Source organism: Arachis stenosperma, chromosome 5 (assembly GCF_014773155.1).
Source record: "Arachis stenosperma cultivar V10309 chromosome 5, arast.V10309.gnm1.PFL2, whole genome shotgun sequence".
Classification (NCBI taxonomy): Eukaryota; Viridiplantae; Streptophyta; class Magnoliopsida; order Fabales; family Fabaceae; genus Arachis; species Arachis stenosperma.
In genome coordinates, this window is record NC_080381.1 from 124,114,578 (window position 1) to 124,258,756 (window position 144,179).

General features: G+C 33.0%; 12 protein-coding genes, 1 non-coding gene and 2 pseudogenes across 16 annotated transcripts; 3 read left to right on the top strand and 12 right to left on the bottom strand.

Annotated features, from left to right (window-relative positions):
• Positions 1–10,904: 10,904 nt before the first annotated feature.
• On the bottom strand, positions 10,905–13,189 carry LOC130982169 (guanine nucleotide-binding protein subunit beta-like protein). The gene is given in 4 exon segments (XM_057906052.1): positions 10,905–11,236; positions 11,469–11,823; positions 12,610–12,979; positions 12,982–13,189. Coding segments are annotated over 4 exon segments (972 nt in total). The 5' UTR covers positions 13,127–13,189; the 3' UTR covers positions 10,905–11,134.
• An 8,311-nt stretch (positions 13,190–21,500) lies between these two features.
• LOC130981940 (guanine nucleotide-binding protein subunit beta-like protein) lies at positions 21,501–23,794 on the bottom strand. The gene is made up of 3 exons (XM_057905708.1): positions 23,199–23,794; positions 22,057–22,411; positions 21,501–21,824 (listed from the first exon to the last, which is right to left on the bottom strand). Exons 1-3 carry the CDS (start codon positions 23,714–23,716, stop codon positions 21,723–21,725), a joined length of 975 nt encoding a protein of 324 aa, XP_057761691.1. The 5' UTR covers positions 23,717–23,794; the 3' UTR covers positions 21,501–21,722.
• Positions 23,795–32,298: 8,504 nt separating this feature from the next.
• LOC130982877 (uncharacterized) lies at positions 32,299–38,615 on the bottom strand. Of its 3 annotated transcripts, XM_057907006.1 has the most exons (10): positions 37,927–38,615; positions 37,477–37,572; positions 37,103–37,371; positions 36,352–36,539; positions 36,091–36,258; positions 34,943–35,257; positions 34,549–34,698; positions 34,314–34,463; positions 34,013–34,222; positions 32,299–33,850 (listed from the first exon to the last, which is right to left on the bottom strand). In XM_057907006.1, exons 1-10 carry the CDS (start codon positions 38,420–38,422, stop codon positions 32,914–32,916), a joined length of 2,979 nt encoding a protein of 992 aa, XP_057762989.1. In that variant the 5' UTR covers positions 38,423–38,615; the 3' UTR covers positions 32,299–32,913. The 3 variants fall into 3 exon arrangements, with proteins under 3 accessions (XP_057762989.1, XP_057762988.1, XP_057762990.1); XM_057907005.1 differs by having other exon boundaries at positions 37,103–37,572; XM_057907007.1 differs by having other exon boundaries at positions 32,301–33,850; positions 37,103–37,572; positions 37,889–38,129.
• Positions 38,616–40,230: 1,615 nt separating this feature from the next.
• LOC130982159 (exonuclease 1) lies at positions 40,231–44,761 on the top strand. The gene is made up of 12 exons (XM_057906035.1): positions 40,231–40,313; positions 40,419–40,455; positions 40,592–40,766; positions 40,858–40,936; positions 41,057–41,101; positions 41,369–41,518; positions 41,667–41,781; positions 41,966–42,066; positions 42,965–43,062; positions 43,156–43,248; positions 43,618–43,835; positions 44,136–44,761. The coding sequence occupies exons 1-12, from the start codon at positions 40,236–40,238 to the stop codon at positions 44,687–44,689; spliced, it is 1,743 nt and encodes a 580-aa protein (XP_057762018.1). The 5' UTR covers positions 40,231–40,235; the 3' UTR covers positions 44,690–44,761.
• Positions 44,762–45,043: 282 nt separating this feature from the next.
• LOC130982160 (beta-glucosidase 44-like) lies at positions 45,044–51,242 on the bottom strand. The gene is made up of 9 exons (XM_057906036.1): positions 50,931–51,242; positions 49,580–49,638; positions 48,532–48,607; positions 48,360–48,431; positions 48,113–48,200; positions 47,782–48,034; positions 47,572–47,687; positions 46,102–46,457; positions 45,044–45,553 (listed from the first exon to the last, which is right to left on the bottom strand). The coding sequence occupies exons 1-9, from the start codon at positions 51,184–51,186 to the stop codon at positions 45,273–45,275; spliced, it is 1,557 nt and encodes a 518-aa protein (XP_057762019.1). The 5' UTR covers positions 51,187–51,242; the 3' UTR covers positions 45,044–45,272.
• A 22,611-nt stretch (positions 51,243–73,853) lies between these two features.
• Positions 73,854–76,832, bottom strand: LOC130983046 (glutathione gamma-glutamylcysteinyltransferase 1-like). Of its 2 annotated transcripts, none has more exons than XM_057907217.1 (6): positions 76,663–76,832; positions 76,264–76,420; positions 74,880–75,118; positions 74,582–74,745; positions 74,446–74,497; positions 73,854–74,241 (listed from the first exon to the last, which is right to left on the bottom strand). In XM_057907217.1, exons 1-6 carry the CDS (start codon positions 76,732–76,734, stop codon positions 74,227–74,229), a joined length of 699 nt encoding a protein of 232 aa, XP_057763200.1. In that variant the 5' UTR covers positions 76,735–76,832; the 3' UTR covers positions 73,854–74,226. The 2 variants fall into 2 exon arrangements, with proteins under 2 accessions (XP_057763200.1, XP_057763201.1); XM_057907218.1 differs by having other exon boundaries at positions 76,264–76,425; positions 76,663–76,815.
• Positions 76,833–81,052: 4,220 nt separating this feature from the next.
• On the top strand, positions 81,053–81,125 carry TRNAK-CUU (transfer RNA lysine (anticodon CUU)). Its single transcript has one exon. It is a non-coding gene; the product is annotated as a tRNA-Lys (tRNA).
• Positions 81,126–81,848: 723 nt separating this feature from the next.
• LOC130982380 (uncharacterized GPI-anchored protein At4g28100) lies at positions 81,849–84,246 on the bottom strand. The gene is made up of 2 exons (XM_057906366.1): positions 83,469–84,246; positions 81,849–82,459 (listed from the first exon to the last, which is right to left on the bottom strand). Exons 1-2 carry the CDS (start codon positions 84,159–84,161, stop codon positions 82,124–82,126), a joined length of 1,029 nt encoding a protein of 342 aa, XP_057762349.1. The 5' UTR covers positions 84,162–84,246; the 3' UTR covers positions 81,849–82,123.
• Positions 84,247–90,193: 5,947 nt separating this feature from the next.
• LOC130981311 (double-stranded RNA-binding protein 4-like) lies at positions 90,194–91,597 on the bottom strand. The gene is made up of 4 exons (XM_057904908.1): positions 91,352–91,597; positions 90,764–90,974; positions 90,427–90,479; positions 90,194–90,274 (listed from the first exon to the last, which is right to left on the bottom strand). Exons 1-4 carry the CDS (start codon positions 91,595–91,597, stop codon positions 90,194–90,196), a joined length of 591 nt encoding a protein of 196 aa, XP_057760891.1.
• A 1,464-nt stretch (positions 91,598–93,061) lies between these two features.
• On the bottom strand, positions 93,062–94,630 carry LOC130979719 (pentatricopeptide repeat-containing protein At1g63330-like). The gene is made up of 2 exons (XM_057903244.1): positions 94,512–94,630; positions 93,062–94,415 (listed from the first exon to the last, which is right to left on the bottom strand). The coding sequence occupies exons 1-2, from the start codon at positions 94,530–94,532 to the stop codon at positions 93,252–93,254; spliced, it is 1,185 nt and encodes a 394-aa protein (XP_057759227.1). The 5' UTR covers positions 94,533–94,630; the 3' UTR covers positions 93,062–93,251.
• A 1,743-nt stretch (positions 94,631–96,373) lies between these two features.
• On the bottom strand, positions 96,374–100,632 carry LOC130979720 (probable serine/threonine-protein kinase SIS8; annotated as a pseudogene).
• A 241-nt stretch (positions 100,633–100,873) lies between these two features.
• LOC130979721 (pentatricopeptide repeat-containing protein At1g62930, chloroplastic-like) lies at positions 100,874–102,981 on the bottom strand (annotated as a pseudogene).
• A 6,762-nt stretch (positions 102,982–109,743) lies between these two features.
• LOC130981312 (uncharacterized) lies at positions 109,744–110,331 on the bottom strand. Its single transcript, XM_057904909.1, has one exon. It carries the CDS (start codon positions 110,329–110,331, stop codon positions 109,744–109,746), a length of 588 nt encoding a protein of 195 aa, XP_057760892.1.
• A 12,607-nt stretch (positions 110,332–122,938) lies between these two features.
• LOC130981313 (uncharacterized) lies at positions 122,939–123,462 on the top strand. Its single transcript, XM_057904910.1, has 2 exons — positions 122,939–123,208; positions 123,286–123,462. The coding sequence occupies exons 1-2, from the start codon at positions 122,939–122,941 to the stop codon at positions 123,460–123,462; spliced, it is 447 nt and encodes a 148-aa protein (XP_057760893.1).
• A 10,128-nt stretch (positions 123,463–133,590) lies between these two features.
• Positions 133,591–138,846, bottom strand: LOC130982177 (mitogen-activated protein kinase 9-like). The gene is made up of 11 exons (XM_057906061.1): positions 138,489–138,846; positions 137,271–137,679; positions 137,076–137,203; positions 136,858–136,917; positions 136,173–136,322; positions 135,814–135,969; positions 135,571–135,708; positions 135,410–135,486; positions 134,846–134,947; positions 134,468–134,609; positions 133,591–133,931 (listed from the first exon to the last, which is right to left on the bottom strand). The coding sequence occupies exons 1-11, from the start codon at positions 138,504–138,506 to the stop codon at positions 133,863–133,865; spliced, it is 1,449 nt and encodes a 482-aa protein (XP_057762044.1). The 5' UTR covers positions 138,507–138,846; the 3' UTR covers positions 133,591–133,862.
• Positions 138,847–144,179: the final 5,333 nt, after the last annotated feature.

Below are 144,179 nucleotides of genomic sequence, written 5' to 3' on the forward strand. Positions count from 1 at the left end.
CTCTTGCAAGATCCTAAATACGGTTCGTAAGTGTTCTACATGTTCCTCCAAAGTATTGCTATAGACAACAATATCATCCAAGTAGACCATTACAAACCGATCAACGTAAGATCGAAAGATCTGGTTCATCAAGGTACAGAAGGTCGGAGGAGCATTGGTCAAGCCAAAAGGCATCACCAACCACTCATATGATGTATACCTCGTGACACACGTGGTCTTAGGCTCATCACCATCGGCAATTCTCACTTGGTGATATCCTGACCTCAAATCTAGCTTTGAGAACCACTTGGCTCTACCAAGTTAATCAAACAAATCGGCTATCAAAAGAATTGGGTATTTGGTCTTGATGGTTACCTTGTTAAGTGCTCGATAGTCGATGCATAGTCTCAATAAACCATTATGCTTCTTTTGGAACAAGACTGGTGCGCCATAAGGTGCCTTCGATGGACGGATGAACCCAGTATCTAGCAAATCCTTGAGTTGCTTCTTCAACTCCTCAAGTTCTGGCGGTGCCATCCTATAAGGTGTTGAGGCGGGCGGCTTTGCTCCTGACCCTAATTCAATCTTGTGGTCCACATTCCTCCTAGGTGGTAGTTGTTTTGGCAACTCGAGAGGCATCACATCCTTATTTTCTTCAAGGACTTCCTTGATTTTGGGAGGAACGTATTCTCTTTCGGATGTTGACTCCTCTTGTAATAGAGCCAAATATGTAATCTCTTCCTTCTTGAACTCTTTCTTGAGTTGCATAGCAGAAAGTATCGGTGGTCCGCCAAATTTAGAGACTGTAGGGACCATGCATGGAGACCCTTTCTCCGTGATGTATACTACGTCGTAGTATGGCATAGGTATTATATTTGCCTTCCTTTGTAAATCGAGCCCGATGACTATTTTAAAATTGTCCATGGGTGCTACTGAGAAATTCACAAGGCCCTTCCAAGAACCAAGAGTCATACCAACCCCTTTTGCTACTCCCTTAAGGGGTTCACCCTTGGTATTCACGGGTTTGAACCAGCTATTCTTTTCGGTGATCTTCAACCCAAGCCTCTTTGCTTCATCAGGCGTGATGAAGTTGTGTGTAGCACCAGTGTCGATCATAGCCATGACAGGATTTTCATTGATAAAAGCTTTGACATACATCAAGTCTTTCTTTTCTGCAGTGCTTGCCTCTTTTCCCTTCACAGCATTTATGTGTTGGATAGATCCAACACACTCAGTTACTTGAGTTTGAACTTCTCGTTCCTCGGCGATAGATGCCAAAGTCCCTAACTTGGGACAATCTTTCATTTGGTGTGGTCCCTTGCACACGAAGCATCCTCCTTTGTGTACAAAAGCCTTCTTCTTTTATTCGTACTCTTTCTTTGAAGAGTATTTTCCTTCCTTCTTGGTTGAGAAACTCTTTTCCTTGTCTCCCCCACCTTTAGTAGAACTAGGCTTGGAGGAAAACTTGGGTTTGGAGTCTCCTCTATGATACTCAGTGAGTGATTCGGCCACCACGATGGCCTCATCGACATCCTTAACATTCCTTCTTTATAGTTCTTGCTTTGCCCAAGGTTGGAGTTCATCAATGAAGAAGAATAATGCATCCTCTGATGCTAAGTTGGGGATTTGAAGCGTGAGAGTATTGAACTCATTTACGTAGTCGCTAATCGTACTCTTGTGCTTCAACTCCCTCAACTTCTTCCTTGCTTTATAGACCACATTCTCAGGGAAGAATTGTCTTTTCAACTCCCTTTTAAAATCTTCCCATGTGGCTATGTTGCAAGTACCCTTCTCCATATCTACGCACTTTCTCCTCCACCACAAAGTAGCATTATCAGAAAGGTAGAGAGCTGCAGTGCGTACCTTTATTGCTTCTTCGACCACCCCTTGGCCTTCGAAGTATCTCTCCATTTTTCATAGGAAGTTCTCCACCTCTCGAGCATCCCTCATGCCCTTGAACTCCTTTGGCTTGGGGAGATCAATCTTTGTCGTCTCCCTTATAATGGTTGGTCGAGATTTTGCCTCCTCGAACCAAACTCAAACTTCCTTAAATAACTTTAAATAATTCTCAAGCTTATCTTCGATTTGGAGCATGCTTTCTTTGAAAGCTTCTAGTTCTCCCAACACGTGAGCCTCGAGGGTCTCCTTATCATGTTCTATCCTTTGGAAATGCTCATCCATAGAGGATAGAACATTCTCCAACACATAAACTCTCTCTTCTAAGAAGTTAGAGTCCTTACCTCTAGGCTCACTTGAAGAACGGACCTTCTTGCCTCTCCATTGAGAAGGAATAACATTCCTTCCTCTTTGAGACTCAACATGCTCCATGGTTACACTAGAAGCCATACACACAAACCACTTGTGCTCCCTCTCGAACCTTGCTCTGATGCCAAATTTGTCACGGCCTTGGACACACTCCAACGCTACCGTGCCGGCACTCGGACTTACTCAACCTCTTGAGCTAAGACCAAGTCAGCCTAACCCTCAATACTTAGCAAAAAAGCTAAGAATTCAAGAGAACACAAGAGAAAAAGAAGCTTGGTGGAAAGATCACTTTATTACTCAAGTGTTGGTTACAAATGATTCACACACATCTCATACTAACTCTCACCTTCTATTTATAGCCATCCACCTCCTCAATGGATGGTTAGGATTAGATCTAATCAACGGTCTAGATTAATCATCTAGAACCTTCTTTGTAAATATCTATCCTACCACTACTTTCTAAATACTTCTAAATTGTTCTATACTACTCTTCATATTTTTATATACATCCACACTCTTCTAGAATATTCTATGATCTTCTAAAGTCTTCTAGAACCTTCTAGGGTATTTTGGGACCTTCTAAAAAAATTCTAGAACATTCTGGAACCATCTAGAGCATTCTCAAATACTCTAGAAAACTCTACAAATACTGTTAAATTTAACCTTCTAAAATTTACCATGACAGGCTGCTTCAGTTGCAGAAGCACTTGCACCAGTGGTTATTAGAAAAAAAGGGGTGTTACTTTTTGAGATTAATAGAAAAGTTATTAGACTAATTAAAAGTAGTGCAATTAGGAAGTAGTTGGGATTATTCACTTTCTATTGTGCTGGGTATTTTATTGAGCCTATAAAAGAAGAATAATTTAAAGCAACTTGAACAATATCTCTTAGGCCTTTTGTAAGATGAAAATCAAAACACATATATAATATATTATGATTAATCATATCAAATAAAAATTAAAAAAATATAGCACGATGTTCATTGTCACTACACCATATATCTGCATAAGTCACAATTGAAATAAATAAGAATAAGTTGTTAGTTCAAAGTAGAAGAAAAACTTTGCAATGTTTGTATAATAACATTTTTGTGCCTAACATATTCAAGTTTTCTCCTGTGTATCCAGGGTTGGACAACCTTAAAAAAAGATTCTATTTCTTAACTCCTATAAATAAAGCGAGAAAAAAAAGGAAAGAATCTCAAAATGACATGAATCAAATATCCGTGCAGCATACAGTTAATGAAAATGCTAAAATATATATTACTACTTTACTAGAATCAAACTGCTATCATATCAATAACAAAGACACATATTTTAAGCAATGAAGCACAAGTATAACATAAAAGGAAAAATTACCTGATAAAAGCAATAAGAAGCCAGTAACAACAGAGAGACAATAAGAGCAATCAAAACGGCCAAGTGCCCTCCTGATGATGAATGGATAATTTGTGTTAATTGAACAATAAAAAATGGAATGATAGCACTGGTTTAAAACAGAAGACAAGAACTTTATCATTAGGTGATACAACTATACAAAAATTGTCATAAAAATCTCAACCAACCATATTTTTATATAAAATATTAATTCCTGTCCAGTTTGCAATAGATATTTTAATGATTAGTTAATCACTTCATCAATGAATATTCATCCACAAAATAAGCAAACAATCCTAATTCGATACTTGTTGGAGACCAAAAGGACCCAAAGACCTTGGCTCTTCTTTAATATCATCCCAAAAGCTTTGATCTTCTAAAAGTTACAAAGTAATAGTTTCTGTAACTTTCATCCATGGAAAAAAAATTCAATATGAGTAAATTAAACATTCAATTTCATGATAAAGAAACTCCAAAACATAGAAAAAAACGCACAACATATCTGATAAACCCCATTTTTAGGTTTATCTTGTGTTGAATTTAGAGAATTTTATCAACTTTTTCCACATTTATTCACTAAAATAGCATGGTTTTGTAAATTCTCCTTAAATTGTGCTTAAGAGTGAAAACATGCTTTTTAGGTCCAAAAATTGATAAATTTAATTCACTTTAATTCCATTTGATGTCTTGATATATTTGTTAAGTGATTTCAGGTTTAGAAGGCAAAGATTGGATTGAAGGAATGAAGAAAAAGCATGTAAAAATGGAGAATTCATGAAGAAATGAGAATTTGCGGAATTCAGGGCGACGCGTATACGTGGCCCATGCGTATACGTGGGAAGGAAATCTGCTAGGCGATGCGTATACGTGGCCCATGTGTATGCGTAGGAGGAAATCTGTAAAGCGAGGCGTATATGTGGCCCACGCGTACGCGTGGGAAGCAGCACCTGACCAACTTAAAGGCAATACGCTGGGGGTGATTTCTGAGCCATCCAGGTCCAAATCCAACTTATTTTTTATGCTATTGAACCCAAAGATTGAAGGAGAATGAACCAAGTAGTCATAGTATAATTTTCATCATGTTTTATGTTAGAATTCTAGAGAGAGAAACTCTCCCTTCTCTCTAGAATTTAGGATAGTTTAGGTTAAAATTTCTTAGATCCAACTTTTAATTCTTGCTTTTATTTCAACTCTCTTTATATTTTATTGTTCTATTGCCTCAATCTTCTTAACTTTTCTTGTTAATTTCCTTATTTTGCCATTTTTACTTTCATGCACCCTTGTTGGATTTTTATTTTCTTTTAATGCAATTTTATGTTTCCATGTCTTTTTATGTTTATCTTAATTGCTATTGTTGATTTCTTGTTTGTGTTAATTATGGGTTTCATTAATTTTTGTAATTTGTGATGTTTACTTTTATTGCACTTTAGGTGTTTGATAAAATACTTTCACTAGTTATAGAGTAGTTTTCTACAATCTTGGCCTAGGCTAAGGGAATTGAGTGACCTTGAGTCATTGGGTCTAATTGGATTGGTGATTTGGATCCCTTGTTGATCAATTTGATATCCATTGACACTGAATTTGGATCCTCTAAAGTTTGAATTTCACTTTAGAGAGTAAAGTGTGATATTCTATCGTTGAATAGTTTCTCTTTCATATTTATTATTGGTCCCACCTATGAAATCAATGGTGAGAGATCACACTTTACTCTTTAAAGTGAAATTCAAACTTTAGAGAATCCAAATTCATTAACACTAACCTACTATTAAGCTAATTAATAGCTAGGTTGGACTTATGGTTGATGTTGATCAAGCCTATTTAACTTACTTCAAGCATAGAAGTAGACTTGATGGGTTGGTCCCTCATAATTGTCAATATATGGTTGTTTAGACAAGGATGGTGATCTCAATTTCCATGTCTTAGCCAAGAGTTCTTTTCCTTTCTTTTATTAGTTAATTGTAATTTACTTTCTTGTTATTTACTTTTCTTGTCAATCACCAAATCAAACCTCCTTGTTCCTTCATAGCCAATAATTGAGCACTTCATTGCAATTTCTTGTGAGACGATCCGAGATTTAAATACTCTCAGATTTTATTGGGGTTTGTACTTGTGACAACCAAATTAAAACTTTGATTGAAGGTTGTTTGTTGGTTGGGAACTATACTTGCAACGGAATTATTTGTGTGAAATTCCTAATCGACATAAACCTTCTTTCAATATCCAACACACTTTTATTCAAACCTGAAAAATTAATGACACGAGGAACATAAAAATTGAAACAGCACTGCAGAGAGGAGATTATCATGTTGGTGGCGTCAGACGCGGGGAACAAGATCGCAACAAGCCTGGTGGTGAGCCGGGGGGAGGCTATTGGGCAGCATGGGGTGGCGAGATTCAACGGCCGCGCTAACGATGACCGGGGTCGCGGTAGCATAGCGGAGGGCGACATGAGGGAGGACGCGCCCGCTGAGGTGCGATTGAGGAGGGCGACGCGAAGGGGGACTTGATGTGGTGGATGATGACAACATGAGGAAGGAAGAAGGGACGCCGGTGCTGAATGGAAAGAAAAAGAACGGCGCTGAGAGAGAATTAGAATTAGGGCTGCCATTTTTTTGTTTACATCACCGAGGGAAATCCTAATTTCCTTCAAATTCCAAATATGAAACAATTAAAAATTAATTAATTGACCCTAATTTGTTTTTAATTTCAACATAAATCCCATTGTAAACATTGTATACTGCATACATTGGCTCCTAATACTTTTTCTATGTTTTATGTTTGATTTATTATAAACTTGAAGATATTTAATTATATGTTTTGGAGAATGTTTATTTTGTTTTGGACAATATTGGTTTTATTATTTTGTTTTTAAAAACTTGGTTTATAATTATGTTTATCACATATTTATGATTATAAAGACTTTAATATTTGTAAATTTAGAAATTATAATTTTTTTATATCTTTAGAAATTATAAATTATAATAAAATTCTAATTAATCGATCGACAATATAAATTATAACAAAATTTTAATCCCTTGTATAAATATAGGCAATTACGTACCTGCACTCATATATTTAGAAAACTCCGAAGCATGCATGGCCTCCAAATTCAAAGCGCCAATGAAAGATGGCTTCTCAAATGAATGTTGGTTTGCTAGTGCATTTGCTACTTCTGTCACATTTACTTCCATAGTGCCATCAGCTTGATCTTCATCTCCATCTGGACCAATGACCTTGTAATTGCTTTCAAACATTTTCTCACTGTTACTATTGTAATCTTCCCATTCAATATTTCGGTCAACTTCAGATTGTTCGAAGTCAATATAAAACTCAATGAACGACATCTGAAAGCAACTTTCAATATACATTGAAAACATCTCTTACATGCTCGCTTCATCAGTTACATATTTGGATTGAAATTGAACGAATCCACCAAATACCGATATAGGATACCTGTATAAAATACAGGATATTCTCCTTGACATTTCAGAATTTATCTTCTCACAAATCACACATTTTAGTTCTTCAAATGAGATTGTGAACGGAATAACAATATCTAACGGATTTTCACAAATAAATTTCACTTCTTCAGATGTTTGTAACAAAATCTGACGAAAATAATATAATTTTAATACGATTCTATCATCTTTTTTTTTCCTCACATAAACATGAACTTCATTGTAATTTTTTTCAAGCACAAACAAAAAGGATAGTTCTGGAGGGGCTGAAAGAAGAAGAAGAGAGATTTGCCAATTTGGATACGAATTGCATAGATATATATATTAAACAAATCGGTTAGTCCGATTTCTATTGACACATCAAAAAAATAATTTTCAACAAGCAAATTGGACGGTCCAATTTGTTCTCTTCCGACCTAAAAAAAATTTTAAACCACATTAAAATTGAATGGTAAAATTATCTACATGCAAATTAAAAATTTTTTTCCTATACAAATTGAATCATCCGATTTATATACCTACTTTTACTAATAAATAAATTAGATGATTCAATTTCTTCTTACTACATTTTAAGAAAACAGCTATCACATTTAAGTCTAGCACCCTAAATCTCTATAACAAGACACAACACATATAATATGAATATTAAAAAAATGAGTCTATTAATAAATATGTAATTGAAGAATTTTTTGTATATATTTTAAACAAATATATTACATTAATTTATATATATGGGGGTATAACAAATGATTTTGAATTGACATAAATTTTCTACGGATAATTTATAAGATATCAACTCCTAATTCAACTATGAGTTTGTCGAAAAAGTTTTAAAAATAAACAGTTATTTATTTGTGCAACATTTACTTAAATTGACACTAATGTTATATATATAATTTTTTGTCAAATCTTTCTATCGGATTGAATTTATAGTAATACTATCAGATTAGCAGGTTTGAATGTGAAGCACTAGAGCCACCATAATGTGTGTTAGTGTGGATTGATTTTTTTTAATGAAAAAAGTTTTTTTTTAATAAAATACTTTTATTTAATTTAAAATTTATTTGAATATGTATTTTTTAAAAATATTTTTATTAAGAAAAATAAAAATAAAAAATATTTTTAATATTTCAAATTTTTAAAAAAATATATTCAAATATAAAATAATTTTTATCGGTTAAAAAAAATTTTAAATATAAAAAAAATAAATACTTTTTTAAAAGCGAATTTAAACTAACTATATCTCTAACTTCAAATATATATTATATCCATTTTTCGTTGCCTATAAAGTACAGACTGAGTTACTATGTCCGCACTTATTGACACTCGTGTAACATACATGTCTTCTGTATCGTGTCGTATCTTAATAAAAAAATAGAAGAATAATAAAAGATTTTTTTTCGGACACGCTTAAACATACATAAATATCATAACATGTCAATGTATTCCGCTTTATTTTTAATATGCACTCTTAAAATAAATTTAAAAATTATATATATTATTCAATAAAACAAAAAATATTTTAAATACTTTAAATAAATAAAAAAATATTAAAAATAATTAAAAAATTTATTTATATTTTAATATTAATAAAATATAAAAATAGCATTACAATTTATTTACATAAAATATAATTTATATTTTTTATATATTCTGTATTTTTGGAAAATTCGTGTCCACATGTCATGTCATTGTGCATCATAGCTCTTCACCGTTCAGGACCTCAGGTCTATGCCTCTCTTCTGCTACAGAAAACAACACCAAAACCATCCGAGCTCATCGCTTTTTAGCTCTGAAAGTTGGGATTTACATGATCTATTGGGTTCCTTTAAAAAATATTAAAAATAATCAAAATATTTATTTATATTTTAACTTCAATAAAATATCAAAATAGCATTATAATTTACATAAAATATAATTTATATTTTATATATATTATGTATTTCTGTAAAATTCGTGTCCATATGTCATATCATTGTGCATCATAGCTCTTCACCGTTCAAGACTTCAGGTCTATGCCTCTCTTCCGCCTCAGGAAAAAACACCAAAACCATATGTGCCTATCGCTTTTTAGCTCTGAAAGTTGGGATTTACATGATCTATTGGATTCCATTAAGGATGGCAACACTACCCGAATTCGTGGATATCCACCCGTCTCTACCCACCCGAGGCGAGTAATTATCTACACCCGTCCCCGCACCAGGACGGATAAGACGGAGTCGGATTCAGGTTAAATCTGCCCCCGATATATAATATATCTAATATATATAAAATAATTAGTAAAATAATCAATAATATTATATCATATTTAAATTTTTATTTTAATTTATGTTATGTATGTTATAATAGTTACATAAATTTTAATATTTAATTTTATTTGTAAAATTTTAATAATTATAAGAATAAATAGAAGTAAAACAAATACATGTAGTGACAAATTAGGGATTAACAATTTACTATCCACTTATAAAAACGGGACGGTTCAATGTGGGCTTATTGTAGAGCGGAATAGAATCGAATTAGGCAACAACCCACCACTACCCACCCATTGCCACCCCTCAGTTCCATGTTAGTTCAAGATGAACATGTATGGTACAAAAAAATCACCTTCAAAGTAGAAGAACAAGGTCCAAGGATAATCTTAACATGGAAACTATTGCCAATTTGCATGCATCTGCATTTAAAAGGTCAAATTACTTTGCTTAAGAAGGGTTTTCAGATAGTTAAAAGACCGAGTTTGAGGATTGGAAGAAACAAGACACAATTTTACACGATCAAGCCCCGCATGATAAAAGTAATTGAAAAATTATGAGTGAATACCCCACCGAAACTTAACAATTATCACGAAAGAACAATAAAATTTTCAAGAAAAAAAAACACCCAATCCGACCTCTGATTTTTTTTTTTAAAAATGATTAACCCCTAGGGGTGCACAGCCCCGGCCCGGCCCGGGCCCGAACACTTTAAGGGCTAATTTGGTGTGATTTCATCGGGTTTAGGGCCGGGTTAGGGTCTCAAAAATAGACCCGGTCATTATTTCGGGTCGGGTTCGGGCCATAGCTCGGGTCACCCGAAGTCGGCCCGGTGGCCCGGTCATCATACATAATTAATATTTTGTGTTATTAGTGATGGATCATGACTATTTTTATGTTGAATTTAAGTATTGTAAACCTTAATATTTTGTGTTATTAGTCATTATAAGACTATAAGTTAATGTTTTATGTTTAGAATGAATAAGACTTTAGACTAATGCATAATATTGTGTTATTTGTATTGATTTAAATATTTGATATTATTAGACAATATTAGTATTGATTGTGGTTTTGCTTTAGTATTGATTGTGGTTATGCTTTAATTTTAAAGAAGGATTGATTCTTGTTATATTTTTTTAAGTGAATTTTACCATGTTAAATAATGGTTGGAGTCTTGAAAATTTGGATATTTTTACATGCTAGCTTACAAGAAGGTATCACCGTAATGTAATGTTAACGGCCCGATTTTCACCCGGTATAATTGTGGCCCGAAAGTGTATTAGTTTCATCGGGTCTAGGGTCGGGTTCGGGTCTAATAAATAGACCCGGTGTATATTTCGGGTCGGGTCTGGATCCCATCAAACCCGGCTTCACCCGACCCATGTGCACCCCTATTAACCCCTGTGTTAAAAAAAAAACAAAGCCCTTTTTTTGGCACAGGAGCTAATCCGTCCCATAAAAGATAATCCGTCCCATAAAAGTAAATCTCAGGACTAGGTTGGTATATTTTTTTTCAAGAGCCTGGTTATCTTTGGAAGTAATTGTCTAGACCTGTTTTGGATTTTTCTCAAAAATGATCATAAAACGATTCATAACCAGGCCAACGTGATGTTAATTAAAGGCCGCCCAACGTCATTATCTTGAGACTTCAACAATACAAAAATAAAATTAAAAAAAGAAATAACCAAAAAAGATTCAACAATAAACAACCTAGAGAACATTTTTCTGGCGAGTTCTATGAGTAACTAGCTGTCTCAAAAATAAAAACAGATGTGCATCGCAAAATTAATTTGAAGCCTTTTTTCTAGAACCGTCCGATTCCCCAAACTCTGACCACACCATCAGTGTAACCACTGAACAATGTGCTTCCATCTGCACTCCAGTTCAAGCTGGTGCAGTAGATCACCTGCAAGACAATGGTGTAATGAAACAACAAATAAATACCTTAATGTATAACAGTTCATTCCACGGTGCAAATCAAACCAACCAGGACAAGAATCAAAGATCTGTGAGAGCATCACTATAAAACCCAATAAGGAAAACACTAAAACCCAATGATAACCATCATCAGCTATGTTATAAAAGAAAATCTAGCATTAACCAAAAGCGTGTGAAGGGGAGGGACTGAGAACAGTTACCTTCTTCTTGTTGGCGTTCCCACCGGTGGCGGCATCAGCTTCGGTCTTGAGATCAACCTTCAAGTCTTCCACAATGCTCTTACTCTCCAAATCCCAGATCTTAATGCTCTGTTCAGTAGCAGCGCATAGCCAGTACCTATTAGGACTAAAGCACAGAGCATGGATGATAGCACCAGCATCAAGGGAGTAGAGCTTCTTCCCTTCAGCCAAATCCCACAGTAAAATTACTCCATCTTTGCCACCACTGGCACACAGGGAACCATCAGGTGAAACAGCAACTGTGTTCACATAACCAGAATGACCAGCAAGAGTGTTTCTCAGCTTGCAATTGGTCAGGTTCCAAACTTTCACAGTCCTATCCAAAAAAAAAAACAGTAAGAAATCGTAGCAAATGTATTGCCAGTTGGAAATAAACCAAACCGAAGCAACTCCTAAGCTTAAGTAATCTCAAACCATTAAGCCATATGATTCAGTACTACCTATATAAAATGCATTTAGCATGCCAATTATCTACAATTTTGGAAAAGGAAAAAGGGATAAAAGCAAGTGAATTTAACGCCTCCCCCCCCCCCCCCCCCGCGGGGCGACTTCTCAAATATATTGTATCTAAAGGCAAAACCATTTTTTTCAAAGTTTCTAACAAAGTAAACCTTTTCTCTGTCAAGCATTTCTATCCAATCAAATTACACATTTCAAAATACAAGCACATGCCCTTCATAGAATAACAAACTTGAAACTTTAAGAAGCAAGTTCGTTTTCCATGATTATAAATGTCAAAGTAAACAAATGTAATAAGAGGGCAAAAATCTTACTTCCCGATGCTAATCCAAAAATTATTGCAAAAACATGGTCTTTCTTTCATTAATCACAAATCAATCCTTCCAATCAAAACCCTATAAATCACACAACACACTCCACAAAAAAGCGCATTTTCCAAACTTCTTATAATCAGAAGGAAAAAGAAGTTCAACCCTAATACTCACTAATATTATTGCATAAATAAGCCCTTTTATCGCAACTCAATCAATCCAATCAAACCCTATAAATCACACAAAGTCAACAACCACAGAAACACTCTTTTCAACCCAGAATTACATATCTGAACCAAAAACAATTAAAAGAAAAACATATTTAAATCTACCTGTCCCAAGACGCAGAAACAATGGTAGGGTGCACAGTGTTAGGGCTAAACCTAACGCAAGAAACCCAATCGGAATGCGCATCACCGTCCTGGATCGTGTATTTGCACTCGCCAAGAGTGTTCCACAACTTAATCGTGCGGTCACGAGACGCCGACACGATCTGACGGTTATCAACCGAGAACGCAACAGACATAACGTCCTTTGTGTGTCCGACGAATCGGCGAGCGGACTTTCCGGCCGCGAGGTCCCAGAGGCGGAGCTCGCCATCCCAGGAGCCGGAGAGAGCGAACTGGCCGTCGGAAGAGAGAACGACGTCCTGAACGAAGTGAGAATGACCGGTGAGCCTGCGGCGGGGGACGCCGTAGGTGCCCCCTCCTTGGTGAGGTGCCAGAGGATGATGGACTTGTCGCGTGAGGCGGTTACAATCATGTCGGAGTTGTCGATTGGGGTTGCGATGGCTGTGACGGAGTCCGTGTGGGCTCGCATGGTGCCGCGGAGAACAAGTCCGTCTGCCATTGTTGTTTCTGTGGATGGTAGGGTTTGAAGGATTGGGAGAGAGTGCGAACTGCGATGAAGAAAAGGGAGCTTGCTTCTGTCTTTATATATGGTGTCAAAAATTCGATTTTTAGGGTTTTGGGATAAACTATGGTTCGTTTTGCTGTTTTGTTGAAGAATTTTATTTTAAGAAAAAAAAAGATATATAGATCCTGACTTTTTAAATTTTTGATTAATATATCTTTGATAAAATTTAAATATAAAAAAGTCTTTAATTTTAATATACGGAAGACAATTTAATCTTTCTTTTTCTTTACCTCTCATTTATCAAATGAAATTGGCTGACGTAGATGAAACGGTGTTTAGGTGTCCATTACGGTGCCACGCTGGAAGGTGAATAAAGTTTGAAGGACAAATAAGTCCTTAAAAATTTAGTTCATTATACTTTTATATGTATCATATATTACTATCTAATTTAATAATTAAATGTGTCATATGACACTCTTATTAAAATTGAGAAAAAATATTTTTTTTCAAAATTAATAAATTCCATTTCTAAATTCTCTCATCTACTTCTCTCCATTTTTCTACTTTTCTCTACTATTTTTATTCTATATATAATTTATATTTTATATTAGTAATTTGACAAATCAAAATATGTCATCCGATTTTTTTTACAATTAAAATATTTTAAATGCAAAAGTATACACGAGTTAAATTATTTTAGATTTTAGATAACGAATATTAAAATTAATTATTAATAAAAAATAATATTTTTTTCATATAAAAATAATAACTAAAAATCTTATTAATTAATTTTTTATCTACAGATATCTTGGTTTTCTTAGCCAAGGACTTTTGTGAACTTACGATTTTTTTGTAAGAGTAGTTTGATTTTATAAATTTTTTGTGCTATGCATAATTTATATTGTTAGAACAAAGTGAATTATAATTTTTAAAAAAAATTATTCCTATAATGTTATTACGGATAAAAATACTAATTCTAATATAATACACAAATACACTAATGCTAACTTAATACATGAATGATGCATAAGTGAACTAATGTAATTTAACAAATTATAATATAATACAGAAATGCACTAATTTTAACTAATGCTAACTAATGTGAGAAAACTGAAATAATGTAATTTAAGGGGGAAAAAAAGTAGAAACAGAACAAGCCTAATTTCTGCAGCTTTAATACAAATAATCTAAATTACAGAATACAAGTTAACTAGATTTTAAAATACAAGCATAATTTTATAAACTAAATCCTCATAATAGAAGTATAATGAACTAAATTCTCAAGGACCTATTTGTCCTTTAAACTTTATTTGCAAAATGATGTCAATGACTTATTTGTCTTTCGAACTTTATTCTCCTTCCAACGTGGCACCGTAACGGACATCTAGACACCATTTCATTCACGTCAGCCAGTTCCGTTTGGTGTATAACAGACAAATAGACGGAAGGATTAAATTGTCCTCCGTTTATTAAAGTTAGGGATTTTTTTGTATTTAAATTTTGCCAGGGATGTATTTGTCAAAAATTTAAAAAGTCAGGAACCTATCTGTCTTTTTTCCTTAATTTTAATCAATATTTTTTCCTGAAATAAAATAAAAAAAATTATTATTTTTTTCAAACACTATTTTCAACTTTAATTTTTTAAATATGATTTTTTTCCACTCCCGACGAACTCTATAATCTTTATCTTTATTTTGATCGTAACCGTAATCATAATTCGTAATTCGTAATACAAATGGAAAGCTTATATGCTGACATGCCGTTCATACGTTGAGTCTAAGAGTTTATTTGTTTAGGTGTTGTCATTAGAAATTTTTAGAATTATATTTATAAATTATAAATTATTATTTACTTAGATTGTTATTTTTAAATTTTAAATTATTTGTTTGGGTTGTTTTACTTGGGTGGTTTTAAATTTTAAACCATTGTATTTAGATTGTTGTTTTTTAAATTTTAGATTGTTTTTTAGTTAGGTGGTTATTTTTTAAATTTTAACTAGTTTTACTTAAGTTATTATTTTTAAAATTTTAACATTATTTTTTAAAAATTTGTTGATTCTTTTTAGCACTATTTTTTAAAATATTGTTGATTCTTTTTAAAAATTGCAGCTACATATGTCCTTTTACATATATTCACGTTAATTTAGAATTTAAAAAATTGTTAGTATATTTATTACTTTATCTACAAGTTTAATTCAAATTTAAATTAAAGTCAACTAAATTTAAAAAAAAAAAGAAGAAGTAAAAGAAGAAGCGCAGAAAAAAAAGAAGAAGAAGAGAAGAAGCATGAGAAAAGAAGAAAAACAAAAAAAAAGCGTGTGACCTAAAATTACTTCATGAACTTGGATGTCAAAATTACTTAAATGCGGAGAATATCTCTTTAATTAATGATAATGTTAGGATTGGATTAATGTAGTAATTATTGAAAAATATATGTTTAAAATATTTTGTAATAATTATTAAAATTATATCTTAGTTTTATTTATTATTATTAGAGTTACGTTATTATTGTATAATTTTTGTAAAGTAGATTTTAATAAATATGATGTTTTTGCTCCGTTAATAATTATTTATTTATTGTTAGATATTTAATTAACATAAATATATTATAGTTGAGTTTTTAAAGTTTTTAATATTGTTAGTTAAATTAGGTTAGTCATCCGGTTTAGGGTTAATTAATTAGTTATTTAGTTATTATTATTAGTAAGTTATTATTTATTATTAGTGAAATAGAAATTATTATTCGATAAATTATTTACAAATAAATAAATAATTATGTAACGAATAATTTAATAAAAATTTAATAAATAATTTACTAAAATATTTAATATGAATAATAATATCATAATTTTTTAAAATAAAAAATATTCAAAATATTTTTTAGTTTTATTAATTAAATTTAGAAGTTAAATTATTATTATTGTGGAGTTTAGCAAAAATAGATTTAGTAAATTCAATTTATTTTTTAATTTTAATAATTAATAATTATAGTTAGATATTTAATTAATATATTTTTTGAAGTAAAATTTTCAAATTTTTTAATAATATTAATTAAATAATTTGTAGATTAGACATATTTATGCATACAGGTTAGTTACTAAATTAACTAATTAACACTAAATTTAGTATTATTTTAATAAATTAGTTACTATTATTAAAAAATTATTAATTTTTAATAGTAAATTAGTAATTATTAATTATTTAACTAATAAATTATCTTACAAATATTTAAGTTTGTGGTATTATGAATATGTATTGTATTGTTGTTGTATGTATGTATATTTATGTGGATAAGTAGAATAGAATAGAATATTAATATTATTAGAGTTATAACTAATTATAATTTTAAAAATTGTTTGATGTAATAGTTGGCTATATTTTTGTAAAGTTTACGAATGTTAACATGTAATCACCTACTGTTTTTGGATTCGTACAATTCGAATGTGGAGGAGTGTTTACCGTTTACTGATTTTTATCATGTTTTTTAGATTAGAATAGATCAATGTCAATCAACAATGGTAAATGCTCTAATCGAGACATACAGACATTTCACCTTTCGGTTAGTGAGTGTGATGGGACATTGGAAGATGTGACTGTTATTCTTGGTCTTCAGACAAACGATCTTCTAGTGACAGGAGTAAGTAGTAGTCACGAAATCTTAGAGGCTGAGTGTTTGCACCAATTTGGGATTGCACCGAGAAAGTCAGACTGTAGAGGAAGTTTCATAAAATTGACGTGGCTTTGGAATTTAAAGGATCATTTACAGTTGATTGACGAAAACAGCATTCAGAGGTACGTGAAATGCCACATTATGTTGTTATTTGGTACGTTCTTGTTTGGAGATAAGTTTTGGATAGCTGTGCACTATAAGTTTCTGCCTTTGTTTCGCGATTTAGACAGTATCAGACAATATAGTTGGGGATCGACATGCCTAGCATACCTGTACAGAGGGCTATGTAGGACATCTCGTTTTGATTGCAAGAAAATCGATGGTCCACTAATACTTCTGCTAACTTGGAATTGGATCTGTTTACCATTTCTTGCACCGATTCTTGGATATTTATGTATTTTTTTGTTTGCAAACAGATAAAATTATCGACTAAGATCGTATTTTTATATTTATGATGAAATTGTATTAACGAAATAAATCATGTAAGGTGACATAACTGGAAGCATACGGACCGATGCTAGGGGTGTCCATGGATCGGATCGGATCCGCAGATCCGCGGTAAATATCCGCATCCCATCCGAAAATTGCGGATACGATCTGATCCGCAAATTGATCGGATCGGATCCTATTCGATCCGCACCCTTTGCGGATCGGATCACGAATATCTGCTCTACATCCGCGGATCCGCAGATCCGCACAATAATAATTAAAAATAAATAAAAATATATGTTTGGTATTATATTTACTTGTTTGTATGTTTTAGTTAGTAATTATTATTCATATATTGTATTATTTTATTTTTTTTATTTAGAAAGAGTTTGATTAAAAATATTTTAGGAATAAATAAGTTTAAAAGTATAAAAAATATTTTTATTGAATTTTTTTACATAGAAATATGATTAAAAAGAGAAGGTTTAATTATGCGGATATATCTGATATCCAATCCGATCCGCATGCAAATCGAATCGGATCTGACACTAAAAAGCGCGGATATCATATCCGATCCGATCCGATGAAAATTGTGCGGATCGGATCGAATTTTCGACCATATCTGATCCGATCCGATCCGTAAACACCCCTAACCGATGCTATATATTTTTTAGTGTTGCTCACTTTAGAAAATCATTAGATGATCTTCAAAAAAACTAAGTATATTTTCATTAAATAAATATTTATTTCGGGTTGAGTATTACTATTATTTAATTTGTAATCATCTGTTTTTTTTATCTAATAAGTAAAATTAAAAGTAAAATCTACCTATAAATTATAAATCATAAATAAATCATTATAAACTTATATTAAAGTTATACATAAATATTTTCATAAAAATATTTACATAAAGATATTAATATTAATATAAAAACATCAAGCATACGTACATAAATGCTAATTATATTTAACTAAATAAATAAACATAATAAATATTTATATCAAAAATCGACATTCACTATATTTATATTAATACTAATATTAATACTAATATAAATAAATATTCATATAAAGAATTAATATTCACCGTATTAATATTAATATAAATAAAATTCACATCAAGTAATTATCTCAATTTTAAATTTTTAACCAAATAAAAACATAAACATATAAATAAATACTAATTAATATTTAATCAAATAAATAAAAAAATTATTATCTTAAATTTAATTAAATAAAGACGTAAATAAATGCTAATTAATTATATTTTCACATGTGACATGACTAATTAATCGATTGATAATATAGATTATGACAAAATTTTAACCCCTTGGATAAATATAAGCAATTATGTACCTGCATTTATATATTCAGAAAACTCCGGAGCATGCATGACCTCCAAATTTAAAACGCGCATGAAAGATGGCTCCTTAAACGGATGTTGGTTTGCTAGTGCATTTACTACTTCTGTCACATTTGCCTCCATAGTGTCATCAGCTTGATTTTCCTCTCCACCTGAACCAAATGACCTTGTAAGTGCTTTCAAACTCTTCCTCACTATTACTATTGTAATCTTCCCGTTCAATATTTCGGTCAGCTTTAGATTGTTCGAACTCAATATACAACTCAATGAACGACATCTGAAAATAACTTTCAATACACATTGAAAAATCTCTTGCATGCTCGCTTCATCAGTTACATATTTGGTTTGAAATTGAACGAATCCACCAAATACCGGTTGGATACTTGTATAAAATACATGACATTCTCCTTGACATTTCAGAATCTATCTTCTCACAAAATCAGACCTTTTAGTTTTTCAAATGTGATTATGAATGGAATAATAATATATAACAAATTTTTACAAATAAATTTCACTAATTCAAATGTTTGTGACAAAATCTGATCAAAATAATATGCCTTTAATATGACTCTATCATCCATTTTTTCCTCACATGAACATGAACTTCATTGTAGTTTTTTTAAAGGATAGTTTTGGAGGAGTTGAAGGAAGAAAAAGAAGAGGAGAGATTTGCCAACTCAGATACGAGTTACTATATATATATATATATATATATATATATATATATATATATATATATATATATATATATATATATCTTTTACCACATTTCGTTCAAAGGGTTAAAGGGAGATGCCAAATGCGAAAAAAATCCTACCCTCTCTTTCTTTCTTTTTTTTTGCCCCATCATGGATCGTTTAAAATGAATCAAATTGATTCTTCCGAGTTTCGTAAGATCTACTAAAATAAGTAAAGTGGTCTAATACAAATTTCTTCTTATCAATTTCACTTATATATATACATATTAAACAAATCAGTTGGTCCGATTTTTATTGACACATTGAAAAAATAATTTTCAACAGGTAAATTGAACGGTTCGATTTGCTCTTCTTCGAACTAAAAAAAATTAAACCTTATTAAAATCGGACCGTCAGATTATCTATATAAAAATTTAAATTTTTTCTCTTATACAAATCGGACCGCTTGATTTATGTACCTACTTTCACTAACAAAAAAATCAGACATTCTAATTTCTTCTGGTTACATTTCAAAAAAAGCAATTACTACATTTAGATTTAGCACCCTAAATCTCTATAACAAGGCACAATACACATAATATGCATAAAAAAAATGAACCTATTCATAAACATGTAATTGAAGAACTTTTAGTATATATTTTAAACAAATATATTATACTAATTTATAATTTTATGTATAAGGTATAACAAAGGATTTTGTATTAACATAAATTTTCTATAGATAATTTATAAGATATAAGCTTCTAATTCAACTATGAGTTTGTCGAAAAAGTCTTAAAAATAAACAATTATTTATTTGTGCAACATTTACTTAAATTGACACTAATGTTATATATATAATTTTTTGTCAAATCTTTCTATCGGATTGAATCTATCGAAATACTATCAGATTAGCAAGTTTGAATTCGAAATACTAGAGTCACTATAATAATAGTTTGGATTATTTTTTTAATAAAAAAAGTATTTTTTAAATAAAATATTTTTATTTAATTTAAAATTTATTTAAATATGTTTTTTAAAAAAGTATTTTTATTAAAAAAATAAAAAATATTTTTAATATTAAAATTTTTTTAAAGTTTATTCAGATAAAAAATATTTTTTATCTGTTAAAATTTTTTTTCTCAAAAAGATGAAAAAAATAAGTACTATTTTTAAAAGCCAATCCAAACTAATTCTATCTAGCTTCAAATATCTACTATGTCCATTTTTATGACTATAAAATCGATATCCATTTTTCTTTGACTATAAAATCCAGACACTTTACTGAATTTTCACATCTGTACTTATCTTTCTTTACCACATCTGTACTTATCTTTCTTTTCCAAACACACTTAAACACGTGTAAATTTAAAAAATTGTATATATTATTATTCATTAAAATAAATAGTATTTTAAATATTTTAAATAATTAAAAAAATTAAAAATTTTATTTATATTTAAATATTAATAAAATATCAAAATAACATTATAATTTATTCTGTAAATTTTGTGTCCACTCAGTGCCCACATGTCGTGTAATTGTGCATCATAGCTCTTTACCATTACTTGCTTTTTCACCGTTCAGGACTTCACATCTGTTCAGGACTTCAGATCAATGCCTCTCTTCTGCCAAAGGAAAAAACAGCAAAATCTAGATCCTTCAAGCTATGATTTACACGGTCTATTGGGTTCCATGTTAGTTATAGATGAACATGTATGCTACGAGAAATCACCTTCAAGGTAGAAGAACAAAGCTCAAGAACAATCTTAACATGGAAACTATTCCAAGCGTTTGCATTTAAAAGGTCAAATTACTTTGTTTAAGAAGGGTTTTCAAATTACTATGCTTAAGGGTTTTCAGATAGTTAAAAGACTGAGTTTGAGGATTAAGAGAAACAAAACACAATTTTACACAATCAAGCTCCACATGATAAAAGTAATTGAAAAATGATCAGTGAATATCTTACCCGACCTTTCACAATTATCACGAAAAAACAAGATCCAAAAAAAAAAAATACCCAGCCTAGCCTTTGATATTTTTTTTTAAGACTGATTAACCCCTGTATTAAAAAAAACAATATTGCCTTTTTTTTGACACAGGAGCTAATCCATCCTGTAAAAATAAAACTCAAGGTCAGGTTAGTATTTTTTTTGTCAAGAACTTCGTTGTGTTGAAATAATTGTCGGGGCTGATTTGAATTTTTATGAAAAATGATCATAAAACGATTCATAACCAGGACAACGTGACATTAATTAAAGGCCGCCCAACCGCCCAACGTCATTATCTTGAGACTTCAAAAATACAAAAATAAAATTAAAAAAAAAGAAATAACCCAAAAATATTCAACAATAAACAACCTAGAGAACATTTTTCTGGTGAGTTCTATGAGTAACTAGCTGTCTCAAAAATAAAAACAGATGTGCATCGCAAAATTAATTTGAAGCCTTTTTTCTAAAACCGTCCGATTCCCCAAACTCTGACCACACCATCAGTGTAACCACTGAACAATGTGCTTCCATCTGCACTCCAGTTCAAGCTGGTGCAGTAGATCACCTGCAAGACAATGGTGTAATGAAACAACAAATAAATACCTTAATGTATAACAGTTCATTCCACGGTGCAAATCAAACCAACCAGGACAAGAATCAAAGATCTGTGAGAGCATCACTATAAAACCCAATAAGGAAAACACTAAAACCCAATGATAACCATCATCAGCTATGTTATAAAAGAAAATCTAGCATTAACCAAAAGCGTGTGAAGGGGAGGGACTGAGAACAGTTACCTTCTTCTTGTTGGCGTTCCCACCGGTGGCGGCATCAGCTTCGGTCTTGAGATCAACCTTCAAGTCTTCCACAATGCTCTTACTCTCCAAATCCCAGATCTTAATGCTCTGTTCAGTAGCAGCGCATAGCCAGTACCTATTAGGACTAAAGCACAGAGCATGGATGATAGCACCAGCATCAAGGGAGTAGAGCTTCTTCCCTTCAGCCAAATCCCACAGTAAAATTACTCCATCTTTGCCACCACTGGCACACAGGGAACCATCAGGTGAAACAGCAACTGTGTTCACATAACCAGAATGACCAGCAAGAGTGTTTCTCAGCTTGCAATTGGTCAGGTTCCAAACTTTCACAGTCCTATCCAAAAAAAAAAACAGTAAGAAATCGTAGCAAATGTATTGCCAGTTGGAAATAAACCAAACCGAAGCAACTCCTAAGCTTAAGTAATCTCAAACCATTAAGCCATATGATTCAGTACTACCTATATAAAATGCATTTAGCATGCCAATTATCTACAATTTTGGAAAAGGAAAAAGGGATAAAAGCAAGTGAATTTAACGCCTCCCCCCCCCCCCCCCCCCCGCGGGGCGACTTCTCAAATATATTGTATCTAAAGGCAAAACCATTTTTTTCAAAGTTTCTAACAAAGTAAACCTTTTCTCTGTCAAGCATTTCTATCCAATCAAATTACACATTTCAAAATACAAGCACATGCCCTTCATAGAATAACAAACTTGAAACTTTAAGAAGCAAGTTCGTTTTCCATGATTATAAATGTCAAAGTAAACAAATGTAATAAGAGGGCAAAAATCTTACTTCCCGATGCTAATCCAAAAATTATTGCAAAAACATGGTCTTTCTTTCATTAATCACAAATCAATCCTTCCAATCAAAACCCTATAAATCACACAACACACTCCACAAAAAAGCGCATTTTCCAAACTTCTTATAATCAGAAGGAAAAAGAAGTTCAACCCTAATACTCACTAATATTATTGCATAAATAAGCCCTTTTATCGCAACTCAATCAATCCAATCAAACCCTATAAATCACACAAAGTCAACAACCACAGAAACACTCTTTTCAACCCAGAATTACATATCTGAACCAAAACAATTAAAAGAAAAACATATTTAAATCTACCTGTCCCAAGACGCAGAAACAATGGTAGGGTGCACAGTGTTAGGGCTAAACCTAACGCAAGAAACCCAATCGGAATGCGCATCACCGTCCTGGATCGTGTATTTGCACTCGCCAAGAGTGTTCCACAACTTAATCGTGCGGTCACGAGACGCCGACACGATCTGACGGTTATCAACCGAGAACGCAACAGACATAACGTCCTTTGTGTGTCCGACGAATCGGCGAGCGGACTTTCCGGCCGCGAGGTCCCAGAGGCGGAGCTCGCCATCCCAGGAGCCGGAGAGAGCGAACTGGCCGTCGGAAGAGAGAACGACGTCCTGAACGAAGTGAGAATGACCGGTGAGCCTGCGGCGGGGGACGCCGTAGGTGCCCCCCTCCTTGGTGAGGTGCCAGAGGATGATGGACTTGTCGCGTGAGGCGGTTACAATCATGTCGGAGTTGTCGATTGGGGTTGCGATGGCTGTGACGGAGTCCGTGTGGGCTCGCATGGTGCCGCGGAGAACAAGTCCGTCTGCCATTGTTGTTTCTGTGGATGGTAGGGTTTGAAGGATTGGGGAGTGTGCGCAAGAGAGAGAGAGCTTGCTGCTGGGAGTGAAAGGTCGTCTTCATATATATATGGGAACAGAACTCGATTATTAGGGTTTTGGGAGATGGAAAACAAGACAGATTTACATTTTCTAAATTTTAAATTTCATTTTAGAAGTTAAAAGATAATTTTTTTTATTTTTAAATAATTTTTTATTTATATTTTTTATTTTATCTATAAAATAAATAATAAAAAATCGTATTTTATGTTTTAAAATAAAATTTAAAATTTAAATGATGGAAGTTTAAAATCCAATGGTTTTGTTTTTGGGTTTTGTTGAACGGGATATGATTCTTCATTGGTTTTTTTTCCTCCCCTCATAATAAGTTGTTTGGGTTTGATTTTGTTTTTAGGTTTTTGACTAAACTTCTTAATGGATTCTTGTTCTTTTGGAGGTCTCTAAACTCTGGTACTTATCCAAAGGATTAGAAAACAATTTGTCCAAAAATATATACTATTACCTTGATTATCTCATTGCAATGGCAATTATATCCTGGTCATGATTTGTTATTGTTGACAACACCACCTTAAACCTTCGCTACATATATGTGGTCCTAGTTATGAGAAACAAGATGATTCTTTTAGAGTATGGTCGGTTTGTGTATGTGTTGAAACATACACATAGAATATTAGAAAGATTTAATTATTCTGTTAGTTTTTATAATTTTACGAAATTTTTAATTAGGTTTTTATACTTTTTTTTAATTAAATTTTTGCATCAAATTTTTTATAATTAGGTCCATCTTGATAGTAATTAACTTAATTTTATAGGGATTCAACTAAAAAAAGGTGTAGAAACTCAAATAAATGAAAATAAAAGTGTAGAGACCCAATTAAAAAAATTTAGTACAAAGACTCAATTAAAAAAAAAAAATACAAAGACCTAATTAAAAATTTTGCAAAACTATAAGAATTAATAGAATAATTAAATCAATTAAAAATATAAACGTTATAGATAAGTTACAAAATTTTTAACTTCTTTGCTAATTAAGTATATGATAGATCATACAAATCATAATCTTATTAAAATATTAATATTATCCTTATTACAAATTACCATTACTATTTCTCAACTATCATCTATGATACAAGCCCAACAAAATCAAATACTAATTTCGGCCTAGTGGAGGAGACTAGGATAATGAAAGAATGATTGGGTTGAGTAATTCGGGACCATAGCAGAAGAATAGAAAGAAAAGAAGACAACCAATTTGGATAAAGGACTATGAGGCTTGAAGGAGTGCACAACAGGAGAATAATGCTCGGGACAATAGTAAAGTTAGTTATGTAACCACCTAGTGAAAAGAAGTGCTATATACGAGAAAATTAAGTCATAAAAGACATGCAGAAAATATTTTATATCGTTTAGGAGTTTCTCTTATTCAAAAAGAAAACCAGTCTTTATCTTTTACTGTTCATGTAATTCACACTCATGCTTTTCATTGATTTCTTCGTATATTTCATTGTTGATTGTAACTATAATTCTGCGTGTTAATTATTGTTTTGGAACTGTTTCATTGGTTACATTATTAAAGAGTAACAATCTCAACTAAACCACCGCGATTAAAAACTCTTAATCAAATAACAAATTTAATTCCAAAAACCAACATAAGATGGCTTTAACAAAACTTAAAGCAAAATTCAAATAAATAGAAAATAAATAAAGAATTAAAAGAGACGTAGTTAGAAAGAAAGACAGAGATAGAGAAAGATGATGACGGAGAAGAGAGAAAAGGATCGAAGAAGATTAAGGCATAGAATAGAGGTGTAGGTAGAGACAAATTAAGAGAGAGAAAGAAAAAGGCAAATCTAGAAGTTCGTAACGATAGAGACGAAGCATATATGGGACATAGGCAAAGGTAACATGAATTCAAAGTAGAGGCAATTGCGATATGAAAAAAATAGACACAATGATGAAGAAAAGAAACACGAAGTCGCAGTAAAGAGAGAAAGATGCGGCAAAGGGTGACGGCAATGGCAGAGAAGACACGGTTGTGAAAAACATAGAAGAAAACGACATAACAAAGACAACGAAGGTACAAAGGTAGTGAAAAGAGAGAGAGGGAGGGAGGATGAAAGACTACAATAGTTTGTGTGACAGAAAGAAAAGAAGAGGGGTGACAACAAGAATTTGGTTTGGAGGGAGGGATGAGGAGAGGAGAGGGTGAGAAATGAGAGGAAAGAAGAAAAATCCAATAACAACAATCATGTATATATGAATTTAAAATGAAGTTATAGTTGAAGTTGAGTGTTAAAAGTATTGTGCTTTTGTCTCAAAATTAGTGTTTCACCCTATAGTGTAGGATACAAAATTTTTGTATGTGTACCTCCATATTCGTTATAAAATTAAAATATAAAAATACTATTTATAAATGGTTGTTACTATCCTCTAGAGTTAAGTTTTATCTACATATGTAGATAGATACTTGTCGAATGAGCAGCGCTGGATAGCCCGTGATCTACAATAGTGATGTTTGAGCGACAATGTATCGAAAGTGACACCCCCAAAGAATCAATTTTGGCAAGATCAGTGCTTTGCTGGTGTTTTGAACATATTTTTAGCTATAGTTTTTTCTTTACAATGTGAATTTGGATTACACCTAGTATATCCATATCGGTGATAGCTTGTTCATGTAAAAAGCTAGTTACATTGCTCCATATTTAGATATAATAGTACAAGTGAATACCATGTACTAAATATTTTTCGTGAACATTAGAGTTAGGTAAAGAGTCAATAACTTAGGTTATTTAAAAAAAAAAATTGTGCATTGCACATGACAAATTTGATTTAGTTAGATTGTAACACCCTACCCTTCAAAGCCTTATACTTAAATCATAATTCAATGAGGGTTTTGTGCTACGACACAAGGCTGAGATATAAATACTTATGTATAGAAGGAGATATTAAACTAGAAGCCTGTAAAAGAATTTAAACCCCGGATAAAAGACAATTCGCTAATCATTCACACTCGATAACATATATAAGCGCGTCGAAAAGGTAGATAATTAAAATTTGAAGAAAGAATAAGAGTAAAAAGACATATATAAGGATATATAAATATCTACTAGTCTCAGCCTACGAAGATTAGACCAGCTAGAGTTATAAAGGTAAAACAGTTTGATATACATAACCTAACTCTCTACATATACATCAAAAGCCTCTAAAGGCAAATTTTCAAAATGAATACATCATATGAGTTTTTTCAAAAGAATGAGAGAATCTAAAACCAAAATAGAAGGAAAAAGTTATGACCCGTCAAAGTTGGCTAAAAATTTATTTTTATCAAATTCACACAATTCTTCAATTTCATAAATTCTCAATTCAATTCAATCCTAAACCATTCTAAAACCATTTCTACATATTCCAAACACTCATTTATGAATCTTCAACTATTCCAAACCTAATCAATCCATTTTCAACTTATTTAACACATTTCATCGACTATATCCATTCTCAACAACAACATACAACATTCATATATCCAAATTCTCAATCAAAGCTTCAACATACATACTCAATCTTATGCAATAATTCACACCATTTACCTCAACTTACCACATAGGGGATTTCTCACCCTATCACGGCCACCGTCCCAATTCCACATCAATTACCATTATAACAATCAAACCACATTTCATTTCAATACAATTTCAATCATACCAATATATATCACAATTTTCACTAAACCAAATAATCAACAACAACAATTGAATAATAATCCTAAGTCCAATAGCCTATGACTTTATGTCACATTAAATGGTATTTATTTGAAACTTAAATCTACACCTTAATGTCGTAAATTTCAAGCTTGCAAGCTTTTCCTTCAAATATTTTACCAAGTCAAGCTTCTAATTACTCAATCTAACATCATATCATAAAAATTGGCACAATGTGAAAACTAGGATTCATATAAATGAATGAACCGAGAGAGAAAAAGAGGTCCTTACCTTTATCCACGGAAATTAGTGATGAAAACCACCAAGAATACAAGTTAGAGAACTCCTATAACATCAAAATCACCAAAAATTCTCAATACCTAAACTCAAAACGCGAAATCAGATTTGAATGAGAAACTGGAGCTGAGATTTCGAGTTACTTACTAAACTAATCATATATAATTAAAGAGAGGGAGATAACCTCTATTAAAGTGTGTCTCGACCTCCAAGACTAGAGAGGTCTTAGAAGAAGTTCATAGCGACATATGTGAAAATCACTTAGGAACACGATCATTATCCAAGAAAGTGATCCGAACTGACTTCTTTTGGTCGACCTTGCAAAGGAAGGCAGCCGACTTCGTCAAAAAGTGTTCGCCTTGTCAAAAGCATGCCAACTTCCATGTGGCACCTCCAGAAGAACTTATTAGCATTACTTCACCCTGGCCATTTACAAAATGGGGTCTAGACCTCCTTAGTCTATTTTCACAGCACCCGTGCAGGTAAAGTACCCCATAGTTGGGATTGATTATTTCACAAGTAGATTGAGACAAAACTCTTAGCAAGTATCACATTTCAAAGAAGTCGGAAGTTTCTCTACAAAAATATTGTTACTCGGTTTAGAGTTTCACACTCCATTACCACGGACAATGGAACTCAGTTTACCGACTCAGCCTTTAGAAGCTTTATGGAAATTCTCAAAATTAACCACTATTTCATATCGGTAGAACACTCCCAATCCAGTAGACAAGCAGAAGTTGCGAATAAAGTCGTACTAGCCAGGCTGAAATGCCGACTACAAGACGCAAAGAGAGCACGGGCAGACAAGCTTCCTCAAGTCTTGTGGGCATATCGGACAACTCCCCACTCAACAACTGGAAAATTACCTTTCCAACTTGCTACGGCATAGAAGCCATGATTTCTATAGAAGTCATTAAAGAATCTCCTAAAGGATTACTATGTATTCATAACACGTATCGGAAGAAAAGAAGGTAATCCTGAAGATCTATTTGTACTTAAATTTTATTCCAATAATGTAATATATAGATCAGATCTAAATACCTGAATACGCTAGTAAAAATCTTTTTCTCCTTCAATGTTACGAAGGCGCTATGCGTATCTACACCGAGACTAACCTTTGCTGTCAACTCTTTGACCAATGGATATCTGATCTAAATTGAAAACCTCTTTGCAACTTTTTGCACACTATAAAATTCTTCTCCAAGAATTAGGCTCACATACACTTATGTGTGTAGAGGTAAAGGAATAAAACTCTTGTGTTTTATTCTTGTTACTTACCTGTACTCTTGACGTACATATATATAGTATGAGATTTGTTATTGATTTTAAATTTGAATCTCAATTCAAATTTAAATCATATCTTGAAATTCTAAATCTGAATCCTTCAAATTTATGAATCATATCATAACTCAATTTGAAAATAGAATCAGTTAGGATCTCATCCAAATTTAGAAATACAATAACTAATTATTCTCAAATCTCATTTAATATTCTCAATTATCATACTATTATTATATTCTTGGTGCTAGCAAAGAATATAATAATATTCCATTTGAATTAATATAATTATTTATTTGATCAAATCAAAATAATAATTAAATAATTTTATAGCAAAGATTAGAACACTCGTTAGTGTGTGATCCCATAGGTTCAATACTAAGCAGGTAGTGAATTAGTCATACTAAATTTACTAATCAAGGTTGGCGTCTAGCAACACTCCTCAACGACCCAATAGTATGAAGTAATATATTTTTACTAAGAACCTTAGAAGAACAAATTATAATTCCTTCCATCTTTCCAGCTCTTGGTTAACCCTTAGAGTATGGTTTAATTGGCAAACTCTAACTTGTTACCATTATTATAATGAACTGTGAATGACTTAAGAAACTCATTTCTTCATTCATTAAATTCCCTTGACTAAGGTTTTATTCATCTCAGTCATTATAATCATAGAGCTCAAACTCTTTACCGAGAGTTAATGGATTCCTTATTGACTAATCATTAATTCTACAAGTATTTAAATCATACCCAATATCCATTCAACTAGCACCCTAGGGTATTAGCTGTCCGGAATCAAAGTATAACAAATACATTGTTAATTACTATGATAGTCACAGGTCAAAGGAAACTCTATTACTATATTCATCTTGAGAATATCCTATTGACAAATATATGATAATTATAACCATTAGAAATTCTCAGAGCCAATCAGTTCAATGGTCATATCTCTATATGCACCATTTATATATATAATTTAATAAATAAGATCTATTAATCTTCATTCATATATTGATCTTTTCGGATTATTAATATCATTTTTTAATAATCCGATGACCAAGAACAATTTAGATTAGATTATAAAAGATTTATCTCTCAATATTATGATCACTATCACAATGATAAATCTCTAAATTTAATCAAGGACCTTATTATATTAACATTTTAATATAATAACAATATCAAATTATTTGACACATGATTGATTAGATTGTGGTCATACTACTTATTCCCAACATCTCCAAAGGTTAAGTTCTATGACAAAGTAGACAATGTCAGAGAACAAAAAGAAGAACTTGACCTCCTCCCAGCAATCCTAGGACAAGCTCGAATAAAAGAGGAAGCATTAAAGCAAAGAATGACTTTGAAGTACAACAAGAAAGTCATTAAAAGAAGTTTTTCCACAAGCGACCTCATATTAATCCGAAATGACATCGTAGTTTAGAAGTCGGGCGAGAGAAAGCTGGCTACAAACTAGAAAGGACCTTTATAAGGTTGTCAAAGTCTTGGAAAAATGTTACTATATCCGACCTAAAGGGGAACAAGCTCCCAAGGTCGTGGAATGCATGTAACTTAAAGAGGTACTACAGTTAGTAAGCGCACCTTGTTCTCTAGTGTACTCTTTTTTCCAACTTTATGAATTTTTTTTCAAAAAGGGTTTTCTTAAAAGAGTTTTAACAAGGCACCATAGCAAAGGTTAAGGATAAAAAGAAAAATTCTTAATAACAAGCAGACTTATGTAAATCTTTTTTTATTAATGATAATTCATTTTTCACCAACTTTTCCATGCATTAATTTAGGCTTGAAAAATCGCAAAAATCATTGTCTGGCCTAAATAATCGGCAAAATAAAACGAGGTACAAATTAATGAAGAAGTTACGTAAGCAGTTCATGGTTGATTTTAAAAGAGTTTGACCTAAAACAAAATATAAGAGTAACTTGATAGACACAACTACTCAAAGTCGGATTTCAAATAACTAAGGGAAAACAAAATTTACAAGCGAAATATCCAAAAATGGCCAACTTACTTTATCGACGTCTTTTTCAACTTAATAAAAATATTTACCAAGATTTTCAAAGCAGCATCTAAAACTATCAAAATAATTTAAAATTAAAAAAATTCTTATTAACTGTCGTTTAAAAAAGTAGTTTTAACCGTCATTTTTACTGTGTTAAACAAATGATTTTTTTGTTTAAAATTTCACAATAATAAGAAATTATAACCCATAAACAAAAATTACATAATTCATAAATAAAGTATTAAAAATAATATATAACTTTTAGTATTGAAAATAAAAAATAATAACTCGAATACAAATAAAATATCAAATATAACATAATTTTTTAATTCTAAATGTCTTCACTTAGATTGGCTCCAATTTTTAGCAATGTGTCACATTCATCTCATACATAAAACGAGAAATCTTGGAGAAGTTTGTGAAGAAAATCAAAGAAATTTTGAAGAAAGAAGAGAGTAAACATTTTTAAGAAGCCAAAAAAAGAAAAATGAAATAAGTTTGAAGATTTATAAAATAATAGGGGCAAAAAGGCCATTTCAGGCCCCCTTTATAATTACGTGTGCGATTTTCAAGGTAATCGAAAAAATAACATGTGTGATGGCACACAACGTTTGAAATTCTTTTTTGAAAACATGTCGAGTATCCAACCTACCAAAGGCGGTATACCCAACGTGAGAGACTAAATCTACAAATGCTCGAGTCCGACCTTATAAAAGCTCAGCCTCAAACAGGGACATTGTTCATAACCTAACCCAAAATAAAGCCAGGCCCAAAAAGAATAGAAGCCCACGCAAGAGATCATGCCTCCTCTACACCTACCCGACCTCATAGAGGTCGGGCGTGACGACAGTAGTGCAGCCTTACTTATCCAAAAAAAATAACTCCCTCCTTTCTCTCATTCATTTAGAAGAGAAATTTCAACAACTTACCTAAAAAAAAGGAACAATTATCCACCATTTAAGATAGAACTAGTCCAAAAAAGTAGTTATCTTGTCTATTATAAATACACTAACACTTTTAAGAATATTCAAAACTCAATCTAGTAAAAAAATCTGCCTAAAAGTCTTTGCTAACTTAAGATCGAAGTCTCTTACAGGTACCACCCCCACCTCCTCATAAGAAACTCGGACGGCGACACCTCAACACCAACACAAGTCAGATGCTGTTTCAGAAGGATTTTGAACCTCCCGTTCAGGTCCAAATCACCGTTTCAGGTAACTTTCGTAACAAATACTAATTTCAACCTTACATTAGCATTTATTTATAGAAATTGTATGTACAAACCCCATCAAATATTTGCCTAGAAATGATCGATAACTCATCATGTTCAATCTACTTCTAGCATGAGATATATCTTAACCAATAATTGTCATGGCTCCCAATTAGGTTAATAGCATAAAATAGAAAAAAGGAAATTGAAAGAGATCATTCCCATAGCCTAGACTGAAAATAATGTCGACAATGTAAAAGTCTAAGTTAATAATCCACTAACATGTAAAATTCTTTATACCATCACCTCTTGGAAAAACAGTCCAAAAATTTGACTAGAGATGTATACTTATCCTTTCATTAGGAACAAAATAACACAAGAATTATGGCAATTCACAAAGTGCGCCAAGCCGAAAAATCAGCCTATACAGGCGTAAACAGGCCCAGCAAATCAAGATTACAATGCATGCTTCATGTAGCAGAATCACAGAACTTACGTCACCCTTATTATCCTGATTTCGCAATCATGGCCATGAGGGGTTTCAATTAGGGCTATATGTGTATATATATACCTCTGTCATTTCACTCTTAAAAATGTCCACAGGTTTTGATCAACCGTCTTCTACACATAATTAAATATCTGAAAACACCAGCCCAGTAAGTTGGAGCATTAGCAATTACCTTCTTTACGTTTCACCTTTCTTCGTGCTCCCTTAGACTTATTTCGCAGAAAGGTAGCAAGCAGTTCATCTTCTTCCTCTGCATTGAAGGCTGTAGTAGGTTCAGCCAAACTACTAGGTGAAACGGATCGGTCTTCAACAAGATTTGGTGTCGACTGCCCGGTGCAATCAGCTGTGATGGCTGCCTTTTCTGTGCAATGCACTTCAGGAAGCGAAACAGACGCATGTTTTGATTTGGAAGAAGATAAAACAGAAGGTCCTTTAGTCACTTGACTACATTCTTTTGATTTGTTTCCCACAAGGCAATCAAGGGTGATATCTTCGTTGTCATCCTCATCACCAGTCAACCTATTTACATTTTCTGGTTTTCTCAGTAGCCTGTCAGAAGCGGAGTTGTTTTGCACCGTAACCAAATGTTCAACCCCACCAGCACCACACAACTGCGACAAGCCATCTTGCTCAGCAGAGGAGCTTTGATTATCAACCTGCTTAGATACAACATTTGTCGCAAATGCAGAGGCAGCCCCGCCCTTATTTTTGTTGCATTTCAACCCTCTCTTATTTAACTTCATGTGTAGAAAGGAAGAAAGAGTTGTGTTGTCCTCATTTTGACTTCCAGAACACTCAACAACAGTAGACAAGCTTTCAGGTTTCAACATTTTATTCTTTAGTTTGTTCTTTGATGTTTCGGCGCCCTTGATTCTACTTAGTTTCCCACTACAAGCCTGGATCTCAGCATTTTGTTTTGTATTCTCAGCTTCCTTAGCATGAACTGAAGTATTTCTTGAGTTTTTCTTGGACCTTGTTCTTTTGGGAATATTGACATCTCCATTAAAAATCTTGGCCTCATCAATATCCTTTCCATCATTGTGATTTGTTCGTGTCTTTTTTGCAGGTCTTCTGGACCTGAATTTCTTGTGTTCATTGCTGCAACCATGAACCGGAATTATTAGAAAATAAAAAGCATTCCTAAAACGATATTCAGTCTAACAATTTACAGCAGCATAAATAATAATTCCAAAGAAGATGGCAACATATCTTTTATTTGTCAATAAACAAGGAGTTTATCAAAGGGAGATTAGGCAGTACCTTGACTTCCTCTTTCTCTTCCTAGGGAGATTCTCATCATCAGCATCACAAGGAAGAGGAGATAATGTAGGTAAGGGAAGGAAATCATTCAGTGTAAGGTTTGGGCGTTCAGATTCTCGATCAACAAAGTTACCAGCAATCAAAGACTTTTGCTTCTTTCTTGCTTCTTGAAGCAAATAAGCTTGATCAGGAAATAACACCTTAAATCTCCTGGTCAATGAAAAAAATAGGAGTAAGACACCATAATCTTAATATTTTAAAGAAATATTTTTCACCGCCCTAATTACTCCTAAGCTCATACTTCCGGCATTGAGAATCAGTACGAGGGGGCATATCTTCAGCAACCTTAGACCAGCAGAATCCATGCTTAGCAATTGCAGCTTGCAATCTTGAATCCTCTTCGTCAGTCCATCCACCCCATTTCAAAGAAGGGTTCAAACTATTGACGTATCTGCAATAAGAATGCCCAAAAACTTTATCAGTAACCAATATCATAAAACATCTCTATTATCAATTTTTAAAACCTTTTGCATTACCTGTCCCTACATTGACATTGGGTCCGACCAGGAACAAACCTAGCTATTTGATTCCATTTCCGACCAAAAAGCATGACTGCCACTGTCAAGCGCTTGTCCTCCTCTTGAGTATAACTCCCTTTTCTCTCGGGAAAAAGTGATTTCTTCCATCTGCATCGATTATAATTTATTTTCATTAACAGACAAAATATAGCAGCTAAGAAAAAAGTTATCCTATTTAATACACTCAAAATCCATGCCAATTTATTTAACCAACCTTTTCATATACAAGAACCAATTTTTGTTGCAATGAATGTTTTAATTTTAGGGACAGGGTATCAGAAAATTGTTTTGATTTTGGATAATTTGTTCACAATCTTATATAAAACGTAATTAGAAGAAATAGCTGACCAACCTATTTGAGCATTGGGTTCCTGTCCGCCTTTCTAAAACAGAAGCCACAGCTTGCCAATTACTCTCTCCATAAATAGCTACAGCAGAACAGAGTTGAGCATCTTCTTCTTTAGTCCATTCCCTATTTAGCATCGAAGGATTCAAGCTCCTTTGAAATCGAGCCAAGCATTGAAATGGAGTCCTGTTCGTGCCCAATGATTTGGAAATATCGAACCAGTTCCTAATTCCCATCTGTTGGACAAGAAGCAAAAGCAACCTATCCTCTCCACTAGTCCATGGTCCATGGTTGATCAAGGGATCTTCACAATTCAACCACCTGTCGACAGTACACTACTAAATTAGTGGAACTTATGATGGGATCCGCCAATTCATATACATAGACATCTTTTTATATTCTATATGTTCCAGATTCGAGATCACTAGATGAGTAAAACAGAAATCTGTGATGGCAATCATCACAGACAAATTAATCACCACCATGTTAAAAAATCATTTCATGTACGGTCCCACCTGCAAGATCAATGTTGCTCTCGAACTCATGAAATCCAAAAAAGTGGGTAAACTGATGGTGATCGTCATAGATCTCTGCAGTATTCTTCATGAAAAGGCAATGAACATGAAACAACAGTCAAAGAACTATGCGGCAGAGACGGAGCACATGATACACAGTGCAATGAATCAACAAAAAACATGTCTACATGGTATAAAAAGAGAAAGTTTATCTTTCCCTGAAATGCACTGAACTGGATATTTAGTACCCAAACCTGAATTAACCAGTAAATTATAGGAAATAAAATCATTTTATTATAAATACAACATTTTTCTGTTTGAAACTGCCATATCATGAGGCCTTCCTACTCCCCACACCCCAAGGGCCCCAGCTTTTTTGGAATAAGAAGTGATCAGCCATATATGGCTGCCAAATCATTATCATTATATAATATTGTAATGCATCAAATTAATATTGCAGAAGGTTGAGTTCAATCCACAGTTTCCCAATTACAAGCAAAATCCTCCTAATTCTCCTCAACAAACATGACATGAAGTGAGCATAGCACAGTAAGAGAAACATAACACACAGCTCAATTGTAAATCTTTTACATATTTTAACACATAAAAGTAGAAGCTCGCCAAATAGGAAATACATACCTTGATTCACATTCAGCACCAGTACGGCCAGGAACATGAGTAGAAGCTAACTTATCCCAATTAACATCAGGTAAATATTTTTTCATAATTTCGGGTGTAATATCAACTTGGTTAGTATATTCCATTATGCTATCCATGTAATTTCCATCTCCATGTGGAACTTCAGAACTGTAAAGGGTGTACATCAAGGATAAAAGGAAATCAAAACACGATAGGCTGAAATGAAACACTAATATATAGAAAACCCAATATTGTTGTTACCTCATTGCTATTACCAACGATTCTTGGAATTGTTGCTTAATTCCCTTCATAAGATTTTCCTTTTCCTCATTTGACCATTTTTTTCGATCCAATGAACGCGGAAATCTTTCTAAAACCATCTTATAATTAGCAACATGACGATTCTCTGGTGGGCCAAAACACATTGGAGATTTTCTTTTACTATCACTCTACATCAAAGAAAAAAGAAAATTAAACCAAAAGGGTTTTCGATGTCTATCATAAACAATATAAGAATCACAAAAGCTATGCTAAAATCCCACCCAGTAAATTGAAACTGGCAAAATTCCAAATGTTCCATACTCGTTAAATGATTATTTTAGATTAAGAACTAAGAAAGATTGTTAACCAATAGATTCAATCTCCACGAACAGATACTCCAATAAAATACTAGAATCAGATAACAAGAACAGTAAATTTTCCAAAAATAATACAAAAAAACTGTAAAAGAAGAAAAATCCTTCCTCTGCATTCCAATTTGATACTAATCCGTTTAAATCCATACCTGCATTAACTTGATAATGGTATCTATTGAAATATATAACAACTGAAGTTCTTGTAATTTTACGGAAACAAATGTTTCAAAGATAGGAAAACCATAAATAACATCCAGTGATCTACCCCTACGATGAAGCAATGAAGGTACAAGAATATGTGACCAAAGACAGAATTTATCAGTGAAATTAATAACTCAAGACTTTAGAATTTAGATAATTATATATTACAAACCAACCTTTTGTGCTGATATTAACAGGACACGAGGATCCTTTTTTAGCGATAAAGCACTCCCTGTTCTTCTTATGCATGAAGCTTGGAAGTCCTTAAGGATTTTAACATTGTTCCTAAGTTGCTTGTTTTCCTCAATTTTTGCTTCAATCTCAATCATCTTGCTTCTAATAAACTTCTGAAGAGACCTATTCTTCTTAAGGGCATCAAAAAGAGCCTGCGCTAACGGTGGGAAACTTGATCTTCTCCGTGGCAACCTGGATACAGTGCTGGCATCTGGATTAAAACTCTCAGCAAGATCAGAGTGCTGCATTTCAGTATTTCCAGTCATGAAATCTGTGGAATTAGTACGATCATGATAAACAGGACATGTTTCACCACCTTCAACAATTACGGAAGATGTTGAACCATTAGCAATATCTCTCTCAGGGCCTGGACTTGTGGCCTGATCTCCCTCAGTCATTGTACCTAAACCTCCTAGAGGATCCAATATTCATCAAAAGGATAAGCTCGTGTTAAACAAAAATAAATAAATAAAATATAATAACAATATGAAGCAAGGCCAAACGGAGAATTCAGAGGCATCCTTAAAAAGCACATACACCAGAACCAAGTAAAACTAAGAGCTTGATTGACAACAAATAATTAAGCTGTCTTGAACTTGGAATAAGTTAAACCAAACACATGCTTAAGTCACAAAGATGAATATAACGTCATAAAGAAAAAACCCAAAGACATGTGATTAAGAAAAACAATCAATTAGTGCACCAAAACAATAAATATTCAGAATTACCGAAACAAAAATTTCCAACACGAGAAAAGGTGCCCTACTCATATCGTAGTCGGCAAACCGTTTGAAAATGGCGCGAACGGTCTCGACATCGTCGTCATCATCATCATCGAATACGTCCACCGGTGGCGGCGAAGGCGATGGAGGAGGAAGAGTCGCCAGAGGCTTGTAGAGATTCTGCAATCTCTGGAGATACTCAATATCTTCGTTGGACTCGTAGCCGCCGGAGTCGACAGCGTCGATGGATACGACGGCATCGCCGGTGGCCAACAGTGGGTCGTTGCGCAGCTCGTCGTCGGAGTCCGTTCGAACCACGAGGTCAGTGGACGCGGCGGCAGGAGGAGCTGTGGAGACACCGCTGCGCACGTCGTCGTCGAAATCCACTTGAAGGACGGGGTCGGGAGGCGCGGTGGAGTCAGCGCCGCCGCTCATATCGAAGGCCCTAGAGAGCGCCGCCAAGTCCTCCTTGAGGCCTTCGTCGTCGCTTTCGTCGTCATCGGTGCTTGAGAGACTGTCTTGGTCAGCGCGGGGAGCCATTGAAATCGGAAGGTTGGGGAAGTTAGGGTTTTGAAATTTCACAGAGAGAGAATGAAGGAGTGAATGAGAGACCTCGGAGAATAGTTATGGTGCAGAATTTTTTGAGTTTGTAGCGTTTTGTAGTAGCAACGCGAAATTGGAGGGAGCTTAAGACGACGGCGTTTTTGGTCTGTTCTTTCTTCTTCTGAGTCGTTGCTTTGCCGACTCTGTTTCCGTTTCTTTCTGTCTTTTTGGGCTGCTTCTAATGTTTTTCATTATGGGCCCAACCGAAAACGAAATTAAAAAAAAATAAATAAACAAACACCTGAATCCACTTGAAATCCCTTAGCAGTTAGCACTTAGCACAGATAAAATATTTTAGTAATTAATTTATATTTATATTTGGGAGTATAAATTAATTATTACTATTTGACTTTAATATTTTGTTTTTCAGTTTTTGTGAAATTGTTTTACATTTTAAAATTATAGTAATATTTGAGTATTTTAAACTAATCTAACTCAATTTTAATAATTCAATCTAATAGTATTAAATCTGAACTAATTTGATAGATTGACTTTAACCGAAAATTATAAGAATATAGTTTTATAATTAATCAAAATACAAAAATATAAATATCAATGAGACATACTTCTTTCGTATACAAAAATTTATTTTTATTTATTTATATTTATATTTATATATTTATGAACCATTAAATATTCAAAATTCTTTGTTATCATCAATAGTCAGTAATTAGTTTTTTAAAAAATTATGTCCTAGTCATCTATAATCCTTACTAACAAAAGAATGTCCATAAAAGTTTAAGCTATTCAATTTCTATATAAGTGAACAAACTAGGAATAAACTTTTATTTATAATTTTCAAATATTTAAATTAAATTGTTTAACTAACCTAAGTTTTTTATTTTATTTTATGGATATCTAATTATCTACTTATTTTACTTTGAAATAACTATATTTTTTACTTTTAGATATTAATGTACTTAAATATAAAATAAATGTAAATTCAATAATTTTTTAATGTACCGAATATCTAAAAATTTATAGCGAATAACATGTTATATTACAAAAATAGATAGTTTTCAAATATTTCATGGTTTTAAATTAGGGTTTACTGGTTTAGAATGGTATTATGTTAAGGGTTTGTTTGGATAAGCTGATATGAAAAGATCTTTTTTTTTTAAATTTTATAAAAAAGTAAAAGTAATTTTATATTTGAATATCTTAAACAAAAAAATTTTTATTTATTAATTATATTTGGGTATAACAATATAAAAATACTTTTGTTTATTTATTACATGAAAAACATCTTTTTTTAAAATTTTTTTTTTAAAAAAAAATATATAAGTTACATATTCTCAAAAAAGATATTTTTCTGATTTTTCTAATACTTTTATTTTTATTATTAGAAATTTGCTAAATACACTAAAAAATTAAAAAAAAATCTTTTTTCATTAAAAAAAGATTTTTTTTATCAAAATAATAACGTCCAAACAACTACTAAAATGATCAATTTAAAAAAATAAAATATTTAATTTGGCAAAAATTAAATGCACTCCATGGCAACCAATGAACCAATCACTACGCTCCTTATTGGACTGTGTAGAATCATTCTGTGACAGGCACGTGATCGACAACTTTACGCAAAGCATAGGTTTTCTCCTCGTTTTGCCTCCTTCAAATTTTGCCACTTGCTTATCTTCCCGCCATTTTCTGCTTCCTTATTAATACTCCAAAAAATGGGGCGAACAATTGAAGAATTGGTTTTCAGAAGAAAAGAAAAACCCCAAAACCCAGAATCGGATTGCAAAAAATGGGTATCAAGGATCTCCTGAAATTTATGAAGCCTTACATCGAACCTATCCACATAAAAAAGTACGCTGGCAAACGAGTAAGAAACTAAGAATCAGACCTCATTTTCATTTAAAGTTTCAATTTTTCATTTGAAAAATGATTTGGGGTGTGCTCATTTTCTTTGTTTCATCTCATTTTGCAGGTGGGTATCGATGCATACTCATGGCTTCACAAGGGTGGTGAGTAGTAAATAGTAAAACTATTTTTGTTTTTGGGGCAGTTTAGATTGATGCATTGTGTAGTTAGTGTACACTGTAACTAATCGTTAAGATGTTGAAGTTTGCATGTTTTTTTTTTTTTTTTTTGGTTTTTCAGCTTATTCATGTAGTATGGAGCTTTGTCTAGATTCTGATAGTGAAAAGAAATTGCGGTACATTGAGTACTTTATGCATCGAGTGAACCTTCTTCGCTACTACAAAATAACACCGGTTGTTGTCTTTGATGGTGGCAATGTTCCTTGCAAAGCAGCAACTGAGCAAGAGAGGCATAAGTATGGTTTTCAAGTTTTGAAATTGATAAAGTGCATATCTAGTTTCCATAGTGTGTAATGTCTATGTGTTTTTTTTTTTCTTGTGATTCAGAAAAAGAAGTGCTAATCGTGAATTGGCAATGGCCAAGCTCAAAGAAGGAAATGTTATTGCAGCTTCAGAACTCTTCCAGGTACAACACTTTTTTCTTTTCTGTCTCCCTTTATTTTTGGGTAGTTTTCTTGTTCCATGTTGTCTATGTTAGTCCCATGAAGGAAACATTGAATAGTTTTAACTTGGTTTTCTGTTGTAGAGAGCAGTTAACATTACTCCCCTGATGGCATATAAATTAATTCAGGTATGTTGTAAACATATCCTTTTATACATACTTTTGACTGATACCATGGAGAATACTTCCGCCTAAGGTTATCGAGCTCTCAATAACTCGTAAACCCTTCAAAGCAAGTTTACAATTTTACAGGAGTTTATGAGTTGAGCTTTATGATTTAAGTTCACCTATATTTGTGTAAGTTCTACGAGTTTAGGTGAAAATTCGAGTTTCATTACCTTGCTTTCACCTCTTTTTTCTTTTTTTGAGAAATACCAATTCCTAATCACTTTGCAGACTCTGAGATCAGAGAGCATTGAGTTTGTTGTAGCTCCATATGAAGCAGATGCTCAGTTAGCATACATGTCCAATCTTGAAGTAGAAAAGGGTGGAATTGCTGCAGTGATCACAGAAGATAGTGATTTGATAGCTTATGGTTGTCCAGCTGTAAGAACTTCTTCAAATCTATGATGCTGTGCGTCAGGTTTTTATTGCATTTTTCTAATGTATTGATGTCAATTATTGCTGCTTCATTGTTAAACTTAATCGAAGTCTGAAAGTTTTGGATTTGTTATTTGGTATGATTTTGAAACAGATTATTTTTAAGATGGACCGTGATGGGAATGGCGAAAGAATTGAGATAGAGAAGGTTTTTTGTGCCAAGTCCAGTAGACCTTCATTTCGGAATTTTGACATGAAACTCTTCACAGGTAAACTTTGTGAATTGCAATGATGCATCTGCATAAATGTGCAAATTTCTTGGTAGTAACCAACAAAAAAAGAAGGGAAAAAAAAAGACAAAACCCTGCAAAATCATTTACAACTTAAAGTATGCACTTGTAGTATCTTGGCATGAGATGAAAGGTTGACAAGGGATTTTTATTGTCTTTCCAGGTATGTGTGTCTTAGCTGGCTGTGATTTTCTTCCATCTGTTCCTGGAATTGGTATTGCTCGAGCTCATGCCTTAGTGTCCAAGTATAAGAACCTAGATCGTGTAAGTATCTTCATATCGGATAATAAGAACATGTGCTAATTGGAGTATATCTGAACAAAATATGGAAGATATATTTTAGGCTCTTTTCTTCTCAATTGCATTGTTCAGTTGGAATGAATTCGTTATGATTTAGATTTTGACCTGTTCAGCATAAGGATTTATCATTTTCTATTTATACTAAGTCTGAACTTTGAATGCCAAATACCTATGATGATAAACTCAGAATTTAAGGGAAAGAGTCTTCACATAAATTCTATTTACTTGCAATATTGATGTTTTTGGAAATAAGATACAGATATATTTATCACATAAAATTTTCAACATGAATCACTAAGGTTAACATTATAAGCACTCAGCACTTAGTATGAAGTTACATTTTCAATAAAAAGTTTTCTTTCCCCTGGAGAAACTAATTCATATTTAGTTAGTTCTGCACTTCTTCTGTATGGTACAACCTATATCGTGCCTTACCTATGAACATGAAAAATTAGACTATGTGCCATGAGGAAATTTTGTTAAGAGAGAAATTACACTTAGGCCAATACTATCTTGATCTCTAACTTGATCAATGACTTTATCATCTTTTCAAGTTTCTAGTTAATTATCATTATGACAAGCTATTACTAATTTACCACTACAAAATAAGTAGTAGCAAACAATTGTTTTTTAGCCAAGAACTTCAATTTTTCTAGGATGTCTACTTTTAACTTCTATCTCAATAGGGGATGGAGCCATAAAATACAAGATTTTACAAATTTGGAATATTTTCTCATTTTGAATGTTAATAACAGCAATATATGCATTTTGTTGTAATACTTTAACAGAGGCAACTGGCAATTATGCTGTTCTTGTTCATATTCAGTTTGTTCTGACTATTAAATAAGATTTTTTTTAACAGGTTTTGTCAGTTCTTAAGTTTGAGAAGGGTGATCAAATGCCTGAAGATTATGCAAAATCCTTCAAAGAGGCAATTGCAGTCTTTCAGCATGCTCGAATGTAAGTACTTAAAAAAATAGTTCTTGTTTCTTTTAAAGAGCATAGATTATTATATCATCAATGACTATGTTTCCTTATGAAATTAATGTGTAGATATGATGCCAATGCTAAAGAGCTTAAGCACATGAAGCCTCTTCCCCAAGGTTTTCTTGAATCACTCGATGGAACCCTTGATTTCTTGGGACCGTATCCTTTAATTAGTCTTATGTTGTTTCAACAATCTCGAACTCACTAGCATGTAGCATCTGTTTCCAGCCTTTATAAACTGTGTTTTGGCAACAATTTCTGATGCTATAGTTTTACATTATCTTCCAATTAGATGCTTGAGTTTGCATGACTTTTGAAACAGTAGATGGTTGAATTAAACACTTTCTCTAATGTAGCAAAACATGATATTTATATAAAACTATATTATAAATCAAAGTCTCTTGACTATTGGTCATGCCTTTAATAATGCACTTTGCACTTTGCACTTTTGATAGGGATATTTGATCAATGTCAATCTACACGTGCTTGTTGAACATATTTTCCTTGACTAAATCCATTGCCATGTAGAGAAATTCCATCAACTATAGTCACGGCAATAGCTGAAGGAGACTTAAACCCATCAACTAAGGAAGCCTTTGATAAGTCTGAAAGTCCTGGACTTTCTCTTAACCGTATTGCAGTCAAAAGCATTGGTCAAATAAAGAAAGTTGAGGTTCCAAAACAACTTGCCAAGGAAAACTGCTTCTCAATCTTTGTCTCCCAAAACACCACTGAAAATAATACAGGCAAGTCATGTAAATTAGAGAATCATGTGGTCATAAATTAGAAATTAATTACTCTTGACAAACTATTTTTTGGTAGTTACATTGTAGACTATATATAATTTGTTATGTTTACACTAACTTCATATCTTGCATCATGACTATAAGGGAGAGTAGTATTATATTTTATAAATATAGGATGATTATCAAGTGTTATAAAATTTTAATCTTGGGGTGATTAATATCGGTTAATCTCAAAGGAGGTAACTGATTTTTGCTATCTATTAGAATGTAATAAACATTTTCTTCATCTGCATTCTGCAGTGACAAGAGAAGACTTGATCTCAGATAAAGAAAGACATTCAGTTGAAGAATTGGCACTTGAGAAACTAATCAAGCCACTGGAAACAAATGAAACAATTGAAAAGACCATTATATTTGATGACACTCCTTTGAAGGTTCCTAACAACAACCCATTCAAGATAATGAAAACTGAGGAAACATCTTTTTCTGTTCAGACAGATAATAAAACCACATTTGAAAAGGTTTCTATTGCAAGCAATGAGGAATACATTGACTTGTGCACACCCCCAGATAGTTTTGAAGAAGAAAAGGAGTCTCAGAATCTCTCAAGAAAAAGGAAATTTCAGAACATTTGCTCAGATGAACCGGTCTCAAGAGTGACTCAAGAAGAATTAGATTCAGATGTTATTTGCTTGAATGTGGAATCACAAGGGAGTGTGAATTCTAAGACAAGCATGAAAAATGTTTCAGGATCAAAAGGAAGATGTGGAAGTGAAAAACAATCAAAGAGAGGCAAGTTCAAGCAGGCTTTGACCGGCAATAGAACTATTTTGAGTTTCTTTTCTAGAGTGTAATCATAAAATTTCTATGGCCATGAATGTTTTGTAATCAATTTAGAATATAATTCCCCATTTAAATTATAAACATCTAGCTCTTTATAAAATAGATTCGTCACAAAGGGGTAGGTGAAAATTAGAAAAGATTTTGTTGGAAGACTTATAGTATTAACTCTTAAATCTTTCATTGCTCTGATTAAATCACGAGGTTTTAGTAATAAAATTTAGATTATAGTAATTTTATTTAGACGTGGTTAAGTATTAGACAAAATTTTGGTAACAAGATATAGATACTAGAGGTTTCATTTAGGGCATTCAACATGTTTAAGTCAAAAGAAGACAATTTTTTCATTTGCATACTTGAAAATATAGTTAGAAAAGAAAAGATGAACGAATTCATAGATTTTTAGGCATATTTTCTGTGCCTCATTTAAAACATAAGGTAGAGAGTGACATAAAAGAAACATTTTATTTGCATATACTCAAGTCACATACATATATAATTAAAAACCTCATAGGCAAACCACATAAGAAGTTAGGAACAAGATACTCTATAGAAGCTTAATTGGTGAATCAAGAAGCATTGTTGCCAAGCTCTTCATTAGTTCTTAGTCTTCCTAGTAAGGAGTTGCTTGAACCAATATGCTGACATCTTAGGGTATCTCTTAAGGGTCTTGAAATCAACATACACAATTCCAAACCTTGATGTGTACCCTAATCTCCATTCAAAGTTATCAAGCAATGACCATGCAAAATATCCAACTACATTTGCTCCAGCATCCACTGCTTTCTTTAGTTGAGTTAGATAATCTTTGTAAAAATTTATTCTTGTGGTGTCATGTAAGCCCTTTGGTAGAGTCCAACTTCCCGGATCATCCATTCCTACAAATCATAAACTAGGTTAGATATCATGTTGAATAGGTACATACATATTGCTAGAATCTCTATTTAACTCTTAAAATCTTTTAATATTACGATTTTAAATGAGTGCATCAATTTTTCAAAATATGTGCTAGATTTAACGATTTTACAATTTAAATCTTGTTACAATTTTATATTTTATATACTTAATATACTTTTTCGATTTCACGTAAAATCTTTATTTTCTTTGTACAAGTACAACACTAGTACTAAAGAAAATACCATAAATATATTTTACAATAAAATCTTGATTGCATAGTATGGCGGACGAAGAAAATGACAAATTCGTCCTTAACCGTTAAACAGCTAAATGCGTAATCCTCCTATTAGTATTATGTATATTAAGATCAATTTGTTATCATTTTTGAATAATAAATGACAATTTTTCATCTTTAGATATCGAGGAACGATGGTGTCTTCGATCCTCTCTTGTTTGTCAGAGAGGAAATTAGGATTTTAATCAAAAGATTAGAAACAAAACCACAAAGTAGTAGGCTTATGGTGTTTACCATTTTCAGATAAGATGACAGTTGGGTTTCCATAACGCTCCTTGATGTATATTAGTGCCTTGTACAATCCCCATGGAACATTGTAAAGCCAATATGAATATGCCTTCGGACCAATAGGTTTCCCATTTTTAGCATAAACAAATGCTACATTCCAATCTTGTTGGTAGCCTGGAACTTTTGGTGGTTTTGATAGGTGGGGTGCAGCCATGTAGTAAGTAGTATACTGGTTAATGCCAACAAAATCCATGGAACCCTTCACAATCTTAACTTCTTCCACACTGAACTTTGGGAGTCTGTTCCCAACAATGTTTTGCATGGTTTTTGGATACTCTCCATATACAATGGGATGAATGAACCTGTATGTGAATTTCAACATTTATTAAATATGTGACAGTCTATAATTTCTAGTCATAAATTGACACAAAAACTAAGAATTTTTTGATATATAATGTAAAATAGATTTACACGTGTATCTAATTACATAGTACGTAACACTATGTTAGCAAAATACCTAGTTAGGGGTGGCAAACGGGCCTAAACCCGTCGGGCCGCCCCGCGTAACCCATCAAAAAAGACGGGCCGGGCTGGAAAATTGGGACTGTTAAATAGCAAAAGCCCGCCTAACCCGCACCGCTTAAACCGCGGGCTTTGGCGGGGCGGGGCGGGCTTCCCCGCCGGACTTAATGTTTTTTTAGTGAGGGGGTATTTTTACAATTTTTTGGCCAAAACCTAACTTCTCCCAACCTAAGTTACAAGAGTATGAAGATAAAAATTGAGTGGTTTAGATTATGTTTATATTACTTTGGAGACAATATTTATAATTATGTTTTAAATTATGTTTATTTTGCTTTAGAGAGAATATTTATAGTTTTGTTTTGGATGAAAACTTGGTTTATAATTATGTTTATTAGATATTTATAATTACAAAGATTTTATTGTTTATGAATATAAAAAATATAATTTTTTATGTCTTTAGAAATTATAATAGTTAAAAGTAAAAAATACAAGAGATTTTTTTATATCTTTATATATATTATTTAATAGTTAAAAGTAAAAAAAAAAAAAGGATATTTGGCGGGTTTAGCCCGCCGGCCCGCCAGCCCGCCATTAGGCGGGGCGGGCTGATATTTTGGGACCGCCTCACTAGGCAAGGCGGGGCGGGCCAACCCGCCAAATGGCGGGCTTCTGGCTGGACGAGGCGGGCTTCCCGCTTGCCACCCCTATACCTAGCTTATATATGGATGGCGTGAATGGTCATCCCAAAGAATGGATGTGGATGAATGATTATGTAAAACATATTACACTATCATGAGTGCATTAAAATTAAACTTTTTTCAAAATAGGACAAGAGAAACATGATATGGGAAAGACTTTTAACCAATTTCTGTATCTACCTATGAACTTTACTTGAACATACTTAGGTGATGATTTAACGTGAATATGAAAAAGATTCTAAATTAATAATTATACCATCCAACATGAAAGTCTCTTGCTCTTTGAGCAGCATAGTTGTCAGCCTTGGATCTTGTAAGAGGCTCATACCACACAAAGTCCAAGAGAATTCCAATCCTACCCTTTTGAGTTTCCTGAAACAAAAAAGCACATTCATCCATCACATAAGAACTTCATAGCAATTCAAATCAAAGAAAAGAAAGAAAGAAAGAAAGAAATTGTTATCACTTGGTATTTGGTTCTGTATCTTTGAACAGCAGTTGCATGTGCCAAAATCAAATTGTGTGCAGCAATGTAAGGCTCAGTGCCTGAGTTTCCAACAGTGCAATTCCCATATTCCTTTGAGCACCTTCCAGGGGCAAAGAAGCCATTGTCATAGCCAAGAGCAGCTACCACTCTTGGTTCATTGAATGTCATCCAGTTCTTCACTCTGTCCCCAAATGTCTTGAAACAGAATTCTGCATAATCTGCAAAATCATTCCTGTGCCAAATTTTATACATTCATAAGTAACCAGTACCATCAAATTGTTGCTTAAGAAAAAAAAAGTGTGCTACTTACACTACTTGGTGGCTCAATAATCCATTATATCTCAATTCAAGAGCTTGAGGAAGGTCATAATGGTAGAGATTTGCATATGGAGTAATGCCTGCAAAGGTTAAAGACTTAAAATATTATTTATGGTGGCTTCACCTTACCAATTTAATTACACCTCATTTAAGTAAGGGTTTATCATTTAGATTAGAGTATCAATAACTTGTTTTGAATTGACACAAATATATTATGTACATAGACATAGATATTTTACCTTTTTCAAGTAAGGAATTGATCAACCTATTGTAATAATCTACCCCTTTCCAATTTACTTCGCCTGTTCCATCTGCACAATTATAATTCGTTAATTATAGACTTCATCAGCTTTCTTTTTTCCTGTTCTTATACTAGTTTTCATCAAATATGGAAATATAACAAATTATTACTTGGGAAGATTCTTGACCACGAGATTGAGAATCGGTAGGCATCGAAGTTCAATTTTTGCATGAGATCCACATCCTCCTGTCATATTAAATACACTTGAGTTGAGTAATATATATATATATATGAATTGTTTGGATGAAATTTTACGAAATTGTTTTTAAATAAATTTAAAAAAAATTAAAAAAATAAAGATAATTTTATGTTTAAATATTTTATATAAAAATATTTTTTTATTTAATAATTATATTTAGGTACAATAATATAAATATATTTTTTGTTTATTTATAATGTTAAAAATATCTTTTTTAAAATAAAAAAATCTTTAAAAGAAATATAAATTATAACTTTTAATTTTTTATTTTTTTAATATTTTTATTTTTATTATTAAAATTTTTTTAAACACACTAAAAAATAAAAAATATATTTTTTATTAAATTTTTTTAATAACTTAACAGTACCCAAATAAATTCATAGCATGCACAAATTTCTCCTTTTTTAACTAGATTTTGGTATTAAAAATAATTAATAAAAAATGAGAAGAGATAAAATCAATTTATTTTTTATAGCATAAAAATATAAAAAAATATAGATAAAAATTAAATAGTACAAAATATCTTCAATGTCACGGCTTTGGACACTAAAATTTACCGTGAAATATATAGCACATGTATATTATACTGTTTCTAATTATCTATTGAAAAACATTTAACAAAAAAATTGATATTTTAAGATAAACTATTCAACTCTAATATCAAGATAATGATATTTTTTTTTTCAAAAAGTACCTTGAATGTAGTTGAAATAATTAAATATTATGTTAATTACATCATTTCATATAATTTTAAGTGTTACCAGGATTTATTTAATACTTCACTCGGCATGTGTATTTTTTGTTTTTTGTAAGATGGAAGTATTATTTTAAAAACATACAAATAGCTTTTGGGCCTACTGAATTTAATGCATACACTATCAAATATTGGAGTAGTGTTATAAAATTTATTGAAATGTATTGATACTTGGTTCATTCTTCATTCAATTATTGGCACTTACTTTGTAGCGATGGTACTGATCCACCGAAACTTCTGCAGTTCCATTACCGGCGACAATCCCTGTTTCCAATTTAAAAAACAATGTGAGCTTATGAATTTCATTTCATTAAGATAAATTCTTATATATACTAAAGAAGAAGAGTAATTCTTATTTTTAAAATATAAAATAAATAAATAGTTATCAAGTAACATAAAATAAGAAATTTATAATATAAAAATATAATTTCTCGATAATTAAATACAGATTAAATTCTTTTAAAATAAAAAATTGATAGATAAGAAAATTAGTATTAGTTATTTTTAAATTAAAAATAAAATTTATAAAGAACAAAAATTAAAATAATTTTTCATTTTATCAATTTCTCAATTTTTTACTTTATAAAATATTTTTTCTTAAATACATGGGGCCAATAATTAAAGCAATAACGTGCCAACTTATTTTCAGGATAAGTGCAATGTTGGAGATTCGTGGAAGAAGAAAAGAAAAATAATGGAGATTTTATTAGATTGGGTGATTACATTCTTTCTTGTAAGATTGGGTGATTACATTCATTCCCAATTAAATGACTGGATTATGTTACACGTCATTATTAATTTGATAAGGCACCAATATCCATACCCACATAAGAATGATGAATTAATATGTATTTCTTTTAATGAAATCGAGGTGATGTGATGTTCTTACAATATTCGTGTTTTACTGATTTTAATTATTAATGTTAATTATAAAATATATATTAATTACAATTAATGATTAAAATCATTAAAATATTTAAAAAGTTTTATTGTTTAATATCTATATATTTTTTAAAAAGAAAAAAAAGGACTTTTCTCAGTTCTCACATACATTTTCAAACTAATTAAAGATATTTGAAAGGGAAAGGTATTCTAAAATATTTTAAGTAACATGCAAATCATGTTAAAAGCGGACAGTGATTGGACACTAGTTAAGTATAATTTGAAAATTATAATAAGGTTTTAGCAGTACATGACAAAAACTTTTGACAGAATTTCAATGTTAAAATAATATATGTATATAAAATATCAGCTATAAATATAAAAATATATATTAAATGGATTTAGTAACTGATTTTTTTATAGATATATTATTTTTTAAAAACAATAAGACAATATATTAACTTTTAGCCTATGAATAAGAAGTAGTAATATAATCCTCACTACTTTATATCATTAAACTTTTCTGATTGCATTACTCAAGACAACAGTTACAAGAATTTGGTAAAGAGAATTCTTGCTAAACTAACATCACTATTCTGTCCATTCAGCAGAATATAAAGCACATAAGTAATAGAATAATATAGTGATGAGAGTAATAATTTGAATTAATTTACCTGGTTTAGTGATAAAAACATCCCAAATGCTGGGGCCACGACCATCTTTGTCGGCCATACCTTCAACTTGGTAAGCAGAAGTTGCTGTTCCAAACACAAAGCCCTTTGGGAACACTTGTCTGCTCAAACCCCCCGTGTCAAAATGCACCCCATCAAGATCCCCTGCACCCGCGCCACACTGGATTATTGTTGACCCAACTATTACAACCACCAAAGTTGTAAGCAACAGTGGTGGAGATGGTTTTGGAGCCACCATGTTTGGAGGAGAGTGTGAAGAATAGTGTGTTTTTGTGTTTTCTGGTTCATATGAGTGGGGTTTATTTATAGGCCATATTCGTTGAAAAATGGGGGTTTAGTTTCTCCAGCTAAGAAGAAAATATTAATTAATTGAAATTGTAGATATCAATCTTTCTTCGCATGCCACCATATCGCAATCAGAGTGTGGACCATACGTGGCCATGCGTTTTTTTTTTCCACTTTTTTTTTGGTGGTACTAATCCTTTATCCGCTTTTTATTTTTAATATGGTGGGAGATATGGGGTGATACAGCATTATGGAGAATAGAGGTGCTTTCCCTGCGTATGGTACCAGGAAACTGAAATAGGACCGAGCGATTTAGAACAAAGAATTCGGACGGTCCGATTAGAGGAGATCTAAAAAAAATATTTTTTTAATAAAATTCGGAGGGTCCGATTTGATTTTTAAAAAAAAAAAAAAAACCTAAAAACGGAGGGTCCGTTTTCATTAAAAGGAAAAATAAAAAAAAAACAAAAATTGAAAACGCATGGTCCGTTTTCAGTTCAAAAAAAAAAAAAACAAAAGGTGTAAACGGACGGTCCGATTTGATTTTAAATAAAAAAGAAAAAAACAAAAACTAATTGGACGGTCCGATTTGTGGTCAATGAATTTTTTAACAAAGAATTCGGACGGTCCGATTTCTCTCTGTCCCACATCTGTGTCTAACACCTATATACACCATAACCAAACACAACCCACACACTCCTCCAATATCAAAAAAAATTAGCCTCGTTTATCTCCTTTAATTTTTCCTTTAAAAAAAAAAAGCTCTGTAATCTCCTTTTTCTTTTGTTTTTTAACTATATTTTCTAGTTTAATAAGTTAAGGAATAATTCGTTATAAACTCAAATTTTATTTAAAAGTTTGTTGATAGTTATTGAGTTAAGATTTAAACTTCTAGCATTTATTTAAACGAATAAATAAATTGATAATTTGAAGTTAAATTTTGGAATTTTATTAGTTGTTTGCTTCAAACTCTTCTAAAATAAAAAAAAAATTAGTAAAATAAACAAAAAAATTTAATTATTTTTAAATTAAAATAATAGAATTTACACACGATAAAAATTACAAATTTAATTATAATTAACTTCTTATTTTATTATTTTATAATTTTATTTACTTTAGAAGATTTTTTCTAATTCCTTATATTTACAGAATAGGTAACTAAAAAAATATTACTGAAGAAATTATTATAAAATGTATAAATAATAAATATGTTTTCAAAAAATATAAAAATATGATAAGAATAATAAAATATCATTCATTCTATAGAAGTGCTAAATAATTTTTGTATTTAGTAAATAATTTGTGATCTAATATAAAAGATACATGTTTCAAATGTTTGTAATACGAAAAATTTAATTATTATTTAATAGTTATTAGTTTATAATTAAATATCAGAATGTTCAATTTAATTTTGTGTATTTTGATTTTGTTTGTTTAGTTATTAAATTAAGCTTGATGTTGGTGGGTTTAGAATTTTTTTTATTTTGAACTAAAAAAAATTATAAATGCCTCCTAAATTATTGTAGTCACCATAGAGTAATTAAAACTTAGAACAGTGTCAAAATACTTTTTGATTTCATGATAAAACTATGCTATGGACAAATGAGATTGAATAAATTCCTCTCTTATTGTATTAGGAAATTGGGTATAGAAGATTGAGTACTTTTTTTCGATTCAATTTTTAAACTATGGTGTGGACAAATTAGGTTAATTGAGTCTATTTTTTGTTACATCAAAAAATTAGATAAAAATAAAATAAAATGAATCTCTTTATATTTAATTTCAACTTATTTTTATTCAATTTCAATAATGTATTTTTGTTTATCCCTTTTTTTATATTACTAAATTTTTGTGAAAACATTTAGATAATTATATAGAAATGTAGAATATACGTACAAAAAATAGAAATAAAATGTGATCTTTATAACTGTTTATCGTTTTTTTAAATTATTTTACATAAAATCATTAAATTTAAAAAATAAAAATGCCTAATTTCTCTAATCACACTCATAGAAATCTAAATCCTAAAGTTTTTGAATATATATAATATCCAGCTATTCTTATCAATTTTATTTTAAAAAAGTGGTTATTTATCAATAAATTTTTTTATCAGCAAAATTGATAGTTTAGTCATATAGAATTTGATCCTCTAAATTTTAGATTTTATTTTAAAAGATAAAGTATAATTTTTTACTATTTATTTTATAAATAAAAAAACTATTCAAAAATAAAAAATTATATTTTATTTTCTAAAATAAAAATTCAAAATTTTAAAAATTCAAATTCTACCCTTACATATTTGAATCTTCCGAAGTCATTAGAACATGCAATTAATTAGGCAAAGGAAGATTTTCTATCGCATAGAACAATAAATAAATCTTTTGGGTGATCCTAAATTTAAAATTAGGTGATACTCTATATTACTCATAATATTTGTGTAATTTTTTTTATGCATTTTCTTAGAAAAGAGGATTATGATTTGAAAATAAACTTCTTGATTAAATATTGGTTTAAAATAGTTAGACATTCGAACTTTTTCTATCTAGTAATGTTACGTATACACTAAAATCGGTTATTAAATTTAATTATTAGTATAAAATTTATATTAAAATATAAATATATATTTTTTTGTGACTATAAATACACGTTAAATATAAATTAAATTACATATACTTATACATAAATATATTAATAACTAATTTTAGCGGCTGATTTTAATATACAAATTAATATTTTTGTTTTCTATCAGCATATGATTGTTTAAAGTGACAAAAATCGATATTTAGAAAGTCATGCAACTTTTAGAATTTCAAATACTCAAATATCATGTGCAGCAGTATAGAAAGATACCTACGAATGATTCATAATAAATAATAAATAAATAAAAATAAAATAACAACATTTTACACGTATTACTCTATTAGCTTTGCTTAAAAGACTCAAGTCCTCAGTAATTAATATACATATCCGGATAAGAGATCGTGAATTAAAAGAAACGATTATCTTATAACGTGTTTCTTTTAGTAGTAAAATTTAGATCGTCTTTCTTTTAGTAGTAAAATTTACATCATTCTTATTTTGTAAAGTTGCATGCTATATAATAAATTCACTTGACCTTGACAAATGATGATCATTCTACCATTTAATACATTGGTAAAGCTAGGATGACAAAAAAAAAATCTAAATTTATTTTATTTAATATTTATTAATTATCTATTTTTTATTTTCCAAACAATATTGTTAATATATATCATATAACACGTTAGGATAACATCACCAAAGATTTAAACCCAAAAAGAAACGAAATCTTTATATATATATACAACTTGCTATGTACTTTTCAAACCATAACTTATACGTTTTTTGTAGCTAGGAGATTGTCTTGACTTAACTACAGATTTCACGCTTTAATTTCTTTAATTTCTTGTGCTAGTAAGAGCTTTGATGATAAATTATAACCGGGATAATTGTTATTTTTTTATGCTAGTAATTTACCGAATAATTAATTGATATGGGGATATAACGAATAATTATCAATTAATAAGTTAAATTCTATGTGATGATGTGCCAAAAATTTTTATTTCAAATCTCACACATAATGTATATGTATTATATAATTTTTTATTAAATAAATTTATTGGCAGACGTTGTTTGATCTTTATTACCGTTTGAAGAGTATCTGCTAATTAATAACATGGAGTATTGAACAAAAGTACTGGTTTATTTTGTATCAAATAATGGACCATATTTTGTCATTTTCTAATCATTGAAAGATAAATTCAGTTTTTTGCCGCGGCCCCGCTCGTCGCTAATATCTAGAAGTAACCATTGTTGCTGTGTTAAATGTCGGTGCTGTCCGTTGCCTTTTGCCATGTAATTCTATATTTTTTATATAAACAATAATAACAAAGTCTTGTCTCAATAAATAGGGTCGGCTACATGAATCAAACGACACCATTAGAGATAGTAATTTTTTTCAACGGGATGGATTTCGGCGGAGAATTACCTGCTGGGGCATGAATTTAGGAAGCATTTTCTCCCCGCAGAGACAGAGGGCGAGGACCCGTATAATAAACGAGGTGGAGGTGGGGATAGAGGTCCTCGTCCCGTGAATACCCATTTAATCCCCTCTATATCAAAAAGACCAAAATACCCTGGCATATATATATATATTAATTAGTTTCGAAACCCTAAAATTCTAATGCGGTCACTCCTTTCCTTCTCAAAATTTTAAACTGTTGGATATATTAGTATGAGAAGATGACAAAATCTTATATTTGTATAGTAGTTTTAAGGCACGATTAGATCGCTTTCTTTAGATAGATATTTATCCCCACACTTAGTTGCTATAGGGTTGATGATAATACTCTCACAGTATACAATGAAACCTAAGAATTTCTTAATTAGCAATAATAAGAAATTCTTAACTCTCTTCAACAAAGAAAACTCTCAATAGTTAAAATCACATGTACACTTAGTACTTGTTATTATCCTTTTGTTTCACTCAGCATTGAATAGACAGTGGGTAATTCATATATATATATACATGCTGCATGTATTAGAATCAAAAGTCACGTAACTTATGAATAGATGTAACCTTTGGTTATTGAATAGTTACATAATGAAAAGATTATACTTTTGATTATTTCTTGAATAAGTACAAAGTACCGTTAACATACATTAACAAGCATTCATAATATATATGTAGGTACACAACCGTTAGAGAAAGAATTGAACCGTAAACGATAATTATTTAACCGTTTATTTTAATATTAATATATTAATTTGTAAATACTCTTCAATCCCCCATTGTTTACAAAATTTAAATATTATATAAGTATATGCATAAAGAATGTGTCACTAAGATTAAACATTCTTTTAGTGTAAATTTTAAAGTTCTAACGAAGTAATAGGTGTCTAATTGATTAAACCTATACTTCATATGCTAGTACCAAAAATCACACACATTACTTATACCCTCCAAATTCAAGAGTTTAAAATTTTAAGCACTTATATGGCTTTGTGCTCATCCTGGTTTCATGAATATTTACGAATAAAACCTCTAAAATTCTCGATTAGAGCGGCACCACTCTTATATTTATATAGGTGGAATCTTTTGATAGATAATATTATCATTCCATTAAGAGTTTAAACTCACCCTCCTAATTTATTGTAAATAGCACTAAATCCTATACCTTAGTGCTCTAATTGCTAAATAACTTGTTATTACCCAATAAACCTTGAAACTAGTGGTCTACTAGAATAAGGTTGGGTTCCCATCACTTAGCAATAATAGGTTTTAATCCCATTTTAGCAGTAGTTTCTTTGATTTTATCCCTTGACAAACCTTTAGTCAAAGGGTCTGCTAAATTTCCTTGAGATCTTACATAAGTGATGGTAATTACACCATCATCTATTAGTTGCCTCACAAATTCATGTCTCAAACTTATATGTCTAGACTTTCCATTATAAACCTCATTATATGCTCAAGACATGGTTGATTCACTATCACAGAAGATTGAAATGGCTATCGTCTGCTGTGACCACATCTTTATATCATATAACAAATTTCTTAACCATTCTGCTTCTTTACCTGTGGCTGATAAAGCTACAAACTCAGCCTCCATAATAGAATGTGTAATACATGTTTGTTTCTTTGAGACCCAACTTATTGCTCCACCACCTATGGTAAAAATCCATCCTGAAGTGGATTTGTTGTCACTAAGATTTGTAATCTAACTTATGTCGGAATAACCTTCTAAAACTGCGGGATAATCACTATAATGTAATCCCAAGTTTATGATTTTCTTGAGATAACCAAGAACTCTTGTTATAGCTTTCCAATGTTAATTGCTAGGTTTTCTTGTAAACCTTGATAATTTACACACAGCAAATACTATATCAGGTCTAGTACAATGCATTGCATACATTAAACTTCCTATAGCACTAGCATATTCTAATTGTGCTATAGGTCTTCCCATGTTTCCTTCTAATTTAAGATTAGGATCATACGGCGTATTGGATTCTTTAATTGTGAGATGATCAAACTTTTCCAATACCTTTTTGATATAATGAGATTGACTTAAAGTAAAGCCAACTTCATTCTTATGCACTTTTATGCCTAATATTTTATCAACTTCATTCAAATCCTTCATCTTGAATTTAGAAGTTAGATACTCCTTTATTGTACGAATTTCTTCTAAATTTGTTCCGATGATTAACATATCATCAACATATAAACAAATGATTACTCCATAATCTTTAGTAAATTTTGAGTAAATACATTTATCCGCACTATTATGTGAGAAGCCATTTGATAACACCACTGAATCAAACTTATCATGCCATTGTTTAGGCGCTTGTTTTAGCCCATACAAAGACTTAATTAATTTGTAAACTTTCTTTTCATTTCCGGGTAGCACATAGCCTTTCGGTTGCTCCATATAAATTTTCTTCATTAAGATCTCCATTTAAAAAAGCCGTTTTAACATCCATTTGATGTATATAAAACTTATGTATAGATGCTAATGCTATAAGAGCCCTAATAGAAGTCATTCTTGCCACAGGTGCGTAGGTATCAAAATAGTCTAGACCTTCTTATTGTCTAAACCCCTTGGCCACTAACCTTGCTTTAAAGGTTTGTAATGAACCATCATTATTATACTTTCTTCTAAATACCCACTTACATCCTATAGGCTTTGATCCTGGAGGCAAATCAACCAAGACCCAAGTATTATTAGATAATATTGTGTCAATTTCATCATTTATTGCTTCTTTCCAGAAAGTAGAATCCCTTGAAGCCATAGCCTCTTTGAACGTTTGAGGATCACCCTCTATGTTCATCACAATAGGAATCTTGTTTGTTACAGAATTCCTAGTTTCTTCTACTAAAAAAGTGATAGCCTGAGAAGAAATAAAATCTGGACCCAAGTCTTTTTCTTTTCGTACTCTCAAGCTCTTCCTTGGTTCAATCAACTTTTAGTCGCTTAGACGTTTATCGTTTTGATTATTTATTTCTTGTGAAATATCAGTATCGTTTTGGGGATACTCTGAATTAGAAGTTGAATCATTGATAAATTTATTTTCAATAAATTCTACTTCTCTTGATTCAACAACTACATTAGACACTAAGTCTAATATTCTATATGCTTTAGAATTTTGAGCATATCCTATAAAAGTGCCTTTTTATGGCTCTTGGCCCCAATTTGGTTCTCTTTTGATCAGGAACTCGATAAAAGGCTAAATACCCCCACACTTTAAGATAATTTAAATTAGGTTTTCTTCCTTTCCAAATTTTATAAGGAGAAACCTTTCTATGTCTTGATGGTATCCTATTATGGATATGACATGATGTCAATAATGCTTCACCCCACAAATTGTAAGGTAATTTTACATTTAGTAACATTGAATTTACCATATCCACTAAGGTACGGTTTTTCCTTTCCGCCAAACCATTTTGTTGCGGAGTATATGGAGCGGAAAATTCATGTACAATACCATGTAATTCACAAAAGTGATCAAATTCATTAGAAAAATATTCTCCACCTCGATCACTACGAAGAAATTTTATTTTCTTATCATGCATATTTTCTACTTCCATTTTATATTTCTTAAACATTTCAAAAGCTTCATCTTTATTTCTAAGCAAATGCACATAAGTAAATCTAGAACAATCATCAATAAAGGTTATGAAATATCTTTTTCCTCCTCTAGTAATATTGCCATTTAGTTCGCAAATATCACTATAAATCAATTCTAATAAATGTGTATTTCTTTCAACCTTAGGAAAATGTTTCTTAGTAATTTTGGATTGTATGCAAATATCACATTTCTTATTAAAATCCTTGTTATTAAGATCAATATAGTTATTCTTTTGCATATATTCAATTGATTTGTAATTTAAGTGTGCTAATCTACTATGCCATAAATCACAAGAATCAACAACATAAAAGGAAACATTCACTTTATTAATACTAAGTTTAAACATGCCTTCAGTACAATATCCTTTTCCTATGAATACATCATTCTTAAGCAAGATCACTTTATCGGATTCCATTACAACTTTGAATCCTTTCTTATATAAGAGACTAACAGAAACTAAATTTTTTCTCAAATCTGGAACATGAAGTACATTTATTAAACTTAATTTCTTTACAGATGTAAAATTTAATTCCACAGTTCCTTGACCACAAACTTTGGCTGAGTTGTCATTGTCCATCAAGACTTCTCTATTGTTCACTTCTTCATATGTTTTGAATTAATTGCGATCATTGCAAACGTGAACAGTAGCCCCAGAATCTAACCACCACTCAAGTGATTTTTCTTGTGTTGCTATGTTGACTTCTGTAACCATGCCAATATGCATGTTTTGTACTTTTTCTACAACCATAGCAATTAGATTCTTCTCTTCCACTAAGTTGGTCTTTGGTGCTTCCTTTTTCAGAAGTCTACATTTTTTGATATAGTGTCCTTTCTTGTGACAATGATAACACTCTCTTTGTCTCTTCTTATCTTGCTTTGAATCTTTAGAGAACTTTTTTTTTCTTCTTATTAGTGTTGTTTTCACCAATATGATTCACTTTAGAACTTTGAGAAAGATACACAGCATCACGTTTTCGAGTTTCCTCCTCTATACATATATGCCTTAGTAATTTCTCAATTGTGAAGTCCTCGCCAAGATGTAAAAGTTTCTTCCTATAACCATTCCAAGATGAAGGCAATTTTGAAATAATTGCTCCAACTTGTAATGATTCAGGGATCACCACTTGTAGATCACGAAGTCTACTTACAAGAATTTGTAATTCATGAATTTGATCCATGACAGGCATAGTATCATTCATAATAAATTTAAAATATTTCATCATAATAAACTTATATGTTCCTTGTCGTTTGGTATTGTACTTTTCTTCCAAAGATCTCTAAATCTCTAATGGTGATTGAATTGACATGTAGAGATCATAGAGTCGGTCAGATAAACTGTTGAGAATATGACCTCGACATGCAAAAGTATCTTCATCACGTTTCTTCTTCAATTGAACGATCTTTTCTTTCTCTTCCGGTGTGACATTTTCAGTGGCATCGGCAATTGGTGTAGTCTTTGGGTCAATCACATATGCAAGATTGAGAACCGAAAGAAGGAACATTATCTTGTCCTTCCAATAGTTGAAGTTTATTCCATCAAAGCGATCTAACTTGACAAACTCTTGATTCATGACCTTGAACGTGGTGTTTTGATCTTGTGCCATCTTCAACAAATATCTCTCTAAAATTGTTGGGTATATTAGTATGAGAAGATGATAAAATCTTATATTTGTGTAGTGGTTTCAAGGCACAATTAGATCGCTTTCTTTAGAGAGATATTTGTCCCCACACTTAGTTGCTATAGAGTTGATGACAATACTCTCCCAGGATACAATGAAACCTAAGAATTTTTTAATTAGCAATAATAAGAAATTCTTAACTCTCTTGAACAAAGAAAACTCTCAATAGTTAAAATCGCATGTACACTTAGTACTTGTTATTATCCTTTTGTTGCACTCAGCATTGAATAGTGGGTAATTCATATATATATATATATATATATACATGCTGCATGTATTAGAATCAAAAGTCACGTAACTTATGAATAGATGTAACCTTTGGTTATTGAATAGTTACATAATGAAAAGATTAGACTTTTGATTATTTCTTGAATAGGTACAAAGTACCGTTAACATACATTAACAAGTATTCATAATATATATGTAGGTACACAACCATTAGAGAAAGAATTGAACCGTAAACGGTAATTATTTAACCGTTTATTTTTAATATTAATATATTAATTTGTAAATATTCTTCATAAACCTTTTTTATCTTTCACAGATTCTCTCCCCCTCACCGCCTTCTGCCGCCCTCCTACCTCTCACCGCGACACCACCAAGCTCCTCCCCTTGACCCCTCTCACCCTCAAGTCACTGCTACACTGCCGTCGCACGCCTAAGCCCAGCCAGAAGACGAGGAGAATGTCGTTATCGCCTCATCTTCCTCCTTTCTTTTTTTCTTTTTCTCATCGTATTCTGCTCCTTTTCCGTTGAACTTCCTGTCGTGGTGTCGCCTCATTGTCATCGCCGAATCGAGCCTCCTTACTGCTGTCAGATTGTCTCCATCCCACGGACATTGTCGTCAGATCTCCTTGTGCGTTAGCCCTCCTCCTTGTTAGCACCACAGATCTGCGCATCGCCTTCTGTGCATTGCCATCTTCCGGTCGCCGTCTACTCCATCTCCCAATCTGCTATTCACCGCTGCTGATTGCACCTGCCTCGCTTTTGAAATCTATTGTTAATCTGGATTGTATAGATCTGAGATTTTTTTAATTGTTCAGAAATCTAGATTGTTAATTTGCATTGTTATAAAATCTACATAGTATAGATATGAGTTTTTTAAAATTCTTCTAAAATCTAAATTTTTAATCTCCGTTGTTATGAAAGTTGCATTGATAATGTGCATTGTTCTGAAATGAGAATTCAATCGTTTAAATTTTTTAATTTTTTAAGAAAAATCCGTGGGGATATTCGAGGGGAATGTATATCCGATGGATATCGGGGATTCGTTACCCGTCGCGGATACGGGGTGGGGATGGGGGGCTTGTTTGGAGCACGAGGCGTGGGGCAAGAGGCATGTCCTCGTCCCAATGGGGACCCGTTGCCATCCCTAGACGCCATTAAACTCTATCATGTATCATATTTACAGAGAGACCGTTTATATGTAGATCTCGTTTGATCACCTTGTAGATAGTCTTCCTAGGTCTTCCTCTGTCTTTCACTCCTTGTCCATCTTCCATCTCATCCACCTTTTTGACTGGGTGCTTTGTCGGTCTTCTCACATGTCCAAACCACCTAAGACGCAATTCTATCGTCTTTTCCACAATAGGTGCTACTCCAACTCTCTCTTGTATTTTCGTTCCTTATTCTATCCATCGCGTATGATTACTCATCCATCTCAATATCTTCATCTCTGACACACTTAACTTATGTTCGTGCTTTTTTTTGTCATCCAACACTCTATTCCATAAAGTATAGCCAGTTTGATAGCAGTGCAATAGAATTTAACTTTAAGTTTTAAAGAAACTTTTTTGTCACATATAAAACCAGACGCACTCCGCTATTTTGACCAACTTGCTTAGATCCTATGATTTATATCATGTTCAATCTCTCCATTATCCTGTATGATGCACCCAAGATACTTAAAATTTTTAACTTTTCGTAAGATGTTTTCTCCTATCTTCACCTTTGTATTAGGTTTTTTTTCTTCGGCGGCTAAACTTACATTCTATATATTTTGTCTTGCTACGACTTATGTGTAGACCATACACTTCTAGAGTTTCTCTTCATAAATCCAACTTCTTATTTAGGTCTTTCCTTGTCTCTCCTATAAGGACGATATTATTGGCAAAAAGCATGCACCATTTCACAGGCTCTTAGATATGCTCTGTGAGTACTTCCAAGACTAATGTGAAAAGGTATGGACTTAAGGATGATCCCTGGTGTAATCCTATACCAATAGAAAATTTCTTTGTCACACCACCTTGAGTCTTCACACTAGTTGTAGCCCCCATCATACATGTCTTTAATTGCATGAATATATGCAATTCTTACTCTTTTTCTTTCTAAAACCTTTGATAAGACCTCCTTTGGCACCCTATTGTACGCTTTTTCCAAATCAATAAACACCATATGTAGATCTCTTTTATTACTACGATACTTTCCCATCATTCTTCTTAACAGGTATATCGCTTTAGTGATGGATCTGACTAGCATAAAACCAAATTGGTTCTCTGTTACTTGTGTCTTTTGTCTCAGCCTTCGTTCTATCACCCTTTTCCATAACTTTTTGGTATGACTCATGAGTTTGATCCTTCTATAGTTTTTGCAATTTTTTATATCCCCCTTATTCTTATAGATAGGTACCAATATGCTTTTTCTCCACTCATCTGGCATCTTCTTTGACCTTAAAATCTCATTAAAAAGCTTGGTTTGCCAACTGATACCTTTCTCTCTAAGGCCCTTCTAAACTTCAATCGGAATATTATCGGGCCCTACTGTCCTGCCATTTTTTATCCGCTTTAGAGCCTCTTTTACCTCAAAATCTCGAATCCTTCGATAATAGTCAAAGTTTTGATCTTCTTCCCTCGTACACAACTGATCAAAACTCGGAAGAGTCTTCTATCTTTCATTAAATAACTAGTAGAAGTAGCTCTTTCACCTTTCATTGATTTTTTTCTCTTGAGCCAAAACCTCTCCGTCTTTATCCTTTATGCACTTAACCTGATCCAAGTCTCTCATTCTTCTTTCACGGCCCTTTGCGGTTCTATATATACCTTTTTCTCTTTACTTCGTGTCTAAAAACTGGTAGAGACCCTCATATGCTCTTATTCTTACTTCACTTACAGCCACTTTTGTCTCTTTCTTAGCTGCCTTATATTTTTTCCCAATTATCTATATTGCGACACAAAGATCACTCCCTAAAGCACTTTCTTTTTACCATTATCTTTTCTTGTACACTCGCATTCTACCACCAGGACTCCTTGTCTCTTAGTCATGTCCCTTCTCCAAAACTTTTTTTACTGTTCTTCTAATAACTTCTGTCATCTTCCTCCACATCTCTTCTGTTTCCATCCCCATCCCACTTTGCTTCTTCTTCTACCCGTCTTAGGAAGCTTTTTTGTTCCTCACTTTTCATCCGCCACCACCTCGTCATTGGGTTCTTTGTATGATGTCTTTTCGTCAACTTTTACTCAACACAAAAATTCATGACGAGCATCCTATGTTGTGCTGTTAAACTCTATCCCCAAATAATTTTAGAATTGATACAAAATTTTCGGTCGACTCTCCTCAACAAGAAGAAATTGATTTGAGAGCTTGTCATGCCACTCCTATAGGTTATAAAATGTTCGTCTCTCTTTTTAAAACATATATTTGGGATGAGAATGTCAAAAGTTGAGGAAAAGTCTAAAATAGTTTTACCCTTGGTATTGATCACCCCGAAATCATGGCCTCCGTGAATACTTTCATACTTAGTCACTTCTTTTTCAACATGGCCATTTAAATCTCCTCCTAAAAAAATCTTATCTCTCAAAGGTATGTCTTGAACCAAACTCTCTAGATCCTCCCAAAATCTTATTTTGTGTTGCTCGTCCAAACCCACTTGCGGTGCATAGGCACTAATCACATGAAAAATACCTCCTTCCACCACAAATTTGATAGAGATAATCCGATTTTCTACCCTCTTGACACCTACAACGTTCTTCTTTCATTGCTTATCCACGATAATACCTACCCCATTCCTATTCTTCACCTTTTCTGTATATCAAAGTTTAAACTCGAAAGTATCCAATTTCCTAGCCTTCGCACCAATTCATTTTGTTTTTTGTAGGCACATGATGTTAATCTTCCTCCTTGTCATGTATATTTGCCTCTACTATTTAAAATTTCTTCCTCATTTCTTTGTTCACATGCAGAAATTGGTGAAAATACAGTTTTGAAGTACACTTAAAAAGCAAAGAGAAAACCAAAGAAATTTTTATGAGATAGGGTTAATTACTACAAAATAAAAAAATATATCAAAAGACAGCTTCAAATTTAAATAACAGTAGCAAAAATAACAAGAACAAGCCAATATGTCTTTAAATCTGAGCATAAGTTCAAAAACCAAGAGTAGAGAAATTGGAAACAAGATTCCCATCATAGTTTGTGAATATTGCTCTCTCTACCTCTTTAATCATAAATGAGATTATATCATTTAAAAATAATGCTTCACGAAGCATAATTTCATTCCTTGTATATGAAGTTATAAACATGTATCAATTTGTAATAATGCAAATTCTAAGAATTAATTATGTATTTAGTTAAAAGTTTTGGGAAAAAAAATAAGTCCATTGTGTAAATTAGACAAGATTCGGAAGAATCAATTGTTTTTAACTTTAATTTATAAATTATCACTCTATAACATCCATTCCACTATGAAAAATAAGACACATGTTTGAAAAGTCCTATATCCATTCTTAAATTCTGACACCTCTTTCATAACATATAAGTTGTTCGTTACCTGATGATCTCGGGTACTCGATGGGTCGGGTGATGATGAGTAGGAGAGCGGGTGAGACCCTGAGCTGACGTGGAGTGAAGACAAAGATGCGAGCTGGTGACGCCAGAGGCGGTGTGAAGCATGGGGGTGGCCACCTGCAAGGACACTCTGACGATCAAGTCAGCGTCCATACGATGTGGTAGCTGAATTAGGTAAGAGTGTTACGTAACTTGAGGGGAGAGCTGACCTCTCCCCTTTTATACTGTGCAGGGCGGGCCCTGAGAATGACCTAGTCTATTGCCCAAGAAGCTTCCATGAGCTGTCGTAATTCACGTGGGAAGGGCAGGTCATTTCGGAACCTAGGTCGGGGCTTTGGGTCATGATCCGAAGGTACCGGCCCGACCGGTGTCCTGGGCCGTACGGATGGTAAGTTGGGTATGCCATGGGTCGGGCGTTCTAGGGCCCGACCCGTCAGACTCTCTTTTGTGAGGGGTGCCTTGGGCCTGGGTCAGGGGTGGTGCCCTGACCCGACGGCTAGTGGGCTGGACTCGGCGGTCCATAACAGTGCCCCCAACGTTCCAACTTCGAGTTTTGGTGCTCGGGGCTAGGCGCGTTTGTCCTACTCGCCGAGACGGGGCATGTTCTTCTTCTCGTGAGCTCGTTGGTGGCGTTTCGTGTTTCTCACGCGTGGTCATCCTGTTTCTCGATGCTGCTTTCTTGGCTTCCACGTTGGGCATTAAATGCCCATCATTTCATTGATTTGAAATTTTGGGTGAAATGGCGGATATACCCCTGACTTTTGACGCTCTTCCTCGGCGGTTACGCTTTTTCTATTTTCGCTTTGTAACCCATCATAGTTCCATTTTCCTTCTTCTACTCTTCCTGCTCTCTTGCACCGCTGCTGTTTCTACTTCCTTCCCCTGCTGTCTTGATTTTTTTCCTGCTTCTGGTGCCCATTCTCTCTCTTGGATCCTTCGTTACTGCTCATTATTTTATGGATTCTACATTCCTGGTACGTTGTTTTTATGGTTTTCCCCTTTTTGGTTGCTTTTTTCTCTTGGTTTTTGCATGTTCTTCTTTATGCATGTTTCGTATGCATGCCTGGGTTTTGTCTGTTCTTGCTTTCTTTTTTCCTTTTAGAGGGGGCGCCACTGGGTTTTCTTGGGGTTTTGCTTTGGGTTCTAGGTTAGTGTTGGGTTAACATAGGGGGTGATTTGAGGAGTTTTTAGTTTGCTTTTGCTGCTTTATGGGTTCCCGACCTCTCGTTCTGACTGAGTGGTTCCCCCGCTGTAGGTATGGCCAAGCGCCTCGTTCTTCCGAATCAGGCTCAGCGACCGCTAGCTGACTTCGTTGATCATTACGCTTGGGTGTCTTCTGACATGAGGGACACTCCTTCCAAGGTCACGAAGGAGGGCCTTCAGGATTTACGCCAGGTGGGGCTCTTATGTAGGGGTGGTCCCGAGGAGGCGTTTTACCAAGCTTATATTCCTGCAGCTCGAGAGCGTGTCTGTCAGAAGAACTTGGTAGCTCCATGAGTTGCCGACTGGTTGTGGGATTATGAACCCATGTTCACGACTTTGGGGGTTTGTTTGCCCTTTTCCCTTTTCGTCATGGGTTTGTTGACCGTTGTGATGTTGCTCCATCACAATTGCACCCAAACAGCTGGGCTGCCATCCGATACTTCGAGATGATTTGTGAATATCTGGAGTTTCTGACTTCTGTAAATGTTTTCCTCTACCTCTTTCTTCTCACAAACCCTTCTCGCCAGGGGAAGGCAAAAAAGGGATATATGCTTTTAGGGCCCAACAAGGTCGTAGGATTTTTGTCCTTTTTGAGGATTCTTACCATGGCTTCAAGTCTACTTTTTTCAAGGTTAGACCCATTGAAGGTCATCAACCCTTCTGGCTTACTGCCGAGGGGGAGAGGCGGATCTCGACTTACTGGAGTTTCGGGACGGGATCTGATTATCTGATAAAAAATTCTTATGATTGGTTGAATCTGGAAGATTGTAACATTGCTAATATCTTGTTGGCAATTTTTGGCGACAGAGACCTTAACCCTCGCATGGTTATGGGGGACCGGGAGGCCGGTCGGTCGTACGTTGGTGAGTTTTTTACTTTTTTTTTGCATTTTTAGCACTTTGCTCTTCTTTTAATTATACCTTTGTCTTTTTGCTTGTAGTTTCCATGGCTGGTAGGAAGAAAACCCTGGCTAACCTGATGAGCCTCATCCAAGGGGATGGCGAGGGTGGTGACGATTCCTCAGCGACTCCTTCGGCGAGTCAGGACCAGGGGGATGTCGGGGAAAGTAGTGGTCGGGTTGATGGGGCTGTCCAAGGTTAGCCAGAAAGGGTTGAGGTCCCTCCTGAGAACACCTCGGGAACCCGAGTGTGGAGGCGAAAGTTTCCTTTGATGAGGAGGATCTAGGGTTTGGTGAGGACTTGAAGGTCGTCAGTAACCCTAAGAAAAGGAAACGTGATTCCGGGAAGACACTTTTGGTTATGGAGAAAAACTTCGATGCTGGGAGCTTTATTGAATCCCAGTTACTCCCTGGCACCGACGAGTTTTTCTGTGATGCCGATCTTTCCGGGCAGGCGAGGTGGATCTATCGCAGCCTTCTTCGAGCAGTAACTATTGCCAAGAAGTTGGAGCCTGTCTTGGGAAATTATCATGCTATGGAAGTGAAGCTTTGGGACTCCCAAAAAGACCTGACAGATTCGAGATCTCGGGAGGAGTCTTTGAAGATGAAGTTGTCTGAGCATGAGAAGAAGGCTGAGGAAGATGCCACGGAGATCAACAGGCTGGTGGATCGAGACCTTGCCTTAATGAAAGATTTGAATGCCTCTCGTGGTGAGGCTGCTACAGCTAAGAAAAAGGTTGAGAAATTAGAGAAAAAGCTGAAGTTGGCGGAGGGCTCGGTCGAGGCTACTCGTCAGGAGATGGCTGCCTTGAAGAAGAAAAAGAAGAATAAGGAGCTTGCCAAGGGGGCCCAGGAAGCCGTGAAGCTGACTGAAGAAGGAATTAAGCTTCAGGTCGCTGTGCTAGCTCCCGGCCTGGATCTTTCTCAAGTGGGTGCTCTTAAGACAGTTAAGGATGGAAAGATTGTCGACATTCTGAAGCCCTGAAGTGGACGTCTCTCTTTGTCTTTTGTTCTTCCTGCCTTTTACTTTGTGATTTTTGCCTTTTGTTTATGGGCCTATTTAGGCGCCTTCATCTGTAATGAACACTTTAGCTTTTTATTTCAATGTTGTTTTCATTAGTGGTTGTTTGCCTGTTCAGGCCGTCGTGGCTTTGCTTTATTTTATTGCTTTCGTTTATCCGAGCCGTCGTGGCCTTTTTGGTTTACCACTTTTATGGTATTTATCGCTCTGTTACTTGCTGATTATTTTAAGCTTAGGTCCCTTTGGTTCTCGGGGTGATCAATCCCGAGTTTCTGTTAGGTCGACCGTTCGTCATTTGCGCCATTATATTGTTTTGTCGCAAATCTTGCAAAGAACAAAGTTTATTTTATATATATATATATATGCATATGTGAAACTTTAAAATAGAGGGGTAATGTGATATATAAATGAAGGAATAAAATTTAAAGGAACTAAAGCGGATGTGGCCGTTTGCCAGGCCGTCAGGTCACTTCCCCCTACGAGTAGAACTTTTTTAGGTTTGCATGTTCTATGTCCTCGGCACCTCGCTTCCATCCAATTTTTCTAGCTTGTATGCGCCTTTGCCGAGGACTTCTTTTACCCTGTAAGGTCCTTCCCAATTTGCAGCCAACTTGCCTTCTCCTGGGGTTGGTGGTCCTATGTCGTTACGTCGTAAGACCAAGTCACCTTCCCAAAGGCTTCTCTTAAGCACTTTACCGTTATATCTTAGGGCTATCCTTTGTTTGATTGCTGTTTCTGTTAAGTGTGCCATTTGTCTTATTTTGTCAATCAAGTATTTTTCGACTGCCTTGTTCCCTGCCCCAAGGAGTAATCTTAGGCTCGGTTCCCCTATCTCAACTGGGATGACTGTGTCGACCCCGTATGTGAGTCGGAAGGCATCTAGCCAGTAGATGACTGGAGGGAGGTTCTGTAGGACCATAAGATTGAGGCCAGCTCGTCTGCCCATGAGCCCTTCTTGTATTCAAGTCATTTCTTAAGCCCCTTTAAGATGATTTTGTTGGCTGCTTCCACCTGTCCATTGCTTTGAGGGTGTTCGACTGAGGAGAACTTTTGCTTTATTCCTAATCCTGAGAGGAATTCCTTGAATTTATTATTAGTGAATTGTGTCCCATTATCCGATATGACTGATTCTGGGATTCCGAATCTTGAGACTACTTGCCTCCACATGAATTTCTGGCAATTTGCTGAAGATATGCTGGCTAGCAATTCTGCTTCAACCCATTTGGTGTAGTAATCTATGGCTACTATCAAGTATTTTACTTGTCCCGGGCGGGAATGGTCCCAAGAGGTCGACTCCCCACTGGGCAAAAGGTCGGGGCGCCATCATCAGGTTGAGTTCTTCAGGTGGAGCTTTGTGGAAGATAGCGTTTTCTTGGCATTTTTTGCATTTCTTGATGAACTTTTGGGAGTCCGAGTGGGCCAGTAATATCCTGCTCGGATAATCTTCCTTGCTAGTGACCTTCCTCCTATATGGTGACCACAACACCCCTTATGGACTTCGCTCAAGACGTAGTCTGTTTGGTCGAGGCGTAGGCACTTGAGCAAGGGTTGGTAGAGCCCTCGTTTGTACAACTGCACTTGTATGATCACATACTTAGGGGCTTCCCTCCTGGTTGCTTGTGCTTCTTTTTCATCTGGGGGCGTTTCGCCGTGTTCCAGGTATCGAAAGATGGGGTCTATCCAGGAGGGGCGTTTGGGGTCTGGGTTGCACATAGGATGACGGCTGGTTCTGTTGCCAGACCTTGGATTAGAGATCTATTTCCTGTTCCAGGTTTGGTGCTTGCTAGCTTGGAGAGAAGATCTGCTCGGGCGTTCCTTTCCTTGGGGACATGCTAGACTACGACTTCCTCGAAGCTCTTGCATAATTTTTTTACCCTTTCTAGATACTTTTGCAGTAATGTGTCCCTGGCCTGGTAGTTGCCGTTTATTTGGGATGTGACGATCTGGGAGTCAGTACTAACTTCTATTCTTGATGCTCCAACTTTCTTAGCTAGGATTAGCCCTCCTATTAGTGCCTCATATTCCGCTTGGTTATTTAAGACTGGGAAATCGAACCTAATTGACTGCTCGTAAGCTACCCTTGCCGAGCTCTCGAGGAAGATCTCGGCCCCTCCGAACGTTTGGTTGGATGCTCTGTCAACATGGAGCTTCCACCGTGTGTTCGGTAACTCGGGCGCTTCTCCTGTGACCTCTACCAAGAAATCTGCCATTTCCTGGGCTTTGATTGCCTGTTTGGGCTCGTACTGCAAGTCATACTGGGACAGCTCTACTGTCTACGCCATCATTCTCCCGCGAGGTCGGGTTTTGGAGGACTTGCCGAATCGCCTGGTCGGTTCTTAGGATGATCTTATGCCATTGGAAGTATTGTTTGAGCCTTCTCGACGAGGTTAACAGGGCATAGGCCCATTTTTCCTGCTTGGTATATTTTAGTTCTGCTCCTTGGAGCACTTTGCTAATGAAGTATACTGGGCGCTGAGTCTTGTCTTCTTCTTGGACAAGGACTGCCGCCATGGCCTGTATGGTCACTGCTAGGTACAGGTAGAGGGGTTCTCCTTCTTTGGGTTTGCTGAGCACTGGAGGTTCTGAGAGCACTTTTTTGAAATGGCTGAACGCTTCTTCGCATGCCGGGGTCCATTCGAAGATGATTCCTTTCTTCATTAGGTTAAAAAATGGGAGGGCCTTCTCAGCCGAGGCTCCAAGAAACCGGGATAGAGCCGTGAGCTTCCCGGTTAGTCGCTGCACGTCTTTGACGCATCCTGGGCTTGTCATTTTGAGGACGGCTTCGCACTTGTCTGGGTTAGCCTCTACCCCCTTTTGCGTTATCATGAAGCCTAAAAATTCCCGGCCTCCATGGCAAACACACACTTGAGTGGGTTGAGCCTCATGTTAAATTTTCTTAGTGCTTTAAAGATAGTTTGGAGGTTGTCCATCAGGCTACTTGGTTTTGCCGTTTTTACTAGGACGTCGTCGACGTAGACCTCTACCGTCCTGCCAATGAGGTCATGGAAAACCTTGCTCATCAGTCTTTGGTATGTGGCCCTGCGTTCTTTAATCCAAATGGCATTACTTTGTAGCAATAAGTGCCTCCTGGTGTTATGAACGTTGTCTTCTCTTGATCAGGTCAGTGCATCCATGAAGCTGAGGAAGCGATAACCTGCTGCCGAGTCTACCAAGGCGTCGATGTTGGGGAGGGGAAAAGAGTCTTTGGGACATGCCTTGTTCAAGTCAGAGTAGTCGACACACATTTTCCATTTTTCACTAGCTTTTTTTACTAGGACGACGTTGGATAGCCATGTCGAGTATTCGAGTTCTCTGATGAACCCTGCTTCAAGTAGCCCGACTGTTTGTTTGGCAACCTCATTGGCCCTTTTCTGGGACATTTTTTTTCGCCGTTGTGCTACTGGTTTTGCGTCTGGTTTAACGGCTAGTCGGTGGGATATGACATCGGGATCCAAGCCCGGCATGTCTAACGGCGTCCATGCGAAGAGGTCGCCATTTGCCCTTATAACTTCCATAAGGGGGCCTTTGAGTTCATGGGGCAAATTTTTGTTTACGAAGGTAAACTGTTCTGCCGACTTCTCTATCTGGAACTTCTCTATGTCCCCTTCTAGCTCTAGTCTTGGCTTGTCTTCCACCCTCACATCTAGATCGGCCAAGAACACACCGGCCGCCCTCTTGGATTCCTTCCTTAGGGAGAGACTGGCATTGTCGCATGCGACCGCCGCTTCCAAGTCTTTCCTAATGGAGCCAACCATTCTTTTATCTGTCACGAATTTCATTGTTAGGAATCTGGTGCATATCATCGTTGAACATTTGTTGATGGTTTTCCTTCCTAAAATGATGTTGTAGGCCGTGGAGTCTTTGAGGACTACGAAGTCCGCCATTACCGGCCTCCTAGCGTCACCAGCTCCAAGCCAGATTGGAAGTGAGATCGTCCCGTCGGACTTTATGTAGTTGTCGCCTAGCCCCATGACACCGTGTTAGTGGGTCTTAAGGTCGGACTCCCTAAGTCCCATGGCGTCAAACACGTTCCTGAATAGGATACTGGAGTCATCTCGAGTATCGACGAGAATTCGCCTGACCAACCCGGTCCCAACCATTGTCGTGATCACCATGGGAGGGTTCTCAAGAAGGTTGTGAAACCACTAGTCTTCTGGGCCGAAGGATATCATGGGAGGTCCTCCGTTTGGGGTGGAGGGACCTCCTGTCGAAATAGAGAGGATCTGGGTATCCTTCTTTGCTGCTGACTTAGACTTGGGGGGTATCGGGTCCGATTACGACGTTTACCACAAAGGTCGGGGGGTTGTCAGCGGCCACTACGGGTTCTTGTCTCGCTTTGACGGTCCTGCTTCGATCTTCTTCTGAGCGCTCCCATTCTCGTCTTCTGTGTCTGAGTTCCTGCATGATCTTGGCGCTATCAGCTCCTGTCCCTCGAAGGGACGCCTTTCGGGTGTTTTGGTGTAAATCTATTGGTTAGGCTGAACGGAGAAACCTGGGTGTTCGGCGGTACGATCCCTCGAACTCGCCCTACTCAGGCGAGCCCCTCCTCCTTCGTGAAGCTCCTCCGACGTGGGAAGTTGCTCCATGTCTACAGGGTCCCCACAGACGGCGCCAATGTTCGTTACCTGATGATCTCGGGTACTCGACGGGTCGGGTGGTGGTGAGTAGGGGAGCGGGTGAGATCTTGTGCTGACGTGGAGTGAAGACAAAGATGTGAGCTGGTGACGCCGAAGGCGGTGTGAAGCATGGTGGTAGCCATCTGCAAGGACACTCCAACGATCAAGTCAGCGTCCGTACGATGTGATAGCCGAATTAGGTAAGAGTGTTACGTACCTTGGGGGAGAGCTGACCTCTCCCCTTTTATACTGTGTGGGGCGGGCCCTGAGAATGACCTAGCCCACTGCCCAAGAAACTTCCATGAGCTGTCGTAATCTACGTAGAAAGGGCAGGTCGTTCCGGACCCCGGGTCGGGGTTTCAGGTCATGATCTAAAGGTACCGGCCCGACCGTGTCCTAGGCCGTACGGATGGTAAGTTGGGTATGCCCCTGGGTCGGGCGTTCTAGGGGCCGACCCGTCGAACTCTCTTTTGTGAGGGGTGCCTTGGGCCTGGGTCAGGGGTGGTGCCCCGACCCGACGGCTAGTGGGTCAGACTCGGCAGTCCGTAACATAAGTGTATGAATATTTAAGTTAGATTAGTAATATAGATGTCAAACATATTTGGTCAAACATATCAAATTATCTAATAATTTATAATACTATTTTTATGTGAAGATATTAACATGGGAGTATCCACCTCTTAAGAAAAATATTCATATGGTGACCATTTTCATATGAAAATAATATTGTAAATCTTTAGATGGTTAGTCAAATATATTAAATTATCTAATAGTCCACAATACTATTAACACAAGAGTTTTTCTACCTCTTAAAAAAAATACTCAAAATGGATACTCCTATAATGATATCTTTATACGAAGATGACATTATAAACTTTTAGATAGTTAATCAAACATATTTGATCAAACATATCAAACCATCTAATAATCTATAATGCTATTTTCGTATAAAAATATCATCAGGTGAGTATCCCAAATCTTAATAACAAGCCCTGCTTTCTCCTTGTGCTAATACTTCAACCCTGCCGTCTTGTTTCTTCATCTTTCAATCACTTGATGAATTCCTCAAAATTAGATAGAAGTGGTGTGGCTGAAACAACCATAATGAATTCTTTTACATCTTCTGATTGTAATAGAAGAGAAACATCATCCGTTAAGAATTTGAATCCTGTTTCCAAAAAAAAAAAAACAAACAACACAATTAGTAGTTTCATATAAACTGAAAGATGAAAGATTATCACATAAAAGAAAGTATCTGAATTGTATTATCATTGAATATGACGACAAAAAATTATCAAACAATTCTATATCCATATTTTTTATAGGATAAAACAACAACTTTTGGGTTGATATACGAAGGAAATAACAATACCAGAAAATTAAGCATGTCCAGTTTGGTGTGAGGCCTTGATATAAGCAAGAACCTAAAGAGAACAATTAGAAAAAATTAATAATTAAACATCTATATAGATATAAAATTTAAAGAATAAATATGAGTGAAGAATTACCCCCTTGTTTGTCCAGTGGATTCAACAATACAGTTCATGCCTTCCCAAAGAAGTGCAAGTGGAACCCAATGGGGAGGATACTTAAACCGCGCAACATCCAAAATAAGTACCATGTCCCTGCCAACATGATAGCCTCCGATAGGAGAATAGTGCCCAGCTCCAGTCTGCAGTGTTCATTACAATAAGATGTATGCACCAACATTGTCTTAGTTGTTCCCCAAAACAGATTCAATCATCAAGCAAACATGTCCAACTATGATAAAATTTGGAAGGACAATTTCAAAAACCATCAGCATACTTGTTTCAGAGCAGCTCTGTAGTATGATACGATTACATGACATTCATCAGAAGTTGAACATTTGGTGACGTATTTGCGAAAATCATCGATAGTGCTATGGCTTGCACGAAAGGGTTCAGCTTTTGCTCCAGCACAATGAGCTATTGATACTAGTTTCTCAAATGAGATGCCGTTAGCTTTTACCTTTTCCAAAGGTACACAAGAATCTAACATTGATTCATCAAACCATCTCCAAGGTCCTACACAAATAAAATTTTCCAAAGGCAAATATATTGAATAGCAGAAGTGGAAGACCAAGATTGATTGGATTTCATCATTTGAAATCTAACTACAAATCAGAAACGCAGATATTAAAAAGTTTACAATATATACATAGATCAATTTTGATGCATCCACATAGAATGGTTCAACATTTTTCATCCAGAAACATGTCTCTGTAAGTTATATATTTTAGTTGACAGGTATTATATGGATGGTTAGTTGTTTTTATTCTTTTTCTATTTTTTTTTTTTTGCTTTTAAACATTACCATTGCATACAAATTAAAATGTAATAGGAGATATTAGGCTAATAAAGTAGCGTTTGTTTTGAGGTACTGAGACAGAGACTGAGAGATTGAGATTCAATATCGTGTTTGTTAGTTTAGAGACTGGTATTAAAATTTCTGTCTCTGTCTCTAAAATTTTAGTATTTCAGCACCTCCAAAAAGTAGGAACATAGGGGACTGAAATTTTTAGAAGTGTAGACTGAAACTTTAATAACATTTTATACCTAAAATACTTTCATTTCAATTAATTAATTTCAATTTTACCCTTTGTGCAAATTAAATTAGAGTTTCATTCTTGCTTCAATTCCTGTTTTCCATTTTGCATCAAACAGAATACTGAAATTTATTTCAATCTCAGTTTCTATTTCTCAGTCTCAGTCTTTCCGTCTCTGTCTCTCTACCAAACACTACCTAAGGATAGTGGAACTGAGGACTAAGATTCACTATTGTATTTGGTAATCAAAAACGACAATTAATATTTCAATTTCGAAATACAAAATTTTAATTTCTACAATATTACCAAAAAATAAAAACACATAGATTAAAACTTTAATAATATTTATTTTTAAAAATATCCTTATTTAACTTTTTATTATCCAACTCTATTCCCTTTCCCCTAAAAGGGGGACAAACCAAAGCTGCGAAACGGCTGTACAGTCAGCGAGAGTATTTTAGTAACTTCATATATTTCAATTTGTATTTTTATTCTAAACTAAATAAAATATTAAAACGTAATTCAGTGCACGTTACATCAAACAATACAAAAGATCTAATTTCTGTCTCTCGGATTGCCGAATAAAAGAAAGAAATATAATTACATTGATGGAGGCAAACTAACCTTTCCATTTTCTTCCAGGGTCGATGGCAAGAGCATTCAAGACCATCGATAGACTAGCGAGACCACAATAAGTAAGCTCACTTTGTGTTTGGAAATAGGAAATCAAACTATTGAAGCCTTGCATAGTTCCATTTTGAAATGCTTCAAGGAAAAGTTTCTATCCTTCAAAAAAGGAAAAATAAAGTAAGATAAATTACATAGAAAGTAATAAGTACAAGAGAGGAAAGTTTCAAAGAAACCATGATTATAACCAGGTATTTGCTATATAAATTATAAAGAAGCTAAATAGTAATTATAATACATGTATATATACCTATACGCTTATAATTGTACAAGCACATGATGCATCAATAAATTGGCATTAAGAGTGATAGAGAATGGTTTGAAGCAAGTATTGACCTTGCCATTGCTGGAAACGAAATCAACCGCAGGAGGCGAGGGAAGAACTCGTTTGTAAAATCCTTTAACCATTATGTTCTCTGGCGGCAGTGAAGGTGAATGGAGGAAGCTGTTGGAAGAAGAAAATGAGTTTTTCTTTAAAAACAAAAAACGGTTAGAATATCCATATTTGAAATTATGGCCAGAAAGGCAGAAAGGCGAAAGCACATCATAAAAATGAGTTGAGTTTTGGGTCATGTCGTTGTTGGGCCATAATAGTCGGAGTTTGAATCCGTAACAAGAATGATATTGATTAGAAGATAATTCAAAAACACTCTATAGTAAAACACACTTATTGATTTTCATATTTATGATTATATTTGTATTTGATTTAGATTTATTGCATAGAGATTTGTCTTGGATCGGGAAGATTATTATTCTATAAGATTTATTATTTAGAATGGATTGATTTGATTTTTTATTCCCCTTTATAAAGGTTTCTCACAAATCATCACATAATTACACTACAATCCAGATAAATCTAAAACCCAAGCACATACATTTGCCCTTCAAAGATACTAGACGCTCGTATCCTTCAAAATTCTATCCAGCATTTTTTTTTTTTCTTAGGGCCAATTTTCTTTTGTTTTTTCGGCGGTTATTATTATTTCTTCGTTGTTATAATTATAAAGGAAAGAGTTTATTTTTGCTAGTTCTCATTTTGTTTTTCAAATATTAGGAAGAATGTCTAAATGATAATTTTATATTTTATACAATTTGAGGGTAGTTTAGTATCTAAATCCGCCTTGAGAGTAGAGTTGAAAGAAAAAGATGAAGGTGTGAAATAATTAAGCACGACAATTTGATTGGAAGTTGAAGAGAGTTAAAAAAAAAAACAACAAAATCTATTATAGGATAATTAAGTAAAACTTGGTTAAATCACTTGTTTAGGTAGAATTTTCCATCCACAATCTTGCAGAAATTCTTGTTATTACTTAATTCAACAATTGGTTAAGACTGGTATAAGCACTTTATTTTGCGTTTGGTAAATAAAAAAGTCCAAGTGTTTGTATTTGCGGCTTTTAAAAGTTAGGGTGCTTTTAAAAGTACTTAAGCGGGAGCTTTTTAAAGTTGGTTTGTGCTTATCAAATTTTATTTATTTTCCTGCACATATTTTTCACTATTATATTGCCATAGAAATCCTCATATATTTCTAACTTCTTATTCTAACCTTCACAAATTCTAACACAGTCTTCATATATTTTTTATTTTTCAACCTAATCTTCACAAATTTTAACACAAATACATCTCTATCACATATTATGTATGAACTTCTATCTATTTATATAATTTTTTTTGTACATTGTTTTTGTATTTTTTCAGTAGATCTATTATGCTTATTTTTTTATCTGTTCTTTGAAATGTGAAGAGAATGACTTGGTTTATGAAAATCAATCATAAAATTTTTCATGCATGCATGAACATTAGTCAAAATTATAATAACATGCATATACATATATAAATATAGATATATAATCATAAGAGTAGTTTATTTGAGATATGTGTCCCATTTTTTGTGATCTGTCAAGGTGAGCCAATATATATAGGTGGATAATGGACGTATCCAGTACTAACATTGGATTACATACAAATTTTATTATTGGCAAATGATAACTCTATTTATATTAGTACAATCAAATAAATATTTAAACTATTAGTCTCTAAAATTTGAGTTAGGTATTTTTAATGATGATGTTTAGGATAAAATAAATTTTTATGATACTTATATAAAATTTTAAAGTTAAAAATAAAAGAGTTTATTTATTATATTTATATTTATTATGAATTTTTATTTTAAAATATTATATAAAATTTTAAAGAATTTGAAAAAATAAATTATTCTTCGTTATAAACATGTTTACTATAATTTTTTTAAGTTTTAAAAGCTATTTTACCAAACACAATTGTGGTGTTTGTACTTGTTAAAAGTCATTTTTAATTTGATTTTACCAAACGCAAGTGCTGCAGCTTTTAAAAAGCTGTCTTTTAAAAGACAGCTTTCATAAGCTACTTTCAAAAAGTAAAAGCTTTACCAAACTAAGCTTTAGTGTTAATTTGAATTGGTTTTTTTGAGTTAAAGACGTATTTTTTAAATAAAATATTTTTATTTAATTTTAAGAATTTGTTTGGGTGAATTTTAAAAAGAAAAAATTTAATTATCTCTTTTATAAAGATCTTATAGAAAAAATAAAAATAATCTTATATTTAGATATCTCATATAAAATTTTTTTTATCTATCAATTATATTTAGATATAATAATATAAATTTTTTTTGTTTATTTATTACGTGAAAAATATTTTTTTAAAGAAAAAAATCTTTTAGAAAAGGATATAAATTGTAACTTCTCACAAAAGATGTTTTTTTTCTATTATTTTTACTTTTAGTATTAAAAATTTACCAAACACATTAAAAAATTAAAAAAACTTTTGTTAATAAATTATTTTTTTAATCAATATAATGACACCCAAACGGATCATTCTTAAACGCTCCTTGCTAAGTAGGGAGTGCTACACTCCTTATTAATTCATCAAATCTCAACTCTTCATTTATTATATTTTATAAGGTAAATACCCGTTTTAGTCCTTGACCTTTTTCTCGTGAAACATATATCGCATCTTAATCATCTTTAAACCTCAACCCGATCTCCACTCATTAATAAAATTAGACAAATTGACTCCTTCAACCGGTTTATTACGTGTCTAAATGGTTACATAGCTAAAAACTCCCTCTTTGCAAAAAAATAAAAATAAAAAAATAAAAAAATAAAAAACCTTCCTCTTCTCTTTTCTTTTTTCCCTCTTCTTCCTCTTCTTCTTCTCCTTTATCTTCGCCCATCACCATCATCATCGAACTTCACCTTCACAAACATCACCGTGGCACCACCATCACCAAACCAATTTCTCTTTTCTCTTTCTCTTCCTCTTCTTTTTCTCTTTTTCTTCCTCCATCGCGCTATCTCCAAAACCACCATCTTCTCTCTCTGATTTGCAACCAACAGTCACCATAATTGTAGTTCCCTATTCCTCCTCTTCTCTTTCTCACTTTCACCTAACTTCCCTCAATAGTTAACTCCAAATCTTCTCTGCGTCGCTAAGATTCTCGCCGTCTTCACTGTCCTTTGCACCACCACCACTAACAATTCCCCTTTCCTTGATTGTTACTACGTCCAAAGTCATTTGCCCATGCCTTGTCCTCCACAAGCGTTATAACTTATAAGAGTCCCATATGGCATCTGGTGAGGCATTTAAGCTCGTCACTAAGGTCTTTCGATTGCTCCCAAATTTTGTTAATGATATATGAATTACTAGTTTTATGATTTTGTCAAGGTTAATGCAGGAAGAGTTTTAAAGTTGTAGAGGTAGATAGTAATGATAATGAATCTGAAAAAGTAGAAAAAGAGGAGGAAGAGAAGGAGGAAGGAAAGGTTATTTTAGTCCCTGTAACTATTTGGGGTTGATATATGTCACTTGGCATTGACACATCATATTCAACTTGAAATGTTAAACAGACAACCTGCGGTCAATTGGTCCTAGAGGTCGATTTGTCCAATTTTATTAATAGGTAAGGGCAGTTGAGGTTTAAGGACGATTAGGATGCCCTATGTCTCACGGAAAAAAGATCAAGGATCAAAAAAGATATTTATCGTATTTTATATAAATGGTTTGGATTTACCATTTTTGTTTGGTAAACTTTGAATTTTTGTCAACTATTAAATATTGAGTTGAACTCCAAAACAAAAAAGTATATAAATACTAAAAGTGGAGTGTCTAATTTTTTATTTTTATTTTTTTTTGTGCTAACTTGTTCATTCAGGCCATAACAAAAAATGATAATAAATAACGGAAATGTTTGATAATCAAAGAAAATTAACCAAAAATAGTCATAACATGCCTTATTTAGCATTCATTAATTGTTGCAACAATTAATGAATACTAAATAAGACAAATACTGACAATTTTTTTTGTCTCCTTAACATTACTGAATAAATAAATAAATTCAAATTATAATCTTTGATAGCATACTAACTTTTAAGGAGTTCTACTCTCCTACTTTTTCTTGGAGGCTTTTGCCCACTCAAACAAATACTAAACCTATTTGAATATATCTTTTAAAAAAATATTTAATTTTTTTAAAAACTAATAATACTTTTAATATTTGATTTTTTTTAAAGACCTCTCTAAATGTGAAATAATTTATCTTTTAAAAAGCAAACACTTTTTTCAAAAATCAATCAAAACGAACTGTTAGAGGAGAGTCATTACTCATTTTTTTTTCTCTAGTTTATTATTTTTATTTTTTAATTTACAAAGTATAGCATTAAAATATTTTGAGCTAGATTATAAGCAAAATGCCCGTCTAGCTCAGTCGGTAGAGCGCAAGGCTCTTAACCTTGTGGTCGTGGGTTCGAGCCCCACGGTGGGCGACATATATATTTTTAGTGTTATCAATACAAAAGGATAGTGTGAAGATGATTTCAATGGCTAGCTATGTACAATTGGCAAAGAGATCAGCATTAATCATTCTTAGTTAGTGTGTTAAGAACTAGTCAAAATCCTGTCTGCACAAAGTAGTAACTAGTGATATAAACTTTTAAAAGAAGTATTGAATAATTTACCGTTAGAATAATTTCAGCTAGTGAACTTGTGACAAATTCCTACCGTTAGAATAATTTCAGCTAGCAACAACCAACTTTCAAGCTTCAATACCGAGTGTGTAGAGACAGAAAGTCATGACAAGGAAATTGACATCACATAACACAAAACTCTCGTGAAACACACAACTGTCTCAAAACAATGCAACATTAAGTGATAGTGGCCTCAGCTCTCAGGTATTGTCGCTTAGTCCTTATTAGACATTAGCACATGGAAATGGTGTCCTACCAAAATATATAACCATTACAATTTTTTATATCATGTGCCTTGTTATAATTTAGCATGGGCTAAAAGAGATGTGTTAATTAAACTAACTCTTGGATTGATTGGGTGGTTAGTTCACTCGTTCGTTTGAATGTTGCTTTATACATGCAGCAACCCATTGATTAGTGACAAACCTTTAACAGAACCCATTGATTAGTGACAAACCTTTAACAGAGCTCTGATCCATGTCAAATTAGACATTGGCATGCCAAGTTACGGGTTCCATGAGAAACCAAAAAAACTATACCAACTCTTAGACTTGTATTGTTATACACTAAATCAATACACACCCTTGTACTGTTGCATCAAATGTGGGATCTACACTTGATCCAAGAATACAGAGGCGTGTGTTGAACCATTTACCCGGCAGAATGAGTAACAAAATGTTCTCATTGGTTAATAAACAAGAAAAATTACATTCCTAAGCACCAAAACATACAAACATAATCTACAAAATATCATGTTTGAATGTCAATCACTCAATCTTACATGGTTCTGATATGAGCTAGAAGGAAAACACATTAAGCTGAACAAATAGAAGAAAACAAAATAATAACAAACAAGAAGAGATGGGTGCTTGGAGTTTGGCTGATGTAGAGTGATCCGAGAGTTCGGACGAATCAACTGCAAGTGGCATTCCATCACTGTTTAGTGTGCATGATTGGGGGTTAGAGCCATCAGGGTTCAACATCAGAGCGCGAAGAACCCCAGAAACCGTGTGAATATAAGTCGTTGTGTTCTTAGCTAGAAGCCATGTCAAGCCCATCAGCTCGCAATCTTTGTCGTGGATCTTGGCCGTCCTGTCTTCTATTTTGCTTGAATTTGAAGCTTTCTTGTTAAGCTGCATAGAAGTAATGCCACAATTAGGAAGTCTAATACTTTTTAGAGATAAATTTGGTCTTCGTCACTGATATCCGAATCCTATTGTTAAAAATTTAACTAAAAATTTAACTAACTACGGCCTAATAACGGTACCATGCCCAGGACTGAAGAGTGGCAGAGGAATGAATGAACTTACCACTGGAGTGTTGGAAAATGAAAACCACAGATGTTATTATAATCTATTGCTCAAAAATGTGTTCAGTTGGAAATGTGATTCTAATTAAGGATCAGTTTTACTCCTTTTGCAGACAATTTGCAAGGTAGCACGTGTCAGAATGAAAAGTAATATATTAAACTTACACTTCTATGTTAAGGAACCATCATTTATGAATGTGGAAGGCTAAGAACAAGAACACTCAAATTGGAACATTGTAGCCACGTATTAGAGGGGGAAAAAAACATTGTTTATGCTATCTTCTGCATTTAACAAATAACACCACAATTTGTCATAATAAAGAAAGCCAGGTTAAAACTTTCCAGGAACTTATTTTCTAACATCAATTATCAAAAAAGAAAAGAAAGTTAGCAAAAAGACTATAGATAACTCAATTATCATCTTAATATGAAGAATCCAAAGACTTCAATTTGTTGTTAAATACCATGATAGAGACACTGCATGCAGATAACAATTTCTTGTTTTGTTAAAGAATTTCAAGAACTTTGGCTTCAATTGGTTCTTATGACTTCGGTGAAGCGCACAAGCTCCAAAGGCGCGTGAAGGATGGTGACATTGCAAGATAACTTAGAGAGCAACCAAACTCTCAAACAGAAAGATAAAACAAACACAACTTTACCAAATCACCAAACCATGAAGAAGATCAACATCAATAAAATGAACTCAAATTCATCATATTCAACAAAGATCCATCAAATTTTAAGTCAAAATAACGAATCAAACAACCCCAAATCAAAACAAAAACTTCTCTTTTTTTTTATCTATTTTGGGAAAAGATTAATAGAAAACTGACCCTGTAGAGTGTGTTCAAGCACTTGGAGCAGCCACCAAGACCAGGGAAGCCATTGACATTGTTGGTTCTACTGATGCAATTCTTCTCTAACCTTCTCACAGTTTTATCCCCAACAAGTTCACCATTTTCATTAACTGAAAATGCATCTGGGCAACTCAGAGGGTGAAGCCTTATCCCACAGAAGCAGAACACAAGATCACATGTCTCATTGGGTCTTTTCAGCTGAATCCCTCTCACTTTCAGTGCATTCTCTAAGTCATTCACACATGTTTCTGAGTCATCTGGTAACAATGGCATCTCATATGATGATGATGATGTGTGGGTATGGCTATGGGTTAATGCAGTGGAAGAATATGCAGAGTATAACCATGATGCAAGAACAGGGCAGCACCGTGTGCGGTGGAGCTCCATGTCAGAACCACCACCACCACCGCCTCCACAAGCATTCTTTATACCGTCAAAGAGTTCATCTGAGAGTGTCAAGGGGCAACCTTTGACATCAGATTGTTCAGGGAATGCAGGGATTGTTGCTGTTGATGGATGAGATGGGCCTGGGCTTGGGCTTGTGTTTGGGAGGATGGGCTTAAGGGTTTGAAGGGTTGTTGTTGATGATGAGTCATTGCACATGCAGCAATGGAAGAAGAAGATGATAACGCAGAAGAGGAAAAGGGTTAGTGGTAGTGGAGCTGACATGGTGTTTGATGAAATGTTTCTGAGAGAAAAAGAAAGAAAGGAAAAAGGATTGGTTTTTGTTTTGTTTTGTTTCTGCTAACTAAAAAAAGTTAGTAAACACCAAGAGAATGTAGGTGTTGGTTATAATAAGGTGGGTGGGAAGCAAAGGGGTAAAATAAAATGGTGGTGGGGTTGGGTACTCGAGTGATTAAAGTTTGGCAATATGCCATTATTCTAATTTCTAACTAGTTTATTTTAGATCTATAAGACTAGTTTAACTCCATAAAGTTAAGAGTAGGGATTAGTGTGTATTAATGTATTATCATGACCAAATCATTCATGGAATAGAAGGACTCAATTTGACTTACATTGTCTCATTGAAGTCACATTATTTTGATGTTATGTTTTTATATTGCTATTTTGTGTTCTTTAATGGTTTAGGGTGCATGAGTATTAGTAGGTACATGGGTATTTAATACATGGCATTTGTGTCCATGGCTGATGGTTGGAGGGAAGGTTACTATCTTTCACATGATTGGGAGGGTTCATATTCAATGAGAGTAACAAGACACAGGTGTGAGGTGGCCATGGTTTAATTGTTTCCACCACCACTTGCTGTAACCTTTATTCTTTTCCTACTCCTCCTTTTGAATTACTATAAGCTTATCCATTTTTTGGTCTTGGTTACGGCTTATTCTTGCAATTCTTAAGTCAAATTTTATTGCATTATTAATTATGTTATATGGAATAAAGTATTGTGCAATAAATGGTAAATTTGAACAAAAATTTAACATGATCCACTCGGGATATCTAAATAAATGAATAGTCATAGGTAAATGGAAAGAATAAGTAACAAGGACATGGAGGACGGTGAAATTTCATTTTAAGTAATTTCGGGACACAGAAATAATGATATCCTATAAAAAAAGGTAGAAACACAAAGAAACTAAAAAAAAAAAAATCTAAATGAGAAGGTAAAAAAGACATCTAAGCATAAATGAACTTATTGTGGACATAATAATGAATGAAAATATATAGGTAAACAATCCATATTCAGTCAACTTTAAACAATTATAATTAATAGTTATTAGTTTTGTATTTAAAAAATAAATAAATAATTACTAATTAATTATAATTAATTTATATAAAATACAGTTCAAAAATATTTATTGACTTGTTATTAGTTAGACTCTATTAGTTATCTAACAAGATTAATAATTAATATATAAGTTATAAATTATACACACATCTACACAATTATATATAGACGCGGAATACAACATGATATGATATAATATACGAATATATTTATTTTAATTTTTTTTAAATTTGAGAATATGATGTATATTTAAATATAAAGAATTTTTTAAATAAATTATTATAATATCCTAATTTTATTGATATTAAGGTATAAATTAATTCTTTTAAATAATTTTTTAATTACATAAAATATTTAGGATAATTTTTATTAATAAATAATAATATATATTATTTCTAAACTTATTTTAAAAATATATATTTACAATAAATTAGACAAGTCAATATATAAAGATATTTAAATATGTCTAAATGTGTTAGAAAAATTATCTTATATTTTATTAAGACATAATTAACTATAAAATAAAAATGTATATCAAACTAGTATCGTATTTAAAATACTACGACTCAACAAAATAACTATGTTTTCTAGCATGAAAGAGCATAATGACATGTTTGATTTATGAGAAAAAGATTAATAGGTCCTTGACCTTTTATTTCGAAAATAACTAAGTTATCGATTAATTGAAAATTCAAAAATATTTTTTACTTTTTAAAACATGAGATGTGTAAATCTTTTTAAAGAACTTTTATATATTTTAAATAGAAAAATTTAAATGTTTTATATTTAAAAAATAAAAAAATATTTTTATAATTTTAATTAATAAAAAATTTATGTATCTTTAAAATATAAAATCAGGAATCTATTTAGTTTTTTCTCTTGATTTATATAGGATAAGACGTTGTTATTTCTCAAAATTTTATCCAATCATAAATATTATAAAGTTAAGTTTTGATAGTCACTTTTGCAAATCTTGTTTCCATAATTATTTTCTCCAAATTTTTCACTCTATTTCAAAGTAGATTGATGAAAAAGGGATTTGCAAAGATGGGCATCAACTATTAATCCAAAAGCCTAATCAATTGGCTTTTTTCTTATTTAACTTGATTACTTGAGAAATCATGCTTTTGTGTTGTTTCCTTTAATCCTTTATTCCCCCTGGATTGTGCCTTGTAACAAAGTGTTGCTTTCTAAGTTTGTCACGTGACCTCATTGCCCATATGCTCTAATCTTTATTTATGAATCAAATTTCGTAGTGCTTTTTCCAACATGGTTAGCAATTTACATTTTTTTTTTAAATAAGTCAAGGCTGTCACATTGCTCCATCTTTCATTCTCCAATGCCCCAACTTTCTCACTCAAATAAATGTGGGATGCCTCAAATCATGTAATATATATCGAAAATACAACAAGGATATTCTATTTGAGAGTTTCCATACCTTCCTTTTGGCTTTATTTGATCTATCTCTTAACTTATATGTAACTTATCTCTAGTAAAAAAATTCTTGTTACCTCTTCTTGTAAAGGGTAGACTATTTCACTATTACATAATAAATATTACTCAGGTGGTTTCAAAGCAAGTATATAAGGTGTATTTTAAATATTTAACTACTACATCAGATTTTATAATTAAGTTCATGACGTAATAAAAATGTTATATTAACAAAATATTTTATTAAACAAAATAAATATACTTAATATTTAATTGAATATTTTGTATAATTTAATACTTAATTAAATATTTTTTATAGTTTAATAAAATATTTTATTAATTTTAACGTTTTTATTATTTTAAAAATTTAATTATAAAATTTAATAAAGTATAAACACTTAATTAAAAAAATATATAAAAATTTAGTAAAACTATAAGAACCGATAGAATAATTAAATTTATTTTAAAAATACTAATATAATCGCTTATTTATTTATAGCATATAAAAATTAAATAAAAATAATAAGTTATTGTAAATAGTTTTAAAATTAATAAATATAAAAAATTAAAAAAATACGTAAATATTTCCATTGATAGTGGGCTTTGAGTTTCACTAATTACTATAACTAGTAATTAGTAAAGAAGTTGTTGATGACCACCGGCACCTAGAAAGTTCAGCAACCCATGTAGTTTGAAAATTTGCAGGATCAAGATTTTTTAAAACGAAAAAGATGATAAAGTAGTAAGAAATTAATCGTTTTTAAATTAAAATAATAGAGATATACATTTTATAAATTTTATAAATTTAATAATAATTAATTTTTTACTCTATTATTTTATCAAATTTTTTATTTTAGAGAATTTAAATTGAATATTACTGTCGTAACTTTCATAATAGAATCTTAATATAAGAACCCTATAATTTTTCGAGAAACACATCATTTCGATTATTTTAACTATTAAATGGAAGCAGAAATCTTGAACTTCTACTATCCATGAAAGTATAATATTTAGATTTAATCAATTAGTGGCTTACTGGCTTTAGTGATGATGCAGGTTAATTAATAATTACTTTTAACAATTCTGAAGTTCCAATATAATACAATATTTTATGCTTATATATGTTATGATGGGCTTCTTTTTTTGTGCTAGTTAAGTCCACATTCCACAGGCTATTTTGCAATTTGTATGATTCACTTCAGTTTTATTATGTACTGAAATTTTTATATTCATTATACATACATTATGCAGTGAGTAATGCTATGGTGAAAAGAAAAATTTAAGTGAAAAATAAAGATTACATTCTTTACAATAAAAAAAAAAAGAAAATAAAAAAATTAAAAATATCATGCACAATGCATACTCCTATCAAATATAATTACAATCTTTACTTTTCAGCAAACGTTTCTCTTCACCAAAGAAATTTCCCTGCTCAGTATGTTCCAAATTGGTTTGTTACATAATTTTACTACCACATCATGTAGGTTTTTATTTAAAATTAAAGGTAGCATTCAAACAAAATAACGAATATAGACATTGTAAAAATGATAAAATTTAGAGAAAATAAGATTATGTGAAAATCAATATGACAAGATTCATTTCCATATTCTAAGAATTTAGGTATAGCTACTTAGGTAGTATTTATTGTGCCGAAGTAATTCTTAAGAAAAACTTTTGTCTTAGAGAAATAAAATCTGTTCATTAAATTTTCAATGCACTGGTGTGAAGTGTCCATACATTGTCATCATGCATGTCCCTTTCGCTAAATTATCAATGCATTGGTTTGAAGTGCCCATCTAACTGAAAAACAAAACATAATGCAAAGCAATAACTTCCATATTCATATTTATATCCATATTGATATTATTATCATTTAAGTTTAATTATTATCATTTAAGTTTACTTAAATAGACGAAAAAGTCTAGGGGCAGCAATTTTAATGAATTTTAGCTAGCATGTAACCAGCAGAAAAAAGTGAGTCATTAGATAAAATCTCACACCAATCTCACACCATTAAATCATCATTGATGGCTATTTAATAGTTACTAATCACACAAAAATTGCTGGCCCCCTAACATTGTTCTTGAATAGACTTAATACTAACAAAAACTACTCTCACAAAAAGAACGTGATTATATGCGCAAGGTACGTTATTGTCGCCTCTTCCTCCCCTCCTCCGCATTACTCCTCCTCTTTTTTCTCTTTCTTCTTAGCGTTCCTTCTTTTTCGCGTATTTTCTCCGTATTGTCATTCTTTTGATGTAGTTGGTGTTGCATTTTTTTTTTCTTCCTCCTTTCTTTGATGATTTTGCGGCATAATGTGTTTTGAATTATGTAGAACAACGAGTCCAAATGCATTCTAACTGAAATTACTTAATGATGACGATATACAAACAAACTCGTTTTAAAACAAACACAAACCAAGTCAATTTTAAACAAAAATATATCTAAATTAATTTTGGATCAGACAATGTCATCAATATGACAAAAGTTCGATGATAACAATAATAATAACGACGATATGTATTAGAAGAAGACAATGACGATAACGATGACAATGATGGTGGAAAAAGATGAAAAGAAAAGAAGAGAAAAAATTCCAATAAAAAAAGAAGAAAAAGGAAGAGGAGGAGGAGGAGGAGGTACTGTTAGTGACGGTAACAAAATTGAAAAATAATAAAAAATGAAGAGGAGAAGTAGAAGCCGTAAAATCAAAGAATGTACCGTTGGACTTGTTTGGTTTAATTACTTGAATGCGGAGCTTTATTAATATTATATATAATAGGAATTGGAAAAAAATTGGTATACATTTTTTATAAAAATATCTTTTATCATATACAATTTATAAAATAAAAAAAAATGGTTAATTCAAGAATTAAATTCATGACCTTTTAATTTTATTATAATGTACTTACCATCCTGATTAATTTAGAATTTATTATCATTATTTATCATATTTAATTTATAAAAAAGTAAATTAATAAACACATTAATGCATGACTATATCATAATGTTAGTACTAAGTATTGCTACTAAATAATTTATCACAAGAACCAAACACCAAATTCATATAGAGAAGTTAAATAAAAAGTTAAACAAGCATATTAATTTGTCTAGTCAGCTTTCAAATACTAGTGCAGTAGATAATTAGCCTATGTAGCATATTTATATATTTGAAGTATCTGTGCCAATAGCATTCATCCATTTTTCTTGCCTTTTGTGAGATGCATCATTTTCTTTTGCCACGAGTTTTCTCAAAAGGTACATTCATAACTTGAAAACCTAAAATTATACCAAGAGAAACCATTGTTACGATAATGCAATGCAAGTGAGAAACCTTTCAAGTTAATATGCTAGTGGATAAAATGCTAGTGGACACAACTTTCCAACATAAAGAATATATGTATCCAAAGAAATAATAAAAGCTAACTTAACAGAAATTAGCATCTATCTTAGTTCATTGTTCAATATAAACGTCCATAATATTACTAGTGTACCACTTAACGGAAAACACAGAAAAGCTACTAAGAAAGAAACTGACCAGGTTCCCTAGTTTGTTTCTTGCTTTCTAAGTTAATGCTGTCAAGCTTTCGCTTAATTGGACCCTGCACAAGACGATGAAAAATAATAGATAATACGTATCTTAAGAAAGTGCAATAAAACCATATGATTTTATATGTATGCCAATACATCATTTCTCTTTGTAAATTTTTTTTGGGGTATGGTTTTCTTGTTACACAAGAAATCAACAACTTACTGGGGTATCAGTCATTTGCTTTGAAGAACCTTCAAGGAACATATTACTAGTTCCTGGTAAAGACCACAAATGATTACCATCATTAAGACATATAGTTAAGGATAATGGAAGCCAAATCTACAATTAAGGAGAAATTACTCTTACTCGGGGCAGATTGCTTGGCATGATGTAGTTTTTTGGGCATATTGAGCTTGGACTTGATTATTTGATGAAGTTCTTGACATGAACTGGAATCTATAGAAGGATACACGCCATAAGAAGCAAAAATTCTGCAGCTTGCGCAGCCATTTATTCAGATACAAGGATAAATCATAAGTCCAAAATCTTCAAAGTATACCTAGAAGTGATTGGATAGTTATAAATGCTGCAAGCTGTTCTGCCTCTTTTTTGCTTTTTCCGACTTGACCGGTGTAAATTCTACCATTAAACACCAACGTAGAGATGAAGACCGGATGCAATTCGCTCTTTTGAGTAGTTGTATATTGGGGACTTCCTATGTTTTTTCGGACAGCATATTCATTCAGGATTGATTTGCAGTATATTAGATCCTAGGTCAAACAAAGTACCTTCAACAGTTATTAGAAATTAACCATAGCTTAATTTCTTGAAAATGCAAGGCAATGTATAAACAAGATCGGGAGTAGAAAACTATGAATTTCATGAACTTTCCAACACCTATGTTGTGTTATTACTAAAGGCTCTGATAAAATACACAATATCTAACCATAAAGCTCTGTTAGAGTGTTCATTCATATGCTATTGATTCAGAACAATGAACAAACTAAACCTCAAAGACTCGTACACTCTTCAATAATTAGAAATATTTAGAATTCCTTGGAAGTATATCAGCATTTATATACAAATTCAAACCTAGGTTGATAAATTTGTCCATAAAATTTATGGAACCACCTTAATTGTAACTTACAGGAAGAACAGTGCATTCTTCAATATTGTTTGTGTCATGGATAATTATCTTAAGTGCAAGTTCTGCAGCATCCTGCTCTGCTTCTTTTCGATGTGAATATGTGAGCCTCGACTTGAACTCCCTTCCATTCACCACTACTGTCGACCTGAACTTCGGTGCATGCGCAAATCCTTCGTTGTCTGTTAGATAAACGGGCAATGGAAAACCAGATTTCTGAAGATATTCTTGTAATTTGTTTTTGTGCATCACTACTACTTATATGCCTGAAGAAAAATATAAAAAGTTACAAGGGCTAAAGGAATATAACTGAAGTTTCCATGTAGAACTCAGAAACATTACCTATTAGCTTATCAGTTCAAAATAAATCACAAAAAATAAAAAAACGGAAGTGAATACATTTCCATATATTAGTGAGGTATTAGTCAAGTCCTATCCTTAGCAATTAATGTATAAGAGTTGTCCATGGCTTCGTTCATGAGAACTCATGCATCATGAAATTGGAAATTTTTTCTCAAAACATTGTCCTTTACATCAGAAGTTTGGAACACACTGATGTTAAATTAGAGAAAAATAAATAAAACAAATAAAGAAAAACACAACCTTCTACTGAGTTTATTAACTAAGACTTTTTGTTTCCCAGCAGAAGAGTTGTAACATTTCATTGTTTCAAAATATTCAAACTTCCCATACAAAAATATGGATTATAAATATTTATATGGAATTCAATTATATGCACGTTTCTTACAATTTTTCAAGAAAGGAAAAGAGGAAATGATAAAAAGGATAGTTCACCTTTCTCTCTGAACTCTTGAGTGGTTCAAGTTATGAGTTTCTTTTCAACTTTCACCCCACACTTTCTTGGCCTTGATTATTATTGTTATTATTATTATTATCACTTACAAGTTATTACAAGAAAACTGCTCTTTTCTTATTCACTGTTTTTTTTTTTTTTTTGTCTATGACTATGTTGTCTGAACAGTCAAACTTTGACCAAACACCACATGTTATGATTAAAGAAGCCAAAGCTGAGGAATGTTTTGCATGATCTGATCGTACCAAAAAAAATGATGGTCGTGATTATGGATAGACCATCCAACGGTTCATTTTTATTTATTATTAAACATTATTTTCAGCCTACTACAAAAAAAACAAACTGAACTTTAAGCACCAAATTAGTGTTAGACACCTGGACCAAAAAAAATGCATCCAATTGTTGAAAGGACACAAGTTTAGATGTACAAAACTACAAACTAAAAACAAGGCAAGAGAAATATTGATGCAGAAATGGATCTGCCTTGAAATACTTAGGTGGCCAAGCCACACACTCATTTAAGCAGGTCAAAATCCAGTGTAAAGCAAATATTGCCAATCTCCATAGAGAAGTCATTGTTCAACAAGCAAACTAACAATAAAATTTGAAGTTGAGAAACCATAACCGAATTATTAACAAACTCATATTTTAGAACCACATATTTTTCATAATAATGTAATTTTCCTTATACAGAATGCAATGGATTTGCAAATGTTTGTAACACTTTTTTTGTTTTTCTTTGTTTGTAGCTTGATAATAGTTAAGATATATGATCTCATAGGATAACAGTAAAGAACTATTAGTTACTATAAAGAGATCTTAAACACTAAAGCTGTAAGCTACAACTAGGAATATCCTCTAAAGAATCAATAAAGCATAGTGGAATTAAAAAGGATGATAGCAATTGCAAAAATAGAAAGTTCAAAATTAATTAAATATAAATGAGATAGTCAAGACATCAGTGGTATCGATGTTATGGCATAGCCAAAGTCCTCTCACCCAACAGATACAGAATTTACAGAACTATGATACATATTCAGCAACAACAGAGATGTGATTTCAATTTGAGTTGATGTATCTTACTTTCTTTCATCCATTCAATAAGCCTCTAGCAATCATTTCCCGAAGAAGTTTCTCCGCTATGTCATTCTCACCTTTTTCAAACAAAGCACGAATAACAATTTCAAAAGTCACAGCATCTGGTAAGCAACCATTGTCTTCCATTTTGGACATCAGGGCCAATGCTTCTTCAAATAAGCTCTCTTTGCAGAGCCCATTGATCATAATAGTATATGTCCTCACGTTTGGACGATAGCTTTTAATGGAAAGATCATGAAAAATCTCTTTTGCATCTGTAAGTCTTCCAGCTTTGCATAGGCCATCAATAAGTACATTATACGTGCGTATATTGGGATCAATGCCAATCTTTTTCATTTGATTAAATAACATAAGTGCTTTGTCAACTTGTTTGATATTGAACATCCCATCCAACAAGGAAGTGTAAGTGATTATATCAGCACGTTGACCTTTATTATGCATCTCAACAAGAAGCTTTGAAGCACAAGAGATTCTCCTTGATTTTCCCAAGCCATCAATTAGAGTACTGTAAGTTACTGTGTCAGGAACCAAGTTCTTGCGACGCATCTCTTTGAAGAGATTCAAGGCATCATCCACCAATTTACTTTTGCACAAGCCATTAATAATAATATTGTAACTTTGGATATCAGGAGCCATTCCTCTCTGGGCCATTGTGTCAAATATACATTTTGCCTTGTTTAATTCGTTAACCAAGCAATACCCATCCATTAAACAATTATAAGTAACCACAGATGGCTCCACAGCATCTTTTGTCATCACAGCCAACACACTCTTAGCATCTTTGATATTTCCCTCCTTACATAGTCCATCAATCAAAGTATTATAGGTACGAACATCTGGATTAATGTTTTTCAGCATCATATGATTTAGTAAATCAATGGCTTTCTTAAGTTGGCCCGCAAGGCACAATCCATAAATTAGAGTGTTGTACGTGATAACATTGGGAGAGATTCCCTTAGCAAGCATTTCAGAGTATAAATGAAAAGCATCACTTACAAACGTAACCTTGCACAAGCTATCAATAATTGCGCTGTACATGACGACATTAGGAATAATCCCATACCGTGGGATCTTTCTCAACACTTGAATAGCAGCTGATGTGTGTCCGGACTTACAGAGGCCATTGATCAAGGTCCCATAAGTGACTTGATTAAACTGAAATCCATGAGCCAGCAGTCTGTCATGAAAGCGCACTGCTTTTTCAACACTACCACAGAGACAGAGACCTTTAACGAGTGTATTCAATGTTACCGTATTAGGTTGATAATCCATTCTGAAAATCTTGGCCAAATACAGAGAAAGCAAGCGTCATACGACCCATGCCGCAACAACAATTAATTACGATGCTCAAAGTAACTATGCTGGGAGCAATTCCCCTGGATTGCAATTGCTGAAAAAGGGAAATGGCGGTGGGGAAATGGTGCGTCTTGGCAAGAGACCCCAAAATCTGGTTAAATTGGATGATGGATGGAGGGCGACGCATAGAGAGCATGCGAGTGAAGGAATCAACAGCTTCATCAACATGGCGAGGGGATGTGAGCTGAGAATGAGAGTGAAGGCTTGACATTGAACATGAACAGGAAGGAAAGCGAAAAGGGAAAACATAGGGCACAATATGAAGAGAGAAGGAGAGTGATGAAAATGATGCTGCACGCAACATGTTTGTGTAAAATAAAATCCAATCAAATGAGAAGGAGTTGGAAGAGGAAAGAGCGAATTCAATGGTGGAAACGATCACTGTCGTGAAACAAAGGTTGAGACTTCATAGTTGAAATTTGAAACCAAAGCAAAGAACCATGTTACTGAAATTGGAGATAATTTTCTGATTATTTATTCGCACATCATAGCTGATTATCTAAAAGAAGGATAATTGTCTTTTTTGTTGTCTGAATGGTCAATGGAAAAAGAAGGTTAAGGAAAAAGAAGGTTAAGGAGGTGGTGATTTCTCTTATTGGACTATTGTGTCTAACTCCTAATTAAATATGAAAAATGTTAAAAGATTATCGAAATTTATTATTTTTGATTCACAATTAATTATTAATTTAAAAGTATGAAATGAAGTATATTATTAAATTATTAGACTATAAAAATTAAACTAAATGAATTGAATTAATAATTAAATGATATCCAAAAATAAATAAATTTTGATAATCTCTTAATATTTTTTATTTTATATAATCATATTATAAAAAAATATTATTATTTATTTTGGACGGTAGTTATCTTTTAAAGAAAGCAATTTTGTTTAAGTAAAATAATTGTAAACCCCAACGTTGTGAATTGTAACAATAATTATTTTTGAAGTTTAATTTTGCTAAAGTATAAAATATTTTATATACCGTTTAGAATTTTTTATGAATAATTATCTAAATCAGTCTCTAAAGATTTTAAAAGTAGATATTCTAGTTTTTTTAAAAAATTAATACACAAAAATATTCTCAAAATTTTACTCCGACAAATAAATCAGTTCTAATTATTTTCTGGCAAAGTAATTGCGCGAATCAGTTCTAAGAATTTTAAAAGCGAATATTTTAATTTTAAGAAAAATTAATATAAAATATAACAATTCTTATCTATTTTTATGACTCACTAAATTCTTCAAGTATTTATTAAAAAAAATATTAGTAGATATTATAATCAAATTAATTTCTTAGGTTAACTTAAACTTATTTGATTTCTAATATTATTGGTACTTTTTCCAAAAAACGTTATTAAATTATTCTCAATACATATACAATTCTAAATCTAACAAAAAAAAATATATATACTAAGGCTCATATTCTCTTAAATTAAAAGCATATTATTTTGATTTGTTTAGTTTTGTCGGTTGTCTTTGTTTTTTCTATCGACTGACGTTTGAAGATATCTCATGACAACTTATAGGTGGAGGAGTTATACTTAACACTTGGCCCCGTCCAAGTCGAAAAAGAAGAAAGAATAAAAAGCTTATCCAATTTGCATTTACAGCCCCAAACAATTTCCACTCACTATCAATGTTTCTTCCACTAAAGCTACAACTGCAACATCTCATAATTTATGCACATCAAAATTTAGAATTGATTATAACAAAATTACAAAAGAATTGTGTACAAACAAATGGTACAACCTGATAATGACTCCACTGCAGATTGCAAAAAACATTTTAAAAGAAAATGGGAAGAAATAAAGAAAGGAATAAAAAAGGAAAGGAAAGGGACAAGACTGAAAAGAATCACAGGACTGAATGAGCAAAAATACTATACAACTTGTCTTCCCATCATTTACTTTATCATCAAATAATGAACAAAGATTTGGTTAGCTGTATAATTGTTTCCTATCCTGAGTCTGCACCAACTCTTGATGACTGAGCCTTCTCATGCCTACCCGGTTTCGGCACTTGAGATTGAGAACCAATGATCGGCTTCTGCAACGGCTTCAGCGCTGCCATTATTTCAGCGAATGTTGGTCTCAACTTTGGATCTCTACAATACAAAAAGAGTATCATATAGTCACACCATGTGTATTTCATTCATGTAGCTGAAGTATTCTACAAGTTCCTAAAGCTTAAACATTTGCAAGGACATCCCTGTATATGCCAAAATATTTTCGACAAATCCCTATAGCCTAGAAGTTTTCGATTAAGTCCATATACTGTACAAATATTTTTCAACCAAGTCTTTCTAGTTTAAAAATTGTGTAATCAAGTCTTTCTAGTTTAAAATTGATTCAAGAATGATGCAAGAGTACACTCACGTCTGCCAGCATTACTTGATAATATCCGCGAGGGCAGGGTCCATATCCTCTGGAATGTCAAGGCGGCAATGCTGGAAACCAACAGCACCCACAACTTGCATCGGATTCATTCCACCCCAGGGCTGTTGCAAAGTAGAGAGCTCCCATAATATGACTTAAAAACTATAAACATGGCACCTGGATATCCAATCACCACTTGTCATAATCATAAATTGTGAAGGGCTTAAAAGGGTGGCAAAGCCAATGAGAAGATAACGAGACAAGGAAGCCAAAGAACAATAGTTATATGTAATGAAAATTCAAATTTAATTTTCCCTATGCCAGATGATTCAGGTTAGAGAGGAAAACAGACTACGAAATTCTCCTCCAAAAGCAAAATAAAGAAAAATTTAATGACGAAAACCAAGCTTACTTTTCATTTGAAGGTTCATTTCTTAACACTTCAGGCGCCATCCAGTCGGCCTGCAACATGTTATAAAAATGAATGTATCGCAATGCCAAACAAAGCCTTCGGAGTAAAACTAAATGCGTGCAGAATATCGGAGCTGATCACACATATGAAAGAGAGCAGATTGAGTTATAGATGAAAAGCATGTGGCTACACTAAGGCCCATTTGTTAATTATCAGAGAACAAACACAAAAACACCAGAGGATACAGACCTATTTGAAAAGGAGACATACAGATATGCACAAAATGTGCGCAACTATCTCTATCTCCTCTCTATATATGTTTTGTCCAGAAACTCTCATCAAACAATAACTCTAGTAGATTTAATTGTAACAAGCAAAATTCAACAATTTCAGGTTTAGGCCTCCAACAAAATTAGAAAGGATTTGATCATTTGTTACAAAAGACCATTAATCATAATAGAGTGAGTTGGTAAAATCTAGAGAAGAGTTACAAGAGTTAGTTATGAGAGAAATGTTGGTTGTTAGAACAGTGCCAGCTACGATAGGACAGCTGTAAGTTAGTTACAGCTATTATAACTAACTTAAGAATGAAGGGACTGTTCTGCCTTTTTGTACTAGCTTGCACACCAAGCTACTCTTCTCTATATATAAGCACAGAGTAGCAATAAGCTCACTAGTAATGCAGACCATACATTTCCTATCTTTCTCTCTGAATTCTCCTTTCTTTCTCTCTCTGTTTTCTTCCTTCTCTCGTTCTCTCAAACCTAATTCAATCGACATTTTCTTGGGCTATAGCACTAGTAATTGTATTATAAATTGAACATATCATAAGCCGAGGCTGAAGATAGGTACTCATCATCGCAAACGGATTAATATAAAATGCCAAACATAATGAATGTTTAAGGGGCAAGAAGCTCCTGACTTTTCAAACTTTTTGTTAAAAGATAATAGCAAGTGCCTCCAGTTGTGTATGTTTATATATCTTCAAAAGAATATAAAGCACAACGGAAATAAAAATATATAGCAAAATGAAAAACAAGAGCATCAAAGAACGAATAATTCGGAAGGCAGAGGGTATGACACAGTATTTGAGCTTAGAAATGAGGGTTATGGCAGCTTACTGTTCCTGCCGTTGATCTGGAAGAAAGGAATGCACTGTGCTTCATTCTTGATAAGCCAAAATCACATGCCTATTTGAAAGAAAAAGACAGAGTGAACAAAAAAAAAAATTAAACCATATCTACAGGTAGCATTCAGCATGCTATCAAGAAAATTCAATCATGACAATTAGTTGGCACCTTCACAACCCAATTTTTATCAACAAGATGATTTGGTGACTTCAAATCACGGTGTACAATCACCAGAGTGCAGTTGTGCAAATAGTTCATTCCTCGGGCCTGAAGATTCAAGAGATATATGTCACATCAACTGAATTTCACTGATTATGGCAATAATTTACTTAATGAAACTACATTGCAAGAAAAGAAAACAGAATCTTACAGTATCAAGGGCCATCCTCAACCGCCTTTGCTCATCTAATTGATTGTTTGGTTGATGAATTAGTCTGTACAAGCTTCCTCTGCATAGGAAATATACTGTTCAGACTTCAGAGTCATAAAAAGTAATCCTTCCAGAACAACATTAATCAAAATAATAAAAACTCCTGGAAAAGTTTAAGAGTCCAACACAATATATAGTAAGGTAAATTGTGTCTAAATTAACCAAATAATAACTGAAATTTTTATCTTATTTTTGCTTATTACTTCTCAATTGCCATTTGAGCTATTAACAGCATACATCACATATTTTAGATGTTCATTTAGAAGTAATCTTTTTGGCCTGCATAGCACTATTCTGTACCATATGCTAAGATCTATTTGCAATCCACAGTCTCATATGAATCTCAGGAAATAAGGAATCTTAAGTTACCTGGGGAGAAATTCAGTAACAATAGAAAGATTTGGAGGTCGAGTAACTGCTCCCATGAAGAGAACAACATTTGGATGCCTCAGTCTTTTCATTATTTGAACCTATGGCAACTTACACATATGTTAAATATGCTGTAAAATCATATAAATTCATGAAAATGCACAACTAGTTTTGGCATTCATAAAAGAATTAAAAAAAAATCCTTTTTTCGAATAAGTATAGTCAACTACATGAACTAAATAGCTCCAATGTGCTAACCCTACTTCTTAGTCTCCATCTAATATATTCTTTCCATATATTGCAGCTATCTGATATGTCATTATGGAGCATAAAAATCACATCTGATAGTTGTAAATGTGTACTAAATGAAATCATTCTCAACAAAGATAAACATATGAGTAGAAACTACAAAAAGAGACACTAATGAAATATTACCTCACTTTTGAATTCTTCAAGTGATTCACCAGATATATCTTGGTCAAGAAATCTTTTTACAGCAACTTCCTACAAACCAAAGCAGAGACCTGATGTAAATGAAAGAATTCAAAAACGTACAGCCTAACAGAAAAACCCAACAAAAAAGAATGACAAGCATAAAAGGTAGTTAAAAATGAAACTGAAGCCAAAAATTTCTTGGACCTTGCTCAGTAAAGAAAAAAATTACATTTTATAATTTGTTTGTTGAAAATACAATTTGAATTGTAAGATAGATATGGAATGTATGCCTGAGTAGGAAACTCACTGTTCCATACCATTCACCACGGTATACCTCCCCATACGATCCTGAATGCAAAAAATAGGCCACGAAAATGTAATTTTAGTCAAGATATGTGAATTTATATGTATAAAATTATAAATAACACCATCTAACAAAAGAATGTAACCAAATCCTATAGAGCAAAGTACAGTTAATACCAAGTCCGATACGTTCACCCAGGGTGATTTCCGCCAACGGAATGTCATACTCGGCAACATCATCTAATGTAAAATCAGATTTTGTACTGTCATTGCTTACTATAGATCTATCAGATATTCTATCACCTTCTGAATTTGCTCCTACCACAATATTCTCCCCATTACCACTACCCTTCGGTTCATAACCAGTGCCATCCATGTCTCCGTCACTTCGACTGCCTTGCTCATACTGTTTGCTGACAGCTGCAGTGGTTGCTACTATAGCTGCAGCAGTTGCAGTGGCCGCTGCAGCTACTGGAAGCTCAATGTTCGAGTCAGTGTTTGACTTTGCTACAGCAGATACCATAGAGGAAGCAACAGCAGCAGCAGCTGCTGCTGCAGCCGCCGCAACTGGAACTTTTTTCCCATATGTTACCTGGGATGGTGTATGTTGTACAGCTGCTCACTTCGGATCAAGAAGAAGGTTTATTCCTAAACCTTCTACAGGCTTAGAGTGCTCTGGCTGGCTGCTTGAACTTCCTTTCGGATGAACTCTGTGGTGAGGCAAAGTAGGACCGAGATTTTCATCAACCTGAGTCTCTTGTCCACTTTCTGGTTTGTGTTCATCTTTTTCTTCAGTTGGGGAGCCTAACTCGTGATAAATTTCAGAAAATAAATTTGGAGGAGCAATGACACCACTTTCAAGTAAAACATCATGTAGTTTTTGAGCTAAGTGAGGATTTTCCTTGGCAGCAACAATCATATATAATGAAACATCTTTGACTTTCATTCTGCACACGGCAGGGGAACTTAATAGCACTCTTTTTTGTTTTCTTAGTTTGTAGCATGATCATAGTTAAGATATATGATCACATAGGATAACAGTAAAGAACTATTAATTACTATAAAGAGATCGTAAACACTAAACCTGTAAGCTACAACTAGGAATATCCTCTAAAGAATCAATAAAGCATAGTGGAATTAAAAAGGATGATAGCAATTACAAAAAATGAAAGATCAAAGTTAATTGAATAAAAATGAGATAGTCAAGACATCAGTGGTATTGATGTTATGGCATTGCCAAAGTTCTCTGACCCAACAGATACAAAATTTACAGAACTAGGATACATATTCTGCAACAATAGAGAGGTGATTTCAATTTGAGTTGATGTATCTTACCTTCGTTCATCGGTTCAATAAGCCTCTAGCAATCATTTCCCAAAGAAGTTTCTCCGCCATGTCATTCTCACCTTTTTCAAACAAAGCACGAATAACGATTTCAAAAGTCACAGCATTTGGTAAGCAACCGTTGTCTTCCATTTTTGACATCAGGGCCAATGCTTCTTCAAACAAGCCCTCATTGCAGAGCCCATTGATCATAATAGTGTATGTTCTCACATTTGTATGATAGTTTTTAATGGAAAGATCTTGAAAAATCTCTTTTGCTTCTACAAGTCTTCCATTTTTGCATAGGCCATCAATAAGTATATTATACGTGAATATATCCGGACCAATGCCACTCTTTTTCATTTGATTAAATAACATAAGTGCCTTGTCAACTTGTTTGATATTGAACATCCCATCCAACAAGGAAGTGTAAGTGATTATATTAGCAGGTTGACCTTTATTATGCATCTCAACAAGAAGCTTTGAAGCACAAGAGATTCTCTTTGATTTGCACAAGCCATCAATTATGGTATTGTAAGTTATTGTGTTTGGAACCAGGTTCTTGCGCTGCATTTCTTCAAGGAGACTCACTGCTTCATCGACCAGCTTTATCTTGCATAACCCATTAACCATGATATTGTAACTCCGGATATTAGGAGACACTCTACTTTGAGCCATTGTGTTGAATACATATTTTGCCTTATTTAATTCATTAACCAAGCAATACCCATCAATTAAACAATTATAAGTAACCACATTTGGTTCCACAGCATCTTTTGTCATCACAGCCAACACACTCTTAGCATCTTTGATATTTCCCTCCTTACATAGTCCATCGATCAAAGTATTATAGGTACGAACATCTGGGGTAATGTTTTTCAGCATCATATGATTTAGTAAATCAATGGCTTCCTTAAGTTGGCCCGCAAGGCACAATCCATAAGTTAGAGTATTGTACGTGATAACATCGGGAGAGATTCCCTTAGCAAGCATTTCAGAGTATAAATGGAAAGCATCACTTACAAACGTATCCTTGCACAAGCTATCAATAATTGCGCTGTACATGACGACATCAGGAGCAATGCCATACTGTGGGATGTTTCTCAACACTTGAATAGCAGCTGATGTGTGTCCGGACTTACAGAGGCCATTGATCAAGGTCCCATAAGTGACTTGATTAAACTGAAATCCATGAGCCAGCAGTCTGTCATGAAAGCGCACTGCTTTTTCAACACTACCACAGAGACAGAGACCTTTAACGAGTGTATTCAATGTTACCGTATTAGGTTGATAATCCATTCTGAAAATCTTGGCCAAATACAGAGAAAGCAAGCGTCATACGACCCATGCCGCAACAACAATTAATTACGATGCTCAAAGTAACTATGCTGGGAGCAATTCCCCTGGATTGCAATTGCTGAAAAAGGGAAATGGCGGTGGGGAAATGGTGCGTCTTGGCAAGAGACCCCAAAATCTGGTTAAATTGGATGATGGATGGAGGGCGACGCATAGAGAGCATGCGAGTGAAGGAATCAACAGCTTCGTCAACATGGCGAGGGGATGTGAGCTGAGAATGAGAGTGAAGGCTTGACATTGAACATGAACAGGAAGGAAAGCGAAAAGGGAAAACATAGGGCACAAGAAAAGAGGGGATACGAAGAGAGAAGCTGAATCTGGAGAATGAGAGTGATGAAAATGATGCTGCACGCAACATGTTTGTGTAAAGTCCGTTCAAACGAGAAGAAGGAGTTGGAATAGAAAAGACTCAAAAGAGCGAATTGAATGATGGAAACAATCACTGTCATGGAAACAAAAGTTGGTTGAGACTTGATAGTTGACACCAAAGCAAAGAACCATGATAATGAAATTGGAGTTGATTTCTATTATTTTTCTAACAGCATAGCTGATTATCTAAAAGTTAGATAATTGTATAAAAAGGAGTGTAATTACATAGGCCATGTGTCATGCGTATAATAAGATTAAAATTATAATTTTAAATTATTTTTTTAAATTATTTTAAATTATAATAATTTGATTAATAAAAAAATAACATGTTATACATTATTTAATTTTTTTTGATTTAGTATTAATTGAATTAACTCTAAAATAGTTATTAATCAATTTTAATAATCTATTTTTTTCAATAAATTAGATATATATACTAAATGTAATCATAAATAATATAGTAATAGTTAAATCCACCAACAAATATATTGGTTATTATCACACTATAAAACAAATTAAATATAAAGACTATTAGCACTTATAAATCTATAAAATCGCACTATTTTTTATTCTTGCAAGGGTTTACTTATCAAATAAATTTAAAATATGAACAAAAAATATTTATAAAATCATCACTTGAAAGAATCATGGAAAATAATCAACTTACATTATTATTCATGAGAACTATTTCTATGTAAGTCATCTTATTCTTATCAAATTTAGATGAGACTTTCCATAACCTTATATATTAATTGTGTTAAATAATTATATATATATTACGATAGTTTTTCTTAATATATATACATATACATAAATAATTCTATACATATACATAAATAAAAAAATATAAATTATATTTCACTAAACTCTATGTTACGGGTTATTAAAAACATTTAAATCACATATATTAATTATTTTTTGTTATAATTATTTCGTTCTATATATATGATTATTTTTTATTTTACAATCGTATAATAATTTTTTATTTTTTATATCCATATATATTCCTCAATTTCGGCCTCATTCATACGCATATTAACAATTTTTTTACTAACAGTGATGTTTTAATTTTTTATTTTCCTTTTTCTACGGATCTTTCTTTTTTTTAAATTGTGATGTTTTAATTTTTTTCTTTTTTTTAAATACATTTTTCTTAATAATTACATTACTAATCTGAAATATAAAATGAAAAAAAAGTAATACGTATATCCAAGAAAAAAAAAACTTAAAAATAAGAAAAAAAAAGAAATTTTATATTAAAAAAATATAAAAATAATGTACTCAAAAAGAATAGTCGTAAACTCGTAATATATAAAATGAGTCAACAATTTAAATTTCTCTAAAACTAATTTAATCAAATACCAATATTAGAAATAAATTACTTAGATAGTATTTAATATATTCTAGTCCTTAGACACGAATAGATTAGAGTCATTCTCGTAACGACAACCAACTGAAACAACGTCGTAAGTTCGAACATTTAGAATTCGTGTAAATTCAGATCATTCCTTTGTTCTTTGAAAACTTTCTGTATCTCTCATAGAGTTGAATCGCAATTCCTTTTATGGAAAAAAATTTACGGAGGTGGCTTTGATGTGTTGGATACCAAAATCCGGAAGTCAGTATTTATATTTGAGTGTGATACTCATTAAACCCGAAAGGCCAAATAAAATAGTATCTCTGGTGTTATTCTCATTTAATTTTAAATCAAAAGTAATAATAACTTATTTAATTCAGCATTTATGATAATAAATAAGATGACCATTATATAAGTCATTTAATGTAAAATAGCTTAATTTGCGATTATAATTAATATATGTATTGCTCATAAATAGATTAGAAAATAATAATTTCGTAAAAAAATAATCATTCAATTTGAATTACAATTAATTGATTGCTAGAAATTATATTAAATTGTATGATATTTAAATAATTAACTAAATCAATTAGTTGATATAATTAATTTATTATAATAAATTAAATTTAATGAGTTAAAAGAAATAAATCAAAAAATACCATCAGAAACATGCCAATGTGTCATGACAGTTTTATTATTAAGTGCAAAAATTTAATTTTTATATAATATAATAGATATTTACAGATTATTATATTAAACACAGACAAAAAAACACACTAAACAAAATAAAAGCATCAATGATAAAATATAACCTAAAAAATTACTTATATTCAAAAAGAACCTTGATGAATTATAATAAATCTATATATGAGAAATAAAAGTAAACTAAACAATTAAAAATAAAGTACAAAGAGCAATTAAAAAAAATAAAAGAAGATAGAAAAGATAATGTGAGGATTAGATAAAAAATATATTGCAATAGAAGATTAATATAATTAATTAATACAAAGGATGAAAGAGAAAAATTAAAATACGATCTTATTAAAAAAATTTCAAAAATAATATTTGAAAAAAAACCTATTAATCAAATTTTATAAAAATATTACAAAAAATTTAAATTATCCTTAAATAAAATAATAATATCCTTAAGAATTATTAATCAAAATAAATAAAAAAATTAATATAAAACAAAATCATAGAAAAATATTAACAAAATTAAGATAAAAAAATAAAAAATTATAAATACTTTACCTGAAGTACAAAATAGAGAGAGAAAAGGGATATATAAAATAATAAGATAATAAATTGAATTAATTGAGTTCATTTATTTCATTGGTTTACATATTATTTATTAAATAATTTAATATTTATCTCAATCAAATTAAATAATAAATTAGTTATAATTAATTTGGTTTAATGAATCAAAAAAATTTAAAATAATTTGATATTTACTCTAATTAAATTAAATATTTCAAGTTATGATTAATGTAATTTAATGAATTAAATAAAATATTAAATGATGAAATATTTATCCTAATCAAATCAAATTACATAATTTATTAGTCATAAGTAATATAATTGAATGAATCAAACACATTAAATTGAAAAATAATTTAGTTAGTTTGTGCCTTAAGGACACATTTTAAAAATATTTATTTTTCAACAACTTTTATAAAAAAAATTTTATAATATTTTTAATCTATGGTCTAAAGACACAATTATAATAACCCATTAAAAAGTACTTAATTAGTTAATATAAATAATTAGTATAATTAATTTAGTTTAATAAATTAAAAGAAATAAATCTGAAAGAAAAAGATAAAGAAAAAGTGAAATTATAAAAACGTATAGCCATTAAAAAGTAATAAAAAAGTCTCTTTTAATTTTTTATTTATTAATTATTAATTTATTATAATTTATTTCACAATATTTATTATACGTTATTTATCTTATAAATTAATACAATCAATTAATTGATATCAATTATCGATAATTAATTATAATTGATATAACTCATTTCGCTATACCATCTAAATAAATAATTAAAAATGCACGTTTCAATTTTTTGTTAAAGTAGAATAAAATAAAATACATAAATTGAGTAGATATAAATCTTAAAATTATAAAATTTTATTAACAACTCAAATACATTAGTACTATAAAACTAAATTTAATATCTATTTTAAAAATAACAAGTGTAATGACCCGTGTTATACACGTGATAAGATTGAAATTATAATTTTAAATTGTTCTATCAAAATTAATTTGAATTGTAATATTTCAATTAGTAAATAAGTAATATGATGTATATTGTTCATTTTTTTTAAAATATGGTATTAAGTATATTAACTCAAATGTAGCTATTAAGTGTATAAAAATTATGTTTGAATGATGAATTATCTAAATGAAATTATCCCATTTAGAATATTTAAATTATGATTTCAATCATAAATTACAATTATGATTTAAAAAAAAAGTTGATATGATATTACATTTTTTTCTCCACTTCACTATTAATATACTGATATTGCAAGTCTACTTACAGTATTTTACTGAATCTTGACTGAAAAAAAAATAGTTACGTATTTTTCTCATTCAATTTATTTAATACACCATGTGCTAACACTAACGATATTTTAAAAAAATATATATTGATAAAAATAGATATAATATGATTAGAAATATAACATAAATAAATAAAATATATAAATAAATGCTAAACCAATATGCTTATCAATGTCTTTGTTAAATTTTATAAATTAGAGAATAATTATGTATTTGGTTGTTTGGTGATCACATAGATGATTAAGTAATTAGATTGTAAATTAAAATCACAGTGTGTATCTTATTTTTTTCCTCATTTCTGAATGAAAGCAAGAATTAAAAGAAATAAGTAGTAATATATAAAGAAAAAAAGATTTTACACTACAACACATAATTATTACCAAAAGAAATACACATTAAAATATTAAAATTTTATATACTGTAAATCATAAAGATCAATCATAATGTACTGGTCACTTCTTTTTATTTTTGACCATGAAATAAATTTTTCTTTTTCAGTCAAGAGTCCAATAATATCTAATTGAACAAAAAAATTGAATTAAAAGTACTAAATTAAACAAATGAGTGAATAATATAAGAAATTAAATTCTGCTTGGATTCCTCAATCTCAAAATTTGAGAAGACATAGACCTTCCTTTCTACCAATTCATTCTCAAATCTTTTTTGTCAAATAATTCTTGATTGAACAATGAATTTTATCATACTACAAAACAAATTAAATAAAGCTATTAAAAAGAATTGTCTTTGACTTGTGGAATGGTGTACCTATAAAATTAACTTAAAATACAAACTACAAATATTTTTAAGAATTTAATTTTGATGCACTGACAATGTAAAGTAGTTTTACACGTGTATCCAATTATGTAATGACACACAAGTAAAAATAACTACATTTCATATTGACCACGTGAATGGTCATCCAAAAGAACGGATGTGAATGCACGACTGTGTAAAATATTTTACATTGTCAGGGTATCAAAATTGAACTTTATTAATAAACTGAACTTTGCATTACTTGAAAAAATTTAGTAAAATAAACTCATCTTCTGCCTGACATGTTGCTCCTTTATTTGCACTTGACATATGTCTCTCCATAGACCCCCCTCTTCGGTAATGTCTAAGTTGACAACAAGTGATTTGGGTTTAAACTATTGCAGGAGCATACAATCATCTTTCTTAGAGGACAATCTTTCTTAGAGAACTGCTACCACTATTTAAACAGTAAAGCTGTATTACAGACCATCGCATCACCCACCCCCAATCTTCCTAACTTCTTTGGTGCCTGGATTAGCTCCCACTTCATAAGGGTCATACCATGTCGACCATCATCCTTCCCCCAAAAGAACCTCCTCTGTAAGGAGATAATTCTTCGTGCAACCGCATTGGGTATCTCGTACAAACTCAGGTAATAAATAGGTAGGTTGTTAATTACCGACTTAATAAGAACCAGCTTACCAGCCTTACTAAGGATCTTTACTTTCCACAAGTTGAGTTTCTCTTCTACCTTATTTATCACCGGCTTCCAAGTTTTTACCAACCGCAAATTTGCTTCTAGGCTAATGCCAAGGAACCTCACCGGTAGAGCTGCCTCTTGACAACCTAGTAGCTGGCACATCTGGTTAACCCATTCCTAGTTGCAGTTCACCAGTATCAAGTTAGACTTCTCAAAGTTAATGCTCAAGTCAGACATCATTTCAAAGCACCTCAGAAGCCTCTTAGGCTGCGTTTGTTTACAGAGATAGAACACTGAGACAGGAACACAGAGACACAAAATCGTGTTTGACAGAGAAGAGATGGACAGAGATATTGTATCTAGAGACACTGAATTAGTGTATTTTGTGTTCATCCTAACAGGAAGGACACGGAGACACTAACAAGGGACACAACTTATTTTTCATTTTTTCTATTATTATTCTTGTTAATTTTTCATAATTATATTTTTTATCTCAAATTTTTTGAATAAAAAATGAGAATAAATTAGATTTTCATAATTTGTTCTAGTTTATCATCAAACAAAATACAAGAACACAAAATTTTGCGTCTCTGTCCATCAATGTCTTGTCATGTTCTATTCTTAGTGTCTTGTCCTGTTCTGTTCTGTGAAACAAACGCAGCCTTATAGTTTTTCAGTGTCTCCTCCTCCGGTGGACAGAATAATATAGTGTCATAAGCAAATTCTAAGTGTGATAATTCTATATTATCCCTATTGACTAAGAGTGGAGATATCCGACCATTTCTAACTACCTCCACGATCATCCTGTTAAGCACATCCACCATCAGAACAAACAAAAACGGCGATAATGGGTCGCCTTGACGTAATCCTCTCTCTATTTTGAATGGTTTCGATGGTGACCCATTAACCAGAATAGAGATAGATGCCGATGTAACACACTCTCTCACCCACGCCCTCTATGTTCTTCCGAAACCCATCTTCTCCAGCATGGTATCAACAAAGTACCATTTAACTCTGTCATAGGCTTTTTGGAAGTCCAGTTTAACAATCACTGATGCCTTCTTCTTTAGTTTCAACCATTGCACAGTTTCACATGCAATTAAAACTCCATCAAGTATCTTTCTCTCTTTAACAAAGGCACTCTGTGATTCTCCAACTAAGCCTGGCATAACACTCCTTATTCTTCGTGTCAACAATTTAGAGTTAACCTTATAGACATACCTAACCATACTGATAGGTCTGAGATCTTTTATATCCTTAGCCCAACGAATTTCGGAGCCAACGCTACCCATGTGACATTAGCGTTTGCTGCTAATCTTGTTGTCTTGAAGAAATCTATCACAGCTATAGTGAATTCCGTTCCAATCTCATTCCAGCACTTTTTTATAAAATTCATGTTGTATCCGTCACTCCCTGGAGCCTTAGAATATTCACAATCCCAAATTGCCTCCTTCACTTCCTCTACTGATGGTAGCGCCTCTAACGTTTTCACTTCCTCCATCTCTAAACGATTAACTAATCCATCCCTAAAGCTCACCCTTGGGGTCGCTTCCTGGTGGTACAGGCGTTTGTAAAAGTCCTGAACCGCAAACTTGATTCTTGCTTGATTCCTCACTAGCCTCCCATTAATCGCCAACGACTCAATCCGGTTATTCCTTCTTCTTGCAGAAGCTATATTATGGAAGTACCTTGTGTTCCGATCCATCTTATTGGCATGCCGAGATCTTGACATTTGCTTCCAATACATATCCTGCCTTAAATGCCACTTTTTGCAGCACCTCACTAATGCCCTTCTCCTTGCCTCTATTGTATTGTCATACTGTCCGCTACTAACCATATCATCCACCTTCTTGATTTATTCCTCAAACTTCTTAATCCGCTCAAGTATATCCCCAAAATGATGCTTATGCCATCTACGTAGTGGTTCTGACAGTGCTTTCATCTTCTATAAGAATTGTACGTCACCTAGTTCCCTTCATTCTTCCTTCACCATTCTCAAGAATCCTTCATGCGTGAACTACGAGTCCAAGCTAAGGAATAGTCTTGGACCCTCAAATCTTCTGCTGTCATCCATAACCAAAGAGCAGTAATCCGATAAACCTCTCGGGCCACTCCTTAGATGCGTCTCTGGGTACACATCAAGCCACCCCAAGGAGACTAGGCTCCTATTGATACGACTGCACGACCATTCCGTAAACCATGTATACTTTCGATCATTCAGTGCCAAATAAAAAAACTCCATATCATTTATCCATGTTCTAAAATCTGCCACAGACGCTGATTTTGCAATCGCTCCTTTCTTTTCCTCCAAATGCCAGATTTCATTAAAATCCCCCAAAACACAGAACGGCACCTGACACAATCCTGCAATATAACTCAATTCTTTCCACATGGAGATCCTCTCAGCTCTTTCATGCAGTCCATACACTAAGCAAATAGCACAATGAAAGTTATCTTTTACCACGACTCCTTCTATACACATCCATCTATCCTCTTTATAGCAATTATACAGTTTAAAAGTCATTTCATCCTATATTAGCAATAACCCTCTAAAAGTCTCAATAGAACTTACAAACTCCCAACATGTTCTGTCACTTCTCCAGATACGCACAACATCAAATTTAGTTATTAATTCCTTTTTTGCTTCTATCAGGCCCAACATATCCAACCTAAACTTATTTTTGAAATACTTTAGCATATTAACTTTTGCAGCACCTCCCAACCCCCGTATATTCCAAGAACTAAAAATCATTTAACCAAATTATTACACACCTGTTTACGATTTTTTGGCCAGCTTCTTCGGACTTTTTCTTTTTGCTTAGTCTGTCACCGTTTCATAGCAATACCTTCATTCTACTTTTGCAAAATAGCCATAATATTCTCCTCATCAATGCACTAAGCACCTGACTCTTTAGCTAGTTTCTAAGCCTCTTTGTTTTCAGCCATCTCCTCTTCCCAACTCGACCTCTATTTCTCAGGGTCTAGTTCCTACCATCATCCAATCGATCCCCCATCTCTGAACCTGATTCTGCACCATTCTCACTTTCTTTCTCATATCTGTTACCATTCTGAGCCAATACATCCAACAAGATCTCCCCCTCCTCTAATCCCAACCCAGACTTGCCTCGAAGTTGCCGGTCCGCTTCTGGTGCATTACAGTTTCTGATTATGTGATCAACATTACCCTGCCCCATAGCTCCTGTAATCCGCGTCCTCCTCAAATTGTCCAAGTTACAGGAGGTCCGTTGAGCATGTTTAAGTTCAGTGTTCAAGACCGTTTCCTTCCTCATATGCCTTCGTTCACTCTCGTCGATGGTGGCTTCCACTGCAGAGGTCAACCCTTCATCAAGCCTACTAGCGACTGCCTCCGGTGCACTCTCCTCCATCACGCGTTGCTATCCACAGCCATCCTCTAACCAGTTTCACGACTCGCTCCCTGCATTGTTCAAGCGTCCAGGCTCCTTCCTTGCCGGGTTGATACGGCGAAAGACCCCATTACCTCCGACGCGGGGTGTCCAGGATCCTGCTCCCCCTCGTGCCACGTCCCATCGTCTTCGTTACCAGATCTTAGAGGCGCCGTGTTCAAAGGAACCTAATTCAGGGGAATCAGATCCTGCCGGGTCAAAGATGGAACCGGGTTAGACCAATCTCGGTTTGGGAGACCAACGGTAGGCCTAGTCCAACAGGCCTTGTCCCTCACCCAACAACCTTGTTGCCTTGTTCCATCATATATGTGGCAATCAAATCCTTCTTCATAATTATTAGAAACCGTTTTCTCTGAATCAATTTCCTTGTTTATTTCATATGATCCCAGAGAATCTTCCTTGTCCATTAATGCCGCATAATTATGTTCTTGTCAGAAGAATTTGAATTTTTGTGATTCCATTCAATCAAATCAAGACATGAAATTACCATCCTGTCCTTATCTTGTTCGTTGTTTCTATGGTCTACCATCATCAGCACCGCTGCCTGATCCCAATCTACCACCCTCTGTTCAGCTCCATGACTCAATATGCAGCTAGAACCTCCATGTTGTGTCTCCTCTATATTTATCATGTGCCTGTCTCCTGCCTCCTCCTTACTCTTTCGAAAACATTCCTCCAGATACACCTTTCCACCCACTTCTCTCACAAGGACGTCAAACCCACTTGCCCCTATTGTAACGTGAATCCATTCGTTAATCATATCGAAAACACACATATCAATTAAAACGTTACCCACACTAAATGAATTATACGATTCTGTTAGTTTATCGCAGTCTACCATTTCGCCCCATTGCTCCCCTATTCTGCGGAAAGTATTCTTTGACCATGCATGTAACGGAATTCCATAACACTCCAACCACACTCTTCTAGACTCGCTTTTCTCAGTCTCATTCCATCTCCATACCATATAAAATAATTTTAATAAATCGTTCATTCTAACAGTGTAAGCTTCTTCAGCACTAAGCACCATGTCAAACGTTATCATTGCTTTATATGCCCCCAACTCCCTTACCTGTGTTACACATGGCCAGTCCCTATGGATCTTTTGCTGCAGTGAAGGAAAATCAATTGCCGATTTTGTACCTCCGATAATGCTTCTCTGTATCCAGACAACATTCTCACTTGCTATTGGTACTTCTAACTTCTTAGTCCATCCATTACTATTTGGATCTTTGACGGGTGCATCTGACGGCTACTTCACCACTTGCTCTTCAGTTGCTCCTACGCTCTTGGACTGTGGCTGGCTTTCTCCAGCATCGTGCCTGGTGATCATTGTCACTCCTTTATCCTTCGTATTTTGCATCACAGCTCCTCTTCTATATTTGGTTTTTTCGACGAACACTCTTTTACCTCTCAACACCACACCGTTCATATCTGCAACAGCCTTCAAAACTTCTCCTTTTGTAGTGTACCGTACAAAAGCAAACAGATATATCTGACCATTTTTATTCTTTCGCGACAAATATATGTCGATGATTCTACCTACCCATTTGAATATATTAAAAAGTTCTCTTTTTGATATATCTTTGGCAAATTTTCGACGAAAATGAAAAAAAAAATCGTATTCAAATTGTTAATACTCTTCTTTATTCCAAATTTTAAGATCTTTATGTGTATTTATCCTCCTGGCATGTGTTTACCTCACACACTCTCGATCCTCTCTCGCACCCTCATGTCTCACTTTCTAATTCATAAAAAAGATTGAAACACTAATAGAAACAGAAAATATTGTCTACTCAAAAGTGTTTAGAAATGTATAACAAAACCTTTAACATTAGGTATTTCTTAATTATTATCTCATATATAGATACATTCACTTTGGCTTATAAAAAACTTATGTTTTTTCAATTCACATTCGTCCGACTTATTAATCACGGTGTCACATTTCACCAACATTCTTTTCTTATAGCAAATTTGTATCATAATGTCTAATCATAGTTTATAATTTTTTTTATATTTTTCTCAATGTTACATATCCGACAGCAACTTTCAGATCTTCAATATTAATGCTTCGCATGTTGCCATATAAGATATTTTACTATAAAAAAGGATTAATAGTTATAGTGTTCATTTCAGTACTTTCACTCCAACGACTTATTCATTTCCGTATTAGATCAAACTTATGTCCTTTTCACATGTATACAATGTAAAAATTCCATTTCAATTGTTAATATCTATTAGTTATTATTTCGTAACTATTATTCCAAAGCTTAAACCATCATTTCTTCGATTAAAATCGTTCTTCATTATTCATATTTAATACAAATCAAACCTTAATGAATCTCAATAATGACAGTAAATGGCAAATATTTTAAACTACGATAGTATAATTCATATCTTCACAGTAATATTTATAAAGAACAAAATAACATAATATTCCCTGCCTATTCCTTTTTCTTAATAGAAATTATTTCTATTTGTTTAAAAATTTACATATAATTCTCCAAAAAAATAACGATGTTTCTTTATTTTCTAAATCAAATAATATCCCAAATATACTTTACATACACATTATTATAGTCTTTATTTGTCCTCTTCGCGCATTGCGTGAATATCTCTCTAATTCTTAAGAAAAATTTTTGTTTTAGAGAAATAAAATCTGTTAATTAAATTTTCAATGCACTGGTGTCAAGTGTGACTAAATTTTTATAATGGTTCTCCAGACTCAGCTCGTGCACTGATTTAGCCCCTAAAATTTCAATTGCACTATTTATGTCCTCCATATTAGGATTCGGGCACTATAATGGTTCTTCAGTGAATTTCCGGCGTGACTCAGCGACGACCTTGCTTATGTGGCACAGCCACTGCCACATTGGACATTCGAAACGACGTCGTTTCATGGGGCAAACGTTTGAAAGCTCAAACGTTGCCGTTTTGATCATAGTGAGTGTAATAGTTACTTGGGTAAAGGGTTTGGCATTCGTTACGTCTTCTCCATATTTTCTCAGCTCTCTCAATGCTTGGTCTCCTCCTCCATAATCTGAACAGTGGCGTAAGGCAAGGGCACTGCTGTCTGCTCCCTGATTTCTTAACATTGCTGAACTAAACTTGGGGGAAGGTTCGTGGTTCACCATTGAACTGTAGACTGAGGAACCGTTTAATCTAGCTTCAAGGTACAAATTTTATTTTAATTTCTGGATCATTTTTCATTCCTAATATGGCTGATTGTTAAAGTTACTTGAACATGATGCATCTAGTTTGTGTTAGAATCCTTATGTTGTTAGGGTTTTAGTCTTTTCCTTCTTCAAACCAGTAATGGATGCTCTGTTTCTTTTCAATAGAACAGGGGGTAATATGTGACTGTATATAATGTGCGTGTTATTTGTTGTTTTTGTGTTGCATGCGTGTTAAATTTATTTTTTCCTCTGTTATGTTGCAGATGGGCGCCCAAGTGTTAGACATAATGTTTCATCATGGGAGAATTTTGAGAGGGCCGGGGTAAGGATGGGAGATGGACATACACACCTGACAATAAGTACTGTTTGGCTGATCTGGATGTGGACAGGTTGGATGTATTCTACCTGAAAAATTACTTCAAAGAGCTAGGCTATGAGACGATGAAGGAGTTTTGGTGGCAGATCCCAGGGATGAGCCTGGAAATAGGTTTGAGGCGTTTAGACTCTGATAATGAGTTGAGAGAGATGTGTTGTCATGGTGGAAAGAACAATGGGGTAGTGGATGTCTACATTAAACATGGTATTTCAGAACCTGAAATAGTACAAGGACAGGATGTTGTTGTGCATGTTGATGACCAGGTGAGGGATCTTGGAGAGCAAGCCAAGTCGAATTCCAGGATGGTGAAAGACCTCCCTGTCAAACCTATCACCGAGAAGGACCCTCCGATGAGTTTAAGCATGGTAACATACAAGTCCCAAGCTAAAGAGGTATTATCGAAGAAGACCAACGTGAATTCTAACATGGAGTCCCAGCCTAAGCCTAAGTCAAAGCCTAAGCATAAGACAGTTCCCAAACCCAAACCTATGCCCAGACAGAACAATGTAACTAGGACTACAAGATACTGTCTAAGGTCTTTAGGGAAAGGTTTTTCAAAAGCAAAGGAAAATGCTGGTGACCATGTTGTTTTATCCTCTGACTCAGACTCTCATGACAGCTACGAGAGTGCTGAGGACGAGGCATATAAGTCACAAGAGCCGGATGATAGCTCGGATAAATCGGGCATTGGATATACTGTTCCTTCACATAAGAAGAAAGTCAACAAATCAAATGCAAGGAAGAAGGTCCAGGAAGGGAGTGAAAAGGAAAAAGGGAAGGCCAAGGTCTGTGTTGATGATGATGATGGATTTGTGAAAGACGTTTCTGATGAAGATGTGGACATCGGATTTGTGGAGGGAGGGAGAAAGGGGATTAACCATGACGCTTTTGATCCGGGGTCAGAATCGGATGGTGCCAATTCGTGGCACTCTTTGGAGATGAAAACACCACCTAATTCAGAGGATGAGCTTATTGGAGAAGAAAGTTCGGAGGAGGTATTTCCAGTGTTTAGACAAGGTACTAGGTTCAGGGAATTACATTTAGAAGTCGGGATGAAGTTCAATACTAAGTGGGAGTTCAAGGAGACAGTGAGGGAGTTCACTATACAAGAAGGGAGACGGATGAAGTTCAATACTAAGTGGGAGTTCAAGGAGGCAGTGACTATGGTGAAACACTGTTGAAAACCAACCTGGGATCCACTGTTCAGATTTGCACAAAGTCACAGCCTAGTGGTGAGGTCATATTTGAGAGGATGTATGTATGCTTGAGTGAGTGCAAGTCAGATTTCAGGGCTAGTTGTCGTCCGTTAATTGGAATTGATGGGCTTTTCTAAAAACTGTTTTCGGGGGGCAAATTCTATCGGCTGTTGGACAAGATGCTAATCATAATATATACGTTATTGCCTGGGCAGTTGTGGAAGTGGAGAACTTTGAGAATCGGAAGTGGTTTCTAGAGTTGCTACATGAAGACCTTGGAGACTACAAGACTCATGGGTGGAACTTTATCTCTGATATGCAAAAGGTAATCTCCTAGTATAACCTTAATCTCACATAAGTTGTAATGTATAAAACTGTGTTAACTTGGTTTGGTACATAAAGTGCAGTAAACTTCTGTGAGTGATGATACCTCTGTTATTATTGATTGATTAGGTACTATACTTCTGTGGTATGCTGTTTGTTATAACTTAGATAGGTATTGAATGGTGCAATTCATGGATTATAATGATGAACGATTATGAATGATAGGACTATTATGGTGAACGAGTTTCAAAATTAGAGACTATTATCATGATCGATGATCAAAGTTAGGGACTATTATGGTGAATCATTATCACTCGTAGGGATTATTATGGTAACATATTGTTTGCTGTCTTCAGGAATTACTGCCTGCCATGAAAGCGGTGATGCCTGATGTGGGCCACCGTTTCTGTGTCTGACACTTGTGACGAAATTTCAACAAACAGTGGAAGGACTTGGAGCTGAGGATACTGTTATGGGAGTGTGCTAGAGCAACAACATTTCAAGAGTTTAAGGTATATAAGGACAATATCTTTGTTTTGGAGTTAGCTTACATGGACTTTTTTCACTATTGTTAATTCTTGTCATTCAGGATTACATGGATAGGATAAAGAGGCTGAACGAGGATGCATGGAAATATCTTGACAAGTGGCCGAGGGAGGCATGGACGAGGTCACAGTTCAAACACAACTCGAAATTGGACTCCATTTGCAACAACACTTGTGAGGTTTTCAATTCAAATATCAAAGAAGCAAGGGGAAACCCTATACTTACTCTTTTAGAAGAGGTGAGGATGTTTGTCATGAGGACTATGGCTAAGAACAAGGTGAAGTTGGACAATCACTTGGAGCTGTTACCACCCGTAATCAAAAGTATGTTAGAAAAGGTGAGAAATGAGTCCAGATATTGGCATGCTATATGGTCTGGAGATACTGGATATGAAAAGTTTGAAGTCCATGGGCTTCCTACAAACCATGTGGTGGACTTGCGAAAAAGATTATGTACCTGCCAGTTCTGAATATTAACAGGTTGTTTTTTCCCATCCACTTACCTTTGCTCATTGACTTTTACACTTGTCTTATAAATGATTTTGTTTTAACCTAAGTTGGATGTAAATTGGACTTGTAGGGATTCCATGCATTCATGCTTGTGCTGCACTGGCCAGAGTGAACAAGCACCCAGAGGATTTCTGCCACAAGTTGATAACCATGGAGTCTTACAAAGAAACATACAAGTACCACATCAATCCTATACCTGGCCAAGCCTTCTAGGAACAAAGTCAGTATAACAGGCCATTGGCACCACCAATCAAGAGGAAGCCAGGGAACCTTCAAACAAAGAGGAGGAAGGACTCCGATGAAGGCACAAATTCTAGCAAGAAATCTAAGCCAAGTACAGCCATGAAAAGACAGCTTCGGCCTTTCACCTGCAAGTACTGCTTGCAAAAAGGTCACACCAAGAGAGGATGTGAAAAGAAAAGAGCAGCTGATGCTGCGGCTGCTACAAGGGGTGCAGAGGTTGCTAAAGACCCTAAAAATGCTACTGCCCAAGCAACTGCAACTACCCAGGCCACTGCAACTGACACTGCAACTGCCACTGCCATTGCAACTGCTACTAGTACAGCTACGGCTACTGCTAATATTACAATAAATTCTGCTCCTATTGGTCAATCTTTAGAGATTGATCTATCACAGCCAATTTGTTCTAAACCAGAAGATTCTTAAAAGGTACAATAGTAATTCTATAATAAACCTTTTTAATTCATGGACTAATAACTCTGAAAAAGGTTTAGTGGGTGACAAACTTTACTTTTCATTTATGGTTTGAAATTTGTGTAGTTCACTGTAGTAAAAGGAGAACCAGCCACAAGACCTGCCAAACTGCCTGCTAGAAGAAGGTCACCACCGACAACCCCTTCTACAACACTGGACCCAATGAAGGGTGCAAGTTCTGCCACTGCCTCACGATTCACAAATTTTCTGAAGTTTGTGCCGACCCTTGAATTTAAGCACCCCCGAAAGAAGTGAACTTTAATATTAGGACATTACACTTGTCAAGTGTTTATTTTTTGTTGAAAGAAACAGTGACTGTGCTCACTCTGAACAATGGTTCATTTTGTTGATTACTAATCAAGTATGTCATGCTACTTGTTTAATTACTTATGGCTGTAATGTGTTAAAATTATGAACGGTTTGCCATATTTTGGTATAGATCAATTATACTATCCATGGTTTGAATCAATCTTTCTGTTACTTATTTACATGTACTTTTACTTCATCGAACAGGATATTATATTATAGTAAACTAAGATCAGTTACAGAAACCTTGTGATGTTACCACATAACACTTTCATTCATTACTTTGAGAACTACATTACATTGACATGTTCTCAACCCTTTAATAGCACCATTCCTACAAAAATAACAACTACTAAGAACCAAAACCCAAGAACATGAGTAATAAATTTTAGATTCCTAATGTCTGCCTCCATCTTCCCCATCCACAATACAAAGTTCATCTTCCTGTCACTATCATCATCTCCTGAAACAGCTCTTTCAGACAACTCCTCTTGCCACCATCAGCCCAGATGAATAACTCACACCATGTTTTCCCACTTGTCTGCAAACAACCAAAAAAATTAACCAAAAAAAATTTCAATCAACTACAAATCATTTACCTTTACTCACATTATAGTTTGGGCAACCAAAGAAGGGCTTATTAGGATACGTCTCCGTCCCTGACCACCTTAGCATCGGGTGACAGCCACAGCCGCACCACTCCAGAACACGCACCTGCCTGCTTCGCATTATGCTTCTCCTCCAGTTCTCCGTCGACAATGACCGGTTGGAACTTCCTGCAACATGGCTCCCAGTTTCTCTCATGGGGGACAACTATTGGTGTACACAACAAATGCAGAAAGAGACGTTGATAGAGAGAACCACATTGAGGGGAGGCCAACGCAGTTTTAGGGTTTAAACATGAAGACAGGGACTACATTGAGAAATTTTACAACACAATCCACGTCATCTGTACACTCTGACGTACAACGTGGCAATGGTTGTGCCACATAAGCAAGGCCATCGCTGAGTCACGCCGAAAATTTATCGAAGGACTATTATGTTGTCCGGATCACAATCTGAAGGACATAAATAGAGCAATTGGAATCTCAGGGGCTAAATCGGTGCACGGACTGAATCTGGAGGACCATTATAGAAATTTAGTCTGTCAAATGTCCATATATTGTCACCATGCATGTCCCTTTCGCTAAATTATCAATGCATTGCTTTGAAGTGCCCATCTAACTGAAAAGCAAAACATAATGCAAAGCAATAACTTCCGTATTTATATTTATATTGAGGGACGGATTCAGGGGGGCAAGTAGTGGGCTCCCCCCCAAACAAATTTTAAAAATTCATATACTATTTTTCTACATATATTTATATTATTTCTATTTTTTATTTAATTTAGAGTTTTTGTTTTATATTTCTTTTTTTAAGATTAATTTTAATATTTATAATCATATAAAAAATATTTTAATATTATTTATAATAATATTTTTTTCTAATTTTATTTAGTTATTTTTTAATTAATTTTTATCCCAATTATTATATAAAAATACTTTAATATATTTTAAACTCACATAACAAAATTGTTAGTGCAATGAACTTATATTATTTTATATCATATTTTTTAATGATGTAAAACATAAAAATATAACTTATTGCCACATAAATATTTAATAAAATAAATTAATTAACAAAATATTTAAAAATAGATAATTTCATATTTTATTAGATGTATAACTATAAAAAATTATAAAAAAATTATAAAAATTGAGATAATCTTTTTATTTTGACAAGTATTTATAATTTTTTTATAATTTTTACCCCAATTATTATATAAAAATACTTTAATATATTTTAAATTCACATAACAAAATTGTTAGTGCAATTAACTTATATTATTTTATATCATATTTTTTAATGATGTAAAACATAAAAATATAACTTATTGCCACATAAATATTTAATAAAATAAATTAATTAACAAAATATTTAAAAATAGATAATTTCATATTTTATTAGATGTATAACTATAAAAAATTATGAAAAAATTATAAAAATTGAGATAATCCTTTTATTTTGACAAGTATTTATAATTTTTTTAATTAAAAATTAATTATAATTATATCTATTATTAAGTATATAACATTATATTTAATTATACAAGATTTTAATTTTCGATCCCTCCACTCTTAGATTTTTGGATTCGTCCCTATTTATATCTATATTATATATAATAAAAATTGGAAAAAAAAAAGGTATACATTTTTTATAAAACTATCTTTTATCACATATAATTTATAAAATAAAAAAAATGGTTAACTCAAGAATTGAATTTATGGCCTTTTAATTTTATTATGATGTACTTAATTTAGAATTGATTATCATTATTATTATTATCTATTTAATTTATAGAAAAGTAAATTAATAAACACGTTAATGTCTATTTAATACATGAGTATATCATAATGCTGTTAGTACTGAGTACTGCTACCAAATAATTTATCACAAGAACCAAAACACCAAATTCACACAGAGAAGTTAAATAAAAAGTTAAACAAACATATTAATTTGTCTAATCAGCTTTCAAATACTAGTGCAATAGATAATTAGGAGTTAAGCCTCACTTTGGTCCTGAGATTGACGAGTTGCACTGATTTAGTCCTCCAAATCCCAATTGCATTAAATTAGTCTCCCAAATTCAAAAAAATGCACCACGTTAGTCCTTACCCTATTTTCTGTTACCGGAAGTCTGACGCCGTTAGTGACTTTGCAAATATTACCATGCTGGACACGGTGGAAACGGCGTCGTTTCTAGATTGGCGCTAAAATTCCCCTTTGAGCAACGTTGTTTTTATGCGATGAAAAACAAAACGTTGGCCTCTCCCTCTTTTGTCTTCACTCTTCGTCTTCAACCCTTCCATGACTGACACAGAGGAAAAACGTCTCTCTTTCGTTACTCACTGAAATCAGGAACGAGTAAGCAATAGGATTCTGGAGACTGCTTGATCATAAGTGAACACTGAACAGTTGTCTGAGGAGGTACTTTGCTGCAACAAGGAGTTTTTGTTCCGTCACCGAAGTTAGTGAAGAATTTAAAAATATATTTTTTCAAATTTTAGGGAATGCGTTGATGGTTGTTGATCATAGTTTATTGCTTTGTATATTATTTTTTCCTAAGGTTTGTAGTGGAATTTAGGCTAGGGTTTTATTTGGATGTTGTCTGCAACTGTTTTTTTTTTGTTTGTCTTCATGCTCTGTTCTGATGGTGGATAAATTTGTTTTATTTTGATATATGTTTCTATAATGTATGAATGTAGTTGATGAAAACTATGTTAAAGGGATCATTGTGTGAAACTGGTGCTGAAAAGAAATTTTTGTGAATCATGCAGATGGATGTGCACTTAGATATAATGTTCTACCATGGGGGAAAGTTTCAGAAAGATGAAAACGGGATGACCATATATTCTCCTGATAAAAAGGCATGCGTTGGGGACATTGATGTAGATACTTTAGATGGTTTTTGGGTGAGAAATTATTATAAGAAACTAGGATATGATAGGATAGGAGAATGTTGGTGGCATGTGCCCGGGAGGAGTTTAGACATTGGGTTAAGAGCTCTGAATTGTGATGATGAGTTGAGAGAGATGTGTTTCATGGGTGAAAAGAATGAGAGGCTGGTTGATGTTTACTTTGAGCATGCAGTTTCAACACCAGAAATTCTTGAGGGAAATGAGATTGTGGAGTATGTTGAGGGTGACCATGATGATTTGAGAGAGGTTAGTGATGAAGCTGACAATGAACCCCTATAAGATGAAACCCCAAACCAAGCTAATAAACCTACTATCCCTGCTGATGAGACTCCATTCACCAAGAACACTGAACCAATGCATAATACCTCACCACCCAAGACCACAGAACCAACAGATCCTGGTGCTAATAACCCAACAACCCAAAACAGTAATCCTACTACCACACCCAACTCTAATCCTAGCCAAGCACCTACTCAAGCTCCTCAAGATGCACCTGCTCAGGCTCCTCCAGAAGCACCATCTCAAGCTAATCCAGAAGCCCCTGCTCAGCCACCTGCACCAATTGAGATCGACCTCTCCCAGCCAAACTACTCCGATGCACAACAGTCCCAACATAGTCAAGAGGTGGTTTCATTTAGTTTCACAACTCATACTCAAAATTGTTGTCCACGTTCAACTGAATTTATGTCCTACTGAAACAGGATCCACCTGCGAGGCCATTTAAGTTGCAGACAAGAAGGAGGTCCTCCACACCACCTTCAGGATCGATTACTGTGGATCCACTACAAGGAGAAAGCTCAGTCACATCTTCAAGACTGGCCAACTTCCTAAAATTTGTCCCAACACCTGGCTTCAAGCCACCAAGGAAGAAGAAATGAAGATGTACCTGATCCTGTTTTTGCCTATTTTGGATGAAACTTGGCAGCTTTTAATAAATGATGCTTTTTGTTTTGTGGCCTGAATTTATGGCAGTAGACGTTTAGTATATTTGAATAGAATATGACAATGATGGCATTCTGTGTCCTTTGATTAAGGTGTATTTTGTCTTAAGAGTTGTCATTAGTATGACAGGATTATTGTTACTTTTGTTAAAACTTATTGATATGGATATTATTATTGTTACAATTTCTTCCAGCTTCAATTATGCTACTTCAGATGCATTTTTTTACAATTTCTTTCAGCAATTTCATTGAATGACAGAAAACAACTATGACATTTGAGAAGGAAAATTTTTCTTTCTTCTAATACACTTCCACCCTGAATACAGTAACACAAACTCATCTTAAAGCTTTAACTACTAACATTAAACCAACAACAAAAACTACAAACAAAGCCAAACCTAAAATGTACATTTTTTGGGTTCTAACTTCAGCTTCTATCTTCCCAATTCTCCAAGCCAAATCCACCCTAACTTGGTCACCATCCACAGTAGACATTACTCTTCCTCTCAAGTCTTCTTCTCCAATGTCAGCCCAGACAAACAAACCACACCACCTCTTACCATTAACATTGTAGTTAGGGCACCCAAAGAATGGCTTGTTAGGGTTAGCCTCTGTTGTGGACCATCGAAGAACAGGGCGGCACCCACACCCACACCACTGTGGAACACCCGACGCTCTACTTCGACTGAAACTCCTGCTGTTGGACCGCATGAAACTCTGACTCCCACTTGCAATCATGCTGGTAAACTCGGAAGGGAGCAGGAGACGAAGAACCAGAGAGAAACGGGAAGAAGAAGAAGATGATGGGGTCACAGGATGAACTTAGGTTTAAAAGGGGGGATAAGGACTAAATTGGAGCAATTCAAACTTTAGGCCACGTCATATAACCGTTAGTGTGTCCAGCATGGTAATATTTTCCAAGTCACTAACGGCGTCAGACCTCCGGTGACGGAAAATAGGGTAAGGACTAACGTGGTGCATTTTTTCGAATCTGGGAGACTAATTTGGTACAATTGGGATCTGGAGGACTAAATCAGTGCAACTCGTCAATCTCAGGGACCAAAGTGGGACTAAACTCAGATAATTAGCCTATGTAGCATATATAAATTATAAATTATAAATTGTAATCCTAACTCTTAAAAAAATAGAAAATTTTAGAATAAAAAAATTAATTAATATTAACTAATTAAAAAATAATTCTTTATATTCTTTTTCGTTAATCGTGGAAGGTTTTCACATGTACTATAATACTTTTTTGGTATACTGATATTCTATTTTTTTAAGCATTAAGATATATAATAAAATAATTAGAAGGATAAGATTGAATAGAAATATATTGAGTGATTTTGCTATTTTAGAGAGCACTACAAAAATGAGATAAGTTGTTCTCTTAGTCCACATAAAAAATAAAAAAAATTACTATCTTACACTTGTGTTGTGTATTTGTATTGTTTCCTTTTGATACACTTTTACTTCTCTTTTTTTTGTCTTTAACCAATTTTCATCGATCATTTTATCTTTCTATTATTTTTTTTCCCTCCTTTTGGTTCTCCAAAACAGATGATTTTCTTTGACATAATGTACTTTATTTGTCTATTTATTTTACAGAAATATTATTATTATTATATGAAAAAATACTATTTTGTAATTTAGTTTTGTTTCTCTTATACATATACAGTACTTACTTATTAATCCAAATTTTTTTATTATGTTAAAAACATGTTATTTTACTAAATGTTATCATATTTGCAAATATTAAATTTAATAATTTGTCATGTATCATGTATGAGATAAGATTAAAGTTTATGATTTTAATTTTTTTCCAATTAAAATCAATGTGCCAATTATATAAATCATAACTTCTCAAATTAAAAAATAATACATAAAATAAATACATAATTATTTAATCAATATAAAATAACATAATATATATATTTTTTGGAATATAAAAAAGTGTTATTCTTTTAATAAATTTGTTAATTTTATACGTTTATTTCAAATTACTACAAATAATTTTATTTTTAAGCATCTTTTAAACAAAATTCTCTTTTTTTATGAGACTTTACAAATAATATAATTTTAATAAATTAAAAAATAAAATTTCTGCACATAACTTTACTGTGCAGCAATGTAGATTTCTTCAAACTACGTGTTACCTTTTTTTTTTCTTATGATTAAAGTGCTATTCTCGTAGATTCTACTAAGGTTTAATTATTCTGGTTTTGTGAAAATTTTAATTAAGTCCATGTATTTTTTTATTTTTAATTGAGTTTTTACACTAAAATTTTTTTTAATTGGATTTTTATATTTTTTATTTATTTATTTGGATCTCTGTACCAATTTTTTTCAGTTGAGCCTCTATAAAATTAAACTAATTACTGTTAAAAGGGACCTAATTAAAAAAAAATGGTACTGAAACCTAATTAAAAAAAATATAAAAACCTAATTAAAAATTTTAAAAAATTATAGAGACTAACAAAATAATTAAATCTTTTATGAATAACTGTAGGATAAAAAATTAACTTGCAACTTGATCTCATATAGAATATTGAAGTTTCAATAAAATAAGTGGAACACCTAAAAAATTTCCGGTAAATATATATGTCTAGTCAGCTTTCAAATACTAGTGCAGTAGACAATTAGCATATGTAGTGTGTGTATATATTTTGAAGTATCTGTGCCAATAGCATTCATCCATTTTTCTTGCCTTTTGTGAGATGCATCATTTGTCTTTTGCCACGAGTTTTCTCAAAAGGTACATTCATAACTTGAAAACCTAAAATTATACCAAGAGAAACCATTCTTAGGATAATGCAATACAACCGAGGAAGTGAGGAACCTTTCAAGTTAATATGCTAGTGGATAAAATTACGAACAACGTTCATAACTAACAAAAGTTTTATTTTATTTTATTTTATTTTATTTTTTGTTAATATTTAATAGTCACTAAAAATATTTTTTTTAAAACTTTAAATTTTGAATTATTCAATAATATAAAAATAAAATATTAACTCAAAATATTATCTAACAAGTCACCAAAAAAAAATATTATCTAACATTGATAAAAAGTATTAATTTTCTAATATTTTTCTAAAATTATTGATGAATTGATCTTGTTGACATGGCTAAAAACAAATAATTTATAATAAGTTAGTTTATCGGTTAAATATGATTTTAGTCCCTAAGGTGTAGGTCGAACTTTTTTTTGGTTTCCTACCTTTTTTCCATAAAAAATTGTCTCTAAAATTTAACTTAATTTTAAAATCGTCATTTTTTACTTAAATTTTAAATTTTATTACCAAATTATTCCTAACTAAAAAAACTATAAAATAAAAAAAGAGTACGATGAGAAGGAGAAAAGGAATCACGCTGAGAGGGAAGGAAGAATAAGAGAAAGAAAGGAAGATGGGGAAAGGGAGAACAACGCCGACGAGGTTCGGAGTCACTGTCACCATTGGAAATCAAAACCAGAGGGAGAGAGAGCTCGCAAGGAAGAGAGGAGACGCGACTGCGCCGAACTCACCAAGAAGGTCTAGCTCCTCTACTACAACCTCCGCTCCGTCATCCGCGAATGAGCGCCCCATCCGCCGCGTTGTCGCCGAAGTCTCCAAGACCCTCGACTGCACTCTCGCCCTCCTACGCCGCTGTCGCTGTAACGGCAGCATCCTCCGCCAGGTCTTATTCATCACCATCACTGTCGATTTTCGCAAGGTCAGGAATCTTTTAGAGTCTTCTAATGGGGACTTGCTCTGACTCCTCAACATCTTCGATTCCAAAAGTACCAATCTCTCTCTCCCTCCAATTGCAAACAATGACGCTATTCTCACTTGGGTTTGGACCTACACCTATACCCTCTAGTTGGGAACCTAACACAGTGTTTGGTTCAAACAAATATAAGGGGAAGGAAAATCCAGGAAAAGAAAATGAGTGAAAAATCAAGTTTTTCATTGTTTGGTTTATCAAAGAAAATGAAGAGGAAAAGAAAAAAGGAAAGTGGGCTCCACAAAATACTTTTCTCTTCCGCAAGGAGATGAAAACTTACAAAAAAAGAGAAAATAATGAAATAATTACAAATTTACCCTTTACTTAATAAAAAGATTAAAATATTTTATTTTTTTATTTTTTTTCCTTTCATTTTCTTTCCTTTCATTTTCTTTTCTCTTATTTTCCATCTTCCATCCAAACAATGCCTAAAGGACCGTGCTGAAGCTGCAATTGGAACTTGATTAATCATATTGGAAGACCTATCCTCCCTAGAGTTCCAATTATGCTTCTATTTCTAATTTTGTTAATCAGATTGTTAATCGTTCTGATTTTGTTAATCACATTGTTTTTTATTCTGATTTTGTTAGTCTACCAATTCTGATTTTAATTTTGTTAATCTATTGTTAACCACATTGTTTTCAATTCTGATTCTATTTCTTATTTTGTTAATCTATTGTTCTTCTATTTCTATTTCTTCTGCTTCTGATTTTGCTTCTAATTTTTATGTTTCTAATTCTGCTTATGTTTCTACTTCTATTTTTGTTTTTAATTTTACTTATGCTTCTGTTTCTTTTGTTTTTGATTCTGTTTCTATTTCTATTTTTATTTTTGTGTTTATTATATTGTTTTTGCTTCATTGTTGTTGCTGAAGAAGAAGAAAAAAAAATGCTGCTGTAATGGAAAAGAAGAATAGAAATTAAGTATTTTGGTGAAGAAGAAGAAAGATATTTTGGTTCGAATGACAATTTTAAAACCAATTTAAACCTTAGGGACGATCTTGTATGCAAAAAAAAGTTGGGAACGAAAAAAATATTTCACGTATACCTTAAGCGCCACAATCATACTCAACTATTAATTTATCATAATAGAATTATTCATTTCAGATCCACAAATTAGAAATGAAGCAAACCCCATCAAATGGGACGTCGAGGTCACGGAAACCAAGGAAACTTTTTTTTTCATTTTCTTTTTCTTTTTTTGGTCTTCTAGTTTTCAGTGTGAAAGAAAGGGACTGTCGTAGCTTTAAGAATACACAAATAGAATCAGCCCCAAACTACTAAGCATTTTACCTAAAAATGTTACACCACACTTTATGGGACACAACTTTCTAACATAAAGAATATATGTATCCAAAGAAATAATAAAAACTAAATTAACAGAAATTAGCATCTAACTATCTTAGTTCCTTGTTCAGTATAAACGTCCATAATATTACTACTGTGTACCACTTAACGGAAAACACAAAAACTATCAAAAAGGAAACTTACCAGGTTCTCTAGCTTATTTCTTGCTTTCTAAGTTAATGCAGTCAAGCTTTCGCTTAATTGGATCCTGAATAGATAACACGTTTCTTAAGAAAGTGCATCAAAACCATACGATTTTATATGTAATAGGATACATCATTTCTCTTTGTAAATTTTTTTAAGGTCTGGTTTTCTTGTTATACAAGAAATCAAACTTAGTAGAGTATCATTTACTTTGAAGAACCTTCAAGGAACATATTGCTAGTTTATGAGGAAGACCACAAATAGTTACCATCATTAAGACATATAGTTAAGGATAATGGAAGCCGAATCTACAATTAGTGAGAAATTACTCTTACTTGGGGCAGATTGCTTGGTTTCCTAGGCATGTTGAGCTTGGACTTGATTATTTGACGAAGATCTTGACGTGAACTGGATTTTGTCAAAGGATACACGCCATAAAAAGTAAAAATTCTGCGGCTTGAGCAGCTATTTATTTAGGCACAAGGATCATAAGTCCATTTTCTTCAAAGTATAACTAGAAGTGATTGGATAGTAACAAATGCTGCAAACTGTTCGGCCTCTTTTTTGCTTTTTCCGACTTGACCGGTGTAAATTCTACCACTAAACACCAACGTAGAGATGATGACCAGATGCAATTCACCTTCTTGAGTTTGTACCTTGAGGGCTTTCTATGTTCTTTTTGATAGCATATTCATTCCTATATTTTGCAAAGATGGCTTATTTGAAATCATTATTCGTGCTTTGTTTGAAAAAGATGAGAATAACATGTCAGAGAAACTTCTTCGAAAAATGATTGCTAGAGGCTTCTTGAATGGATAAAAGACAACAGCTTGCAACATTTGTTACTATCCAATCACTTCTAGCCTTTTAGGTATACTTTGAAGAATACGGATCTACGATGAATCCTTGTGTCTGAATAAATGGCTGCGCAAGTCGTAGAATCTTTGATGCTTATGGTGTGTATCCTTTCATAGAATCCAGTTCATGTCAAGATCTTCATCAAATAATCAAATCCAAGCTCAACATGCCCAAGAAACTACATCATGCCAAGCAATATACCCCAAGTAAGAGTAATTTCTCATTGATTGTAGATTTAGCTTCCATTATCCTTAACCATATGTCTTAATGATGGTAATTATTTGTGGTCTTTATCAGGAACTAGAAATATGTTCCTTGAAGATTCTTCAAAGCAAATGACTGATACTCAGGTAAGTTGTTGATTTCTTGTGTAACAGCAACTGTGGCAGCATCAATAGTAGGAGCAGCCGAGCAGCAACGCTGTCACTTGTCAGGTTCTATATCCATTGGTTTGTTTTCCTCACTGCTTTGTGGAGGAATACAATTAAGTTCTTCTCCTCCCGTTAGTCTTTATCTAATCAAACAAAAATAAGGAGAAATAAGATGGTATTCAGGAACAAATCGCCAATAACTAAGCATTGACATATTTTAATTAAAATCGGAACAAATCAACAATAATCAAAACATGTTTTAATTAGAATCATAACAAATCAGAACACAATAAGGAACACAAATCAGAATATTTTTTAATTAAAATCAGAATAAATTAGAACCAAAGGACTGGGGTTATCCTTTTTAATTTTGTCCATGTAGATACATCAACTAATTCTTTATAGATTTTACTACGAATTCAAACTCAGTGTATGCCTCTTATCAAGCAGAGCATTTTTAATCTTCACGGGGCAAAAGTTCCCCAAGTATGCCAATATCAAGTCAAGCCCTACATAGATCTAATCGAAATTGATTGTAGAACCACTAGTGATATTTCAAGTCCAAATACATTGATAATTAGAAACATATCAGGAAGTGTAAATTCATAATGGAAACTTCACCAAGCAACCTGGATCAATTTCTCCTTCGGGAAAATATATATAAAAAAAAAGGCATCAGAACCAAAATTAACGAGAGTAATTTTGCAAGAGCTTCAGAACAAACTAAGAGAACAAATCAACAATAACCAAAACAAATCAACAATAGTCATAAGTTCAGAACAATAAATCAACCTTACAAATTATAATAACAAGTTCAGAACAAATCAAGGATTATAAATTATAATAACAAGATCAGACCTTAATCCTATTTTAGAAAAAAAAAAAAAAAAAAAGAAGTTCAGAAGCATTACTCGAAATGAGCTTTAACAGGGGAAGGGAGCGGCTGAGCAGGGGATTTTGACCTTCCTCACGAGAAGAGCACCAGCGCCGAGAAGGAGAGGAACAAAAGAAGAAGAAGAGCAGTGCCGAGAAGAAGAGGAGCAGAGCAGTGACCTTCACACTTCGCAGCCACTGTTGGTGGCGTCTTGGCTAAGGTTCGCTGGCGAGCAGCGAGGCACGGAGAAGCTGTGCAGCATGGAAGCAGAGCAGCCGGTTCCGAGAAGAAGTCGAGCAGAAGCAGAGCAACGCGGTTCCGAGAGGAAGAACACCGTGAGGCCAGTGACGGTGGACGGGGCCGGTGGGTGTCTGAACGAGGTTTCAGAGAGGGCCTGAGAATGGGAGATTGGGAGCTTCAATTCGTGCCCTAATTGAGAGAAAACGAGCTGGAGAGAAGATTGTGTGTGTGCCTGTATAGGGGTGTCCGAGACCCGTCCCGCCTAGAAATTTGGTCTGGTGCTGAGATATATTTTGTGGGTTTGGATTTTTATTTTGAGTAATTATTTAAATTAGTTTAAAAATTTTAAAAACGATATTTTAATTATTTTTCGAGAAAATGAATTAGAGATTGATTTATTAAAATTTTGGGAATTAATTTATGTATTAATTTTTTTTGAAGATTAAAATATTCGCTTTTAAAATTTTTAGGGACTGATCTGGATAATTACTCTTCTATTTTCATTTGATATTATTTTTTGATTGGGTCTGGATTTTGCTTTGAGTCACCTGGGCAGATCCGAAGTTGTTTTTTACAATAAAATATATAGATTTGAGTTAATTAATAATGTTATATTATACTTGTATAATTTAATTAATAATTTTTATATTATACGATATTATTTTTGTTTTGAAATAATTTATTTTAATATAAATATGCTATAACATTTATTAAAAATATAAATTTTATTATTTTAATATATAAAATTTACAAATTTATATATGCTAATATTTCATTGGGTCGACCAAGTTTAACCCGATTTTTTTTAGGTCATTTCGGATAGAGTCAAAGTAGACCTGCTGCCTTTGTATTTAAACCCGACCCGGACCTAACCCAGCCTGACCCATGAACACCTCTAGTGTGTGGTCTCTAACATCCTACCACACAAAGCCTTACGCTTAAGCCGTAAAAAAGAAGTGGTGTGATATTACGACCTCTAAAATAAAAAATATATATATATATATATATATATATATATATATATATATATATATATATATATATACACACGTATAATAGTTGAAAGAATATAATATTCGAAGAACTTAAATGATGGTTTGATAAAAAACGTGAAATTAAAAACACAACACTTGAAAATAACGTTACTTGTAAATCGAAGAAACATAGATACATATCTATACATAAAAGTAGAGAGTCAAGGATACAAAATATTCAAGCTCCGGATTCAACTCGCGAAGCTAAGACTGATCGAAGGATAAGTACATACAGATATATAATCCCATGATAACCAAAATACTCAAATACCCTATTTCTCCAAAAGCCTCTATGAGGTTCAAAAAATTAGACAAAAGAAGGAGAAAGCTACATACTATGTATATATACATCATAATAAATCCAAAAGGTAAAATCCCAACTCTGCAATGATCAGAACTCTAGAGGCCTAATGAGGTATCTCTCGTTCTACATCTAAATACTCAAAATACTCTATTTCATCTTATACATGTAATAATTTATTGATAAAATTAAATTTTTAAACAGAACTCAAATTTATAATAAATTAGTTTTTAATTTATCAAATTAAATAATGTTATAATATCACTCTTCACATAAATTTTTTACATTATCTTATATATAAATTTGTAAAAAAAAAGACATTATCAAAATAAAAAGACATTACCATTTTCGTACAATATAATATATAAGTACATAAATAGATAGATAAATTCAAATAACATTGTTTAATACAAAAGGATCGGTAATAATTTATAAAAAGATGTGTTATCTATGCATATAAAATTGAGGTAAAAAAAAAACATGATTAGGATAAAGATTCATAAAAAATTATTGTAAAGGGAATGTTACTCGATGATAAAGACTTAGTATGCCAAAAACATTTTTACATTTATAAATAAAGCTAGTGCATTGTATCTATGTTTTCAGAATATTGCAAATAGAAAATTTTAATAAAAAATATAAATTAAAAATAATTCTTATTCTTTTTAAGTCCTTTATGCATTGGATGTATTAAAAAATAATCAAAATCCCCTACTTTTATTCTTTTAACTGATATCCTTAAGCCTTAAAGCACCCTTTAATTAAATCTACCATTTAAATATCTCAAATTGAAGTTTATCGTTTAAAAACATGTTTTGGCACGCTCAACAAGTACCAAACTACCAATTATCCCTATTTTTCTTTACCATATGTGCCATTATTATTCTGACAAATTATTTGCTTTTATACCTAAATAACAGAAATCTTGCCTTAATTTGCTTGAGGCATTACACTCGGAATTAGGCATTTCAAAATGTACATAGTGCTCACAGTTTGAGCAAGCCTAGCAATATTGTGCACCAAGGAAATTATGTAATAGGGGAATTTCTCTTCAAATACATGCAGAAGTAAGCTTTTCTGCTAATGTTTTGCATTGAGAAGAAACTAATGAACTAGGACCATCCCTAACATCTGTTTCACAATAAAGAATTGAGTACTACTATACTATACATTCTGTTTACAAGACTTAATAAGTAGTAATACAAAAATGGTAGTTCATGAATCATGACAACGGAATCCTATATTAAAGATTCTTGTACCAAAAAGAGTGTAGAATTTCTGTGCAACCTTTCCAAGCCATTGTCGATCGAAACGAAAAACTGTCTTTGAGAAAAAGGGGGAATAGCATTGAATTAAGGCCTCTGAATGCATGAGGGGTTAGATCAAAATCATGATTCAAGGCTTGAACTAAGCATGGAGGACAGCAATTTTCTCCGTCATCTCAGCCACCTCATCATTGGCTTCCATAATTGGCTCCTGCGGAAAATGGAATAACGCCAACATAACAAGGAGAGAAATGCATGCAAAAGGTTCTAGTTTGAGTAATGCTAGGGAACCAACTTTTTTCAGCCAGCATCCCCCAACTTTTTTAAAATTATTGTTTATCTTAAATTGTAGACCGTAAATCCTAAATTACCTAAACCCTGAAGTCGGTTAATGTTGGCTAATTTAAAGTTGGTTCCGTATACTTTTGCATCTAATTTTGAATACATGCATTCATACCATTTGAGTATGGTTATATGCAAATACACCAATCAGGCTAAAATTTCAAATGAGGGAAGGGAATATATAAAAAGCTCATTTGTTAAAGATTCAATGTTCTTATATACAAATTCTGATTACCAAGATGTGTAGTATGAATATCATACTACAATTTCACTTGGTAGAACACAAATCATGATCACCTTTTGGATATTCTAATGATTACGAAATCTTGGCAAGAGCCATTTTCCATTTTATCCTAAACAAGGACTAAAAAATATACAACAAAGCGTGGAAAGAGAGTTAACTACCTCTGGATCTCTATTTGCTTTGACATAAGACTTGGAAGTAATGCTAGCACTTTTCAATAAGCTCCGTGAACCTGGCGTATCTGAAGGACTCTGTTGTTCACCATCCTTGTCAGTTTCATCGCTGGAAGCAGCAACTCGCTCTCTAGAAAAAAGTGAGGTTGAAATAATTAATGCATGATTCATTATGAAAATGTGTAAAACAAAAAAGCTTGATTAAAGAATAAGATTAAAAGGTTGTTCTGTTTGTTCATGGTGCAAATCTGCAACTCCAGCAATGGAACAAATTCAGACTTCAAAAGGTTTTAGCTATTGATCCAGAGAGTACCACTAATCAGAATCTCGGAACTACCAATTGACATGATATCTGACAAAATTTACCTAGGTAAGGAGACATTCTGTCTCTGCAATGGGGTGCTTCGTTCACCTTTGCCTTGAAGTTCCTCAAGATGCGCAAATTGTCGCTTAAACCGATCAACTCCACTGTACAGCAAGATAACAAACTTGATTAAATCACAATCATAGAACACTTTTCAAGAACCAATATTAGAATGGGTTAGCCCTAACTCCACAAAAGCCTTTATAAGACAGTGCTCATCCATTGGGATTGAGTTACATGCACTGTACGGGTGAGATTTTCCTTTTCCCCATTTGACCTTTCTCTTTCAATCCAAATTGTTGTACAATTGATAATTATTGGGATAACATAAAAGTTCTTCTAAGACATGCACTTATAAACATAAAATTTTGCAGCAAATAATATCCAATGAAGTTTGGAAACATTCTAAATCAGAAAAATATATTCAAGCATGAAGAATGTAACAAGTTCTGAAGCCAAAACAAGAACTTAGAATTTAGTAAATATTTAAGCAGGGAAATTATTATTTAGAGGCCAATGGCATAGGAGAAAGAAACAGACAAGACTTCTCAGAAATGCTGCTTTACCTTGGATACATGAAACCACTTGTTTGCTCTCCACCACGAAGATATTCTTGGAGCATCTGTGGATGATACTCTAGAATCTGATTCGTTAAAATGCATAATTAATTAGTACAGCACACAGAAGAATAAGTTCCAGCAAGATTTGCTGAAATGTATGACAATACCTCTCGATAAATCAACTCTCTGACATCATCTTTGGTCAATTTCCTTCTCTCAAACTCAAACTCAAGCTTTGAAATGGGCTGAGTGGATGGTTCGCGATCTACACTTGCCAAACCATTGAAGTAAGGATCAGCTAATGCCTGCAATCACATCAAATACATGAGGAAACTGGCAAGTTTTATCCTCACAAATATTTTGAAAATGCTCATCAAAATTTCATTTCAGTATCTAGTGTAACTAGCAACCTCTTCAGCTGTTGGACGATCTTTAGGATCAAATGCAAGTAGCCGTTCCAGCAAACGAAGAGCCAGCACATCTGCATTTGGAAATTTTTTGGTGAAGGGAACTGGTTGTTTTTTCCGCATGCTACTAAGATACCTTCTAGCCTTCTCATTTCGAATCTGTGAAATCAAGTTTAAAAATTATTTCCGAGAGGGAAAGATCATTAGGAGATGAATTTTAGAAACATTAGACAGTAAGAATGTCAAGAAAAAAGGACAAATAACATTTTAGAATTAATTGTCCGTCATTAGAACATGTCACATTGTCACAGGCTTGACCCATTGATATTCAAAAACTTCAAACTAGATTCAGAAAAACCAACCCTGGAAATGGATTCAGCAGGAGGAGTACCAAGCAAATCGGTCATGAGATCCAATTGATGCACCACATTTTTCCCAGGAAACAATGGCCTCCCAGTGAGCATTTCTGCAAATATGCATCCAATGCTCCAAATATCAATAGCGGGGGTATACTGCAAAAGACAAGGATTTAAACTTACGCACATAGTTAAAAGTTAAGCAAATTCAATTACTTATATCTTTCAAAACCTGTTGATATTTGCTAATAAGATACAGAATGCAAAGAGAGGTTCAACAATAATATAAATCACAACCCCTTTATAAAACATAATTAGGTGCAACTACCAATTCTTATGTTCTTTTTTTTTTTTTATTCAATCCTATTGTATCTAGGTTTAGTTGTTTTGAAGGTTATGTTATTATCCCCAAGTTTGAAATTCCTCCTTTCCCAATCAATTTATCAATAATAAATAGCAAGGATGTTTGTGGTGGAAATACTGCATCATCTCTAAAACGAAGAAGCATTTCCATCTAAAGAATTACGCATAGATCATGCTGATGGTCATATTTGAAGATAGAACAATAGGAAACTAGATTATATCGCACAAATTACGAAAAAATGGATTTGGAGGAATAACAGCACAGGTGTATGATGCAAACTACATAAGTCTTAGTATGTAGGGTCCAAACAGAGACAAAAAGGCTTACTTTTGAGAAAAAAGAACCGCATAGTTCAGGTGCACGATACCATCGAGTTGCAACGTAGTCCTTAGTAAGAAGTAGGTAAAGTGAGTCAGCAAGAGGTCTAGAGTGATGATCTCTATAATAGAAATAATGAATTGCATCTTCCTACTGAAAATCTTAAAAGGAAGGACATAATTAACAAGTGCAACACATTGTCATGATCTGTGGATCAAAATACTTACAGTCCAGAAAATAGCTGACGGGGCTTCATTGAATGATACTCGAGCAAGCCCAAAATCGCATATCTTAAGTTTACAATCAGCATTAGCAAGAATATTTTTCGGCTTTAAGTCGCGATGAAAGACATTAGCTGTAAGCAAAAGTATCATTTAGTTTTAATAAAATCTCAAAAACCAAGAACTTAGTTATAAGAATACCTGAATGTATGTATTTTAGACCCCGAAGAAGTTGGTACAAGAAAAACTGGTAGTGTTCAGGCGAAAGGTCATCATTTGCTTTAATGACTTGATGAAGGTCAGACTCCATCAACTCAAATACAACATATACATCCTTGAACTCTCTCCGAGAAGGAGGAAGCATTATATGCCTAATTTCTACTATATCAGGATGTCGAAGCAACCGAAGTAGCTTTATTTCTCTTAGGATTCGTGTGGCATCCGATACATGCTCAAAAACATCATTAATTTTCTTGATTGCAACCTTTTCCCCAGTATGAGTGTCAATGGCAGCACCCACAATACCATAACTTCCTTTTCCAACAACTTCTTGGATCTCATATCGGCTTGCCTCTCCGTACTCGGTAAAAAACTTATCCTCCGGTGCACCCTGTTTGACAACCAGAAACCATTATGTAAAAATATATAAAACATGTAGAAATTATCACAATACTACCATATAATTGGAGCTTTTGTCCTTAGAATTGCTGCAAAATCTATGGTAACAATTGTAAAATACAAAGATTTGGAAAGCATCAGAAAACATTACTAAGAAACATAAGGGACTGTCCAAAAGGACACAATCTTGCAAATTCATATTCACGGACAATGCCATCAAAGTTGGCAACTCTTCATATCGTAGTCACTATTCTATGAAGAATAGCCAACATCAAACATTGCATGGAACTTCTGAACAGAAAATCAAAATACAGCTATAATATAAGTGAATAGGGGTTAAATCGAAACCATGCTGATAATTGCAATCTATGATTCTTCCTCTTTATTCCCCAATGCTAAGATTAAAAAAAACGTAGCATGCCACCTCTAAAAGCCATGAAATGAAATCAATTCCATTCTCTGCCATCAAAGTAACACTTTGCATAATCCAATTTCACATCTCTAGTATTTCCCTATCCTTTTGCATGTTCACACACAAAAAGGGTATATTATGTGACGTCAGGCATAGCCTACGCCATGATCAAACAAACAAAGCACACATATACATGGTATATAACCCATTTGATCACACGAAAGGTAAACAATTTAAAAAAAAAAAAACTCAAAACAAAACACCCAAATAAAAAGGTTGAAACTTGAGCATAACCCATTAAGTCAAACCACAAAACAAGCAATCAGGTATTTTGACGAACAGAAAATAAGCACCAAAAAAGAAATAATAAATAAACAAAGGAAAAGAACCTTTTTGTTACGATCCATTGAAGGAGGCGTTTTGAGGTGTGAGCGAGTAGGGACTGTGAGAACTTTCAAGAAAGAGATTTCAAAGTCTTGTTGATTGGTTTACATGGACGAGATTGTTATCACCGTTGTTAACGTTGGCAATGGAATTGCATGGGTAGAATTTGTTGTTTTTATGATCATTGTTGTCGTCTTCGTCGTGGTGGTTGTGATCAGGATCAATGGTGTGGTGGTGAGAGTTAATATCAGGAGATGGAGAAGTGAAACGATGGAAGAATTGACGAACGTCATCCACAAGTGTGCTTCCACCGTCCATATAACAATGCTTCCCCCTCTTTCTTCGCTTTTCAATCTCCTCCACTCCAATGCTTCTCCTCTCTCTCTCTCTGGTCTCTACCATTTCCTCCCTCTCTTTTATACCTACATTTTCCCTCTTATTATTTACGGATTCAGCTTGTATTTAAAAAAATATTTTTTAATAATATAATAATAAAATTTTGTAAATTTTTTTTATTTAATTAATAAAAATATAAAAATTAACTTTAAAATAATTTTTAGAAAAATATTTTTTTCCATATTCAATTTAACAAGATCTTTAATCTTTTATTTAATTGTTGCCATTAAGTAGAGAAATAGAAGTAGACTGAACTACTCAATGTAAATTCGTGATTCGGTTCATTTTATTAAAGAAGTCTGGCATGGGTTTTTTGTAAAGTCTATTAATTAAATAGGTTAAATCATAACTTTAAAAAGAAATACAAAACTCAGTTAGGCAAGCTCATTAAAATAGTTTTGTTTTTAAATAAATTATTCTTAATTTAGACTATTAACTATTCACTTGTATTAAATACAAAACAAAACTATAAAGAATATATTATTAAAATTAATTAACATTATAATTTTTTTTTAAAAAAGGTTTATAAATTATAAGTACAGTAATGATATGCGGCTCACGATTGATATATAAATGAAGTATGCTTTACAAATTATGAATTATAAACTTTAGAATGTATTTAATGTCAATATAAAATTTTAAGTTTATTGTTTTGAGTTATAATTTACGACACAAATTTTAAATAGATTCATGGGTTTGTGGTGATTTAAAGAAGCCAGGTTTTAACTTTAAAAAAAATCAGAATTGAGTTATTTATTTACAGCATAGATCAGAAACTAAAACTTGACTTAATTTGATTTATTTCTACCTTTACTGTTAAAAAAATGTTAAATAAAAACATATAAATGACAAATAATTTTTAAAATATTTAAAAACGTGATAAAAATAATTAAAATATTATTTCACAAGAAAAAAAAAGGAGAATTTTGGCCATTAAGTGAGAAAAAAAGAGAGTTTGATTTTAGAATTAACTGTTTCAAGAATAACGTTTTCCAAAAATAATATTTCTGACCGTTTTAGAAATTTATTGTAACATTAGGTATATCATTAAAAATAAAAATAACGGTAGGAATAATTTTAATTTTCGACAAAATTTTTTATAACCAAATTAATAGTTTACCATTATTATTATGAGAAAAACTCTGCGTACAGGGGCGGAACTAGGCTAACTATTTAGGGGGGGCGGTGTTATAATTTATATTACTATTTCTATTGATAAAATTAAAAAAAATATATATATATATATATAATCTCAATCAAAATAAGACAATAATATATAAAAATTACTACTTACAGTTTGTATCATTAAAATAAAATATTAAAATTCAGAACAATAATACTAACATCTTAGTATAAATAATATAAAATTGTAATTAAATAGTTAACTAATAAAAAAAACTAAATATACAAACTAACATATAATAACATAAACTTAATTAACAAATAATAATAAATTAACTAATTAAGTAAATAACTAAATATATAAAAAAGAATAAAAATAGAACCTTTTTTGAGAAAGAGCAGTGAAAAATCACTTGTTAAACTACTCTTTTTTTTTTAATCTGCAAAAAACAAAAAAAAAAGAGTTAAAAAGGTAAAATTGTAAAAAATAAGAAGATTAAAGAGATAAAGAAGAAGAAGAATAGAAAAAATTGTTACCTAAATTTTTTGAAAGCCAAGGTGGGAAGAGAGGGAGAGGAAGAGACCGGTTGTATGTTGAAAAATAGAAAAAGGGGATTGGGGAACTGATTAGTGATTATACGTTGGGAAATAAAAAAGAGATAAGGATTGGAAAATAGAAAAGGGATAGGGAATGGGCAGATGGGCTATTGGGCTGGGTTTTGTAGAAATTAAAAGTGAGAGGGGGAGGGGGATTGGAAAAGATAAAACAAAAAGAGAAATAAAAGCTAAAATTTTGGGGGGGGGCCATTGCCCCCCCTTTGTTTATACCTACCTGCGCCCCTGTCTGCGTACAAGCGATTAGGGCTTGTAAGTATTACAAGTCAATTAAACTCTAACCTCCAAAATTCGCTGCAAGTGCTACATCCTTTACACGCGCTACATCCCTTCTTCTTCTCCTTCTTTTTCGATCGTTCTTTTCTCCTCCTTTCTCACTGGTTTGTTCTTCGTCGTTGACGTTAGTTCCTCCACATACTGTTACGACACGTTTTCATTGCACGTTCTTCTTCTTCTTGCTGCACGTTCTTCTTCCTCTTCCTCTTCTTCTTCTTCTTTTCTTTTGTTTCTTGCCTTCTCTTTCTCCTTCTTCATTTACGTGCTTTTTCTCTCTGTTTTCTTTTTTCGTTATTCTTGATTTCTATTGTTTTTTGACATCAAGCTCTGAAATCGTTTTTGAAGAAGAAGAAGTAGCAGAAGATGAGGAGGAGAAAGAGAAAGAGTTCTGAATTATGCATGATTTTGGGTGTATTTCTTAAATCCTTTGGGTGTATTTTCTGTAATCTTTTGGGTGTATTTCTATAATCGTTTGGGTGAATTCCTGTAACCGTTTGGGTGTATTTCTGTAATCTCTTGGGTGTATTTTATGTAATCGTTTGGGTGTATTTTTGTAATCTCTTGGGTGTATTTCTGTAATACTTGCCATTTTTTCTGAAATGAAAAATACACCCATAGATATCAGTAAGATACATCCATAGATATGAGTCAGCACCCATAGATATCAATCAGATATCACTCAAATACACCCAAATGATTACAGAAAATACACCCAAACGGTTACAAGAATTCACCCAAACGATTATAGGAATACACCCAAAGGGTTACAGAAAATACACCCAAAAGATTTAAGAAAATACACCCAAAATTCGTTGAAGTACATCTTATGCATAGTCCAGAACTCTTTCTCTTTCTCCTCCTCATCTTCTACTGCTTTTTCTTCTTCAAAAACGATTTTACCATGAAAAATAAAAAAAAAAAGAGAAAACAGAGAGAAAAGACGTAAATGAAGAAGAAGAAGAAGAAGAGGAAAACGAGGAAGAAGAACGTGCAGAAACGAAAGAAAAGGAGAAGAAGAAGAGTAAGAGAAAGAAGAACGTGCAACAAGAAGAAGAAGAAGAATTTCAGAAACCATGAAAATCGAAAAAAAAAACGAAGAAGAAGAAGAAGAGGAAGAGGAAGAGGAAGAGGAAGAGGAAGAGGAAGAAGAAGAAGACGAAGACGAAGACGAAGAAGAAGAAGAAGAAGAGAAGAAGAAGAAGAAGAAGACGAAGAGGAACCGTTTGAGTGGCGCGCGTGTAGTTACGCTCCATTCAAAATGAGTTAATGCGCGTGTTAATGAAGTTTGGACTGATAACTTGTAAAATTTGTACGGCCTTTTTACTTGTATTTGTATGTGTAGCAGGCCCTATTATTATTTATGTAAAGAAATATCATATACGGTGTTATTATTCTTGTTTTGCATGTTGTTTAGCCAATCAATATTATCAACTCAATATAGAATGTAAATCAAGTCAATAAAATAGCATGCTTTTCTATTTTTCATGAAAAATCGTTAAAACATAGTTATAAGTTATAACAAGCTGATTATTTCAATACAAAGATGTAGCAATTTAGAGTAGGAGTGTGAAAAAGGATATCTCGTCCAAAACGGCCCACCAAAATAAACGAGCTTAAATGTAAGGTTGTTTTGTGTTTTTGGCAAAATAATAGGTCAACAGACTAGTTTAAAGTGAAAATAGATCCTCTCCAGTGAAAAAAATACTTGAGAGAATAAAGTGTGATTTTTCACCTTTAATTCTCTAAATGGGACCAAAATTAAATAAGAGAGAAAAAAGAATAAAGGATTAGATTATACATTGGCCAGCATCCAGTTTTTTTTACTGGAGAGGATTCACTCCCGTTTAAAGTCCCATTTCAGTTTAAAGAAGGGAATGAAATATGGCCAATACTATGGTATTGAACAATAAATTTTTCAGCATATGCTAAAAATAAGTGATACACTGAAAGAGTTTATGCGTGTGTAGGTTGTTTTGAAGTCCTCCACAACTCTTGCAGCGTGTTTAAACTTTAAAGAATGATGGAGGAGGACAATTAATTAGATGCAGTAATCTTTTGTTAATGATAATAATTATGTTTTGAGATTTTTTTTTAGAATCCAATAAATATTTGGTTTGATATTGAAGTTTAGTCCTTTTTATTGTATTATTGAATAAAAATAAAGTAAATATATTATTTGATATTGAAAAAAAGAGAAACAAACTCTAAAATTAAAGGCTTAGGATTATTCTAATTGAATAGTTTTTTGCCGTATCTTTTTAAACACACTACTTTTTCAACCATTCCTAATTATTTTTTCTTAATTTTATTAAAAAACTTCTGAAAAACAATTTCTTGAATAAATATAATATAAATAAACGAATTATTTTTATCTTGTATACAAAAATTTCGTGGACTGTCCTCATTTGATTTATTATATTCACTTAATTTTTTTAAAAAAAAAGAAAAAACTACCATAAAATAGCATTATTCTTATTAAAGTAAATTCACTTTTTCGTTTAAATTATATATATTTAAATTTATATTCACAAAGTTCAGAAGTTTAGAATTATTTTGATTAGTTGAATCATATCAAACTAATAAGTTAAATTGTGGGATTGAGGATAGTTAAATTATTACTAACTATTGTATAATTATTAAAAAAAAATTATAAGAATAATATCTTTAAATAATGAATTGTCTAAATTATTTATAATTGTCACATAATTTTTAATTCATCTATAAAAATTTTAGTATTTTATGTGATCACTTTTTACTGTTTAAAATTTACAATTTCGGTGTTTAGAATGTAAGATTTTGATAATTCAATTATATATATTTTGCGGGATTGAAGATTAGAATTTAGGGTTGAAGTTTTAGGATTTAAGATTTTTTTATTTGTGACGAGTCAATTATAAGTATAATTTTTAATTAAGTATAAAATATGGTATATAATTTTGTAATTTGTAATTAAAATTAGATTTACTCAGTTAGTTAATTAAAACTAAATGTACTAAATATTTTGTAATTTGATGATTCAAGTGTTTAACTAATTGGTTTGATGTAATTAAAATAATTTTAAACCTCTGAACTTTGTGAGTATGAATTTAAATATATATAATTTAAACGAAAAAAATAAATTTATTTTAATAAGAATAATCCTATTTTATAGTAGTTCTCTTTTGTATTTTAAATTTAAGTGAATATAATAAATTAAATGAGGACAGTAATACAAAATTTTTTATGTAAGATAAAATTAATTCGTTTATTTACATTATATTTATACAAAAATTATTTTTCAAAAATTT

What these genes read in the sequence shown, in the direction of transcription:
- LOC130981940 (XM_057905708.1), bottom strand. Translation starts at nt 23,716, where the DNA reads ATGGCAGACGGACTTGTTCTCCGCGGCACCATGCGAGCCCACACGGAC. An exon ending in GTTTCTGCGTCTTGGGACAG is followed by an intron (nt 22,412 to 23,198) that starts GTAGATTTAAAT and finishes TTTTTTGGATAG; the next exon opens with GACTGTGAAAGTTTGGAACC. An exon ending in GGAACGCCAACAAGAAGAAG is followed by an intron (nt 21,825 to 22,056) that starts GTAACTGTTCTC and finishes ATTGTCTTGCAG; the next exon opens with GTGATCTACTGCACCAGCTT.
- LOC130982877 (XM_057907005.1), bottom strand. Translation starts at nt 38,422, where the DNA reads ATGGCTCCCCGCGCTGACCAAGACAGTCTCTCAAGCACCGATGACGAC. An exon ending in TCGTTGGTAATAGCAATGAG is followed by an intron (nt 36,259 to 36,351) that starts GTAACAACAATA and finishes CACCCTTTACAG; the next exon opens with TTCTGAAGTTCCACATGGAG. An exon ending in AAGAGAAAGAGGAAGTCAAG is followed by an intron (nt 33,851 to 34,012) that starts GTACTGCCTAAT and finishes TCATGGTTGCAG; the next exon opens with CAATGAACACAAGAAATTCA.
- LOC130982159 (XM_057906035.1), top strand. Translation starts at nt 40,236, where the DNA reads ATGGGTATCAAGGATCTCCTGAAATTTATGAAGCCTTACATCGAACCT. An exon ending in ACTGAGCAAGAGAGGCATAA is followed by an intron (nt 40,767 to 40,857) that starts GTATGGTTTTCA and finishes CTTGTGATTCAG; the next exon opens with AAAAAGAAGTGCTAATCGTG. An exon ending in CAGCTTCAGAACTCTTCCAG is followed by an intron (nt 40,937 to 41,056) that starts GTACAACACTTT and finishes TTTCTGTTGTAG; the next exon opens with AGAGCAGTTAACATTACTCC.
- LOC130982160 (XM_057906036.1), bottom strand. Translation starts at nt 51,186, where the DNA reads ATGGTGGCTCCAAAACCATCTCCACCACTGTTGCTTACAACTTTGGTG. An exon ending in TGTTTTTATCACTAAACCAG is followed by an intron (nt 49,639 to 50,930) that starts GTAAATTAATTC and finishes AATTGGAAACAG; the next exon opens with GGATTGTCGCCGGTAATGGA. An exon ending in GATACAGAACCAAATACCAA is followed by an intron (nt 47,688 to 47,781) that starts GTGATAACAATT and finishes TTTTTGTTTCAG; the next exon opens with GAAACTCAAAAGGGTAGGAT.
- LOC130983046 (XM_057907217.1), bottom strand. Translation starts at nt 76,734, where the DNA reads ATGGTTAAAGGATTTTACAAACGAGTTCTTCCCTCGCCTCCTGCGGTT. An exon ending in ACAGAGCTGCTCTGAAACAA is followed by an intron (nt 74,746 to 74,879) that starts GTATGCTGATGG and finishes TGAACACTGCAG; the next exon opens with ACTGGAGCTGGGCACTATTC. An exon ending in TCCACTGGACAAACAAGGGG is followed by an intron (nt 74,498 to 74,581) that starts GTAATTCTTCAC and finishes TGTTCTCTTTAG; the next exon opens with GTTCTTGCTTATATCAAGGC.
- LOC130982380 (XM_057906366.1), bottom strand. Translation starts at nt 84,161, where the DNA reads ATGTCAGCTCCACTACCACTAACCCTTTTCCTCTTCTGCGTTATCATC. An exon ending in GCTTGAACACACTCTACAGG is followed by an intron (nt 82,460 to 83,468) that starts GTCAGTTTTCTA and finishes ACTTCTATGCAG; the next exon opens with CTTAACAAGAAAGCTTCAAA.
- LOC130981311 (XM_057904908.1), bottom strand. Translation starts at nt 91,597, where the DNA reads ATGCACAAAAACAAATTACAAGAATATCTTCAGAAATCTGGTTTTCCA. An exon ending in AAGAATGCACTGTTCTTCCT is followed by an intron (nt 90,975 to 91,351) that starts GTAAGTTACAAT and finishes TGTTTGACCTAG; the next exon opens with GATCTAATATACTGCAAATC. An exon ending in AACTATCCAATCACTTCTAG is followed by an intron (nt 90,480 to 90,763) that starts GTATACTTTGAA and finishes GGTCTTTACCAG; the next exon opens with GAACTAGTAATATGTTCCTT.
- LOC130979719 (XM_057903244.1), bottom strand. Translation starts at nt 94,532, where the DNA reads ATGGATTATCAACCTAATACG. An exon ending in TGGATTATCAACCTAATACG is followed by an intron (nt 94,416 to 94,511) that starts GTAACATTGAAT and finishes CATGGATTTCAG; the next exon opens with TTTAATCAAGTCACTTATGG.
- LOC130981312 (XM_057904909.1), bottom strand. Translation starts at nt 110,331, where the DNA reads ATGGTTAGTAGCGGACAGTATGACAATACAATAGAGGCAAGGAGAAGG.
- LOC130981313 (XM_057904910.1), top strand. Translation starts at nt 122,939, where the DNA reads ATGCATAATACCTCACCACCCAAGACCACAGAACCAACAGATCCTGGT. An exon ending in AGTCCCAACATAGTCAAGAG is followed by an intron (nt 123,209 to 123,285) that starts GTGGTTTCATTT and finishes CTACTGAAACAG; the next exon opens with GATCCACCTGCGAGGCCATT.
- LOC130982177 (XM_057906061.1), bottom strand. An exon ending in CTGCTGAATCCATTTCCAGG is followed by an intron (nt 135,970 to 136,172) that starts GTTGGTTTTTCT and finishes TTGATTTCACAG; the next exon opens with ATTCGAAATGAGAAGGCTAG. An exon ending in AGTGGTTTCATGTATCCAAG is followed by an intron (nt 134,948 to 135,409) that starts GTAAAGCAGCAT and finishes CTTGCTGTACAG; the next exon opens with TGGAGTTGATCGGTTTAAGC.